We start from the raw sequence: 144,179 nt of genomic DNA on the forward strand, positions 1-144,179 counted from the left end.
GTCTTTTAGTGTTGTGCTTAAGAAAATGTAAATGGATATCTCTTCCCCATCTCCTTATCCTCATGAGCTCATCGAGAATCTAAGAGCAGCTAATACAGGATTAGCTATTTCTAATTCAAATCCTATTTGAAGGAATTTAAATTTGAAAGCATTTGACATACCAATTGGTATTTCAAGGACTTTTACCCTACTTCTACAGGACATGATAGAAGTTTAGTAGTATATATAGAATCATAGAATAGAATCATAGAACAGCTAGGGTTGGAAAGGACCTTAAGATCATCTAGTTCCAACCCCCCTGCCATGGGCAGGGAAACCTCACACTAAACTTTGTCACCCAAGGCTATGTCCAACCTGGCCTTGAACACCGCTGGGGTGGAGCATTCACAACCTCCCTGGGCAACCCGTTCCAGTGCCTCATCATCCTCACAATAAAGAATTTCTTCCTTATATCCAATCTAAACTTCCCCCATTTAAGTTTGAACCCATTACCCCTTGTCCTGTCACTACAGTCCCTAATGAAGAGTCCCTCCCCAGCATCCCGATAGCCTCCCTTCAGATACTGGAAGACTGCTATGAGGTCTCCACGCAGCCTTCTCTTCTCCAGGCTGAACAGCCCCAACTTACTCAGCCTATCTTCATATGGGAGGTGCTCCAGTTCCCTGATCATCCTCGTGGCCCTCCTCTGGACTTGTTCCAGCAGTTCCATGTCCTTTTTATGTTGAGGACACCAGAACTGCACACAATACTCCAGGTGAGGTCTCACAAGAGCAGAGTAGAGGGGCAGGATCACCTCCTTCGACCTGCTGGTCACGCTCCTCTTGATGCAGCCTGGGATACGGTTGGCTTTCTGGGCTGCGAGCGCACACTGAAGCTGGCTCATGTTCATTTTCTCATCGACCAGCACCCCCAAGTCCTTCTCCACAGGGCTCCTCTGTATTTCTTCCCTGCCCAACCTGTAGCTGTGCATAGTATGATATATTTATCATGCATTTATCACATTGACATATCTAGTAAGCCACTAGCAGCCATTTCGTTGCATATTTCGTATGTATTTTACTTCAGGTGAACATCTGTAAGCTGCCTCTTACAAACACATTCAGCAACTGAGAAGTGTTGAGGTATTCTTAGGATCTTTTAGGAAGAAAACTAAGTTTAAGCCTGTTGCTGAAACCTTGATTTTGCATATGGTCCCATGGCTGAAGGAGCACTTTCCAGATGTTCTGTGTAGCACACAATATGCCCACAAAATTCCTATGCAAATTCAAATAAATAAATGGATAATGTTGGTACTGTTGTAAGTATTCAGGAGCTCCATCTGCTGGCAGTTTTTCATAGCTGTTTGCATCTATACTGAGTCCTCATAAGACTTTAATAGCTTAAAGGCTATTATAAAGCTTACAAATGTTTTTGTAAAATTATCTCTTTAATTTCAATTTCAGGAATTGCCTAAACACTTGGTTAATTTTATACTTTTTTCCAAGAAACTATGTATCAAATTCAAACCCCAGATTTTTACTGATACTGGATGATCATCTTGGTATTGGAGATGTGAGCTGCAATGGCAATGACACAATAAGCTAGGAATGTGTTTCAAAAAATAAATTATCCCTTCCTGGTGCATTTCAGTGAAACAAATCTGATGACACTTAGTATTAGAAATTACATTAATAACGGTTGAAACTAGATGGTCTTAAGGTCCTTTCCAAACATAACTATTCTACGATTCTATGAATAATGGATTAGTTTAGATAGATCAATCTCTTTTCAAACCATGTACAAAATAAATGTTCTACAGTAGTTTCTGCTGGAGTAATAATTGTTATTGCTCAGCATGCTTGAGCAACATTCTTGAACTTCTAATCTTTAGCATATCCAGTCAGAACTTTGCAAATGTCTGTACACTGCATTTGCCAGGCATATAATTTATAGTTTCCACAACTCCAGGGTTGAATTATGAAGGACTGAGACTAGGATTTAATATCAGCTAACAATTCCAGTAGGTTTGTTTATGAAATGACAGCTCAGTTTATGTGATATATTTATCCCCAGTGCAGTCAACAATCTGTGTATAGATTAGTTGATACAATGATTGTGTATCTATATACATATCTATATATCTATATATATATATATATAGATATATATGTATCTCCTGTATTTAACCTATTATACTCTTGGAAATTGTGTTGTACTGCATCTATTAATGGATTATTTTTCACTATGCTGCATGAGCTTTAGGTATGGGATAGACCTGAAATGCTTTCCCCTGCTAACCAACCCCCTCATTTTATTAATAATAACACATGCATCCGTGGAAAAATAATTTCTAAGTACTTAAGGTATCTCAAAAAAATACACAATAGAGCTTTTCCAGATAAACAGAGAGCTTTGTAAATTTGGTGGTGAGATCCTTGACAAAACTAGGAGTCGGATACTACAAACGTCTGCGTGATAAGTTTTTATCAGAGATGGGATTTTTCTCTTTAGGACCCCTAATATTGATGGCTTGACAAAGGTCAGAGTGAGACTTTCTCAGCACATTGCTGTAGCTGCTGTCTGTACTCCAAGCAAAGCAACTTTCCTGACTGGCAGATTACCCTATCAGATCAGGTTGGGCCTCTCTCTAATGGTTCACTGCAGTTTGTCTAGCCATTGTTGTTATTACAAAAATCTTTGAATAAACCACTTTAACAACCAGTTAATCTAAGGATTTGGGGTCTCAATGATGGGCAAAACTAAAGATGACCTGATTTAGTGATTGATTTCTGTGAAAAAATCTCCACATAAAGCACACTCGGTGTGGCTGGATGACAACACAGAAATGGGTGAAAATCTAAACAGTGAAAAACACCCAGAGGTAGAAGCACAAAGAAAAAAAAATGTGTAAACACTGTATGTTCAGTGGTATTAAGATTATAGTAAGTGTAATAACTTTAGTATCCCAGCAAACTCTTCATAGCAAAGTGTGTCGGACCATGGAAGAGTTCTCCTCAATTACATTTTAAAACAGTTTTACTTCAGCCGTGTAAATTCCTGACAGAAAACTTTAGCCACCACATATGGCAGAAATAATTAGCTCCTCTGGTGTGATTCTTGACTTGCTGAATGAGAAATATAATCAGGAACTGTATGCTTCAGAAGTGGGTACTGCTGACTCTGTAAGCCTTTTACTCTATTTAAGCTTCTTTTATTTTTCACCCCTTATCTTTTCCTTTAATGCTGTGTTTTATAAATTCATAGAACAGTTACAGTTGGAAAGAACCTTAAGATCATCTAGTTCCAACCCCCCTGCCATAGGCAGGGAAACCTCACACTAAACCATGTCACCCAAGGCTCTGTCCAACCTGGCCTTGAGCACCGCCAGGGATGGAGCATTCACAGCTTCCTTGGGTAATCCATTCCAGTGCCTCACCACCCTTACAGTAAAGAATTTCTTCCTTATATCCAATTTAAACTTCCCCCGTTTAAGTTTGAACCCATTACCCCTTGTCCTGTCACTACAGTCCCTAATGAAGAGTCCCTCCTCAGCATCCCTATAGGCCCCCTTCAGATACTGGAAGGCTGCTATGAGGTCTCCACGCAGCCTTCTCTTCTCCAGGCTGAACAGCCCCAACTTTCTCAGCTTGTCTTCATACGGGAGGTGCTCCAGTCCCCTGATCATCCTTGTGGCCCTCCTCTGGACTTGTTCCAGCAGTTCCATGTCCTTTTTATGTTAAGGACACCAGAACTGTACATAATGTTCCAAGTGAGGTCTCACAAGAGCAGAGGAGAGGGGCAGGATCACCTCCTTCGACCTGCTGGTCACGCTCCTTTTGATGCAGCCCAGGGTACGGTTGGCTTTCTGGGCTGCGAGCGCATACTGAAGCCGGCTCATGTTCATTTTCTCATCAACCAGCACCCCCAAGTCCTTCTCCACAGGGCTGCTCTGAATCTCTTCCCTGCCCAACCTGTAGCAGTGCCTGGGATTGCTCTGACCCAGGTGTAGGACCTTGCACTTGGCATGGTTAAACTTCATAAGGTTGGCATCAGCCCACCTCACAAGCGTGTCAAGGTCCCTCTGGATGGCATCCCTTCCCCGCAGCAACCGGACCACACAGCTTGGTGTCATTGGCAAACTTGCTGAGGGCGCACTCAATCCCACTGTCCATGTCAGCGACGAAGATGTTAAACAAGACCGGTCCCAACACCGATCCCTGAGGGACACCACTCGTTACCGGTCTCCAGCTGGACATGGAGCCATTGACCACAACTCTTTGCATGCCAGTTCTTTATCCACCGATCAAATTGATGTCTCTCCAATTTAGAGACAAGGTGTGACAGTGTCAAACGCTTTGCACAAGTCCAGGTATCAACTGCTCTACCCCCGTCTGTCAATTCTGTAGCCCCATCATAGAAGGCCACCAAATTGGTCAGGCAGGATTTCCCCTTAGTGAAGCCATGCTGGCTGTCACCAAGCACCTTGTTGTTTTTCATGTGCCTTAGCGTGCTGTCCAGGAGAATGTGCTCCAAGATTTTGCCAGGCACAGAGGTGAGACTGACTGGTCTGTAATTCCCCGGGTCTTCCATTTTCCCCTTCTTGAAAATGGGGGTTATATTTCCCTTTTTCCAGTTGTTGGGAACTTCACCTGACTGCCATGATTTTTCAAATATGATGGCCAGTGGCTCCTTCAGGACCCGTGGATGGATTTTATCAGGTCCCATGGACTTGTGTACATTCAGGCTCTTTAAATGGTCTCAATCTTTGATAGAACTTCAGGTTTTCATAGAACTTCAGTTGTAATGCCTAATGTCCAAACACAGCCATCTTAGCGCCATTTATAGACACACTACCATAGCTGAGGCATCTGCTATGTAGGGCTTGGAGGTGACATTGTTCTCAGGGTCAATCAGAATCAATCTGGGGGCCATACTAAATGGCTTGTAAAAAGGTACTAGGCTTAGGTAACTGAGGCCTATTCATTAGCACAAACAATCTGAGAAGACTGAAAATCAGAAATCTTGCTTCTTTTATTTTAAAGACTGTTATTCCTCTCTAGGCATGGCATCCTGCACTGACAGTGGGTTCTCTTTTGGAAGGGGTGTTCTTGAGGGCTCCCAACAAATGAAACTGCATTTAGCAGAATACTGCACCAGTAAGGTTATTCTACAGCACTTGTAGGTAAGAGACATAGCAACTTGCTGCCTTTCCATTGTTTGCTATTCAAATGGAGCTGCTGCTGTAAGTATTTTTCTTTGCCAAAATGTCTAGGATCAGTTGAACTGGAATTTCTTGTATGCATAACTTTCAAAATCAGCAGGGTTTTCAGAACACCATCTGCAAGCCCCAGTGTCAGCACAGCATATCTGACAAATCCAACATGGAGACATATGAAATGTGTAGATGTACACTGCAAACACAGACAAATGCAAAGGAAAAAGTCTTGTTTGCCCAGTACACATTGCTTTAGGAAGAACAGATATTCACTGATCCATTAGAGTAGAAACATGTTGTCTGGTACCCAGATACCACGGTGGTCTTAAATATATCTGGTGGCTACATTTTCTGCTTATTGATACATCCTGTTTGTTGTCACGGTTTAGCTCTAAAAGTAGTTTCTGAAAAACTCTGACAAAGAACAGCTGAAAGAATTGCATTAACTTTAGTAGGAATCAGATCAGAATATATGTCCAAGAAAAATAATCCTATTCACTCTTTGCTAGATTTGTCTGAACAGCAATGAAAGTCTGTGTCTTTCAAGCACTTGTCATTTTTAAACTGTTTGATGTAAATGATGTCATGTGCTTAATTGTAATTACCAAGATTTTCACACTTCTACTTGGCTGTGGCACACTGAGGTGTCATTTAGCTCCTAAACTGAAGTCAGCCTCTGTGATATGCTGACTTCACAACAGCTTGTGCAAAGTGGTGAACTTTCCCTAGCTCACTGCAGTCTTCTATCACTTATGCTGTAAACTACATTCAAATACATAAGTGCAGAACTGGTTAGCAGTTCTCAGAAGTTATTTATCTAGGTAACAGTCCCTAAGCCTGTCCATCCTTCAATGTCAGGATAATGACACTGCTCTGTAATATGACTTCATTAAGGTTGATCATCAGTGTATGACATACTCTGATATGTCCAATTGTACTGGATAATTGGAATGGCCTATTTTTGTTGCTCATTTCAGGATGAATATAGACACACAGAGCCAATATGAACACCTTCTTGAAATCTGTTCCTTGACTGTGAAGGTCAGATAGAATTTGTGCATAAATTGTTTCATACTTTTGTGCTTAGCTGCTTCTTTTGGCACAAGGGTTTCTCCCATCAGGTGACCCATTAATGTGAAAAATAATAAGCACCAATTATTGCAACTTCTTATTCAGGGAAGCCTCTGAGCTGTACCACTGCCCTGTGAGGAATTTTAACAGATAAGTGAGGAAAAACAGCTGTTCTAGGCAGACTAATTGCCAATGCATGAATGTTCCCTGAGTTTGTCCCCATTCCAGACCAGTTCCTCCCTTGGCTGCACCTTAAGCAAGGAGTGCAGCCAACCCATTAGACATACAGGCAGACACACCCAAGAGTAACGATGTTGGATTGAAGATCTTTGTTTTATATTTTCAGGGAAGTGGCATATGGGTGAGAACTGCAAATCCCACTGGGATCACTGCCACCACCCTTTAAATTACGGCTTTGATTATTTTTATGGCATGCCTTTCACCCTTCTGAATAAGTGTCAAGGCACAGATGACCCCGAACTGGCCAAGTTTTCAAGATACATTTTGGCTTTATACTCAGATGATCATCCTTTCAGTGCTTACTCTTTTGATTGGAAAACTCACCAATTTATTCTCAGTAAAATGGAAAATAATCATATGTCTGGCCACCTGTGGTACTCTGTATTTCATCTCCTGGTTCTCCAGCTAAGGTTTCACTAAGTACTGGAACTGCACCCTGATGAGAAACCATGATATCACTGAACAACTGATAAATCCAGAGAAAAAAATATTTCTAATATGCTGAAAGAGGCAGTTTCATTCATTGAAAGGTAACAAAAAAAAATTGTATGGCCTTTTTAAGGATTTTTAGAAATAATGTGATCACTGTGTCATACACCACTAGGTTAGGCAGCTGGCATGTGCTGAACTACCTGTCCTGATGTTGGCAAGTCCTGTCCTCCTTGCCTCTGAGAGTCTGTCACTTTTGGCCATGAACTTTCCCAGTTATTTAGTGTTCTACACATGTCTAATTTGGAACCAGAAAGAGAAAAGGCCCGTTACTATTTCGGTCTTAATATAGAATCAACATCTTTGAGGAGTGTTTTAATCCACTCTGTCTCCCAAAACCTCAAAACTGCACAGATATGAAAATCAAAAATTTTTGGTTTAGACCACAATATTAATTTTTATTGTGATAGTCACTACAATATCACTGTTATATTTTGGGTTGAGTGAGTTAGCAGAGAAATTACTGTTTTCTTTCATGTCACAAACAAACATAGAAAACTTCTCCTTGTTTTCCTTTTACATGTCCACATCCCTCTCATTACCACAGAGAAGTTTCAGGGAAGAAGCCAGCACGGCCTAAATGGAGATAATGTAGAGCAGATGGACTAGATGGTGGGTAAGTGGCCATCTTGAAGAAAATCCTTCATTCATTTGAATGTGAAAAAGAATGTAAAGGGATTGTCACAGAATTGCCTTTTTGCCTCGTACACGCAGTTAGCTCCAGAGGATGCCAGACCATCACCACGCCTCTTTGCTTTGGGGTTTTTTTTTTGGGAGTTTTGTTTGGTTTTTTTTTTTTTTTCTTTAAGATGAAAGCTCAAATTTCCTTGAGAGGATCTGTTCTTTTTCTTTAATGGACACACACCTGTGCTGCAGTGTTAAACGCAGTCAAATAATCAAACATGCTTGATCATGTTGCTAACCAAGATGTGTGACGTTCATCCAGCTCTGTCTAGTCTCAGAAGATCAAAGTGGTGCTGATGATATTACATTATACAGTGGCTTATTTGTGTGCTTGTCCTTTTTTATCAAATAATAATCTTTGGAGCATAAGCCAGAATTCTTTCTTGATCAAAAGGTCAAGTTAAAAATCTATGGAGTTTCACTTGATAAACTGCGTGAAGTCAGTACATCATGAAGACTCACTGCAGTCTAAATCCAGACTCTGAGTGCCAATTAGGTTTTTAAACCTAAACCTTACTTTGTTGTTCCTTTCTGCTTCAACAAGAGGGAGGTATGGAAGCAGTTCTTGGTGAATATGATGCAGAAGCTGATGAGGACAAGCAATCAAAGATAAATCACATTCTGTATAATCATTTGATGTTATCAGTACTGAAGCATTCCTTATGAAGTTAGGTTTGAATTGCAGTCTGAAGTTTTTGTCACTGGCATCAAGAGAAGATTTTGGTTGATAGTGTGCAGCCTCATCTTGGAGTCCCTTTTCAGTTCCTAGTGTGACACAGCAGTTTTGGATGATTAGGAATCTAGGCAGCACTATTAAGCACTACTTAAGCTTTTCAGGATGCTTGAGGCTACACAATAGTTACAATCCTTGACTCAGAATTTACAGCATAAAGCTGACAGTATTCTGAGTACTTTGAATAAAAGGATCATTCATTTATATTATCTTACAGTTGGTTTGGGATTTTATTTTTCTGGGTTTATAGACATCACGAACAAATTTTGGACACTTTCAGCAGTTTTCCGTTGGGCTTTTATTATTTCTCTAATGTAGGATTATACTTTGTATTGCTTGTGGTAGCTCACAGGTTAATAGAAAGACTCAGTCTTCCTGAATTTTGAGTCAACACCTAAGAAAAGTCTAACTGCATCTCTGGATATAATTTTGCTGTTTTGCTTTGTTTATAGCCAGACTTTTGGATGTTATTGACAAAGAAGGTTTGAAGAATACCACATTTGTTTATTTTGAATCTGATCATGGATGATTCCTAGAGGCTCGCAGAGGAAATTCTCAGTTGACTGGGTGGAATGGGATCTATAAAGGTAAAATTTTGGTAGTGTGTGCATGCATAAGACTTCCTCTTAAGAAAATGAAAGAATAAAATACATCCAGATAGACCACACTTACTAAACTATGTGCTGGGATGATAATCTTGGATTGCAGAGTTGAGGTAAATTCAGAACGTCAGTTATTCATCTTTCAGCCCCCAGAGAGCATCACTTTGACCAAAGCTACTCCTGACAGCTGTATTGTCTAACCTATTCTTAAACACCTTTAATGATTTCCCAGATAATCCAGTTTTCATTGTCTCTGCTAGTGAAGTTTTTTTCCTGGTACCTACCTTGGATTTCCTTGCTGCAGTTTAAGCAACAGATCTTGCCCTATTCATCAATCTGCAGAGAAGAGATTCTGTTAAGTTCCCCCCTCATTCATATTTTCCTTGGACTCCAATACACTTGTATCCCCTTTTAGTTCCACATTGCCTTTAAGACTGCTAAGCCTTGAAAAGTCACTCTGACAGCTTGGGCAGCTTGGCACTTACTGGGTAAGAAAGCATGAAAACTGCTCCTATTAATTATTTCCCTACAGAAGATTTGTGTGCCATGACCTTGCTCAACATCAAAAGGCATGTTGTCTAGTAGTAAATTACTTGATGAGCCATACAAGCAATGTGTGATACATCTAGGATCTCATCTGGGAACAGTCCTAAATGTTATATTAGCCTTCAGTTCTGGATATGAAGCTTCCTTACCAGTAGCACATGCAAAAAGGCCAATGAGCTCACATGAATAGCTCAGAACCTAACCTAGGGGATTCACTTTGACTACCCTAACACAAGTGTATCAGTAACGGGAGAGTCCGGAGAGGAAAGATGAATGTGATTATACAGAGGTTTCAGTGTGAGAGGACAATGAAGAAATCATGCCTGCTTAGAGACAAGAGGAGATACAATATCAGTTTAGAGATTAATTACAGAAAGGCATTCCTATTTATGTCCACATACAGCAGAACAGCGGATGCCCCATTGAAACTAGCTAGATTAAAAACTATAGTATAATTCATAAATATCTGTATAACTCACTGCTGCAGTTGCTAACAGGATATTAAAAACAAGAGGATTAAATAAGCCATGTATACAAATAACGGTAACAGCTGCTAGTGAGTAACAAAGCATGAGATACCATTATCTTACATAGCATGAGGATTACTGCACAAGCAGCTGGACTTGCCCTGTTTATAATCTGTCATGCCACCTTGTCAGCCTTTCAAACCAAGCCCTGCCTCTTGGCTGTAACTATGAACACACCTCTTCCATAGCGAAGTCAGGTGCCACTTAGCAAAGCAATAAGCTAGTATAAGCTACCATTCAGCTGCTGATTTATTAGCTGAGCTAATAAGGTAGTTTCAAGTTTTGTTTGCCACTTTCCCTACAATGCTTTCCAGCAATGACTTGTCATTTCTGCTGCTGATAGGAGGAATAACAGAGCAAAGGTCTTATAGGTGCCTGGGCTTCAACATTTTACAATTTTTTTGTTTTCTAACTCGACCTTCACCTTGGAATCTTGCGGTTTAGCTGCATTGTTTCATACCTGTAATCAGTTAATGGTTCTCACTTTGAAATTCTATTTGAAACAATGAGTATTTTGAATTTTAAGAGAGCCAATGGAGAAGCGAATTTAGAAGGCCAGAGGAATGGAAAAGAAATCAAGTTAAAACAAATTAATCTTTGGATTACCTCAAGACGACTTCAACAGAAATTACAGTGGGAAGTCTTCATTGCTGCAGCATATTCAGAGCCCTTTCCAAGACTAGATGCCTGGTTCTTCATGAGTACAGAAGGTGGAGTAAATGGCATGTGGCCTGCATTTGGCTGCCAGTACCAGAGAAGTAGCTTCTTCAATAGTAAACAATTTGTAGCATCTGTGTTAGACTCGTCTACAGAAAATGAGAAAGCATGGGTGGCTAAGCCATTTGAGCAAAAAGCTTAAAAAGTACCGGTGGTGTGTAACTGTTAGCCAGTTCAGTAAGTGGATTTTACTTTTTTTCCTCCCTTCCCCAAAGCCTTGAGCTATCAGTGACTTCAGTGACTTTTATTTCAGGGAGCAAAATTGAAAGCTGTGAACCATGTCTTTGCTATGATTATCACTTACTTCCAGGAAAATTACAGTAATGGTGACTTCTCTCCCCGGGCAGGATGTGTGAACTAGCTGTAATTGCAAAAACTGTTAGTAACTGCTAATCATGGTCTCCACCCATCCACACAATTAAAAATCTCAGGGCTTATTAGCTAAACAGTAGCTTGGTTTAGAAATGAGATTGAAATCTTAATGCGGTACATGTGGAGAGTGGGTATTGCTCACGCTCCAGCTGCAGGCTGAGATTCTGAAGCAATGTGGAGAGTCCATCCTCTCTGCCAAGATAATTGACATGCACACCTTGCACCTTTGCTGCAGGGACAATTTAGTGCTCCAGGCATAAATTCATGTTTCACTACTGTGGTGTGTTTCTGCATGCGGTGCAGTGGCACCGAAAGGACTCAGAGTATAAACATCCCCCTCCTGCAGATCAGAGATGAGGCAATGACCTCTAATTTCCAATAGAATATCATGTAAAAGCATATATACATGTTTTTGGAGTAAGTTTATTGCTTCAGTCTCCCAGTTCTTCTGCAAGATGCAGAATGGCTCCATTGATAGCCACCCTGCCTTGCTGAGAGGAAGGGTTTTGCTTCCTGGGTAGCATAGCTTAAGGAATCTCCCTGTTATTGCAGTGCTTCTATTGCTTTTTCTGTGGAAGCATTTGGGGTCAGCTTTAGTGCAAGATTGAAGAAAAAGAAATTGCACACATAAGGTCTTTATCTGGATCAGGAGTTTGTTTTCTATAGTCCTATGTTACTTGTCTCAATTCCTTTTCAGCCATGGCATTAGACAAGCTGGCTGCAGCTGTAACACTTTTCTGAGCTTCTCAGCAAGCACCCAGTCTTTGCTCATGTCACCCTCCATTGCAGTGTAAAAGAGAACAGGCCAGCGCCTGGTAGCTGGGTCCTCCTTCCTGCTCACACCGGAGGATGACAGTTGTGTGACCAAATGCAGCTGCCTGAGTCTGAGCTTGTTGTTTTACAGTCACTGAAGAGATGCAGATGTTTACAGGGTGTGGTTCACATCCAGGCTCGACCAGTCACCCTGTTTCCACTGACTGAAAAGGCAGCCAAAACTGACCTCATCAGACATAAAATCCACCCATTTAACTTAGAAACATACTTTAACTTAAAGTTAGTTGCGATGAGTTTTATCTCCTGTGACTGAATGATGTGACAGTACGTGATGATGTGACAGTAAGTTGATGAATTCGTGGCGATACTGTATGCAGCTTTTTCATTCTCGCAGGTGGGGATATGCAGAAGCAGCCAGTGGAGCAGGCTATGCCTGCTCATCTTCCCATTCTGTAGAATGAGCCATGATATAACATTCTCAGCGATCAGTTTTGGTTAGCGGTTATCTGTCATGGTCTCTTTTCTCTTGAGGCACCTTTACATGACTAAAATACGCTGAAAGCCGCTGCAGGGGGGACAGGCGCCCTCCTCCGCCGGTGAGCGCTGCGGCAGCAGCCAGCAGGGGAGCCGAACGCCGCAGAGCCACCAACAGAACGGGCCGCAAGGGGGCAGCGCGGCACCGCCACCCGCCGCAGCAGCCGCCGCGGCGCCGGTCAGACCGCAGCGAGTGCTTGTGGAAGGTAACCCGGAACCAAAGCCCCCAGCTCTCTGGCGCAGTTCGCTGCCTCGCCTTTCGCTGCCACGTGCTCTGCACAAAAACCCACCCACAGCTGACGGGCAGCGACCAGTACCCGCAGGCTGAGAGCTGTGCTCTGGGCAGTCCCCGACGCGGCTGGGCTCACAGCACCAGCAGCCCTGGCCGGGCCCCCCCTCTGCGTGCAGTGGCTTCATTTCCAAAGCACTGTGACTGCTAGCGCCTGCCTGAACCACAGCCAGAGCACCAGGCCAGAGGTTTGAGCTAACACTCAGCAGCAGAGCAGGACATGGCCTGTGCCCCAGGATATGGTGCTGCTGCCCATGGAATCCACAACAGCTGAAACATGAGTCGCAGCTTTGAATATCCCTCCCTATGTATCCAATACTCGACAGAGCAGTGATTTTGGGAGGACAAGGAGCTGCCACCAGAGATGTGAGTGATCAGTGTTGGTTGGCACCACACTGAGCCGATGAGGGGAGGCTGCACCAACAGAGCTCGGAGTGTAGAGGGTGCCTGCACTGGCCTCGTGAGGGAACGGTGCCCAATGGGCAGGCCTGCACTCGGTGCTCCCTGGTGGAGGCCCTCCTGCAGCAGGGGCTGAGCCGCAGGACGCTGTCAGTAGCTGAAAGGTGTCAGGTTGCTGAGAGGGAGCTGGGCTGCTTGCTCTGGGCCCAGACTGTGCAGGGGCCACAAGCATCCACCATGGTGCATACAGAAAAGGAAGACCAGCCGGATTTGGCAGGATAATAAATGGTTAGAACAGTGGTGCCACCCACTGTCAGGAGTTTGGGTATTTAGAACATGGGACTAGATCTGGGAGCCCAGGTCTACTAGAAGCTGGTGGAGCTTTGGCTATTTTGGCTTCCTCAGGAATCTGCTTAGTGAGGTTCAATGGGATAAAGCCCTAGAGAGCAGAGAGGATCAAGCCTGCTGGTTGATATTCAAGGATCACCTGCTGCAAGCTCAGGAGTGTTGTGTCCCAACTAGAAGGAATTGTGCCAGGAGGGGCAGGAAATCTCAGGATGCTGTCAGAACTGGTTACCCTGGATTTGGAGAAGGCTGAGGTTCTCAATTCCTTCTTTGCCTCAGTCTTCACCAGCAAATGCTCTGACCACACCACCCAAGTCTTGGAAGGCAAACGCGGGGACTGTAAGAATGGAGACCCTAGGCCAACTATAGGAGAGGGTCAGGTTTGAGATCATGTTAGAACCTGAACATGCACAAGTCCACGGGACCTGATGAAATCCATCCACGGGTCCTGAAGGAGCTGGCAAATGAAGTTGCTAAGCCACTGGCCATCATATTTGAAAAATCATGGCAGTCAGGTGAAGTTCCCAATGACCGTAAAAAGGGAAATATAACCCCCATTTTCAAGAAGGGGAAAATGGAAGACCCGGGGAATTACAGACCAGTCAGTCTCACCTCTGTGCCTGGCAAAATCTTGGAGCACATTCTCCTGGAAGGCATGCTAAGGCACATGAAAAACAACAAGGTGCTTGGTGACAGCCAGCATGGCTTCACTAAGGGGAAATCCTGCCTGACCAATTCGATAGCCTTCCATGACACGGTTACAGAACTGATAGATAGGCGCAAAGCATTTGGTGTCATCTACCTGGACCTTTTCAACCCTAGCTGTTCTGTGATTTCCTAGTGAAAGGCTAAATGCATACTCCAGTCAGAGATGAAGAATTGATTTTCAGGTTAAAAGACAGCTGTTAATTTCTGGTTTTCTTAGGCTATATAAGGTATGTATAGGTGACAATTTTAGCTTAAATCAAAAGTGTACTTTTGAAGCATATCCCTGGAGTGTATCCACTCATTGTGCTTTGGGTTGCATTGTGGAATGGGCTTGGAGATCATAACTTTAGATGAGACTAACCTGTAATACAGGCTCAAGTATCATACCTAATATACTCTAATCACTAAAATTGTTGTATGGATGGGACCAGACAAGATAGCCCTCATCAAAACCCCAGTTACCCCTCAGGCAAACACAGCATGGATGGCAGAGAAGCCATCACTAAGTATTCTACTCTACAGATCAGTTTCCAATAGCCCACAGTACCAGTTACACAGACAATGCAATATGCAGGTGCAAGGTATATTTTGTGTTCCTATGAAGTCACGTGCATGGCTAAGATATCCTGTGTATGCCCTTCTGCAGTTTTTCCCCATTGAACCACAAGTGCTCATGACAAGGGTGTTGAAAACAAGGCCATGTTCTGCATATGAAAGACTGGATAATCAAATATTACCATGCAGCCCAGCTGTCAGCCAAGCCAGAAATGCTGATTCTTTGCTCCCATTGCCATTACTTCTGACTGGGCTGCCAGACTTTTTAGTCTGTTTTAGCTCATGTACAAGTACGCCATGTTTGTATTGCGTATTTATTGTCTATTTACTTCTAACTATTGCAGAGGCTAGATATGAAGCCATTGTCACTTGATATCACCCGGGCAGGACCCATCAATTAAGCCCTTTACTGAAGCCAGAAGAATCTTTTGTCTGTGTGTTAAAGTCCTTTCCTGTATGACAGAACAATAAGGCTTATTAGTGACAGTCCATTTCTTTCTGCTCGTTAAACTGATTGATTGTTACCAGATGGGTTTGAGGGATGTTTGGATTGAAGAAGCAGTTTCCTTTCTCTTAGATATTTATTAACGTGTTGCCCTGAAATTCACGTGCATCCTTCAAATTGTGTAGGAGCTACTTCAGCAGCAAATTGCATGTCCCTCCTTGCCTCTTGGAGATGAGTGAAACCCCTGCTGCTTTCATCAGTGCTAATTTCTGCCATCCTCGCTGGGTTTTTTTCCTCTATCCTTCTGTAACCCAGCTGCCTACTCAGCTCACCAACACAGGTTAATTACAATCAGCATCACTACATCCTTCAGAATGAACTAACAAGGACCTGGTTCTCTCTACCTCCAGTAATTATTTGCAGCTGTGATAAGAAAAAGTTGAAATTTTTCAGAATCAGAACCATTATCCTCACTTTACACTCACTGCTCCAAATTACAGTTGTAAGTTATAAGGAATTCAGCTCAGGTATTTATGGAAAAAGAATGACTACTTACTTTGTTTTTTCTGAACATCAATCACAAATTCCTATGTATTAGAGTACTTGAACATGGCCAATAAATAAGCTGGAAAGGGACCTTTTACAAGGGCCTGTAGGGATAGGACAAGGGGGAATGACTTTAAGCTGAAAGAGGGGATATTTAGATTAGATATAAGGAAGAAAACAACAACGCAGATGGAAGACTTTCATACCGAAAATCAAAGTACAGGTAGCTGAAAAAAGCTGATAGTTTTCACATCTACATGACTGCAATCATGCAGAAATATGAGTTAAATTACACTGGAATAACCATAAAGACATTATTGATGCTTATTGTCCAACCTTTTCTCTTACCCACAAAAATTCAATAAGCCTGTAGTTTAAAAAAAAAAAAATAAAACTGCTCTGAACGTATTTCACCCCGGGTGACCTGTATAATCTATCCCTCAAGTGCATAATTCTAGATTTTATACCCAAACAAATGAAGCAAAATGTCTTTCATTACTGATTTTCAATTCAAGTAAATTATGAATGATAAGAAAGCAAACTTTAATTGCCACTGTTTTTACAGGTAATATACTTGTTAAGGCAACAGGACCCAGCTCAGGAGTGGATCTCTATTCAGGCCTTACCGTAATGAAAAAACTGTCCTGTATTTAAAAGCACAACTGCACACTTCATTTAGAAACACACTAAACCACATTGGTATGCTTATTTACAGCAATTTTTTGACTCATCTGTACATTGATTTATCTATCATAAAAGAATTCCCAGGAAATACTGAACTAGCAAGTATGTGTTAAAACACAGGTAGCTAAAGTTATCATTTCAGGCTAAGTAGCAAAGTATCCAGCTATTCTGAAATGCTAAACCACAGCAATCCCTGCTGACATACCTTTTCCATGTTGTTAGGTTATCTCACTTGAAGAGCATTGAAAATCATCACCCAGCTGCCCTGACGAGTCCCAAATTTCGTGATCTGTGAGACCAATTCATGAGCCGCATGTCCCACTTGAGTGACAATGCTCCTGATTCCATGAGAGTGCTATTATGCTCCATTGTTTTGTGAGACAGCACTTTGTTTTCAGTAGGAGGTGTTAAAACAAAAAATCACTGCACACACTAATCACTTCAGTGTACAGGTCATCTTCTCCAAGCCAAACAAGTGCCAGTACTCTATACAGTCATTAGGGAAAGGAGGGAATTAATCTAATCCTCTCTTGCTGCCCTCAATTGCATAAATTAATCTTTCAGTATATAATCCTAACCATACTTTTGCAGAGGTTTTGTATCAAATCCAGTTTTTAAGTGGAGGTTCCTACATTTTCTGCTTTAAATAAATAAAAAAACCCAAACAAAACAAAAAAACCCCAAACAAATGGGTTGTGAGAGACTCTAAATCAAGCCTGAAACTCTTAAATCAAGCTTTTATGTCTTCCTGAACACCATGTATTCACTCCTTCTAGACAGCTAAAGGTCACCAGGATTTTAAAAGCAACAAGGAATGGTAAGAGCAGCACAGCAAGCGCTTCAGGTGACTTGTTTCCTTAAAGCTAGGTGCCCTGCAGAACCACACCAGTGCAGCTCTGTTCAGTACCAATGCTGCCTATGTTTCATTTGTCTCCTTTAGAAACAGGAGATAAGGACGCCACAGCAGCTCATAATCCCAGAGCAGCACACTGCTCTGTCATCTCTTGAGTTGCAACAGCAGATCCCAGCCCTTTTCCCCAGCCTCAGGAAAAGCGGATATGTATACCTGGACTATGCACCTTTTGCAGTGTTTTCAGGAAAGCTCCTGACTTACCACCCTGATTGGTATGTCACCAGTGTGGTAAATCCCTGTTATTCTGCTCTAAGCAGCACAGCTTGTGACCATGATGCAGCATCAAATGCAAGTCTCCAAAAAGCTGTCTAGGCATTTCTTCAAGTTATTTCCTGTTTCGCCATCCCTCTGAAAGGTCACCAAGCAAGTTATGTAGAAATTATGAACCAATAGGACAGATAAGTGTCAGACTTGACAGAAGCATTGAAAAATACACTTGTTCTTACTGCTTGACAGCATTTAAAACCACATCAGCATTGATGAGAACTTGCCAGATTTGACATGTTTCTGTGGCTGACATGGACTGAAAGCAGAGCGGCCACATTTCACTGGATTCACGCAGAAAGAAAAGAGCATAAAAGACCACGCATTTTAAAGACAGTTTGGCCTGTTCAGAGATGGAGAACAAATCATATTACTCAGTGGGGAACAAAGTCAAAAGCTGTTCTCTAGAGTCAAGCCAGTCAGTTCAGTAACATCTACACTATCAGTTAAGCATGAGGATAAGCTTTTCCTCAGTTCATCCCACTTACCCACCTCACCCACCCCATTTATACTCAAGGACATGTCCAGTCCTAGAATAGGCCAACATTAGAGCATTTACCAGGGAAAGGGAAGGTGTTCAAGCACCTAGGCAGCACGCAAGCGCAGTTCCAAGCTCTCATTGACAGACTAGGAAGCCCCTCCCATCAGCAAAACCCCTCCAATACATCTCCAAGCACAGCGCAAATACTTTCAACCCAAGTTTAAATTCAGGGTAAGATTTAGCAACATAAGCTAAGTGCATTTGGATTGGCTTATACTATGTCCATCTTGCAAGCTCGTCCTTCACCTCACAGGAAAAAATTACCCTATATAAAAATATAGGGTAATTTTAATATATAAAAATAAACATTAAATATTTGAGCAATACCTCTTCTGAAAGGTAAATTTTTTAAACTGCTGTATAGAGCCAGACACTAAGTGCTCAGGTGAATATATGTGCTGCCTTCCTGATATCCAGGCACAGAGTGTTTAATCTTGCATGGCATCTGTGGAAAGCCAGAGGGGCTTTCAGGCAGGAGGGGGAGGAAATAGGCTTGGCAGCATAGGAGTGACTGGCTTTTGTCAAGTAACCATTAGAGATCTCCACAAGGTGTAGGAAAATGGGCTCTCCCCACAGACAGGAAGAGGAGGAGGGCAGATAGTGCACATGGAGGGAATCTGCAGGGAGAAGGAGAGCAAAGTAATGGGAAATCAACACATAGGATGTACAACATCACTTCAAAAAACATGGGGGACAGGAAGGAAGACTATTTCCAGTTCTAAATGCCTTTCAAAGTCTGAAGCTAAGTGTATATTAAAAGATGCAAATTTTGAGGAGACAGCAGTAAGCACAGAAAGGAGGGAAATTAATTTACCCATTTCCTGCAGATCCTAGCCCTGGATCATTGCAGATCTCTTTCCGTATACAGTCTACCCAGAACATGCAAGCTCAGCGCAAGCTATTATACTCATCTGCCAGAAATGTATATTCCTGGTAAAGCAGGTGAACCCAGCATCACACTGAACAGCTGTCCTGGTGCACACTTCTGCGTAAAATGCATCAATAGGTAAAAAACTGTTGGCATTTGAATAATACTGAAAGAAATAAACTCTTAAGTCATGTACCTAGGGTTGCTTGAAAAGTCATCTGTAACAGGTTTTTGCAAAATACATGAATGTAAGAATAAAAACTAAATTATATTCTATCCTTTCTCCCTTTGTAGAAGTGAGCAAGTACGACATAAAAATGGCCTGTTGGGAAAACCTGAGACAACTGTCAAGCAGTGTTAACCATAGGAGAATGTGCCTACACATGGTTAAAACATGGTTCCCTCTACAGAGAGGGAAGCATTACTCTGTAACAAATAAAGTTTGTTTTTACTGAGAGACCTACGGCTGAACTGTATATATGTTTGACACCCGTGTTGTATGAAGCTGACTTGCACCTAAATAGTGTGTTCATTACTAAATGACATTTGGAATTGCTGTATTTCTCTGACTCAAAAAAGTCAAGTCTCACAGTAGCATGACAATGCAGTTCTAACAGACCTCACTTCACCATGTTTACATATCAGACACCTCATTTTGCTGCCTGCTGGGATCAAAGAGAATGGCAGCACATGGATCATAAGATCATTTGAGGATACAAAATAATTGTGTAACAGAAACTGAGAAAAGCAATTGAACTTGAAGTTTAACCAGCTTGAAATTCCTAAGGTCTCCTGAATATATTTGAGAAGTATGTACATGAAATGACCAAAAAGGAGGAGTAAATACAAAAAAACTTTTGCTCACTACCGGTCTGTAGGTTAAAATACACACATACACCCACACACACACCCACACACACACAATGTTAAACCAAATAAAATACGGCAGAATTTTTGTAGAATGTTTGGTTGTAATGTTGCATCTAAACAGCTGTAGAAACCAAATTTATTAAAAACCTGGTTTGTCTTCGAATTACTGCATTACTAAGATTTTTTGAAAACAAGAAAAAATATTAGTCCCCTCCCACCCCACATTTCTGAGGTGAAGGGGCTTCTACAGGTTCCAAATAGCCCTGGCTTTTGTTCTGCCATTTCTCCAAAAGCTGAAAGTAAAAGATTTGGAAACAAAAAGAATTTACGGAGGTTAAAAAAAAAAAAGTCTTTAAACAAAACAAACCATAAAAGAGGTACCCCCCACACACACTACAAGCAGTTAGTTTTGTTCCAAGTACTTAATGCTATAAGAAGGCTTTGAAAGTTTTATATCTCTAAAATAAATCACCTGTTTATATTACACATCTAAAGGCAAAGAACTTGTATTTGTTATAGTTCAGAACCACGTACAGTACCATAAAAGGGAACAAACACTTTTCCAAGGTATTTAATGTCACTCCATCCTGAAATGGGAAGAGTATCAAAATAATCCAGGAGATGCAGTCTCCAACTTGTGAATTTTAGGGTTTTTGTTCCCCTCCAGTTTGTTGAAGTTGAAAGGGTTCTGACAACCATCAGAGTGAAATTCAGGAAGAATGCTTGCAAAGCTTTTTCGTCTTCCTTTACCCCTTTATTCATAGTATATCACTGTTGGTCTTCTAACAATTAGTTTTTATAATGTTTCAAGTCAATTATATGTCATTGATTTTGTTTTGTTGTGGTTTTTTGTTATGTATTTTTGTTTGGTTTTTTGTAGGGAGTGTTTTTTTGTTTTAACTACCTTTGCTATAACGATGGTATGCTGTTATTACAAGTTGTAAGTTTATACCAGGATGCAATGTATTGTTTGAGTGTCACCCCTTTTAACTGCCTGCATCAAAGAAACTATTATTTATGAGCCAGCCAACAGTATGAGCAGAATTTCAGCTGAACCATCTTGCAACGAATATACTGAAAATATAGACTGCTTCAGTGACCAGCATTAACCAACATAGAATCAGAATAGTTTGGGTTGCAATGAGCAGGGACATACATATCCAACTAGGTCAGGTTGTCCAAAGCCACATCCAACCTGGCCTTGAATGTCTTCAGCCTCACAAAACAGCTGCTATGAACTGACTGAACAAGACACATAGATAACTTCTTTCTTCAGAACAACCCAGTTGGAAAGGTCCCCCCAAGACACCAGGCAGCAAGTAAAGTGATATTTCAAGAACAATCATCTCCTTTTCCTGTAGGCCAGGTAATTGCATTAACCCACGTGTCTAAAATTTCCAAGAATTTTCCCACACTATCTCCTCTTTATACATGAAGAGCTCCTAGTAAAACTGTTGTATGGCAAATAAAATTACCCTCTAAGTCTAGCTGTGAATAACTCTAAGCACATAACAGGAGAAGAGTCAGCATGTTTTAAGCACAAGCTGTCCTGTTTAAATACAGTCTGCCTCACAGCAGTAGGTCAGAGTCTGGCCTCTCAAAATCCTTACAGCTGCTTTTCAGGTTGCTAAGGCTTAAACAACACTGACAAAACTCTGTCACACACATGCACAGACCAGCTGGTAAGAGATCTGCAGTGATGCTAATTTTAACATGCCATTTTTTTCCCCTTCACATTTCATTCAGGTTATTATCATACAGTGCCTTCCAAATTGCCAAAGTGAAATACATTTTGTTTAGGGAGGAATGGTGCCACCAAAAGCCTACATTTCTTAACTTCCTTTACCCTAAAAACACCTGGGGCTATACCACACTTCAACATGGAAGAAGTTCTAGGTGAAGCTTGCCAACCTGTGGTTCATGGCAACAGACAGCCCTTAATACCCCCCAGATCTGCTTGTGGACCCAAGATTTCAGAATGTCCATAAGAGTGAGCAATGCTGCCCAAAGCACAGTACTTGAAAATTCTATATTCATTGGAAGAGCTAGGGTTGTTCAACCTGGCAAAGAGAAGGCTATGGGGAAATCTTATAGCAGCCTCCCAGTACATAAGGGGGGCCTACAGGAAGTCTGGAGATGCACTTTTTACAAGTGCAGGTAGTGACAGAACAAGGGGAATAGTTTTAAACCGAAAGAGGGTAGATTTGGATTAGATATTAGGAAGAAATTCTTCATTATGAGTCTGGTGAGGCACTGGCACAGGTTGCTCAGAGAAGCTGTGGATGCCCCATCCCTGGCAGTGTTCAAGGCCAGGTTGGACAGGGCTTTGAGCAACTTGGTCTAGCAAAAGGTGTCCCTGACCATAGCAGGGGGTTGGAACTGGATGATCTTTAAGGCCCCTTTCAACCCTAACCACTCTGTGACTCTATGATGATTCTCCCTTCTCACACCCTGGTAACAACCGTACTATGCTAAAATACACTCCAACACGACATTATTTATAACTAGTTCGACGATTTTTTTGTGTGAAGACAGTACACAAAAGCTCAGGCAGTGTTCTTAACCACAGCTATACTTTTCCATGAAATGCAGTAAACCAACTACTATTGTGCTAATTCAAGAGATCCTAAAGCATATAATTATATGTCTCTATAAATAATTATAACTCACACCTTTTAATTCTGCTCAGCAGGTACTGATGTCTCAGAAGCAATTTAATAAAATTAAAAAAAACATATTAAAGTAACTAGTCACAAATAATACTTCCCAGCATCAATAACCAACCTGTAACACAGCACCATTTGATAAACACAACTTCATATATCCTTTCCGTTTCTATTTATTTCCATGACATTCGTGTACTACAGTTCTTTGCAGAACATTGTATAATCCACTCACAGTACCATTTTACATATTAACATTTTCAAATATATTCCATGACAGCTTCTTTTACTACATTCATAGGCCTATTTTCAAACATTTCAGTTACAGTTATTTTTCTCCCATAATCTAATTAATGTGTCCTGTAAGATCTCATAGTTACTGTAAAAAGTACAGCTGCATGATGCACAAGTTCATATTGTTGACTACAGTTTTACACAGTTTTTCAACTGTTTGGATTATAATAGCAATAACGCTTATACAACAGAACTTTCTCAGAAGTGCACAAGTTCACTAAGGAAAAGAGATACTCAGCAGATGAAATGCTACATGAGCAGGAGTAAATGCAGCTGCTATAATCTCCACATGGTGCTGCACTGGGCCACACACAAGAGGTATAGCACCTACCTGTGTTATCACGCAAAGGTTACCTACCTAGGAGAGGTGGGATGCTGAGAGTCCCTGTATGATGAATGGAGAAATTGAGAAGAATCATCTTCTGGACATCTCTCTTTTTGACTTCAGAGACCCTAAACATCTCACTTCAACTAGAAGCTTGAATTCAGCAGACCCACCAAAGAGATGCCCCACTTTAAGAGTGCTTAGAATAAATGAGAAAGAAAGAACTAGATAAAAATCAGAAATATCCCACAAAAGTAAAAGCAAATCTACTATTTTGAAGTAATTCTAAAGTACTCAAAGATCATTTTTCTTCCTTTAAGGGACATTTTGACTCTCTTCTTCCTTTCCTGATCTGTGCAAGTTCTTTCCCCCACCCCTTTTTTGATGGAGAAAAAAGAAACAAAAATTCCTTCCCTCCAACCGTTCCCATTTCTCCATTAGCATCTATGGCAATCCCCCTGATGGATAACATTACATCATTGGTTTTTGAACAGATTTCCAAAGTTATTTCATTAAGTTTATCTGTACACCAAAATTGGTGATATATTAAGACTGAAATGTGTTTTGAGCCCTGCATCAGCACTGCAGACATTATCTTATTCTAATATTGAGTGGCGTTATGAATAACTGTGTCAAATCTGTTCTTACATTGAAAGAAAGAAGCTTGACAGACCTGCCAATGTGGGTTTTTTTCCTTGTTTGTTAAGACAAGCTTGCAAATCTTGGTCAAATTCAATACCCAAATTCACCAAGCAATCTCCCGTGAGTGTTCTTAATACAATGGAGTCTCATGAGTAAATTTTTCTGGAACTATACTCAGATTTATTTGTTCCCACCCACAGCTATTGTTTAAAAGATCTGATTAAAGGGCCTGTTTACTAAAACAAGTGTCAATTGTGCTTTCAGTGGCACTCAAATTGCCTGTAATATGGGGCAACCATGCTAAAGGAGAAGAATGCCCTTGTCAGCTGCAGTTTGAAGTACCGCAAACTAATTGGCATAAAATGCCAGGAGGTTTACACCATAGTGTCAGCAGTTCTTCCTCTGACTACACAACACTGAATTTGCTAGTAAAGCTAACAATATTTATAAAAAAAAAAAAAAAAAAAAAAATCAATGGTATCCTATAGCAACAATATAAAAGGTTATCACACATTACCAGTCTATCTTAAGATAGATCACACTGATGATGAAGCTGAACAGTTTCCTGTAAATAGGGAGAACATCTACTAGAGATCTCAGATGAAGTCCGAATTTCCTCTAATCCTAAATATACTTAAATTAAAAAGTTTTGTTGCAGACCCCATGAGGTCAGGATTTCATCTCCTCACTTTTTCATGTTGAAGGCTATGCTATGGCTGCCCTTGAAAGTGTCAACTTGGTTTCAAGAACAAAGCTTTCATTAGAATATAGTATCTTCTAAAAGTACTTCTGAAATAATCTTAATTTGGGAAATAATCTCAACTTCCAACATTTCACACTCATGACTGTTTTTGCAGAATGTTATGGGGAGGACCAGGAAAGAGTGATAAATGTGAGAGCTCAAGCTCAGATGGTACCATTCATCATACCTCAGAAGGCACTGCAGGAGAACAATGACACACACGTAACAATAAAGATGAGGCACACTTAAGAGTTAAAAAAGAGTCTGTATCTGTTAATCTTCTCCCAAAATATATGAGGATCCATATCTACCTCTAAATCTGGTGTCAAATGAACTATGAAGATAGCCATGTATTCAAGGATTGCATTTATGAAAGAAACATGGATTGTGATGGCCATTACAGTACACTCCATCTTAATGTAAAAATGCATCCAATTTCTTTTTGATATGTTCAAAAGCATCTTTCCCCATATAGTCTATTCGGCCTTCCTCCCATTTCTTCCGTTCATCTTCTGGAATTGGTTCTTGTGGTTTGAAGTGAATAGACAGCTCTGAAATGGAATGTGCGACCTTGTTCTGTGGGAAGAATAAGAACAGTAGAAAAACAGTCAATTGGTTGATGTCCTTTCAGTGCTATGAAGTTAAACCTTAAAATGTCAAACTTCTGCTTTGTACACTCCCAGTTAAAACAATAAAACAAACAGTATTCAAAGATTAATTCCTAGTTTGATAATGTGATCTCATTTTCCCATGCTTTTACTACTTGCCATAGCATCTTTGAACATACCAAGCGTTTACTTTACTTGTCTTAACTCAGACCTTGGCATACTCAGCAACAGCATAATAAGAATATTACAAATATAGCTTATTTAAAGTGTCTCCTACAATAAAATTAACCATCTATCTGTGAAATTTTGTCTTTCACATGAACATAAGTTCCTAGAATTTTTGGTCATGTTTTATCTGATCTCCAGTGAGGTAAGTATTGTTTAGCAGATGGCGGCTGAGCTACGTACTGTACTAGATACAAGGCCCTGACCCTGTCACCCCTATCAAGTCTGGCACTGGTGTCACACTGACCAAAGATACATGTCATGCAAGATCACAAAGGACAGCCTAGTAGCTTAGGCTCCATGCCTGACTCGCTGAATGCTTATTTTCCATTTGCTTGGAAAGATCACTTCCGCAGGTAAAAAACCAAACCAAAACAGAACAAAAAGATCCCCAACAGCTTTGCTTGTATTAGTATTGGAAAGTTACATGCATAACACCATGCATTTATTACTTGGGGGCTACCATAGGAAAATATACATTTAAAAACCTAGAAGTTTTTTAAAGAAAACTAGAAGTTTTTTAAAGAAAACTAGAAGTTTTTTAAAGAAAACTAGAAGTTTTTTAAAGAAAACTAGAAAGGGATCATGTTTGAGTATTGGAAGCAATTAAAGAATTGCATATCTAAAAGATTAAAGAATTTATTTGTAGATTGCATCATAATTAGTTGATATTTCCCAAAACGATGTTAGCAGCATCAATTGCATGTTATAGTTAATTGCATGCAATTATCTACAGATGTATAGTGCAGAAAGCTACTTATACCAGTCCTGAGGTTTCCTGAAACGCAGGATGAAAGACAAGTTGTTCTGAAGGTCTGTCAGGCTCAGAGGGATGGGCGTTAAAACCGCTTTGTTCACCTTCACATACGGGTTGCTAAAATACAGCCACTGAGGTTTTATTAGGATAATATTTTTTTCATAGTTTCCTTATAATGGGAACTCATACAATACAAATCAATTTTAGTCTTGGGGTAGTGGAAAGCGGTAAATGAGAGGAAAGGGAATGAAACATTTTATCACCAAAGACAAAATTCATCTTGCTCAGATTTAGCTATCAAAATGGCATTGAAACTAAGCTCCTACTAGAATCAGTCTAGGGTAAGTACCTCCAGAGGGCATTTCATCTCATTCTAAAATAGGTTCAAAGCACCTGTCATTCTCCAGTGACAGCCTGGAAAGCTAGCTTATAATAGATGCCTCCACTCACAAGGCCAAAAGAAAAATCTCATTTTAGGATAATCGCTCTATAACTCATGAGGTTTTTATATGCATAGAATAAGAAGAGAACAATGCATTCCAAAACAGAGGCAAAAGAGATTGTCCAAAAAATACTGCCCGAAATATTTGCCTTTGCCAGATATTAATACATAAAAGAGTACACAGACCCCAGTCTCTTCCACCAAAACAAGCCCAGAAGACTAAAGTTGAAGCGAAGCAACAAAAAGTGGAATGATGGTGTTCCTCACTAAGAGAATCAGGATATTAATTTCTAATTAATACTATCTTCTGATAAACCATTCCTAGTAATTAAAAGATGCTTACACTTAAATTAAACTACTTGAAGTGAATATTTTGGGGGTTTTTACCCCCCCCCAAAAAAAAAACAAAAAAAACCCCTTGAAAATGTGTCCCTATTTGGTTTGAGCATGTGAGACACAATAGGTAACATACCATTTGAAAAAAATTATTCTTAAGTTATAGAGCTGGAAAGTCTGCAATTTTCCTTCTCTCTGCACTCAGGGTAGAAAAGAAGGGAAAGAAGATTACAGTTTTACTTTATGGAGTAACTATAGTCTAAAAGGATGAAGCACCAAACTGTCTTCATCTCACTAGAGGATAGTCCACAAGTTACAACAGCAGATGACATTGGAACATTAATTTTATATTCTCCTAATTGTACTTTGCTGCAGCATGGTTTGTCATACAACATGTAATGACTTACACCTGCGAAAACATTGTGCTATTATGTTCAGCTTAATTCCTGCATAAAATAAGGACAGTCAGTGCAACAGAAACACCAGAATATAAGAATTGTGACAAAAGAACTAGGACCCCTGCAGTGTTCATCAGTGCATTATTTTAAGAGACTCCTTGTTGCCTAAATCACAAAAATCACATTTTGTTAATTACCTAATAACTTTCAATACCTAGCTTCTTCATAGAAGTTCAATGAAAACTCATTCAACCTCCTGACATATCATGTGTGTGTCACTAAAGATTAAGAAGATTCCTGATGCCAGCAAAAAAATTCAGTACCTCCAGCTAACATAAAGAAAATAAAATCTCCCACATCAGACACAATTTAAAAATATTATTTTAGTGTATCTTTTACGTTGTTACTGCGCATAGTAAAATACAACATACTTACAGCTTCGAAAGCTAGTTCCTCAGGTGAACACACCACAGGGTTTACTTCATGTATCTGCTCTGGAAGCACAGGCATTTGCAGTGAATTTGCCACACAAGGGCTGACCTTTCTCAGAGTAATTTCAACTCCATTGAAAGTGTGCTAACAAAAATAAGAACATCTCAGCACTGAAATACGATTTTGCAGGAAAGCAATACCTTATTTAAAACAATTTCACTTCTTTAGAGGAATTGCAGTATTAGTGGAATAAGTTAATAAATGCAAAAATATTTGTGGTCCAAGATTCAAAGCATGTTGCAATTTACATTTTTGAACTCATGAGTATGCCAACATCACCAAGAGATAAATCTAAGAGGTATTTCCACCTTTGTGTTACCATAGCTGAAATAATTTTTAAGAAATTGTGCAGTAAAGAAATAAAGCATATTAATATATGAGATCAAAAAGAGGGAGACAAAATTGGGAGTGAAGCACAGTAAAAAGGAAGAGGTAGAGAAGAGGCATTTTAAGACTTGGGTTTTCTTTCTCATTACCTTACTCCAATTTGAGTTGTAATTAATTAATTTCTCCAAGCCAAGTCTGGTTTGCCCATAATGGTGACTGATGACTGATCTGTCCCTGTCCTTATCTTGACCCATGAGCTTTTTGCTATATTTTCTCTCCCCTGAGCAGTTCAGGAGGTGAGTGATAGAGCAGCTTTGGTGTCATTTCAATATATTCCCACTACCCCCTTATCAGTTACCTTGCATTCCTCAGATTCTGATTCTTCCATCTTTGGAAGTTTTTCTAACAAAGGTAGTATACTGGCACTGTATATATTCCACCAGAGGGAGAGAAATGACAGTTGATGTAAAGATCCATCAGTGGTGCCATCCTGCATAACTTTCTTTGTTTGAAGGTCATATTTGTGGTTCCAGGGCTTTCTTGATCCCAGGAAATGAACAACTTTGGCATCTCTACCAAAACTGTAGAGATTAAACACACAGATCTATACATTAAGATTTTGGGGAGTTTTTTAGCCTATATAAACTGCTAAAGAAACATGCTTACTTTCACTGGTGAGGTAATTTTGACATTTTGCAACAGCAACATATTCAATATGAGTATATGTATTCATAGTTTTTTTATTAGTCTCAGGGATCTTGTTTAGCATACAGAAAACAAAAAACTGCATTGCCTTTTGCTTCCAGGTGCCGATTCTAGCAGAAAAGATCACGAAGGAAACTGACAGTCTTCCTGCACACGCTGTTCACAAATAAATACAGATCACTTCAAACACTGAATCAACAAAACTGGTTATTAGTGAACCCATACTAATACATCACTGAATGCATCACCCTAAGTTCACCTTCCAGCAAGAATGCTTTGTACAACTGGAATAGTAATTCATGACACCCTAAAGCCAACTTGCCTTCTGCCTGAAGAACTTCTAACTTCATTGTTAGAAGTCGTATAACTACTAGCACAATTTTTGTTGCATAGAAGAAGTTAAGAAATGGGCTTATAAAAAAAAAAAAATTAAAAAACAACCAACCAAAAAAAAAAAAAAAACCAAAACACCCCCCCCCCCCCCCCCAAAAAAAAAAGAGCAACAATGACTCTTTCCCACAGAACTGATTGGGAAATGAAGGGAACAACTTTCAAAGTAAAGGTGTCAGAACCTAATGCCAAAGTAATCTACATATGCTCAGACATCACAAAATCTTCTCTGAAAAAAGACATATGAGACAGTGTAGGCGACTCTGGGACTCTGTGTCCAGATGCCAGACACTCTTACTGCATTTAAGCTTCTACTACACAGCTTTTACATAACATCATTTGCGACTACTGTAACTTATAATCAACAGAATAGGCCTTTATTATTGTCTCTTATAATAGCATGTTTGTTAGCAGGCTTCAAAAGTTTACCGTCAGAAGTGTTACTACTTACTGATTGAAAGCAGGAGCATAGGTGTATACAGCACTGCTGCTTAAGTTGTAGAGGAAAGGTAAGTGTTTGCCAATATCTGCTGTTGCCCAGTTGCTGAAGAAGCTATTCAACAAGCCTTGATCACCCCCTAAAGAATATACAAAGCAGTATTACCACAATTACCCATACACTCAAATTTACATCAAAATTTCAATAAAAGGATGGGAGTGAGACTGGTGTGTTCATGGCACTGTAACTTGGACTTGAAAATATGGCCATGTGAGCAGGTACAAGTGAATAATACCTGATCCACTCCGATGCAAGTTCAGGGTAAACGAAGTCCTATTGTAAGATACGAAGAAAGAAGTAGGAAAGGGGTTTGGTCTCCCTCAGAGCAGAAGACTGAAGATCAGCTGTATTTCTCTCTCCTAAACCAGACAGCAAAAACTTACTGAGCAAGACTAAGGCACAATGTTCCTTCATTGCCCTTTTCTGGGAAGCACAGTCCACAAGAAGTCACTCGGCCTTAAGTATACTGTAAGGGGCAAAGTTCTGCACCTTAAACTTTTGTGGGGGCACAACTCATAAAGCCTGAAGAACTCCTGCGTTCCTCTATTCTGCCTGAGAGCACGCAAGCTACAGAAAAACAGCTTTCTGAGGAGTCTGTCTTGCACGTCAACCTTATGCCCTGCCCCTTACCATCAAAGCTGCCGTGTTCAGCTGCAAACTGGAGAAGTAGGTTGTAAGTTTTCAGAGAAGGTCGGAACACAAATACACCACTATTGAAGCAGTCAGGCCAGCCAGAGTCAGGAGCTGCTGAAAACTCTTCTCGATCAAACAATTCATCAACATTGCAAAGCACCTTAGAGTCAGTAGGATGAGAGAAAAAACTGTTAGAGCAAAGGTTTGTCTGGAACATGAGCTCTAAATCAGTACCTATGGAGTGAATTGCTAGTTTGACCAAGTATATTGCTTGCAGAGCATAGAAACCAATGACAACGCAAAATACGCTAGGGATCAGAACCTCTATTTTTAATATAATAAGGCAACATTAATTGTGGTTCTCCATGATTTTTCTGTGTCCTGGGTTCAGCAGTAGCAGTCAAGATAGCTTAAACCACAACACTCTAATAAAAGCACAAAGCCTGTGAAATTATTTCAGGAACCTCAGAGACCCTCCAGAAGGTCCCTTTAAATGTTAAAACATACCACAAAAATACCCAATTTTCTTCTTTCTTAGCTCATCTTCCCGTAGTCCATTATTCTTAGTAACTACAGCAGAGCCAAATGAAAGCTGGGAATCCAAGTAATCTGAGTTAGCAACAGACTGACTAAAGAGGTAGAAGAAAAACTGTCTCTTGTTACCAGTTTTATAATGTAAGCTAAGCTCAGAGGTTTGCTTTGATTTGTTTTTTAAGCTTCACAAGGTAGTGGGAAAAATCAAAGCACGTGAAGGCCCAGATCACTTTTAAAGTTGGTGGGAAGACAGCTGTTCAGCTGCTGAAAGTCTGAGCCACTGTGAAAAGGAGGGGAAGAAATGCTTTCTAGGAGAAAGATTACTTCATTGAATATGAAAACAACTATTTGCTTTCCTCCTTTAACTTTAACATAAAGCAGGAAATCATAGGCCTCCCTCCCTCAGCCCATGAGAAAAATAACTTAATTTGGTTGCTAATTTAAATACAAGCTTATTAAATTTAAATGCATCACAGTCTTCTGAAGTGAAGGCCGATGTGACTGTACTTGCCCAAACTATGGCCATTTTTAACTCTCTACTTCTAAAAAGTAATTTAAAAATATATTTTAGAAGTTATTAACATTTCTGGGATTTTTTTTTTTTTTCTCTTTTTAAAACTGGCCTGCCTTCCTAACCAAAATCCAAACAAATATGTATGAGAGAGATCTATTATGAACATCTGTAAGAAGCCCACTTGGACAGAATTATTTTGTGATGCCTTTTGAGGACAGCCCTGAGGCTACTCTCAAACCAGGATTAATTGCTATGAAGCCAGAAAAACTGAACATAGCCAAAACATGCCAGCTGGAGCTCCTGCAACCTTGGGACCACCAGCAAATCTGGTCACTTCATGGGACAGCAGGCTGCTTGACAACGAAGTATCCCACACTCAAGAGCAGTTCTTTGAGGTGACACAAACATTTCCACAGCTCCCGCTCTACTCACCAAAGTGTCTGCATCCATGAAGACACATTTGCTATAATGAGTAAGAGTCCAACAGTGAAGCTTAGTGAAGGTTACACCCAGTTCTGGCCTCTGCATCAGAGCCAAATGGACTGAGTCAGCACTATCAAGCACATTCACCTCAATTACTTCGTCAAATACGTTGCGGAGGACAGACCTACCAGGGCAAGCAGTGGAGAGAAAGAAGGGAATTTAAGAGAGGTTCAGAGCTGACTTCTGGCATGAGAACAGTGACACACAGCACCACATTTATTATGACAATAGATTGATTGGTTAGGATGATAAGTCAGAAGTGAAAAGCTCTTGTTAACAGCCTGCTGAAGTGATAGCAATTTATTAGGCTATAAACCATTCTACTACCATTCTACTTTTCAGTTGTAAGCACAACTCTGACAACTCAAAAGTGACAAGTGCTATATGGAGAAGAAACTAGTCCTTATTTTAGTTACTGAATCTTCTAGAGAAACACCAATGAAAATTGAAGCAGCTTCAATCCTGCACAATTGACTCTAAGTAACAGCACTCTGCTGCGTTCCCTGCACATTGCACAGGATGCAGCACACACTGCCAGCACAGACATTTACACCTATTATGCCCAAGTATACTCAGCTTCAAAACTGTATATTTTAAAACAGGCAGTATATACTTGTTTAGTACTACACATCATTTAAAATGAGACTTTTAGGAACACATCTTTTTTCTATGCATATCTTTTCATGGGAATTGTACAGGGGATACCAAAGTAGGTAATTTTCCTTCAAGACACAAAAGACACTTTTTTAAACTCAGCTTATTTGTTTACATTACACTTTTAACTATAAAGTTCCTGGATATCATATAAACACAGAAAAATAAAAGCCTGTGCTGATTGTCTAGGTTGCAGTCATTAGCTTGTCTGACTGATCTGCAAGGGACAGTAGTTAACTGGGAAAGAGGAGCAGGTACAGATATTTAGAAGCCTAGTTCAGTGATGTGCTTTTTTTAAAAAAAATGCTATTCTTGATTAAAAATATATTAGAAAGGTTTTTCTCTCCACTGAATGGTGAGAAAAGAACCTGATGGTCTTGATATCCATCCAGGTGTCAAATGTACACTGTATTCCCCCAGGAATGTTCCAGTGTTCTGACAAAATCCATACTTCAAGAAGCCTGTAGAAACATATTCCTTTACACTTAATCACAGCAAAAATTAGAAAATCCCTTTCTTGAGCCAGATCAATTGCAAATACTTTCACAGGGCATACAAAAAAAATCAGGAACTTGCACGCTTCTTAAGCCACAGCAGAATTAAGAGTTTAAGAAGCTATGGCATGTCATGTTCCTTTTAACAAGCAATACAGTCCTCCAAATAACAGGGCTTGCGTTCAACAGATCCATTGAGATTTATGTATAAGCAATTCCATAGTGTCCATAAAACCACATCCCAAATTGGAAAGTGATTAAAAAGAAGTAAAAATATATTAATTTCTCATCATGATAGCCATGTACCAAAATTTTAAGAAGATTAGTCATCTAAACCTGAGATCCTATTGTTTTTTTGGAGTTCTGATGTTGTGGGTGGTTATATATTGCTCTTTCTAAAAGAGAAACACTGGGGGGGGTGGGGTGGGGGGGGGGGGTGGCACAGGGGGAATAGTAGTGCCTTTATTTTGTGTCAAAGCAAGACATGAAAACTGTAGCTCCTAAACTTTCAGCTTATGTTACCAGTTATGGGCTTAAGATAACTTCCAGCCACAAGCTCTCATTCTGCAAGTGAATTTTTATTAGGATTACAATCTTACCATGGACATTATTTGGATCTCCTCTCAGAAATCACTAGCCAAGGGGGAACTTCAAGGTGTAATGCTGTGAAATCCACAGGAAGCCTATTAAAATATTCTATGCTGTTGTTTATTCTTTCATAACATCAACCTCCAAAAATACATGAGTACTTACCTCAACCCACTGGAAACCTCTGGTGTAACTAGTACTGCCAATTTTCTAGATGTTCTATGGTTCCTCAGTGACTGTCCAAGAACCAGAGCTCCTTGACAATACACATCATTGGTAGCAAGGGTCACAAAGGCTTGATCCGTTACTGTAAGCAAATATTCAAGAGTCACTTTACAGTTTTAGATCATCTCTTTTGGCAGGTTCCTTACTCCTCCAGCTAACCCGCAGGCTGCAGCTTATAACAAGCTGCAGTTCCTGTGATAAGCTCTTTTCCCTCCCAAACTCCCCCAGAAGACACAACTGAGTAGAAAGCCCAGTGAATATGAGTACAGAATGTATGTCTCCGATTTTATTATGTTTTGTTTGCCTCATTTACATAATAACAGTTATGAAGTTTTTGGACTAACCTTAAATAATTACCCGAGTCCTATTGCCTAAACACAGTGACAGTCAAAAAAGCCGAACTGTAAATATTTAGATTTTACATTTAACTAACACAGTGTAATACAACTGATAAGGAAAATGTTCCTGTTTATATAGTACCAAAAGCTAAGGAAACAACAGCTTGTTAAGTATAGCCAGAAACGTCCTGCTTTCCATAACGTCATTGAATCAACCCAGCAGGCATTATTCTTTGGTCTGTCCTCTTTGTACTGTAGTAACTGGTGCTGGCTCAAATGTACCTAGAAGCTAAGGATCCCTACCTCATGTACTCTAAGAAAATTAGAAGTGTTCCTTGTTGTCAAGAAACACATGGGAAAAAATGTTGCAATATAAAAGAAAGCAAGCTACACGCTGGCACAACAGGAGACACAATGTATATTGCAGAGATACTAGGCATGTGGAAGTATCACCAGGGGCTGCCTCTTCAGCTCTGACCTCTGACAGAACCACTGCTATTGGGGCTCTCCTGGGAAGAGCTAGAACCTATGATTCAGCAAGGTGAACAGCCTCCTCAGAGCAGAAGGAAGACCTCAGCATTCTAGGCTGCAAAATTAACTAGAACAAGATGAGCTGGTCACACAGATGAGGGGAATTCCACTAAGCTCTATAGACCTTCAATAAATACTTGTTTAAATCCACCATCATCTTAAGGGACAAATAAATTAAAGGAACCAAACAATAACAACAACATAAACACCCTGTCATACAGTTTCCAGGCTCTGTGAGAGACACTAGGAAAGAATCTCACAGAACTAGTTACAGAGAACCCAGCAAATGACCTCATAGCTGCTTCAGCCAGATGCTGTCAAAATGAACATGTTCAAACCTCTAACTTAACATCAAGGTATGCAGTGAAGGATGGTGGGTGCTGGTGACAAGCTCTGGGGTACTAACATGTCCTCTAAATCCAGAGCACAGCACAGACCCACTGGTATGCTGTCTTCACCCTTTTTGCCTTATTTCCCATTCAACTCCAGCCAGACCTTAATTCAAATCAAGCATATACAACTTACATTTGCTGACACTGTAGCAGATTCCTGCACCTCATGAGAATTCCACTAGTGTTGGCCAAAAAGAATGAATCATCTATCCAAATTTAAACCAGTTCGCAGGTCCCTTTTACCCCGTAAAATAGTTTGCAGGCTGAGAGAGTTGGGGTTGCTCAGCCTGGGGAAGAGAAGGCTCAAGAGAGACCTTGTAACAGTCTTCCAGTACCTAAAAAGGGCCCACAAGGAAGCTGGAGTGGAACTTTTTAGAAGGTCATGTAGCAACGGGACAAGAGGGAATGGCTTTAAACTGAGAGAGGGGAGCTTTGGATTACACAGTAGGAAAAAAAAAATCTTTACTGTGAGGGTGGTGAGGCCCTGGCACAGGCTGCCCAGAGAAGCTGCAGGTGCCCCATCCCTGGCAGTGTTCAAGGCCAGGCTGGATGGGGCTTTGAGCAACTTGGTCTACTGGAAGCTGTCCCTGCCCATGGCAGGGGACTGGAGTTGGACGATCTTTGAGGTCCCTTCGAACCCAAACCAGTCTGTGATTATATGATCCCTCAGCTAAGCAAACTCCTGCAACATTTTTAATCACAGTTTCCAGAAGAAGCAAATGAAAAAGGGAGCTTTCAAATCTCCTGTTATCATAATGGCTCAAGCAAGTTATGGGTGTTCCAGAAATAATGAATAAGGAGTTGCTTACATGGAGTATTTTAAAAGGACAGTTTTGCAAATAAACTGCTTCTACTGCAGTTTTCCAAAAGGTTAAGCAAATAAATCTAAGCATACATAAAAACCAATACAAAACAAAACCACTGAAAGCTACTTTAGCAATAAAATTATTCTCAAAAGACACAAAGAGTCAGCAAAGAAAAGCACTTTCAGCAACAAGCATCTTCAGCCAAATAAAGGTAATAAAACAGCCACTGAGAGGAATGTGGGAGGTAGTTTAATACAAAAAGCAAACTGTGAAATGAGTGGGAGTTTAAATCTTAAAATACTGTTTTAAATAACAGCCGCAAAACTGAACACATAATCTTCTTATTGCTTCTGCAAATTCTTTCAGCTACAGAAGCTAAATCTTTACTTAAGTAATACATATAAAAATACACAAGCTACTCATCAAAAAGTTCAGTGAACTGGTATGGTGAATTACCACATCCTACATACACTTTCATGCCCTGTACTGCTGGGGCAAAGGCTGTGGTCAGAACCACAAGGAAGCAACTGCTGAAAAATACTGCTTCTGAGAAACTCTGGCTAACACCTCACACAGAAAAGAAGCCAATTGTCTGGTCTGAGAATCAGATGTGGGATACATATTATGGCCTTCCTAATAGAATGAATCATTACAGAGATAATTAAACTATGGACTGCAACCATGCAACATTAAAATATTCCTGGTGTAAAGACAGAAGCACGTCCTAGTCATTTTAAAATCATACAGGGACATCACTGATCTGCTAAGAATCCTTAGGGAGATTTAAAAAAAAAAAAAAAAAAAAAAAAATCCTATCATTAATTGTTTTTTCATCTAATCCCTGTTTTCAAGGAAGAAAACTTGACTTGCCTCATTTATGAAGTTTAACCATTCCAAGTGCAAGGTCCTACACCTGGGTCGGAGCTATCTCCGGCACAGCTACGGGTTGGGTGGAGAAGAGATTCAGAGCAGCCCTGTGGAGAAGGACTTGGGGGTGCTGGTCAATGAGAAAATGAACATGAGCCAGCTTCAGTGTGCGCTCGCAGCCCAGAAAGCCAACCATATCCTGGGCTGCATCAAGAGGAGCGTGACCAGCAGGTCAAAGGAGGTGATCCTGCCCCCCTACTCTGCTCTTGTGAGACCTCACCTGGAGTATTGTGTGCAGTTCTGGTGTCCTCAACATAAAAAGGACATGGAACTGCTGGAACAAGTCCAGAGGAGAGCCACAAGGATGATGAGGGGACTGGAGCACCTCCCGTATGAAGACGGGCTGAGAAAATTGGGGCTGTTCAGCCTGGAGAAGACTTCATGGAGACCTCATAGCAGCCTTCCACTATCTGAAGGGCGGCTATACGGATGCTGGGGAGGGACCCTTCATTAGGGACTGTAGTGACAGGACAAGGGGTAATGGGTTCAAACTTAAACAGGGGAAGTTTAGGTTAGATTTGAGGAAGAAGTTCTTTACTGTGAGGGTGGTAAGGCACTGGAATGGGTTGCCCAGGGAAGTTGTGAATACTCCATCCCTGGCAGTGTTCAAGGGCTGGAAAGAGCCTTGGGTGACATGGTTTAGTATGAAGTGCTCCTGCCCATGGCAGGGGGGGTTGCAACTTGACAATCTTAAGGTCCTTTCCAACCCTAACTATTCTATGATTCTATGATTCGATAGTGTTCTTCGGAACGCTGTTCCTGCAGGTAAATATTTTATTTTTATAACTTACAACTAAGGATCAGGTTTTCAGATACAGTTATGAAAGTACCCTGTTTAATCTGAAAATTCCCATTTAACTGAAATCAAGGACAATACTGTGTTGAATCTAATCTATATAGGGTTTCACTCACTGACTAAGCTGTAAAAGAATATTTGATCTTTCAAGTTTGAAAGCCAAAGGTGTAGGAAATTAAAATTCATTGCAGCTGGATTTTGGGGGTTGTTTGCTTGGTTTTGGGGTTTGTTTTGTTTTGTTTTTTTCTGGAAGTGTCAAGCACACCAAGTTATGCATAACTTTCAATTCCATGTGTTGAATGACAATTGGATTTTTCACAGAGAATACCTAGTGTGAACAGTATTAAGTTTTCAAGCAAACTGTTTTCAAGCTGTGGAGCCCTATGGCTAGTACCATTAATGCTTAGTGAATTACAAGAAAACTAAGTGTATGACTAGAATCACATTAAACCCATGTTGTATGAATTTATAAATCTGCTCATTTCTCTTGTCTGGATTGCCACACAGCACATAAAGATGTAAAAGCAGAAATCATTATTCTCAGCAGTGGCTCCTCAATTTTAATACCTAGCAATAGTTGCTTAGAACAAACCAAGGATTTTCAAGCAAGTAAGGTGAATTACCTTAGCACCCGCTCTGCAGCTACAGATAGCAACAAAGACGAGACAGTAAAAGTAATACAAATAAATTCAGTCAGGGTGATCTTACATGAAACTTGTTAACAGGTTGCTTTAGTCAAGGATCACCAACTTCTTATGATACTTAGTCATAGAAGGAGTACCTCTGACACTGCCAGAGACAAAATTCTTTAACAGGCCTGAAGAACAATTTCAGGGCAGCCAAAAGCCTTATGTAGAATCTGCACCAGCAAGCAGACAGGGTGGTGCTCTCTTTGATGTTCAAAGAAATGCAAGAGGGAATGAATAAACACTAGGTACCCACTGAGAATCAGTACTGACTCATAGTAACAAGCACCGAATGAACCACATGCACCTGCCAACTTCAAGACATGTTTCAGTGGGGTAGGCTTTATTTCCATAATTCACTAGACATAGATTTTAAAACATATTTTGGTCTTTCTTCAGATAGACAGAGAAAGTATAAATGTGCTCTAGCTATGGCTCCTGGAGTAATGACTCAAAAATGCCAAGTTGTCCACTCTGAAATTGCAGTAGGAGACCAGAGAGTAATATGCTATGACTTTCCTGCAAATATATTCTAAATAACACATTGCCCTCTTATGCATAAGAGTAAGAGTAGATAAATCAACAGCTATAATCCTCCAAGAGGCTGGTTAGGTCCCCAGTATGTACTGCCATTCACACAAGTGTTGCACAACTGCTTGCTTAAATTCCTCCTTGGTACTATCTGCTGCTCTTTTGTCACCTCCCTGCTTCTACTTCAGACACAACCTGCAGTACAGGCAGGCTGCAGTCTGGACCTGTGCCTACCAAGCCCAAAGTGCCTTTCTGAAATCCCAAGTGACAATGACATAACACAGCCCCAACTCACTGCATGTTCTAGCAAGTTTCTTACTCCCCTTCCCACACATAGGTCTCTGCATCCTCACCCAGAAACACACCTCAGTGAAGATGTGCTAGACTACAGCAAAGATAAAGAAAGCTACAGGCCTTCTCCCCTCTCTGGCCCAGCACAACCGTAACTGAAGCACTTGGCACAGAAAGCTTTGCTCCAGCTGGCACCCACAACCTTAAGAGCCGTACAAACAGGTAAAATGAATAACGATGCCAGACAATAACCTGTGTCAGACCACCATCAGAAAACATTGTACAAGTCTGCAGTAAAGAGGCAGTTCTTGCCCTAGTAAACAAATGACAATTTTAATCTCCATGCTTCCCCTAGAAGTGGAAATGTTTCTACCTATTGGCCTGGGTCCAAGAGTAGAAACATTTACGTTATCGATGAAGGTGGTAAAGCAACACTTTACACAGACCTTTTTCTAACAGAATAGAAATTCACATTTGATGGCATGCAATATTTCTCTTGGTCTAACAAAGTTCTGCCCGATCCAAAACCAGATTCTTTCTTGTCTTTTATTAAAGCAATGCTGAATTTTACTAGACAGGATTACAACTGTTATCTTGAAAGGTTACAGAAAGAGGACTTATTTCTCAATTTTTGTAGCTTTTGCTATGTATATTTCAGGTAAGAACTGTTACATTCTCTTTCAAGACCCTGCAGTTTCAACAGAGACTAAATGATCCTTAGGGAAAAACCAAATGCAACAGTATTATAACATGCAAATAAGTGTAACAAATCAGCACCCAAAGATTGTCCCAAAACAGTGAAGTGCCAATTTGGAAACAAATAGGTAAAATTGCCTAAGCAATCCAGGGACAGCTCAGAGGAGTTGATACATATCAAGTTAGATGCTTCCAGTCTTTCTTCCCACAGTGTTGAGGTGCTACGTACACAGATTCAAACTCGGGATCCACAAGGCCAAATGCCCCAGGTAGGTTTCTGTGATAACCTCCAAATTGTTCAGAGCCCTAAACCAGTCCCTCATGGCTTTATGGACATCTGAATAAAACCAGTACCACCGGAACATAGAATGGGCTGTGAGAAGGACTTTCCTGAGCCTGCCTGAGGCCGAGGGGGCCCACCCTGACCTGTCACCGAGCAGACGCCTCAGGAGAGCACACAGAGGCCTAGGCAGGCCAGCCTGTACCTACAAGCGGGATATGTAAATGAGTTCAGCTCTTCCATCCCACCAGCCAGACGGTTTAAATCCTAATCTGGGAGTGCTAATTACAGCAAAGCGGTCTGCGACAACCAAACAGCGGAGACTCCCTCCCGCCCTCACCGCAGGCCGCGGGGGGAACCGTCCCGTGCAGCCCCACGCCGCAAGCACGGCTGACCACAGTGGAGCGGTGCGGGGACATGCGAGGGCAGCCTGTGGGGCAGAGCCCGGCAGCGGGGCCCGCGGTACTCACCGGACATCCTGCGGCCGGCGCGGGCGGCCGGGCAGGGGCGCAGCCCACGGCGGCACCACCTCCGCTGCCGCCGCCTCACCTGCTAGAGGCAGGCCCGCTAAGTGGCGCGATGGGATTAGCCTCTTTCCTGCTGAAGACAGTGGGACGTGAACTACATCCGCAGCGGTTCCTGCGCAGAGGCCCACAAACGACATTAGCGGCAGAGACCGCTTGGAAGGGTTGGCACGACCCACCGACCCATCCCGACCCCCAGGCACTGACTTTAGCGCAAGGGGACGTGCCCTCCTCACCCGCTGCCCCGTGGTGCGCTCCCGCAGAGCCCCGCTTCTGAGGCCCCGGCAACCACCATAAACCCAGCACCTGCTGCCGCTCCGCGACTGACCCCCACCCGGCACCCTCACAGCCCCACAGAGGGATGAGGCATCGCGGCGCCCCCCAGCGGTGAGGCGCGGATGTATCGCCCCATTGGCTGCTGCACGGCAGCGCCCACCCCTCCCGCCCTGCGCGGGCGGCGGCTCCCCGGGGTGCTCCGGTCACGGCGGGGGCTGAGGGGCGCTTCCTTTCTCTTTGCTTTTCCCCTTCTCCTTTTCCCCTTCCCCTTCCTTTCCCCAGAGAGAAGCTGGAGGAGACGCTACCGTGCAGCTCTGTAAGGAAAAAACACCAATGCCGTCAGTGGTGAGAATGGCAGAGCGTGGAAAAAAGATCTCGGAGCATGACTAGGATGAGTCCAGCGTGACCTGCGGTAACCCAGACACATGGGGTTCACCCTGATTTAAGGGAATCTGCCCCTTAGCTTTTTTGGAGCCATCATAAGCCTAAGGCTACACACACAGTCTGGTAACTTGTCACCCGAATAAGTAAACAGATGTTTTCAGAGACATTGTTCAGTTCAGAGGGCAATATATGTATTTTCACAAATACGCACGTAAATGCACAGATATTTGCACAACGTGGTTTTGAGGTAACCATTACATGTAACTTAGACACACAGCCTCTCTGCAAGGTAAGTTTAGGCTAATGTGGTTCAGCCAGAGCATTTCTGCATCTAACTGTTCTGTTGACATCAGTAACTACTTAGCAGAGGGCAGCAATGTAAGGCAGTGTGCCACCAAAGAAAATGCACATACCGCTCAACTGTTTAAACCATTACTTCCAACAATTTGCCATCAGTGTTGCCACTCCAAGGTGTAATATTTATTCTCTCACACACTGGAGGTATCCTAAAGGTCTACTGAAGAAGAGGATGTCATTGCTTTGGTAGCGGCAAGGTGTTTGAGGAAGGAAGGACCTAAATGCATAGGAAATCAAGCTTTACTTATCCTGCAAAAACAGAATTTTTGGGAAGTGTGTTCATCATCTGTTTATATAGACAGGTCAACTAAACTGCCCTTATGAGTGTCAAGATCTCTGCTGTGGATAATTTTACTGTCAGATCTGTTTCGGTTGGGGGACTTCATGAACAACAAAAAGCATTTCCTTGGTAATAAAAGCAATGTCTACATTTAGATGATTTTCTGTTTCACTTGTATGCCAGACAACTTTTTATGGTATAGAACAGATTTAAAATGTCAGAACCAATAATACAAGCTACAGTTCTTCTGATGGTCTGACAACCAGTTTCTTCTGGTCGTCTGACAGTCTGACAACCATTCCTTCCTTCCCCTCATGATTTAAATGCATTAGAACTTCCCTACATATCCCCCCAATTAGCTGAAATAATAATAATAGTAATTATTACAATTAATATAATAATTATTATTATTATAATAATCATCCTAGTTAAAAGGGGAATTAACACTGAAAAGTGTGCCTGCACACTTGTATACTGATTGATTGTGTGTTGATGTAATTAGACCAAAGAACTTCAGAGGTTTAAACCCTTGGGTGGGCAGGATTTACCAACTCATGTTCATGGGGTTTGCTCAAATTCTCCATAATAAAATCTGCTTTTTTGTTAATATTATCAACACAAGTAAGAAATTCCTCTTAAAATACTGTAAACAAATTTAAATAAATTATTATATTTCAAAAGCAAAAATATTGGTAATGCACCCAGATCCTTCTCTGGACACTGCTCCTGCAGGGAAAAAAAATCTAAAAAAAACCAATCATTTCAGCTGTTTTCTCGCCCCCCCCCCCCCCCCCCCCCCCCCCAATTCTTTAATTTGAAGCATTTCTTTCTTTCCTGTATGTAGGACATAGGTGAATTTGTATGTGAAAGGTATCAGCTGGCATATGTCCAGAAAGTAATGAAACAAACAAAACTCAGATGATCTTAGATAAAACACAGTATGTGTTTATTGAGAATTCTCAAGAGAAAGAAGGAAAATACTTTAATTTTTAAACAACTGATGTGGCAACACTAACTTTTCATTAATCAAAACTTTATGTCCACCCGGCAAAATAGACATCAATCTGTTTTAACTTTCAACATTCAAAATTAGTACTTTTCACGAAATAGCAAGTGTCCATGAAAATCCCATTAAAAAGATTGTTGTGAAAGGAAGACTTGGACAACTCAATACAAGATAACAGCAAGCTTCGTTTATTGGGCTTCTACCTTCAGTTAATATAACAGTGAATATGCAAATACTAGGCACTTGATTGGTTCTGGCACAAATAAGGCATTGTGTAAGCTCTACATTCTTGCAGCTACACCATACACCCCCCCACCATCCTCCTTCTCATGCACTTATCACTTAGTGTCCTTGACTGTGATTGGTCATAGTATGTTGCTGTTTGCCGGTGTCCTTCATTTCCTCATTATCTGGCGTGAGAGGTCTGCACCATGTTCTACACAGATGTCTTGTTTCAGCTCGTTGATGGGAACGTGCCCTTTTGACCTTTTTCGACAAGCCAATCCTCCACAAAGATGTTCTCATTCACAAGTTGAAAGTGATAGCCACAATGTTCCTCGTTTGGTTTTTGTGTTGTCAAAATGCTTCTGTATTTAAACTGATGTATATAGGAATTTCTTACTTTCAGGATCAAATTAAGATTATGATAATATCCTCAGTAACTGTTATATATCCATTTCATATATACTTTAAATAAGATGGTGTTTGACTTTATGAGAACAGTACTTTTTCAGATGGTGTCTTTCAATAATTTAATAAACACAAAATCATGCTTACCTCCATCTAAATGGAATTTCTGGCAGAAAAAACATTTACACATATAAAATGGAGATATAAACACACTGACTCCCTCCGTGCTTTGAAGTTTTCTAAAGTGCCTGCATTGCAGAATAACATTGGTGAACTACTAGTTTGACCAGCTTTCATCTGTATGTCATTCATTTGTTAGTATTTTGAATCAGTTAGTGAAATTAAGGCACAGAGACTGGAAAAGTGTTAGTTTTTGTTGATAGATTTGTCTACATAAGGACATTTGTTAAGACGGCAAGGCTGATCAAGAACAAGGGAAAAAGATGAACCAGCCTTGCTGGCAAAACTATCTCAACCATACTTGCATATATGTATGAAGTTTAAAAGTTGGTGTGACACAGATTTTATAGAACAAAGTGTCACAGACTCATCCTAAAAGATTCAGAAAACTTTGTACCTGTTTCTCCTTTACAGATATTATGAATAATATGGTTCTTTCTTAAACAAAAAAACAAAAAAAACAAACCATGGCAGATTAACGCTTTTGAAGGCTCTTAGAGCAAGGCCTAAGTTTTCAAGAAAAGAAACAAAATTTACATCAGATTCCAGTTCCTGAGAGAATCTAAACATCATTTCAATAATAAATAAATGAATAAATAAATAAAATCAGCAAGTGTTCCTCTCATTTTTTATTTTTTAACAGTGGTTTATCAATTTACATGTTCTTTTCATGCAATATTTTAAAATTAAGAATTAATTTTCAACCTGTAACCCCTTTCACTTTGCTAGAATTCAGACATAAACATAAAGGAAATGCACTCAAATTTTTAATCCTTTATACAACTTCCAGTTTTACTTAAACATTATAGAAAATACAGAAATATCATAGAATTAGATTAATGATAAAATGGTTTGGGTTGGAAGGGACCTTAAAGTTCATCTACTTACAACCCCCTGCCATGGGCAGGGTCACCTTCCACTAGACCGGGTTGCTCAAAGCCCCATCCAGCCTATCCCTGAACACTTCCAGATAGGGAGCAGAGTGAGCATCTATATACTAAATATACTAATGAAACCCAACATGTATTAATGGAAATGTCAATTTCCTTAATCCTATTTTATCTGAAGTATTAAGTATTTTGGGTGATTTTAAAAATCAGGAAAAAAAAACCCTGTTCAGTGACTCAAATGCTCCCAAACCAAAATATTTCCATTTTTAGCTTATATTAAACTTGATTTCTTTGTTGCTTGAAATAACTTCTGAGTCAAAATGCAGGTTGGAGAGCTCAATAGAATCCCTGGATGTTTTAATCATGACTTTGGTGACATGAAGCTCAGGGTGCAAGAGGGACATCAGATGAATGGGAGCAGGACTGCAGGGTCTCAACAAAACATTCATTAGAAGAAGATATCCTTTTGTCAGTATGAGAAAGCAGAAAAACACTGTCAGATCCATGGGCCAAATGTCACCCATCAAAGGAGACTGTGATCAGGGGGCAACTCTTCTTCCAGTGATTTAGACTGTAGCCCCACCTGAAAGATGAAGATCGAACATTCAGTGTGTCCATGATGGATGTTCTTTGCCAGGTTTTTTTGGTGTTTATTTGCATCAGTTCTTGTCAGGCAGTAGGCAGGAACCTCAGATCTCCAGATATGTATAGACAGCCCTCCCCATTTTTTTCTCACTTCACATTTCCAGAGATACATGGGATCACTGACCTGATGCTTTACTTACACCACAGCCATTCAGACAAAGGAAAATAAGAAACTGTTGGGACCCTGATGGCACAAACATCTGTTTGTGATGATGGCCTTCACAGTACTGACCAATCTATCCCAGGGAATCTCAGGCCATGCTCTGGCTGGATCTCCCATTCCCAAGCTTTACCCCAGTGCCTAGGAAGCAGTGGCTGCACAGAGCCCACCACAGCATCTCCAGGCTGAGTCTGAATCACCAGAGGATCCCATATCTCTCAGAAATGCCTGTGAAGCTGCACACACCTCCTGTGCCTCACTCATGTCATAGTTGTTAGTCCTATCATAGAACAAATAAGGTGAATTAAAGGTTTGAATTGACCTCTGTGGCAAGGGCAGGATGCCCACCCAAGCCAAAGCTGAAATGGGGGACCCAGCCAGAAGGTACATGGGGTTCCCCAGGTGAGGCACACACAGAGCCACAATAGTCAGTCACCTCTGCGGTGGCAGATACTTCACGTCATGTAATTTTCTTCATAAAGAGACTTACATCCAATTTCTGACCACGTTGTGGCTTCCTATACTTGTCCTTGATGAAGAATGTTAAAATTACCACTATCTCTTACCACAGAGGGTTTTTAGGATGAGATTTTCAAATGCCCCCAGCCCTGAGCTGTTTCTGCCGCCACTGAAATTGTCTATACAATTCACATCTACCCCATCACTAAATCATCTTGGAAAGTGGGAAACTGATTTGGTCTTACCCTGTGGTTTGAAACAAAGTTTCTTGTTCTTGTAAGCAGAGTAGGCTGCTATGGATCCAACAACCAGTATTACAAAAGCAGAAATTATAGGAGATGTAACTCCAGCTATTAATCCTGAATCTGTAGAAAAAGTAGAGTTCTTTTTCAGAGACATCAAAATGGTTTCACTTAAGCGTATTCTCTACTAAGGTGTGCTTTTGCCAAACTATGAGAATTGTTCTGTGAAACATTAGAAATTCATTAAATAGAATTAAGCAGAATATTAGAAATCATGTTACATTACAGATGGTGTGAAAAAAGTGTCTTAAAGCCTAATTTAGTGTATGTATTACTTTTATAAGACTAATATTTTATGATGATATAAAAAAATAAAAGAATACATTATTTACTATACCCGTGTTTCCTCCATGATTGAAATTGTGCTCCTCTTCTCCTGGAATAGAGGGTGAAGTTTCATCAAGAAATGTGTTTTATCTTGTTTTGACAACAAAGTCTTTACTCAGTGAAGTGTGATTTCATACAGGAAGTGAAAGGGGGCAGCTCGGCCGGACTTCGAGAGAGGAGGTCCCTTTCCAGTCCTGACTGCAGCTGCGCTGGCCTGAGGAATAACCATCCATCTCCCTGACACTTAGTTTTTGGAGAATATTATCCTCTAAAAACAGGATAATACTTAGCAGCCTACATCAAGCTGATTTCACAGGCTGATTTAGCTTAATATCATAGGCACTGTTCATCTGCTTGCAGTTCTCAACAGAAGACCCTTGCTTGTGGACTGTCCTAGCTGAATTCAAAGGGATAAATCCTGCAGGATTCTGGCATATGCCAGAAGGCTACAAAATGCTTAGGAATATAAGCTAGAGTTCAGACTCAAAGTCATGGCTTGTGGAGAAGAACAAGCAGTCTAAATAAAACCAGCAGTGTCTTGTACTACACCTTCAGTGACAAACAGATTACTGCTAAAACGAAAGCAGCCAGTTCTGAGTTACAAGTTTTAGGGAGAAGCTGCAAGAAGAATTAGCAAATACTACCTGTTATGTGTGGAGGTAAAGGCTTCCCATCGAGGAGATCTGAGTCATCAAAACCTCCTGCAAGATAAAGATTAGTATTTCTATTGCAAAATGTCTGAACTCTGTTAACCCCTTCTGCTCCCTTGTCTGGTCCTTTTGCAGTGTTCTGGGGAGGGCTGAGGGATTTTTGAAATTCCACTTTGACATGATGGTTGGATCAGCGGTCTTCCACTGAATGGTCACCTATTCAAATTCACCTGAATGCTGCAGTACTAAGACTATTGGTGCTCTGCCTTTCTGCATCTGTATTGGCACCTGTGGGGTGTGTGGGCTTGGGCTCCCAGAGGCACAAATCCTTGTACAATATGGACATCTCAGATCTCAGCAGTTCCTGGAGCAGGAAGCCAGTGGGTCCTTTCCAGGAAGACCTGCATAAGGACTCCAAAAGGGCCTGCCCATGGTTCACAGCTACAATCATACCAGAAGTAATGATGGGATACATGGTAGTAGCTGGGATAATCTGCCACTTCCACTTCAATTATGTGTCCGGGATCACACTCAATAGCAATATAGGCTTACATCCACCTCCCCAGTCCCAGGGCCATCTCAGATGCATATCTCAGTATAGATTTGAACATAAGCATACCCATGCCCTGTGGCTAGATGCCAAATATGAACCTTAGCGTGGTTCAGTGTAGACATATCCAAACCAAAAAGGCAAGCAAGATGAGTGTTAGCCTCATGCCACTTAGGAGTCAGTGTCCCACATTTTGGGCAGACCACTAAAGCTTTATGGTACCAACACTAAAACTCGGGAAAACTTTCCAAACACTGTGTCAGGAACAGTGACAACAAAAGACAGATGGAGGGAAGGGGTGATAAAAATTATTAACAAAGAAATAAGAAAGTAAGCTATTAAAAATATTTACTCAGAATAGCTCATTGTGCTAGGTTTTCTTAAGAGAAAATATTCATACCAGAAATACCATGGCTTCCTGGTCGTGGTGGAAGAGGTGGGTATAAAGGTTTTCTTGAGATGTCACCTATTGATAATTAATATTGTTAGATGGTTGGAGAGGCAAAACAGAAAGCTGTAAATAAAGAGCATGATAGCCTGAGATTTTATGTCTATTTTTAATTTGTCCTCCTTAACAAAAGGATCTTGAAACCAGTTAAGAAGTCTCAAGCAATATATCAACAAATAGCTGGCTACTAAAACTGGTTAGAAAGTGAAAACAGAACATTTGCAAAATTAAAATGACACAAGAATTCACAAAACTATTGAAGGAGAGTATTTCCTGTATTTCTGGTAAGTGCTAGCATTGTTTAATGCTGACATCTGGGAAGCACAGTGTGTTATTGTGGGTGTCAGGGGTGCAGTTAGCAGAGCTGACAGAGAAGCTGGTGTTCCAAGCTGGGCAGGAGACAACAGGTTATCTCTGTATCAGCAGGTATTAATAAGATCTGCAGATTAGTTTCATCTAACAGATGCTGAATTTATCTAGCGCACAATGAATTTTCTACTCTTGAACAATGCAAAATGAACTCAGACTTGAGCTTTGCTGTTTAGGCCTTTGTGCCAGTATTTGGCCTTAATTTTACAAAAGGTATTATAAAGGGATGCATCAGATAGAGAGGGAGATCTGATAACTAACAGCAGTTTCCAGACTGGACTAACAGTGATGATGTAGCAAGAGTTGGCTCAGGTCTAAACCTGACAAAGTTAGCATCCAGGGCTGTTACTCCATCTATATTGGGTCCCTTTTTGCTGTCCTTTCCCCAACCAGTTCAGTCGCATATTAAACTGTTCTCAGAGCCAGACAGTGAATTTAGCTCTGAATAAATTAAAATTAGGTCACAGAAATAAATACCAGTTTCCTTTCCTCTCCTTGAATCTTTCTTTCTCCTTCAACACATGCCACATGCCTTTTTATCATGTTTTCTTCTTGCTCAGCTGCTAAATTAAATGCTTCTGTTTGGGAGTAATATTTAGATTCTGATTCAGTAAATTATTTAATATATGCTGAACTTCGTGTGAGTTCATCCTGCTACAGTCAATAGATTTTAAGTAGAGTCTTAAAGCTTTGCTGAATCAGACTATGCCCAATTAACTATATTCAAAAGAAGAGACTTGTTCTCTTCCAGGTCTCTGTGTAACAAACCAAGACTCACCAGTGCACAAAAGCAGAAAACTACTGATCCCATTATTCATTTTTTTTTTATGGTGCTGCAGCACTTATTCAGTCTTCTCTAATCATAAGAAGATATATTTTATATCTGATATTTTATATCAGAACTATTGATAGTGAGGTAGATGTCATTAATCCTATTATACTCTATGAATATCAATTACGAAGCTGAACTGAAAATGGAGCAAAGAAATAGAAATAAAGGAAAATATCAATTGCCATTCTCTGAATTAAAAGGTGGCTTTTAGTGAAGGTACTTAAGATATTCATTAATAATTCCACTGCAAATTGTCGTGCAAAAGTTCCCCAAGTCAAGGATTTCCCATATCTACACAGCTCAGCACAGCACCATGAATTCTTCCTACTCCAGGTCTGGGTGTTATAGAAACACTTGGAAGTTGTAGCATGTTACAACAGCTTGAGTGCTTCAAGCTTTAGCTTGAAGCATCAGCGCTCATCTCTAACGCATTCCTTCCTGTATTTCTGATTTTTGATCAGCAGAGCTACAACAAGCTCGTGCCTCTATCTATCCACTGTTACCTCCGATTGCTGACCTTACACTCATTTTTAGCAGCCGAAGAAATGACTGTCATCACCTGTTTTCTTCAACCTGCTGTCAGAGGCCACAACCCTGAATGGTGCATCACAGCTGAATGGGCAGCACATCCTCTCCCCAGCCATGACTGTGGCAGCCTGGCATGGTAAAGTAAACTGAAGCAGACTTCAGTGCACACAGGTAGCCAGCCTGCAAGGTCCCATTGCTAGCAACAAAACACAGCCTGTCCTGCTGGCCCCACTCTGCGTGATGGCCTCTGCCAAAAGGGCCTGCATGTACAGGAGCTGTAATGACTCCCACTACCACAGTTCTGCCTCCAATCACTAAATTTCTTTTCACAAATTAGGCAGACTTCTGAAAAAGACTATGGAAAAAAGCCTTCATTATATTGAGAAAAGAAGGCAATACTCACCCCCACCAAGAGCATCTCCTAAGTGCAGATCGTTGTCTAAAAATGGAAAGGAGGAAGATATAGAGAAGTGCGTTACACACCATTCTTGAGGGAAGTGAAATGTTAATTTTAATAGAAAATGTACAACTGAATGAAAAGCAACTTTTTCAGGTCAGACCCACAAATGCAAATAAGGCATTACACTTTTCTTGGAAACTCTTATAGAATTTAATATTTATCCACACAGTAACTGAAAAATGAAACAATATTTTCTACTCAAAATACAAAAGATTTTTGCCTGCTTTAAATAAGCTCAGAATAAATATCATAATGGAAACAAGATCAATACCTCTTTAATATAGCTGCAAATACATAAATGAAATTAGCCATGTTAAAATATTAAAATATATATTTTTTAAATATACTTAAGTATTAAGAATGATGTCTGTTGTTAAAATTTGTGTATGCATGTTTGGCTTAAGTCTAATTTGTTGAACTGCAAAAACTGACTACTCATTTCAGAACACTGGGAAATAATAAACCTACTTGGGGAGCAAGATTGAATCAACTAATTTTTGTAAGGGTCATGGTGACATAAAAAGTTTTGCTTCAAGCAATCTGATGTGCCAGTTTGAGGCTGGGAGACTGCTTTTCTTTGGCTGAGCTATAAAGGTTTTCACATATACTTCGATGTTTGCATGTGCACGTACGTGTGTTCCACTGTATGTGGGGTGGAACTTCCATTCAGTAAACAGTTTGTTTATGAGCTGCAGATGCATAAACAAGAGGAACTCCATTTCAACATGCTGGTGTGGGTATGACTATGTGGGTGACACGTTAGGGTGTGTATGGAATGACGGTGAGCTCTGAAAGCTGACTGAATAATAGGCAGAAATATGTTAGGTGAATGTCATAACTCCAAGAATCCGTTTCCTTCTCATTATAAATATGGTGTGGTAGAATGAATCAGAAGAAAAGAGATGGCAAAATCTACCTAAATTTTGATACCGATGCTTGTTGCCACAGAAAATTAGATAGACACTCAACTGTTTTTTTTTTTTCCATTATAATTGTGCCAGAACTCCCAAACCCCTGTAAAATCCATCCAAATACAACACCAAGCAGAACTCTGCCTTCTTGTGTTCTTTATATCCAGAGGGAGTGGGAAGTTGATTTTAAACGGTATCTAGTCTCAGTTGTGCAACAACTGCTAAATGTATTGATGTCACCAGGAAATCAGGCAGGAAAATAATCGAATTCATACTAAATGACTGGGTTTGTTCTTGTCAGGTGTTGCTCCTGTCTGTCTGTGGCCAGCAGAAAGTTGCATTTCAAAAATACCTTTGCCTGTCAAATGCTAACAATAAGAAGCAATAAACTGCAAACTGGGTTCAAATTATTATCAAGATGAAGAAGTTAGATAAAATGTAGTGTTCTGCTCTGGAAGGTTCATGCACAGATTTGTTTCGGAAATTGTCAGGCTGCTATGAAATACAAATGGAAATGCACATGTCTGTAGGGACCAGAAAAACAGTTGAGCAAAGGGTTAAAAGAACAGACAATAAAGGTCACCATTCCCAGCTGTAAAATTGAGGAAGGTGTCATGTCTGTCAAAACCACTGGGCCTGTGCTCTGACAAGATGACAGCACGGATGCCTTGTCACCGGAGGAAAAGCAGAAGGGCACTCTAAAGCCAAAGGCAGCATCGTATCACCTATTCCACTGCCTCTCCTTTTCACCCACCCACAACATAGGTATAGTCTGTGTACCCTAAATAAGCAAAAACAGATAGCAGGCAGCAACCTGGCCTAGGGTTCAAAGTGCTGAAGTAAACAAGATTATGAAGCAAATGACCTCTAGTTGGCGACTCTTAAGAGATGTAAAAGATGTGTACATAAACTAGCCTGTGATTTCTGATCTAGAATAAACACAGGGACAGCCTAAGTACTCAGTAGCTAGCATGTTACACAAGACAGTCAACAGACCATCTAAGCACACACATCTTGGTGCTCATGCGTATGTGGGTTTGAGCATATGGCTGAATTAAATCAATGGCAGCAAGAATGTGAGTGGGTAAACCCAGCTTGTTTAGAGATTTTGTAAATAAACATCACCTTCTGTTAAATTTTGTGTTGAATGTTGTTTCACTAGATGGGAGGTGCCTACAGGAGAGCTTCATCTCAAGCAGAGGTGTGTGGGAAGTGATGCCTGGAGGACACAGCCTCTACAGTAAATTGCTTCAGCTGAGCCAAAATCATCTCAGACAGCCTCATTTCTCAATGATACTGGCTGAATGAGACATACAGGAAACCCTGAGGTTAAGAAGCAGCACTAGGCAGATACTATGACATACTTTTGTATTATATTTCTGCACTTTCCAAATCCAGTAATTGATTTTTAACACTTTTTTTTTTTTTTTAATAGTTTTGTTTTTACACTCCCTGTAATCCTCTTCAGTGCTGAAAGAGATCCTGACATGGTCTGGAAAACATGGAATTCTTCATTCCCAAGAATCAGTGAAGTGGACTCAGGTAGGTAATCATCTCATAGTCATACCTCTAACAGATTTTAAAGTCCCTAAAAATGAAATTCCTTTCACCTGACTGAGGCAGCTTCACTGTAGATACTGGCATCTCCAGCTTACCTTCAAACACAACTGAGGACAGCCTTTTAGGGCAGAATTCAAGTAACCTACTTGAAATGTCTATAGTAGGATAAGAACAAATCCACATTCAGAGTGATATGACCATCCCCAGACATGCTGATTTCTCTCCGCTGACTTTGAAGGAAGTCAGGACAGTAAGCTCAGCGGAGAGCAGTGGCTTAGCAGCATTTTAAAACAGACACTTCTAACCTAGGCCAAACACAGATTTCCTTTGAAAATCTAAGTGGGAAGGAAAAATGCAACCTTCACCTGCTTCAGGATTTAGCAGCTGCCACATTCACAAAAAGCTGCCTCTGTTTATTCAACGAGTGAGCCAGAGAATCATGTGGGGATGTAACTGCTTTCACGTACCTAAAAACTCACTGCAACTTTTATCCAGAAACAGACTGATATTGTTGTGTATGCTAAAGTTATCCTGCATCTCCCAATTCAGGCATTTTGTTTGATAGCCAGAAATCCTTTCAATATAATTTATCTGAAAAATCTCTGTGTTATCATTAAATTCCATCATAACTGGATGCATGGTTTTCTTCTTGTCTGGAGTTCATTGTTTGGGTTTTTTTTAACAACAATGAAGTTAATTGAAAATTGTCATTCTCAGGACTGCAGCTAAAACCTTTTGGTTCTCTCCACTGTTCTGAACCTTTTTTTTCCTTTCTGACACAAGTCTTTGTAGTGATCAATACTAGGTAATATTAAGCAAATACACGAGGAGAAGAAAGAATACCCAGATACCTTCTGATTCTTTTCCAAGTCCATTATCAAGTGCATGAATATTTATGCTAAAAGAAAAGACAGTGGAGAAAAGAGTGGAAGAACAGTTACCCATGTTTGGCAACAGTTGCTCAGGGAGTTCAGTACAGGCTGGAAAGCATGAAGATCTTCAGGAAATAAAATGCCATCACTGGCCAGTTACACTCTAAAGCCTTACTGGAAGTAGCATGTCATTCCTTACTGAAACAGATGTAATTGGTAATTGTCAAAATAACCCTCTTACTTTATATATAGAAGACAGTTTGTATTCACAAATGATCTCAGCTATGGCACCTTAGCAGATATGATCAAGAATCTCATGGGAGACAGTTTCTACTTATCTAAAATAAGTTATGACCAGTTATGTCTTCATTACTTACTCAGCACAGGCCTTGTTGGTCTTCTGATCACTGTAGGCTTCCTGGTAATTATGTCGTCTGTGGGACACAATGATATACCAATAAACAATAACAGCTTAATCTTTTTCAACTTCAGAAAATAAGGTATCTGCAAATCTAGACAGCTTCATTCATTAAACCTTTATGTATCACAGCAGAAGCCAAAAATTAAAGGATATGTTTTCAAAGCCTTTCTTGTTTGCTTTAAAGAAATTTTCAATTTTATGGAACAAACATTGAACTCTAGCATTTCTCAATTCTTTGTATCTTTAACTTCAGTAGTAGCTACTTCATACTCCAGTCTTCAAGGAAAAGGACTTAAGTTATATTATTGAGTCTAAACGCCATGGTAAAATAAGAATAGGAGTTTTACCTACCTGGGTGATCAAGAGCATCAGCTAAATCAAAATCACGTTGACCTAGGAGGAAAGTGACAGAAGGAAAGAGAGTAAGTCAGAGGGCAGGTTCCATGACCTTCAGGTCTGAGGGCTCTGGACAAAGCCAGAACACCAGTAAGAGACAAAAGAAAAACCCATCCAAACAGTAGCAGGCACAGAGCAAGATGTCAGTTGTTGTCCCAGCACCGTGTAGTCCTGAATGACCATGAGAAATGGGCTGATCTAATGCAAAGAAGCTACTTGTTTAGATAGTGCAAAGAGATGTTGTTCTCTCCTGTTATCCATATTCAGTGGCTGTGCAAACATGCCTTTGAAGAACACAGGTTGCCTGTTACAGGGCATAGGGTCACAAGGTCTATTGCTGGGAGACTGCTGAAAGTAGCATTCAGCACGGTACTTGCAAACTGGAATTACTAGGTGAGAATTTTTAATGTCTTCATTATTGTTTTACTAGCTCAGCTTTACTGGCAAGTTTGCCTTGTGATCACTTGTAACACGAATCAACTCTTTCTTATTACTCTTCCTGTAACATGTGACTGCAAGTAAAAGCTATAAAGATGTATTTGCCTAATTTTCTACTGTATCTTAAAAAACCTGAAAGTGGAGAAAAGAGCCCTTCGTGTTCTGTGCTAGGTGACAGTGATGTTACTAAATGTCACAGTGGGGCAATTAGCATCCTGACATTTGAAGTTAGCAGGCAAATGAAACTGGAAAATATTTAAGATGTATAAACTAAAGTATATGATTTTGAAATAAACAAACACAGCTATTCATGTGAGTTTTACTTTCCACTCTCTACAATCTGCCACTTTCCCTTTAATAACCAGCCTTCCTGAAATGTCTCTTTGCAGAGTACATACCCATTAATTTTCATCCAGGCTGAAATTTCACCATCCTCGTGTTTGCACACCAAATACAAGATTAGCCTGTACAAACCCAGAAAAAGTCAGTGTGCCATGGCTTCCCTAAGCAGAAATGTTTTACTGTGCTCTATCGAGTAAGCCTCTTGATCAGGATCTGTTTATTATCCCATCTAAATGGCTTAATACCTAATTCTTCATGTTTTTCTTGGTAAGGCTTGAACACTTCACAGCAAGGGTTAGAGAATGGTTTGGGTTGGAAGGGACCTTAAAGATCATCTGGTTCCAGCCCCCAAGAAAGGCATCATTGTTGAAGAAGGGAAACTGAAGAACAGAGAGAGGCTGTCAGAGATTCTCCAGCAACACTCTGAGTTCAGCTCAGCCCTCTCTTCCTGACAGGTGCTGTCTGTTTTCATGGCATTCTTTGCACTAATCACCGTTCCTGATTAATAGCTCTCACCTGTGTCAGAGAGCTCCTGGAAAGATTAATTGTCAGTGAGGAAACACTGTGTCAGCCTCGAATAACAATCAGTGCAGGAGCATAAAGTAGGAATGTCTTGATTCCTGTGAAGATTTTCATGTTAAGTCTGTGGACTTAATTATAGCTGGTGTCTTACAGAAAGGCTAAAACAAGGCTGGAATGCAGAATAGTGAATGACTTTTAAAGCAAAACTGTCCCTATAAAATATTATGACAAACCTGTACTTGGAAAGGAAAAGCAGATAACAGAATAAGGCTTTCCCTGTAATGTTATCAGCGCAGCATTTAATCTCTTATACATTTGAACTGATCTTAAGAGTGCCAGCTCATCCAACAACCTCTCCTTCCCCTGCCCTGGCTGCTCAGCTAACCTTGCCAAGTCCAGTAACCTTTCGACTGGGTCCTTAGCTGGGTTGCTAGTTTGATCTATATTCCACTACCTGCAGGATGACATGGCATTGCCTCTACTAATCTGGTCAAACGATATTTCTCCAAAGCATTTTTTTCAGTGCCAGCAACACGAGTTTGACTCCTTTGGGTTTGTCCTCTGGATAAATCTTCATTCTTGATAGGCATCCTCAGCGCCAACAGAGGCTATCTGACCTGAGCCCTGCTCCTGCAGGGCACTGCCAGCAGGGCTCAAACCATTGCTTATCAGAGTGAGTCGTGAGAAATCATTCTGTAATAATAAAGAGCTGTTGGCTAAACCAGCTCCTTTGTGGCAGGTCCTGACATGCAGGAAGTAATGGTATGGAAAGCAGCTACAATGGTTCTAGTGCTGTAAAAAGAATGTGACAAGTTTGTCTTGCAAAGGAAGACTCTGGAAAAATTCCAGGTAAAATATTTCTTTGAAGTTAGGGAAAAGAAAAAAAATAAATAAATAGGAGAAATCTCATCAAAATATATTATGGAATTCAAGCAAGATGATGCAGATGCTCCCAATTATATGAGAATCAAAGCAAAACAGCAGACTGAAACAGTTACTAATATCTGCCCTTCTGTATGATACCAACATTCCCCTCTCCTGTTGTGTGTTGTGTCTGCTGTGTTATCAAGTAGGTGAGAAAAGACAAGAGGTGGTGTTTTAAGCCTGCAAAGGAGAAACAGAAGACAACTACAGGATTTTTAAGAATAGAAAAAAAGAAGCCTGAAAATCTGCAGGAATTATTCAGATTGGTTTGGGTTTTTTTTTTTTTTTAATTATAATTGATGATAAACCAATTAAAAAAAACCCCAGACACCAGAACAGAATGCTGATTGGGAGTAAGACAGGAATCTACATTGAAATCTCTTTGGCTGTGTAAATATAAACCTTGACAGATGGGCAAATTGTATGTTGGCATCTGTGCACCATGCTAAATGGTATTCCAATAAACCAAAAAATTGCTTGGACTTCCATCCCAGCTTCTTCTGGTAATAATATCAAACAACCGCAAGGACTAAGATCTTGTGGAGCTGAATTTTAAATGCTCATTAACATATCTGAGACTGCACCTAGACATTGAAAGAATGTAATTTGGGAGGATAACAGATGGTTAAATAGCTGAACAGCTCAGATTTCATCCACAAAATGGTGGGTCTACAAACAAGAACACATTTAGAGGCTCAGAGAATATTTAGCTCAATAGGAACGGGATACTTCAGGGAACTCTGAAGATGAATGACAATGGAAATAAATTAGTCAAGCTGTTTCACAGAACAAACAGACTGAAAGAAATTAATTTTCCACAAACAAAAATGGCTCTTTTTCCTTGGATGAGCTTCCATAATAGAAACAGTTGGAAACTTATGAAAATGAGAATGAAAGGAATTTCAGTGGGGGGAAAACAGCTTTGTTCCTTCGGGGGTTCTATTTGGTGGGTGGGGTTTTTTTTTTGTGTGCAGTTTTTATTCATGTGTGTGTGTGTGTAGTCTTGGTTGGAGTTTTGGGTTTTTTTGTGGCTGTTTTGGGTTTGGTTTGTTGGTTGTTTTTTTTTATTTGGTTTGGTTTCTTTAACCTGGATAAAGTTATTAAGAGGTTTAGCTATGCAGGAGGCATTATCTCAGAGTTATCTGTTATTACTGCTTTGGGCTGGAATGCTATTTCTTGGCATCACTTCTAGCCTTTCTTCTGGGAGTATCCCTGTTTTTACAAATAAATGGAACTATTGCAGTAGTGTTTTTTCTTGGGTGGTCCACCATGATTCACAGCAGAGAATCTGAGAAATGTTTATACACTCCTGCCTGACACCACAGAGCAGTCATTATCTACAAATAAGAAAGCACTAAGCTAAGAAAGCAAGCCTTTCAGATGAATACACAGTTTGTATTGCAAAAGGACCTGTTTTAATCATGTTTATACTAGCTGCCCAAATACAAGGAATTAAACTACCAGCAGGATTTCTGCTGGCACTGCCGGCCTTATTTGGAATGTAATTCCCTCATCCCCACACAATACATGCAGCTCTGCCAGTAAAAAACCTGTGTAGTAGACCTGGCCTACATAGCTAACAGTAGACTCTCTAGCAGCCAGGCAGGGCAGAATAGACTCCATTAAGCCAAACATCAAAACGTAGTAGTTTAAATGTCAAAATTGATAGATTTCTTTTTACAGGCGTGATTTTTCCAGGTAGGACATTTGCTTTCACTAATGCGCATACTTTCTATAAGCCTTTATAATACCATGTGTGGAAGGCCAGTGACATAAAATCCTTGTTAGTCTAATTGTTCTACTAAGGAGACTATTATGGTTGTTCTTTGTTGCAGAGATCCTAAGCCAGCTTTTAATAAGTCTCCTTGAATATGAGACGCATCCTGCTGAAGCATTATGGAAGTGAGGTTATCACACCCCACCAAGACAGCACCCTACAAAGTCATGTCCTCAGGCACACGTGCATTTAATGTCCACAAACTTTTTACAACATTACTTTTCTGAAAACGTGTCCCACATACACAGTCACTAACATGCAGACAGCAGCATCTTTGTCTATGGTTTAATTTGTGACCTAAATGTTAAATGGATCCATCACCCTTTACCCGTGTAGCTGACTGATCACAAGGGTCTGAGGTCCCACAGTTTTTGAGGAGTATTTATGAGGAAGAAGGCTGTACCCTGCAGGTGGATGTCACCTATTCATCATTACAAATGGAGTCAAATGTTTTCTGACAAAAGGCTACTGTGGCAACAGTCTGCAATTTTTATAATCTCCATAAGTAGGCTCAGTCCTGCACTGGATAGATACGAACACAGTTTGTGGCCATTAAAATGACACATATTTAAATAAGTCATAAGTCAGAATATCGCTAAATAAGAGACAGGTTATGAGACAAATGAAATTAACTTCTGATGCATTAATATCCATAGTCTGGTATTAAAAATGAAACTAAGATCCATGAGAAAATGTATTTCTATGTGCATATACGTGTGTGGACATACATCTTAAATGTATATATGCACACGTGTGTTAGATAAATTCCTTTCTCATTAATATGATTAAATTCTGGGCTTTGAGGGCATTGAGACTACCTGTGTTACAAATAAATTAGAAGCAACTAACTTAGAAATGTGAGCTAGATAGAAAGGGAAAATAAGTTGATTTTACATTATTTAAAAACAAGACCAAAAACATTCCTTCAGTGTGATTAAATAAGAATTGCTTTGTGAATACAGTGAGCTCAAAACATTATGAAGCTGGCAGAGACTGAGGAAGAAGTGGGTGACTCACAAATGAGAACAAAAATTTTCTGAAAAGGAACAATATGTTAGCAAAGTCACTCATGGGACCCATTTTATGTTCTTTTTTAGCTGAAATGGTAAGTTGTTCTTTGCAGAGATCATTTCTGATTATTATACAATCATGAGACATATTTCCCCTGTAATGCGAAAATGGAATGTTTCCTCCCAGGTATGTGATTCAGAACATACCCATTTATTGGTTCAACTTTATTCAGGAACTGTGTTTGTTTAAAGGAAATTACTCATGTAAGAAACGTTGTGGAAGAACATAAAGGTTTATACCCTAGAGTGGGCACTTTGGACAAAATCTCAATGAGCAGGTACTATTTCTGTGATGTAATACACTCATGATCCATATTTCCTGATGAGGCTACTGTAGCTTTTCTTTCCGTCATGGCCCTTTCATTCCATAAACAATGACTGCCATTACAGCCCGTTAATGTTAGGGTGGAAAATTAGTTTGCTTTAAAATCTGTAATTAGTATCCAAGTTCCAGTCTGTAGACCACAGCATATGGACCTGATAATTGGCTTCATGTTTTTTGTTAGGCTACTTCTGTTTACAGTCTGAATTCAAGGGAAATGAAAAGGTCTCCCCCACTTATTCATACAAGAACACATTTAAATAATCACCAGCAAATAAGATGCTCTAATAAAGCAGGAGTGACAGTACTGCTTTAGGTCTGTGCAGCATAGTTTCATCAGACATGAAAGAAAATCTTCTGGTTCTGTGGTGTTTGCTTTGCTGTGGACAAACAACGGCTGTTCAAAGGTAGCTGTCATTCTTTATGATGTGATATGTCCTGCATACATAAAATAGAGCATACACAATTTTCTATGTTTTGCTTCAGAGTGAGTGCAGAAGAAGCTGTTGTATGCTGTAAATTACAGGCACAGCAAAAAGTAGGGCTCTCCCATGAAGCAGCACTATTCATCTGAGCATATCAGGTTTTCAGCTCTGTGTCACAAGGAAGCAGAGATCAGGCCATGGCATGCGCTGTTCACCCAGAGCTTCTCTCTGTCCCTGCATGGTTCATGAAGCTGTCAGCCCTTTTCAGCCACTCGGTCTGAGAGTGTCAGGCTTAACGATGGTCACGTTACATGAGAACTGTACATGAGATAGGCTCAAACGAGAGACCAAGATGAGTGCTCCTCCTAAAACCCTATAGTGTGGCACAAGCAGCAGCTGCTCTTACAATGACCACTCACTGCCTAAGTACCAGCTGGCTAATCCATGCTGTCCCAGCTGGTGGGGTAGCTACAACAGAGGGAGCTGAAGATAATGCAGAAGGTCAGAGAGATGCCAGGCTTTGCTATTTCTGTTGCTCACAAAGTGTCTTTTATTGTTCCTCTTCCCTGCATCATCCCAACTACACCGGTAAAATACATGCAAAATACCTTTGGCTCTTCAGTATGGGTAGCATAGATGTCAGTAGGGCTATTTTGGAACTTAACATTGGGTTGAATTTGTTTCGGAGATTCTGTTGTATAACTAATCTGTGCCCCCTGAAGTCAGCATAGCCCATCAGCATAATTATTTATATTTCTTCCAAAGGGATTAGTAATCTGCCAAGTCAAAGTTGAAGTTCAGGGCATTTCATACACATTCTTTGCCTGTGTGTTGAAGATGCAAGACAGACAAGAATCAAGGCCCGCATCTTCTCTCTTTCATACCATCAAGAATATGTTTTCTAGGAAACAATAATGCTGGAAGGAGTTGCTGGACATCAGCAAGCAGGTCTGCTCAGCCACAAAGTCTCTGTGGAGTCTTAGGAGCTACCTCCCATCTCATTTGGACTACATGAGAGAAGCAACCAGGCTCCCTTCACAGAGCTGAAGAAGCCTTTGATCATGCCACCAGAGTGCACAAAGAAGCCTCTTTGAATGACCCTGAGCAGAGGGTGATTGAGCATCAGTTGGTATCTGGACTTCAAAAGCAGGAGACTTAGAAGACAATCTGGTGGCTTAGCCTTCAGAGGAAACAGAGATCAAGAGTCTTGGAATGCAGAATGCTCCGCAGATCTGGGTTGGATTTCTGAACAAAGAGCCAGCTTTCTTTTTGTTACTATTATGCTCAGGAAGCAGAATGTTCTGTATGATCTTTGTGAATAAAAATACCTATCTTGTATTTCAATTTCTGCTCCTTGCTGGTGGTAACCTGATAGAGTTAGAGTTGATAGAGTTACAGTTTTGATGTGGTATAGATTGTGATCTAGGAGGCTGTGTTGCCATTAACTCTGGACTGTTCCCAGTGTGGAGTGTGTACCCCTGATTCCTCCGCCACTAGATGTAAGACCCGCGATGTAAGGAAGAACTTTGATTTGTCTGCTAATCTCAGTGCCTACTCTGGGCTTTGTTTTCATTTGATCTGGAGCATTGTTGCCCTTTGAAAATATATCGGTGTGATTTAGCTTTTAAAAGAAATTCCTCAGGAATTAAAAAATGCTTTGATTTCAGACAAAGCTCAGACAGTGGAAATGGGAGTGTTATATTTTCATAACCCATGCATGCCCTTTCTTTCAACTGGGATGGCCTACTTGCTGTCATGAGATATTGCACTACAGATGAGAATTAAGATAGTATTTTCCCGTAACATTCACACATGTCAATCCCTTGTGGAAACAAAGGAAGACTCTAATCAAAACAATCTGAATCTCCTCCTAACCATGAGGCAAAATGCCACAGAAAGGCATATTTTTATTAATTTTTAATATTGAAAGAATGATGGCATTTATTTGTTTACTTACTACCCTCAATGTGATGGAAAGGGATTGACAATTGCTGACGCAAATGACGGAGATATACACACTGAAAACAGGCAGTCTGAGCACTGCTACCAGGCCTGCAATGTGGCAGCAGTGTTTGAAAAGTGAACTCGAGAAGCTGAGTAACCACACCGGTTATAAGCTCTTCCCAAGCCCTGATGTTGCAATAGTTCTGCTGCTGCTACACATGATAGCAGCTCTGGTATTGGGAGTGAAATAGTTTTTGCGCCCAGCAACAGAAGAATTCATTGTCTGACATATACCTTCTGACACTATGAGTGCTTCAGCATGTACACAAAGGACCTCACATGTGGTGACAGCAAGGACTGGAGCTTGATGGAGCAGTATCAGAAAAACAGGAATGTGTTTTTCATCTATCCTATTCCATCTTTTAACTCTAGTGAAAGCTACTTTATTCATAAAACTAAGTCACATAGTGTCTCAAATCCAAACAGGCCTGTAATTTTCTCCCATAAAGTGCCCATCTAATTAACCAAGAATACAATTAGTTTTGAGTTATTACAACATCTTTGTAAACCTCACCTGGACAGCAGTACGTGGTTTATTAGTTAGCAATAAATGCTGTTCCCTTTAACCATGTAGCATGCAATACCTGATGGAGTAAACTTAATGTATCTTAAAGATCATCAGCCTCTGCACTGTCTTCGTTACTGACTAAACTTGTGATCTATCGTTTGATCTTGAAGACCATGGGTGTATAGGTTTTATCTCTATTGAGAACCTGAAGGGCGTTTCTGAGCAGTCACGTCTGAGGGAGAGTCAGTTGCTTTCCAGCTCTGTGTAGGAAGGAGAGAGCCCTTTGCACAGGTGCCCCACTGCAGGTATGCACACAGATGTACAGACCAAATGGGACCTACAGTATGTGTCGAACAGGTGCGTTATCTCAGTTACTGCAGGACTAGGACCTAAACTGTGTCTTACCACACTGCATGTGGGCCAAGCTGCAGTAACCAACATGGGGTGTTAGCATGAACTTCAGTGGAAGAAGTTTCTATGAGGTTTCTTTCATTTGGATTGGTCTAAAAGACACTCAGAAAACTAATTGTAGCAGCTCAACTTACATGGGGGATCTCATGTAACCTGCCTAAGCTTGGAAATAAAAGCCAGTGAACGTAGGTAAAAGTATGGAAGACTGCAGCGAGCATGTAAGTTTCTGAACTGTACCAGGCCTCACTTTCCTTGTGCAATGTGGTCTTTGGGTATGTCACGTTTCTGTTGAGATGTGTCTGTCAAGGCGGTCTAGCCAACTAACTGAAGATAGCAGGACATAAAAGAAATGCTAGATGCTAAGAGAAATGATGCAGTGTGCCCTAGCTGTGGTGGCACAGTATATTCTAGAAGTTAGAACAGACAGTTAAAGCTTAGATAAGAATTAAGGCTGCATATATAAAGGTGAATCATGTCACAGATATTCCTATCATAAGGACTTAGACCAGCTTTTTACCAGCATAGCCAATCCTTTCTCATATCATGTCTTGATTAGGACTGAGAAATGATTCCTGTAAATGTCACCTGAAACATGGGGGGATGTATTCTTTGACAGTAAAATTCAGTGGCTGTTGCCATAGACTTATAATAATTAATTTTGCTTTTTAAAGTGGATTAAATAGTTTCAACAGCTACAAGACTACCCAAAGCCCACAGCATCTTTCAGTAATGATTTCTTCCCCAAAGCAGTGTCTGAACTCTTTAAATTAGCACATGTAGAAGGCAAGAATGGTTAGCCTGACTATCCTTGTAATTAAAATGCTAGAGTGTATGGCAATTGGCTTGCTCATGCTCAGATTGTTTGAACAGAAATATTCAACACAAGGCAGTCCTCCAGAACACGAAAGTCTGCATACCAGTGGTGAGAGATCATGTGAGTCATCGCTGTTCACAACACACTGCAGGGCAGCCCAGCACAGTCCTACTGCCCTGCTGTTTCTCCACCACGTTACTTGCTGAAGACCTCTAAATAATTCCTTATTTGTGAAAATGGAACTAGGGCACTAATTTAAGGCAAGTTTTTTTGCTGCCCATCACTGCAAGGTCTCCCAGGGACTGCCTTTACATCTACATCGGGGGTGGTGGGAGGAGGAGCAGCAGCAGCTGTTGGAACTAGTGGTTAGCGAATGAATTCTTGCTGCAAACACTGTGCTGCAAGTTTCTGAAGTAATGCTAATGTACAAAAAGATTACAAGTACAGTACGTGGCACATGCACAAAAGGATGATCCTGTTTGGTTTGATAGCCAAAAAAGCTTTACAGAATGTTTTGCTAAAAGAAAATTGTGTTTGAATATAGAAAAATTACTCAGTGTAAAAGGACTACATTCTCCCAACTGCTATTCATTCATCAACAATATGTACAAAGTATATTCAATTCTTCATTAACCCTGCATGAAAAGAAGAAAGTATGCTGGTGTGTGGAGTTTCTATATTCAGGAATGTGTTGGCTAAAGTTAATAAATTATTAATTTATAATAACTAAAGCATGAGCACCAGTATGCAGGTACGAGCATCCTTTAAACTGAATCAGAATTTGTTTGTACAATATAACTAACACATTTCAATAACTAAGAAAAGCTGTATAAACATGAAGTAAATAGTTGACTAAGGATATCTTCGGAAACTTCAAGTTCCCTTGTAAGCTCTCATTTTACAGCTTTCATTTTAAAAGCTGATACTCAGGTCCAAGCTTGTCAGTAATTTCAGGGGAGCAACACTACAGAGGAAATAAGAAATTATAACAAATAAACAGACTCCAACTAGCACAGCTGTTACGAGCGATCATTCAAAAGATATATTATCTCCTTAGAAACTGCAAAAGTACTTATCTAAACACTCTTGAATGCTTCTTGTGAAACAAGTATCAAAAATAATGTCAGCAAGCATTTCTAAATAAACAAATATTTTTTTTAAGGTTTAGGGTTTAAGTTTTTGTTGTGTTTATTTCATTTTAATAATCATGCCCTAGAAATAAGCCAAGGTGAAGATCGCTTACCTCTTACATGGACTAGTAGAAAGCCAAGGCACAGAAGAAGGATACTTTCGAGTTTCCCCATTGTCTTCTATGCAGTGCCTTGATTGTCTTGTTTTTTTTCCAAGCGATGACGGTAGATGTTGCAACTGCAGTGCCAAGGTTTGAGGGAGACACTTGGAATCAACGGCTCTGTCCAAAGAGCTCTCTCACCATCACACCCAAACACCACAGAAGAGAGAGAAGTCCCTAAAACCTCTACTAGTACAAGACAAGCAACAAAAGCAAACAATCCCACTACGGCCAAGCCGTGAGCAACACCGTAGGTGCCCCCCGCCCTCTAAGAAATCTATTTATCACTGAGGCAGGGAGCGTGGAGAGCCGGAGAACCAGCAGCAGCACCCAATGAGGAGGGAGCCATCATGCTCTGAATCCACCTCCTTCCCGGAGGGAAAGCCAACCTGTTTGACATCCTCGCCTTCAAAGCAGGGTGTGGTGCTGTGGAAGCTCAAGCAGCATGTGAGAGGAGGCTGGCCTTCTCTGAGGCGTACTTGGAAGAAAAATCTCTCAGATAGACTCTGTCCTCAAAGTGCTGCTTCCCTGCTCAGGTGTTGGCTGAAGCAATAGCTGCTCATGAAGGCAATCTTGTCAGAGTCCTAACTGCTCACTTGAGTCTCCATGATGGGGAAACGGAGGCCAAGAATCCGCTTTGCAGAGACCTGGGAATTGTCTGCAGGGGGATGACAAAAAAAAGTCGCATTTTATAAACTTAAAAAGTGATGTTGCGCTACCAAAGCATGCGCAGCTCCTCAGCAGATGCTCGTATTCAGAAGATAACATTGTCTGTCATGATTTTTCCACTGATCTAGATATATTTTTAAACATAAATATCCTACATGGAGAGAGATCTCAGTGTCGAGCGTCAGAACACAAATCCTTGCAAAATGAACAAGTATCATCCATCCATCCATCCATGAACATAGTTTAAAATCACTGATGAGATTTAAATTCAGTTTTGTCATAGCCTCTCTCTAGGAAATACCTATGTCAAGAGACATTTGTCTGTCTCTTGAACCGGATTGCCGCTGTCACACCAGCTCCCAGCACCAATGAGGAGACTGGTGTGTGTCCTCCCTTTTGCTGGGGCTTAAGCTGCGGGGAGGCCAGTCAGCACTATTTTGACTAGGGCTGCAAATACACTGAGGACTCTGCTACCATGAACGGCCAATCTGTACACTTGCAATGTTGCTGGGTGATGCAGTCTGATGTGGGGCACAGCCTGGCCCAAATCGCACTTCAGTTCTGTTACCTAGAACATACAGTGCATATGCTGAATTCATGCTTTGAGGCCAACTACAAAAAACTGACGCAACAACATAAACTGGACTGATAGAACCTGGTGATACTGGATCTTCAAGAAGCTTCATGTCCAAGTAGGTCAGATTTGAACATCACACCCCCCCCAAATCTTAACCAGTAGAATGGTTTATAAAGGCCTGACTTACTGCATCACATGGCTTAACTTTTTACGCTAGCAGTAGAAGCTCTAAAGCTCAAATTACATATCATCATTCTCCTTGTCATGGCCAATTCCTCAATCTCAAAAGATTTAAGGACATTTAGGTTTAAGAGGTGACTTTGTCTGCCAGTTAAAACAAGAACTGTAACGTGACACAAGCAATCCCATAAACCCACTGTTTGTTTTTTCCCAGAATAACAAAAGCAGGCACATGTGCTAATCTCCGTATCAGTGATAAATTTGCCTGAAGGGAACAGGAAAGTTATCAAGGCTATGTATTAGAAGCAAGCAAGTACAAGCAGCTCAGAAATGTTCAGTAGCTTTACTTCAAAACATTTGTTCTTGTAAATGAAACGATGTGTTATCTCACCTGCCTGCTGATACTAGCTCACTGAGATATGGCACATTCTTAAGTTTGAAGATGATGTACCCCTTGTCTAGCTCTTCTGAAGCCAGGTACTGCTCTATCTAGCTAAAGAAAAACAATGAGAAGGTGGCAGAGGAAGAAGTGGACCTAGCATTGGAATCCGGATGTCTTGAATACCTGTCCCACTTCTGTTCCTAGGGACATTACAGGACCTTCTTAATCTCAGCTCCCTCTGTCAAAGATGTGTAACAGCCTGCCCAAGATAGCAAGTAAACAATATTATATATCGAAAACAAATATAAGGCCTTACCCCTGAGCATAAATTGCAGTTTTATCACTTTAAGGAATTACTGACCCATCTTTTTCAATTTAAAGGGAAAACAACATTCTGCCTAATATTTATCAGACAAGGTGAATGACTTGCTGAATTGTTTCCACTTTTCTTTCAAAAAATCCCCCTGTATTTTAAAAGGAGTAAATGGGTGGAGTGTCTGTCTGTCTGCCCTCTACACCCATCACCTCTTTTAGGTGAGACAAGCTGAAAGAGAAGAAAAGGACAGTCACAACTCACCACAGTTGCAGCCCCATCCTTCCTGTGGGTACAGGTTAGACATTGCTCTCTTTGTCATGAGAGACCTGCTGTATGAGTCTATCGGAGATGAAAGAATCAAATTACACACTAGAGGTGCTAGGGAAAGCCACTAATATCCTATAGTATTAATCTTCTGTCATAAAAATGGAAGTATTTTAATTAAAATATTGAAACATCCAGTAATATTAGACATTAATTTAAATATAAACCAAATACATGAGTGACTCAGTGATAGAAGCTGTTGGCAGCAGAAGAGCACAACTACTATATGCTAGCTAGAACTTCAGTGGTTCTTCACAAGCAGATGGAGGAACATGATATTTAGTATTTTATTCTCGTGGTTCTTAAAGCATTCCAAATGTAAGGGTTTGAAAACCCTGTATTTTTGCTTCATTCAAGTCCTTTCCTATTTGTAATCGTCTCTTCCCTTTCTTTCAAATGTGTCTATCTGTGTAAAAGAAAAGAGCAAGAAGAAATTAATCTTTTCAGTTTATGAACAAGTTAGGGTTTGTTTCATAATCTTGTCAGGTGGAAAACACTCAGAGAATAGTACAGCTTAGATGTTGGCCTAAAATAATTAGCAAGAAAAACATCAAAATGCACAACTTGGAGTGCAATTCAGTCCAAGGTACCCTGAATGCCGAGTGCACTATATAGCTTTTTTGGCATTCAGAATTTGGCACAGACATCAGAATGAGCATGAACAGGAGCTACAGTAAAAGGATGCAAAATCTTATACCTAATAATCACCTGCTTTCTTTTCCACAGCCCAGTGAATTAATTTGGGTAAGTTTGAATAAGTATTTGACAGGGACATCACATTTGAAGATCGTCAAAACATTTTTCAAGCAGTCCTTTCCACTGGTACTTAGGATGGACTAAACTGCCACCACAGCAGAAACTAAAGTGACATGATATTCTACTAAAAGATCCTGCTTTGATCCTGCATGGCCTGATCTAAACCCGTACTGGAAACTGGAATGTTAGTTCCCAAACTGAGACCTGAGTATCACTGACAGCCTGTTAAAGACCATGATGGACAGCAGCTGATCTGTGGGGCACTCTCCTTCAGTAGGATGATAAATAATTGTTAACTGATAATTTTTCTGGACCAAATGAATGTGAGAAATAATGAATTAGAAAGTTTAGTTAAGCTATGCAAGAGCAGTTGAGTTAGGAAGGAACAGATCAAAGTCTCAATGGGTAGTAAGGCAAATAGCAGTGTACCAAAAGACTACCCTGATAACTGAAAAACAAGTGAACATTTTATCCACAGATAAGAAACAGAAACCCAAAAAATTTTCAGCTGGACAGCCTGAAATTTCAAACCTTCTCTTTAACCTTTTCTTTTGCATTGGGTTTGCATGGCCATGTTTGGGTAATGGAGGGGATACGAGGGTGGTTTCTGTGAGAAGCTGCCAGAAGCTTCCTCTGTGTCCAATAAGAGGGACCCGCTGCTGGCCAAGTCTGAGCGCATCAGCGATGCTGGTAGCACCTCTTGGATAAGGTATTTCAGAAGGGGGAAAAGTTGCTGCACAACAGCAACTGCACCCAGAGAAAGAAGTGAGAATGTGTGAGAGAAACAGCTCTGCAGACTGTGCAGAAGTAAGCGCAGAAGGAGGGGAGTAGTTTGTATTTCTAGAGTTACTACAAAGGAAAATACATAAACGTTTTCTGTTTTATATATTTATTTTTATTTATTTTTATTTTTATATATTTATTTTTAGAAAAATCACAATGTTGATAGGAGGTTTTAATAAGTAATTTCAAGGTTTGCAAAAGCTGAAGAAGGATTCAGGAGTCTGGTTAGCTAAAAGCTAGTCTGAGCCCACCATTTTATCCCTAATGAACACTGGCTTATTTCTGTTTTCTCTATAATTGGCATTGATATGAGATACCTGTTTATTCATGTAGGTAAGCAGTACATTTCATTTCTTTGTATTTACATAGATCAAATGTTTATGTAAAAAACATTTTTCCACCCTCAAACACACTTCAAGGTTTTAGTTCTTTTATCTTAAAAGCAAAAGTAGGGAAAAAGAGGTTTACAAATTAATTCCATAACAAAATACTAAGATCTGTGTAAAGCTTTGTTGCAAGCTAAGAAACATGTACAAGAAATTCTTAAATGAATTATTCTTGGCATACATTCATATTTGAATGCACAGATATATTTACATGTTTAATATCCAAATTCATGAGTTCTAAGATGTTCTGTGAAATGTCATCTTTCTGTAGAACCCTTTGGCCAGGAGGCTGAAGCATATTAGTAAGACACATATTGTAAAACTGCATGAAAATTGGAAACAATTAGAATGCAAGCCAACAGAACTGGTCAGACTACACCTTCCAGACAGAGCTACTTAACTAGTCCAGACTCAGTCTGCAACTGTTACGAGTTGCAGTTTTCCATGTTTCCACAGATCTTTGAAACCTTCCTGTGGCTTTTGAGAGCAAAGGCCACTAGTGCTTTCGGGTGAGGATGCAGTCATAGGTCCTGACGGCAACCCTTCACAAGTCCAAAAGCATTCTTCACATATATGCTATTTATATTGTTCAATGGATACTTGTGGAGTGAGGCTGGGATGTTCTGGTCAGTCTTGCGTTTCAGCACTTTCGAACTGTAGCACTGCTTCTGTCTTTTAAGGGTGTATGACAAGCCTTCTGAATTCAACACCATTTTCTGTTAAATTTTTGGTTATGGAAGCCTGAAGATGTCAATCCCCACCCCCTAATACTTCATCTACAACTGTTTAGACAACTGCCAAACACCAATCTCACCAGATGTACAAAATCCAATTATGGTTCTGATTTGCAGATCAGGCTTTTCCACATCTGATCAGCTCAGTACTTGCTAAGCAGGAAGAGCCAGAAAGGATGAAGGGTCTCTGTGCACTAGTTTGAGCGTTCTGAATCTGTACCAGACAGATGCAACAACAACAACAACAGAAAAGCAAAAACAAAACTGAAATTTTGTCTCTTGGATGCTCAAGAACAAGTATCTCTTCCTTCCCTAGTGGATGACCCAGGCAGTTACACGGATTGAATCAGCAGCACCCACACCCAGATTCATTATCCTACACAGTGAGCCATTTGCTTTCAAGGTGCCCACAGCATATGCCAGGTTGTTTGGCTGGTACACTCACTGTGTACAGGATATTAAAAAAACTATTTGCACACTGCCTGAAAGCAATGGCATAACAAAACACTACTTGGCTCTTTTTTTTTTTGGAGACATATGGAAAAGTTAAAAACACTGAATGCACTTTAGACGCACCCATTTGTCATGGGAGTAAAGAATGTAAAGGCACAACATACTTCTACACTCCTGTCATTAAGGCCATATATTGGTGTGCAACAATGCTTCACAGGGCTAACCATACAGAAGTGCTCAGGTCTAAGGCAAACTCCCAGAGGTGTTTCAAACAAGAACTATTTTCTCATGCAACTTCAGGCTCTGCTGTTAACATTATGCTTTTTTTTTTTTGTTTCCTTTTTTTTTCCCCCCAGGCAGAATGCAGGCTCCCTATCCAGTTTCAGTGATCTGTTTCTTCATCATGTTTTCTTTAATTCAGTTCTCCAGAAGTGTGCGCTGAACTAAAAAGTGAGAAACAACTCAAGATTAGCACACTATGTCATTGTAAGTTATGCATTACTATGTAGCAGTATATGTGGACAACAGATTTTTTGAGCAGGCATTTGAAACTGTGGGATAAATTCAGGTAAACAGAGGCTTGATGCTGTGAAGCCAGTACCCTGTATACCAAGGGATATTACATCCCAGATTTCTTACTCAAATAACCACATCCTGCTAGATCTGTGCAGCTATCTACACCTGCAGCATAACCTAACATGCAGAGTTTTGCAGAGGCAAAAAACTAGATGGAGTACAGTTTACATAACAGAAAAAGTGGGCTACTGAACAGAGGTGCTTGGCTGAATCACCTCACTTTCAGGAAGTCAAAGACAAGCTTACATAAAATGTTAAAAATGCAAACCTCTTCTGCCATGCCATCTGACATGGCTTAATGCAAGACTGCTAGAAGCCATGTAGGCACATCAACACTCTACCAAAAGCAGAGCTAATGACTGCTAACTCTGAGAACTCAGATCAGGAGTAGCACCCATCTGACGATGGCTGCCCAGTTTCTTGGTTCAAAACATGCTCATGCTTGCTTGCAAAATATAACAGAGGTATGAAATTTGGGATGTAACATGACATCAATATATAGGAGGCAGGAGCAATCATTCATGATAGCATCCCAACTTTGACTTTATCAGTTAAAGTATGCATCATTTGATGCATTTCACAACTGAGTTCTGGTGAATCTTAGCCAAATTTTTGCATCTCTGAGCTGCAAATCATATGTTAACTGCCTGTGGCAGAGGTCTTTCAACAGCACTGCTTGCTTCACTAATGCTTAGCTGAATTGAGGATATCCGTTTAACTGTAGTCCTGACTTCTATAACTAGTCACAAGAAAACATCTTCTTCATGAGTTTTATATATTTAATAGCTAAAAGAAAAAACGTTTATAAAGAGGATTATGAACCAGATGGATTTTTTTAGCTAACTGATGAATTACCTGAGAGAAATAAGGTGTCATTTATTTTTTTTTGTTATAAAAAAACAGAACTAGTTCCATGGGATTTAGATTAAGACCACAGAAGAATGTCCCAGTTACAACAACATGCTACTAAGTTCAGTCCCCCTTGCCTCCAGGGTAGTTTCACCTCTGCGCAAACACTATTAACATTTTTAATATACATTCTTGAAGAATTCTATATGGACCTGCAATCAAAAATGGTGGTGTCTGATTCCAACAGACACAACACACATGAGTAATGCACCTGCCAGTTATCTGCAGTTATGGATAACACTAAAGGTGCAGGCTTCTATATTAATAATTGTATTTAATAATACTTTCACAGAGAAAATTCAATTCTTTACTTTCTCTAAGTTCCTGTATTTCAAGGACTCCTCAAGACAATAAGCCAATCTGTTCAAAGAATAACAAACTAGAGAAGAGTGGCCATATTACCAGAAGTGAAATCTTGATTTAGTTATAAGTTAGTTGCTATGGTAGCCACAAACAAAAACCAGAACAGCTTAAGTAATTTTCTTCACTATGTTAGATATCCATAAAGTGCGTTTAATAGGATCTTCACCAAAAAGTTGCTCTTCCATTTAAATTCTTCTCTTACCAGGTGGCTCAGATTGTGCTCCCCGATGGCTTTCCATATTCACATTCTCTTCATCTGCTGGGAAACAAGCAGATGTTTAGCATTCAAATTGTCTTATCTTTCAAGTTGTTGATTAAGAGAAATAATTAATAGAAATAATTTGAGAGAAGAAATAGCACCCAAGAAACTGAGCTACTGATGGCAGTTGGGTTGCCTTTGTGTTGCCTGCATTTTAGTTAATTTTAACATGCATGATAGATGTTTCCAGACTTCCCAAATTACAAAACTGCAGTGACTGGCTGGATGACTGCTCTATCATTACCCTTCACCAGCCAGTCAGATTAAAATGGACAAAACCAAAGCTTCTGCCCCACAGTACTCCCAAAGTTCCCTGATCCAAGTTATATCTTATTTTGGTGGAAAGGGAACAGACAGAAAGCAACAGATGACTGCAGAAGGAAGAATCATTTGGGAATGAACATCCAGGTAGTTGTCAGAAAACTGATATGTAAGCAGGTACCTTGTGAAAACACAAAGGCAAGATTTACAGAATTACAAATGACAAAGCATTTTTCAGCATTAAAATAGTCTCTAATCCCCAGCCTCCACTCATTTTTTCTTAAAGAAATGTTTTCTTGTAGTCTCTCCTGCTTACTATTTAGCATGAAGTAGTATCATTTTAAGAAATGCAGAGCCTAAAGCCTGTCTGCTTCTGGAAGTCTCATTTCTGGGCAAGGCATTCTTCAGACTCCCTGCTTTAGGTGTCTAGTAAGAAAGGTTACTCCCTGTGAACACAAATTGCCCATGCTATTAAAACTACCTTATGTATAAGATCAGTTTCTAGCTCCCACCTAAATACAAAACTGTATCTCTTCAGACAGTAGAAAACAAATCTAATTTAGAATTCTTACCGCTTTGTTTGAAACAGAGTTTCTTCTTTTGGTAAGCAATGAAACTAGATACTGCTCCAATTACAGTAGCAACCACAGCACTTACAATTCCAGCTATTGCTCCCTGAGAACCTATAAGAAATCAAACCAAAACATATGTATTGTATGTATTTTTCAGAATCAAAAGTACTGCCTCTAAGTAAACCCTGTGAACACTTCCAAAAGAACAATAAACTGAAATTACTACATTAAACCATAGTAATCACACTTTGTGAATAATGAAAAGTGAATCCTAATTTTATAATAATTGATTACTTAGCAATGCCTATTGTTAAGCAACTTAAGCATGCCTGTTTTAAGTTCCATTAATTGAAAAAGCTACCTATTCATAGCCTACTATGCATGCAATCACTGTACCAGCATCTCTGAGACCTTAACACTTCTGAATCATTTGCAACATAGAGACTTTAAAGAATTATGAAAGAGATGCCACAGAAGATTTTAAGATAAAACACAATACCAGAACTGATCATGCTAGCAGAATATTAGCAATACAGAAAACCCCAGAAAAAAAGGTTCAGACATGCATACACATAAATTTCTGCATTTACCCTCAGCTTCTTCACCATTATTTGGACTTGGGCCCTTTCGTTCTGTGAAAATGAAAAAAAGGTTTAGATTTTACATGTATAAAGAACAGTCACAGCATTGTTGACAATCTTTTTGTCAATTAATTATGCAAAATTACAAACCGTCTATTATATCCATACAGTGCTAAACTCTGGCTTTCTATTTTCAAAGCACAGCTTGAGCCAACTTCAGCCTTGGTTACTCAGTGCTTCTACTAAATGAGTGGAGCACACCTGTGAAATGTGGTTTAATCAACTTGCCCACCCTACAGAATACTCAGTGGAAACGAACAGCATATAATTTCAGGGTAGCATTTGACTGTATTCCCATGGAATCAACTATCTTCCCCTAAAATCCCAGCCTCATTTACTAAATACCTTTACAAGCCTCTTAGCAAAGAAGACAGAAGTTCTGTAAATACTCCTTATTTGTCATTGTGCAACTCATACACTGAAGCAGCAAACTGTGCAGATGAAAACACCGCACAAGTCTCAACAGACGCTTCCTGCCCCTGCCAGTTTTCAAGTTTCTGCCACAAAGGAAGCTTGGGAGGTGAAAGCTTCCAAAAAACTTAGCATCAGTAATCTCTAGGACAACTCTCTCAAGAAGCCAGTAACCAGTGGCACATCTCAACACCACATCAAGATACTTAATCTAACTCCAGTCTGGAGACACTAAAGTTGCAGTAATGCACACAGGGATGACTAACCTCATCCTAATGATGCCCACTACTGCAGCTTGGTCCCAGTGACCATCTGTATACTCAGCTGTATGGTAACAACCAGACATGGCAGATTACTCAAGAAAGAGTTTAGTAAACTATGAAATGGTTTTATACTGCTCAGAGTAGATATACATCACATCACTTGGAAGTCTAAGGATCATTACATCCTGTGGGTCAGGTGAGATCCTTGAGAACACAAGACAGACACTCTTCTGGCCCACACCTGGGCTTCCTAACCACAAGAACTAAAAGAAACTGAGAGCATGTCACAGAAGATGTGCAAGTAACACCTGGATTCCTTTAAGAACTATATTCACAGTGAATTTTGAAATAAGTACCACATTGACATCCACTTTTAACCCCCTTAATCCTTAACATAACAGTAAAAATCATTGAAGGTTCTGCCTCTAGACCAATTCTACCATTTTATTATATGTGGGTTTTTGGCAAAGGCAGAACACGCTGCTTTTGAACTGTAAGGTATACTTAACTTTCAGAAATCAGAACGAAAGGTACTACAAATTGGACCACGTCAACCAGCTTGCGAGCAAGCTTTTATCAAAAGCTCAAGTAGTCATAGGATCAATATGAAGCATAACCGACAATCTTACCATTGTGGCCGCTATCACCACCTCCTCCTTTTGGTAAACTGCCATCATATAGATCTGAATCTTTAAAGTCTATAAAAAAAAAAAAAAATAGTATTATCTTACATGTTTGAAGTTCAGTTAAAAGACATCTCGAGGCACATGGAAGTTTTCTCTAGCTCATTTAGCTGAATTTATGGTGGTTTGAGACTTAGTGTCATAGTCATCAGTATGTTCATACGTCAAAAGCCCTCCCAATCTCAAGTCCCTTCAGCTCAGCACTATACAGTTTGACAGCAGCACTGCTGCCTCCGGATTTCCTGAACAACTGAGAGAAATCAGTGTCCAAGAGCAGGTAATACTGCACAGTTCAGGCTAAGCAAGCAAGCAGCCTTGTAAGCTACTTAACTGGAAAAGCCCAAGTCTCGCTATCCTATTAGAGAAGAAGAAGAACATGGACAGGAAAGAACCATTTCTTTTCAAGGCTGCAGCTGTCAGTGCTTCTTCAGAACTGGGTTTCTAAGTCACAACCAGTCTTTTGAATGTGTACAACACAGTAGTTGGGGGGGGTGGAATAAATAAATTTAACATGCCACCATCCAGTGGCTGCAGTATTTGCACAACGGGAAGATCCAAATGCAATTCCCTCCTCTGATTTTTTGCAGGACACTGAACCAGTCCCTCTCCACTTTCACTAGACCCTACCTCATAAGGCCTGAGTTCTCCTTCCCTCTACTGCCAAATAAATGTTTAGTGTATGCAGAGCAAATGTGCTTCAAGCAGCAAAGCTAAAAGAACTGCATCAGCAGGTGTTTTAGTTGGGTGGTAGAAGCACTGTACTGAGGGACGCAAAACCTGAATTCAACTTTCTGTTGCAAATCAAGCAGAGGGGACAAGAATCAGGGCCTGTGTTCCAGCAAAGGACTCTTTACCACCATATTCATGGATAATGGCATCATTGCAGATGCATCTATGTTTTGCTCGGAGTTAGGAAAAGACAGAAGACCTCTAAAGCACAACAGGAAGGGAAGGACTTGTATTTTAAGCCTCCCTTTCAAACACAAAAGAATTGTATTTTTTAAATGAGCCTTAAAAAAAAAAAAAAAAATAAAATAACCCTTTAACTCTGAGCTTCACCTTTAATTTGGATGCTTTAAGAATAGAGACCACAGGTAGTTCCTACTTACTTTTTAGCATGACTAGTAGGGATTCAATTACTAAAGATGAAAGAACTCAATCCGATACACAGGTGCTCCACCACAAGCAGCCAAGAACAGCATTGCCACAAGCACACACACTGTCCCATTCTTCCACCTCCCCATACCATACCACTTTTAAGTGAAAGGAAAGTGACTCAACAGGCTTGTTATGGCATTTCAAGACTGCTGCAAAGCTTATTTGCAAGACCAGTTTTCCTCAAGCCTCAGTGTTTATTCAGTGCAACATCTGACATACACAGCAGCCAGTTAACAAGGAGTCTTTACTAGAGGTTAAACTGAGATAGTAAAACCATGTCACAATTCAGGAGTTTGTGCTAGAAGCCTTACCAGAGTCTTTAGGAAGTACAGGTGGACCTCGCTCGGGGTTACCTATGCACAACAGAGAAAAATAACCCAAACTATTAAGATATCGAAAGCAGACTACAATGCAGTAACTTTGAAAAGGATTAGGACAGATTAACAAATATTTTTCTACTGTTCAGAAATTCCTGTTAGGTTAGTCTTACCAGTGTCCTTAGGATTTGCAGGTTGAGTTGGCTTGGAGTCATCTGTAGACAAGTGGGGTTAGAATAAAGTGAACAAAGTTACTAGTGTGAAGAGACAAAATGCAGAGCATATAGTAAACTTGAAAGACTATCTGACCTAAAAAATAGCATCAAATCTTCCCCATGTCATTTTCCTTTCTTTTTGTTAGCTAATGCTGTATTTGTTTGGTTATTTTATGTCAAACACTTTAACGAAATTAACATTTTTCTGCCACATTATCCTATATGTCAGACCCTTGCTATAACTGAACATATACAGAAGAACTCACTAAGTGTCACGCAGCATTTCAGTTTGCACATCTGATTTCAAATGGTAAACTTCTCTAAATTTTTCTACCAGGTACAGATTACCTGGCTGTTTCCTCTTTTGAAACTACCAGATTTTAACCAATAATAGAGCTTGGTACCTCATTTAATAAAAAGTAAAAATAAAAATTCAATAATTTTAAGAAAGATATACATAAAGCAGTAGAGATATAGTCTCTACAATGACATTTCATTTAGCTTGCCACAAAATAGGAGGATAAGTAATTATCTCTCTATGGTTTGGCTACAGACTGTTGCCTACATCAAATAACACACCAAGAGTCGGTTTCTAGAACTGGGTTTTCATCAACAGCTGACCCAATCTAGCAGCCCATTTCTTCTGCATGCTACTTCTCCTTGACATTGCATGGTCTTGCCTCCTCCCAGCTCCAGGCACAAGTCAGATCAGGTCTCCTTCGGCTCTCTGCATACTCTAAGAGGCAGACATCCCTACAGCACAGTTCTAAGACCCCAGCTTAGGCCTGACATCCTATAAAAGATTCTCCCCACTTCACTTACCTGAACCATCTGATTCATTCAGCCAATTGTTTCTCAGTTAGTCAACTGTTTTCAAAAATTACAATGGTTGTAAACAGACAGCTTTAAGAGACAAAACTTCAAAAGGCTAAATCAACCAGGGCACCAAACAGTGCTACTGTCCTACAAATATATTCCCTGTGTTAGGAAAGCTGTCTATATTGCAACAGGTCTACTGATGGTACTTGAAAAGCTACTATATTATCTGCCTTACTGGATGCACCTTTTACTGGCTGAGTGACAACACTACTGTCTCTACTGCTTCCCACATTGCAGAGTTGAAGCACATTAGAAAGAGTACTTTCCCTCATACTATAATGTTTCCTTGTGCTACTAAAATTACTTCCTGAAGAGACTACTTCCTTTGAAAAGGAAGAGACTTAAAAACTACTTCCATCAGTAACAGTTTATGGAATTAGTGCCATCTAGTGAAGACACAGCAATGAAACAAGCAGGACTTGGCTGAGAAGTACATACATTTCTGCATGGTGATCCAGACCCTTAAAACTTAAGGTAAATAAACATACCTAGACTGCAATTATTTTTATCTACAGTCTGTTACCTCAATCAACTTAGCGCCATTATTATGTTTAGGTAATAAAGTACAGACAGACACTGTACCAAGTACTGAGCAGTATCCAGAAAAGCATGATACTTACCAGGCTCAAGAGCATGTTCCAAATTGAAATCCTCTACAAAGAAAGAAGGAAAGTTTTAAATGCAATTTAAAAACTGGACTACTTTAGACTATTTTAACACAAAATGGACCTCACAATGTTTTCACCAAGAATATAATGGCATGCTTATTCAACAGTGGCCCACAGAGAAACACTACACAGTTACAAGGCATTATCTCTCAAACTAAGTGCTGCTTTTGGTGATCATGGTACATGCCAAGGGCCATGTCAGAGCAAGCTCAAAATATACAGATTGAAAGCCAACAGAAGGTATTCTCATAGGGCCTTTAAGCTTGTCAAATCACAAAGTAAATTTGTGAAAGCACTAGCAGAAGACTGAAAAATCCAGAAATACCTTTGCTATTAGGCAGCTGCTTTTTGTAATAGAAATACCACAATTCTGTGTGCCCCTAAATCTAAATATTCAGACTTTCAAATTAGTATGTACAACCATACTAGACTTTACAGGATTACCAAATACATCTTCAAAGTTGAAGTCATCAAATTGCCTATAGAAGATGAAAGCAACAAGTAAGAACAGTTTTTTCTCACTCAAACCCAACACTTATTATAGTCATAAACATATTTCTGATCTATCTTGAGGAATGTTTTCTGCTTCCTGAATCAGACTAGAAGAATATTTTGAGTCAGGGCTGAAGACAGACATTCTTCTCCATTTCTCTAGAAAAAGACCACTATCCACACATCCCTTCAGGAAAAAAAGAAACAGTACTAAAACTTGTCTCTTTAGAAAGTATGTGGAGGGCCGCATCCTACAGTCGATATAATGCACTTAATCCTACTACTGCATGCTTTTAATGCCATCCACAGCATATTCTTTCCACTGAACCACAAAATGAGCAAGAGCACAGCTCCAGTTCACAAGAACTTACAAGACTCAAGTCTGAAGGGCATCCTTGGAGCACAAAGCCCAGTGTGAAAATTATAGGTCAGGTAATGAATTTAACACCTTGGCATTAAAAATAATTTTCATGGGTTTGTAAGACTTATCTTTTCCCTTAACAAAGGCTAGTAGTATGAAGGTGGTGAAGTTTTTAGCACAGATGGTCTTGAGCAGCATCTTCAATTTCCTAAAAGGCCACTAAATGCAGCTGTCACCACTACGAGTTCTCCACTCCAGGTAGATTAAGCTTCATTTTCAGCCCTCAGGAAAAGAACATTCTCTCTTGCTGTATTAGGTCAGTTGCTAGAAGTACTGCTGCTTACTCGGCCAACTGTAAACACATTAACTCAATATATTAATGATACAAACTGGTTTTGCAGCATAAATATTGTAGCATGATCTCAGCAGCAGAGGCCTGTCATGTAAATCGACAGCTAAAACAACTGCTTGGGATATTTCTGATAGTTCATCATTCCTGCTTTCACTGAAGTATGGAAAAAGGCATGAAAATAGATGCCAGCTATTGAAGAAAAAAAGACATACAAAAACACTGCTACAGCCCTGAAGAAGCTCCAAGACTTTTTCACCTACTGAGTATCAAGCCAGCCAGAGGAAAACTTAACTCCAGGCAGAGCTACCTTAATTCAGAAGGTAAATGCATAAAGCATTGACATGTCTGGCTTTTCCTGTAAGAATGTAGCTATAGAAGAAGAATCAGAACTCACTACTGCGACATGAAGAGACGAATAACAACCTCAAAAATCAAACCACAAGCAGAATGTTCCTTTTCTGCTTACATGACAAGCCAAGCCAAAGACAAGTTGTAAATCTAGCACCAGGAGTGATGGATGTTCACATACTTGGTGACATCTGTCATCTCTACTGAGGTCAAAACTGAAATCTCTCTTTCTTCGCAGATAACTGCACTAATAATGCTTTTTTTTTTTCTTTGTTTTCTCCAGAGAGGAAATGCAAGAAACATTTTTGTTTGTTTTTTGTTGGGTTTTTTTGTTTTTTAATATGGAAGCAAGGAATAACAACTGGAATGAAAAAAAAAAAAAAAACCCGTAATAATAATCAAAGGCAAGCTTGCAGTTTCCTGAAAGCATCCTTCAAGCTTGTCTTCAGTCTGGCCAAATGAACTGCCACAGCAGAAACTGAGCATCTAAGCTTAGTTTTCAGAAACTGAAATCTAAGCAGCAATTCCCATACTGTAACATTTGACCTGAGTACCACCTTGCCCCAGAGCCAAGTAGTGAGGCAGTACAACCTGGACTGTGACAGGCCCATTCATGGAAAGAGAGGCAATTCATGGCTTTATTGCAGTGCACAAGCAAAGTGTATTTAGAACCTCCTGGATAAAGTCATTAAGTTAGATCTTGGACAGAAAGCAAGAAGATATTTTACTTGGTGTTCTTAGCTCCAGGGGGAAACACAAGCTCTTTTGGATACTTAGCTCAGTAAAAAATGTTTCACAGAATGCAAAAATATTTGCAGGTTGTTTATCTGAAGCCTACATCACCTTGCAATACAATCTTAAAACACTCAGTAAAATCAGCTATTGTGAAGACTCAAATCTCAGTTAACTCCAAAATTATCACTTTGTTTATACTACACTATAAAACCTTCATATTAACAGGCAAAAAAGGTCAAAACACTCAAGAGAAATTTAAACAGGTATCTGCATAGTGGTTCCTCAAACCTGAATTCCGGTTTGCTTGTTTTCCCAAGTACATACATCTCTCAGGCTACAGCCTTCCAGGGAGGAATGCTTAAGACAGGATCTGATCAGGTATTTTGCTAGTCTAACTCTAAGGCGGCAGGCAGACTGCTGAAGATGCATGCTCCTCAAAACACTCTATGTGAGTAGCAACCAGAGGATGGAACACCACCATCTGTCTCAAAATTAGAGATTTATTACTAAGTCAACGAAAGTTACACTGGTTGGTATATCTCTAGAGTACTATTTCTTTTTAGGAGTGGCAGACCAAAACACAGGCATATATACGCAACATTATGCTTTGGTGCAGCAGAAGTTTTACCTGGACCAGAAAAGAGGCTATGTGAAGAGTCTCCCACTGCCACCATGAAACTTAGCCTGAGAACTCTGAATGGTTCCAGTTGCAGAAGTTTCCCTAAAAAGGGGGAAACCAGTGTAAAAGAGTATGCATTCAGTGATGTTGTTATTTTAAGGGATTGTTTTCCCTTACTTCTCCATGATCTTCATGAAGAAGTAATTTACAAAGAGACTGCTGACTGCCCTTCTCATAGAGGACATGCTTTGAGAGAGCAATAAACAAATTTGAGTTAATTAAAAAAAATAATAATTCTATAGTGACTGGAATTACTCAGTACTCTGCAATTACCACTCTGTTTTCCAAGCACGCAGCATCAGGCTCTTCAAACACATAAGCTTTTGAAAGCTGATGAGCTAGAGAGTATCCAAGAGAGTCAAGTAACTATGCAAACAGAAGTCCTTTGCAAAGACCCCTTACCACTCTCAGATACTTTCTGCTAATGTATCAGGTAAGCCATAGTTACATTCCACTGCAAAAGAAGAGATGAGCTTTGTAAAGTTCCTCCATTAGTCATGTGTATGGCAACACACCAAGAGGGAAGACTTGTGATGCATCACCACAAACATAACTTTCCGACTTGAGCAACAGATTGCTTGAATTTTGTTTTTCTAAAAATACTGGTGCTCTTCTCTCTTCCCAATGCCCTGGTCACCACAGAGCGCCATAGAGCCTGCATGCTGCAGTTGGTCTTCCAGTGACAGGTATATGGAGTAGATGACAGTGATCAGCTTGTCCATGTCCGCTGCTGGATTGGTACCTGCCATTCTGTCAGTGGCCAACTAACTTAGAATCACAGAATCATACAATATCTTGAGTTAGAAAGGACCCATAAAGACCATTGAGTCCAACTGCCTGTGGGACTTCTTAAAACTACACCAAATGACTAAAAACATTGTCCATATACTCCTTCCAGCAGGAAAACTGGATTTTAAATTCCTGTGTCTTGTACTCCTTCCCCTTGGGAGACTAGAAACATTAACAGAAATAATCATCACCTACCCCTAACAGAAAATACAGGAAGGCAAACACACTTATTCATTAAACTTGTTCATGAAACACTTTAAAGAACAGCGTAAAGCCATTGCATCCCTTACAATTGCTTTTTAAGTTTATCAGCACTTGATTTCAATCCAGGTTTTGCTCCATCAGCATTAGTTATCTACAATAAAAGACTTCTACTGATTAGCTTACATTCTGACAGTCATTTTCCAAGATATCCTAAGCAGGCAAGACTAACAGGAGACAATTAGTAACAAAAAACTGGGAGAAAGGTGACTTGGCTCGCCATACTGCTCTGCCTTTCTAAGGTCTTAATTGGAGAACCTGGAACTCAAAAACTGCTCACTGCAAGTGGAAGAACGCACTTAAAACTGTATTCCTCCTCTCAGCCAGGGCAGAGGTTTGCAAGTTCCCTCTGCATCAGGGAATGCAGATGGGATGTTTACTCCCACCGCCAAGCAGCAGTGTATAATTAGCCCTGCCTGGAGTCTCATGAAATTAAGAGACAACCCACACTTGGTTTCAAACACTGTTCCTTCTGTAAGGACCTACCTGTCAATGCTGCTTTTCAAGTTTAGTTTCTCTACTGAGCAAGAGAAAATAAAAAGCTTTGCACAAAGTTCTGTTTAGAAAACAAAGCTCCTTCCTACCTAAAATAAATACGGCCCCAAGCAAAAATACAACTTTAAATCAGTCAAAAAACAATGATAATTTTTTTTACATCTGGAGATTGCTTTCTGCACATCTGGAGCCTTCACTAATGTAATCTGATGGGAATAAAGTCAGCTGAGCCCCCGCTGCAATGAATAAAGATTTATTTCCTCTTCAAAAAGATGCATTAGACTATCCTAATAACTATCATATTTATTTTTTGTACAGTCAAACAAAAGCTCCTTCTCTGAAAAGTTACTTTATTTCCATCAACCTTGAAAATACAGTACGGAAAAAGCAGACAATTATGTAGATACATAGAATCATAGAACAGTTAGGGTTGGAAAGGACCTTAAGATCATCTAGTTCCAAACCCTCTGCCATGGGCAGGGGACACCTCGCACTAAACCACGTCCCACGTCACCCAAGGCTTTGTCCAACCTGGGCTTGAACACCGCCAGGGATGGAGCATTCACGACCTCCCTGGGCAACCAATTCCAGTGCCTCACCACCCTCAAGTAAAGAACTTCCACCTTATATCCAATCTAACCTTCCCCTGTGTAAGTTTTAACGCATTACCCCTTGTCCTATCACTATAGTCCCTAATGAAGAGTCCCTCCCCAGCACCCTTATAGGCCCAAATCCTTATGTAGCCTAATCTTTTTCTGATGTGACTGCTAGAAAATGGTTTTTAGACTAATTGTGCTTTAGTTTTAATATTTAAATTACTAACTGTTCCTTCCTCCAAATAAATAACTGCAGTCACATAAGGGTTTTTTAAGAGAACACAGTAAAACAAGCTATTTACTATGGCAGAAAGAAAAAAACCCTGCATTTTTAAGCACAGTTTGGGGAATTTCACTTCTCTAAAAGTTTCCCATGCACTGGAAAACTTTGGTTCCCCCTTTGAGCTATAGAAAGCAGGAAAATACAATGGGGCTTGAACATTTGCAGTAAGTAGAATTTTCTGGGGACGATTTAATATAGGAATGAAACAACAGAACGAATAGCTCTAAATCATCAGAAAGCATAAAGAACAGTCAACCATGAAGCTAGAGAATTAATATGATGGCAACAATCCTGCCAAATACTGAGCTGTTTTTCCAGAAATGAGAAGGGGTAAAAGAAAACTAAAAAACAATTACAGAAGGTCTAAGAACTCCTGTGAGTCCTTTAAATCAAATAGTGAAGATAAAAGCAAGTATTTGGCATCTTAATCTCAACCTGCCCAGTGATGAGCTGCCTACCACAGTCTGTTTTCATACAGCTTGTAATTCTGCACATCCATAACCAATGTGACCACTTTTCCTCAAAGCAGTGGTTCAGATGCTTGATGGTTCTCTTCTGGTGACAACCCTCAGTGGTAAACCAATGTCAAATGGCAAGCCACAGGTTCCAGAGCTCCTTCTTAAACTTAAAAGAGCTTCCAAAGCACTAACAGCAGCTTGGGAAAAGCTGAAGTATTTTCTGTGCTTCAGGCAAAGTTGTTTCTTGCAGGTCGTACCTCCCACATATTCAATATACTCAAAACCCCACAGCCTGTCCAGGGCAACCTTCAGTGGCTGACCCCACTGGCGCAGGGGTTGGGACCGGAAGGTCTCCAGAGGTATCCTCCAGCCTCAGCACCCTGTGGTTACATGACCAAATCTAGTCACTGGGCTAAATTCCTTGTGATACAAAATTCATCTAACTACAAATACAATAAATCACTCTGTCTCTCTGCAATTCTTTTAAAGATAAGAACTGAAATGTATTTGTCTCACAGTATCTGTAAGGGGAAACATAAGCGACACTAACAAAAGCTGTAAGAACAACATTTGGGTAACAGGACAGCACTTGCATCAAGAAATTACAAGATTAAGTTTTGGGGGCATTCGGATAGAAAATGGGAAGAGAGAAAATGTGTTTTGCAAAATATAATAAAGGTGCTGAATCCAGATGGCAACAAATGAAAAGATCCTGGACATATTCATTTTATTTTCACTCATTTCTTCTTCCCGTAACTGCAGAAGGGCCCAACCACACTTTGAGACTGCAAATGTCATATACTATACTTACTGTTATTTCATCTAAGTACTTGGCCTTACCAAGCATAAATGCATTCCTAAAATTAGTGAATGTTTCAATGAAGTATTTTCTGGAAAGAAAATACTAAGTTTCCTTTTGCATAAAGTCAATGACTAAGGCAAAATACAACCAGCAGACAGAAACAGAGTCTTGTCTGCATTTATATGCACCATACCCTTGATGAAGGCTGCAGGTGTCTGACTAAATATTGCCTAGCTTTATGTTATTTAAAGACTGCATACTGGCCCTTGTATCTGCAAGTGCTGAAATTTACACTCTAGATAACTGGTCTTGTGTTGTTGGTACTTTTCCTCATAGCAGCCTTAAACCACAAAGACATCACTGTGCATTAAACATGAAGTTATTTCAGGTCAACATCACCCCTGGAGCCGCTGTTGCCCCTGCCTTCTCTTGCATCAACAGAGCACCTGCGGAAGGCAGCCTTGTCCTTCTGCCTCTGTGACAGGCAAGGAGGACCCCCTGCCCTTCTTCCCAGGTCTCAGGGGCTGGTGCGATCACCAGTCTCCCAGGGAGGCTCCTGGAGCAGGCACAATGGACCAAGACACTTCGGCTCTCCACCACTGTCTCTTGAGAAACCCATGCCAGGGTTGGACCGGGAGCTCTGAGGCATCCTTAAGAAACCCTGTTCTCAGATCCCACCCAGATCAAGCAGGCGCTGTGCAACTGCTTTGTACTCAGTCACTTTTGAAACTGTCTTGGGGTAAGAAATGTCAGTAGTCTGGGTTTTTTCTATAAGCCTAAGAAACCCAAATCCTTTAAGTACATGTTTCTCACAATCTACAGCTTCAAAGTTTAAGCTGCTCAACACACAAGATTTTAAGCTTCCGCAAGGCTGACAAGTCTTGCAGCTGCTATTCACAGCCTAAATTTCCATAACAAGGTGCACTGTTACCTCAAGGCTTACATTTACCCTTGTTATGAAAGGTCTCTTCCCTATTTTATCAATCAGTCTTTATAGTATGAAAGTGTATTAACTTTGTCAATAGATTACTTCACGTTATACACTGCAATGCAATGAGGTAGTAGAGTTTTACTGGAGAATTTGGTGCTATTTATGCTTAAGTAAAAGAAACTAAAGGACAGTTTGGTTCTGTAAATAAGGACTTTATTTCTTGGAGGCTTCGAGCTGCCTGTAAAGGACAGAAGATTCTTTTTTAAGGATAAAAGATACACCTATACAACCAAGTAAATGCCAGCATCCCAGCCCCTCTAACACCTCTTTGAAACCCTCTCGGCATCAGCTGGCACCATAGATAAGTAACTGTAGCAAGACTAACTCCAAAAACATTTGGATCAATAGACAAGAAGCAAGAATGCTACAGAAACGTAAGCGTTTTGCAAAGTTTTACTACGATTGTGAACAGCAGTGCGGGTGACTAGTGTAGTGTAGTGACTAGTCAAATCACATTGTACTTGAAAGGCTGAAGGCTACAAGAACCCTCTGTGAAAACACATCCAGGGTTCCCTAGTTTAACTAGGACACCTCATGCACATGCATAGATATTTACCCTTACAATTCTTTATTTTGCATCCCAGTCTCAGTTGGCACAGGCTAGTTGCAGATTTTCATAACACTCCAAAGGTCAAAGTCAGCATGTCAGCACTTCTCTCTTCCAAAGTCAAGGAATCTTAATACTACTTGAGGATTTCTGCACTTAGATCTCCTAACAGCTTCAGCAGTTCTTGGCACCAGGCTTTCCACAGTTGACTGACATCCATGAAACCTCTTGCTCTGCAGCATGTACTTCAAAACAGTGGGCACAACAACAAACAGTCAAAACTACAGTTTGAGTACTGTGGAGCAATACACACACTTATGGCACTAAGAGGGACATCAGAGGTGGGGCTGGGAAGGGGCAATGTATTCAAGCCCCGTTGAACACTCAGTGTTCTCACCTTCATGAACAGTTTCATGACCATTAAACCACAGTGGGATAACCCAAACTGCAGGCAGCACCATACACTCTCTTTGCCCTGAAAACCTGTACGTGCATTTGTACAGTTCAGCACTTTGCCCAGCCTTGTGTGAAAAAAAGACGTGTTTTCAGGGCAATTGTGTGATCTCGAGCCACAACTTCAAGAGCTGAGTGTTTCTTCTACTCATCCCAATTCAATAAAACACTTTACACAGCAATGAAGTGTGTAAGATTACAGACTGGAGGCTTTCCTACCTATCAAATGGTCAGGAAACATCAGCATTTTGGATTGTCTGTATCCTTATTTGCTCACACGCTGCACCTCTGGCAGCCTCTTGGTTTGGGCAAGGAGGGATGGAAGAAAGAGCAGTCCCAAAGGGGGCTCGAAATAAAAGGGAAGTGCAGCAGCAAGGCTCAGCAGCAGAAAGGTTAGGAAGGTCTGCACTAGATGAAAGATGGTAAAATTTCAGCACAAGGAAGAAGGAAGCATTAAGAAACCAAGATTTGTGATCTGGCAGAGTGAAGTAAAAGCTCCAAAACCTCAGCCATTAGGAGTGGAAAAAGAATTTCGATTATAATTTATTATGAACAAGTAAACGAAACATGTCCTTCCATTTAGAAATTCCTTCTTCAAAATAAAATTTAGTTGAAATACATAATTGCATTATGCACTACGTCGAGAGTACTCTTATTTTTTACAGTAGTACACCAAAATGATGGTTCTTAGTAAGCAGAATTTTTTTACATCTGCTGACAGCTGTAAGCTGACAACTCACTTCATGGCCTGTTTCTTTTACCTTCCTCAACAGAAATCTTACCAGTCTAATACAGTTTGTATACTAATAGCAAAATCCAAACAAAATCTGTAATCTAGTCAGAAACATTAACTGAACAGTAAAATTGACTTTGCTTTTCTAGACTCTTCATCATGGCTTGTTCAGCTACGGCTAAAATGATTTTTTCAGCCTTTTCAATCCGCCTACCTAAAAATAGCTACTACAGCTTTTGCTGAAAGAAAGAGGAAGAATTTGGGGTTTACAATGACGGTTTCCTGGTGGGGAGGGGGGCGTAAAGGAAACCAGACCCAGTACAGTGGTTTGCAATGATTCAACTTGTATTTTAATCCATTGCTCTCAGATTGAATCAGTTCTGGCAGTAGTCAACTCACTTTATAACAAAACCTATTGTTCTGTTCAAATTTCAAACACCGACATGTCTCAGTGGCACCAGTGACACTTTTCTTCCTATATGCATTTACTATTAAGGGATTAACTGAAACAGAGTTGCATTAAATGACAATTCAGTGAGCCAGCATTTTGCAGCTCATGCTCCACTGCAGCACACCAGTACTGCTTTGGAAACATGCAGGCTAGCTTCAGTTACAGGATGTGTGTGATGTGACAGCAGCCTGCTTCTCCAGGTGATGCGGAACACTGCAATAAAAGGCTTATTTTTGATACTTCAATTAACTTTGTGTCATGTACACAAAATCAGTACTTAAAAAAAAAAAAAAAAATATTTCTGAAGGACAGCCATACACCCAGAGATGCTGCATGTAACCAAGTCAATGTGACTAGTTTTAGTTGCCCAAACCAGACAAAAAAACCTGAATAGATTAGCTGGAATTCAACTAAGTGACAGCCATATAGAGCAAGCCAGAAATGTGGCACAGGTTATGTCAGATGAGGCTTTATTTTTTGTTTCTCATTTTAAAAAGGGTTGGGGTTTTTGCTGTTGTTTGGTTGGTTTGATGTTATTTACTGCCCATCCTTCATTATTGTTATTTGAGGAAGTAGATAAATCTTCCCTTCAGTACCAAAGCAATGTTCTTTGTAGTTCCAATGTGTTTATGCACTCAGCAAAACATCTGGAATGTGTTCACAGTGAAATCATAAGCATTTCTAGTTCAAGTGCATCTTGTGAAAATACTTCTGCTATATTTAGACAAAAACTTTTGTCGAGAAATTCTCCATGTCCACCCTAAGAAATAGTTTCACCACCTTCTACTCTGATTCTTTATCACCTTCTAGCACAAACTGGATTTTATATTCCAGGGTAATCACTTGCAGGCAGCTATTACACATACCAGACTTTAATCTGCAGTATAAATTTATTTGTTTTGTACACCACTACAGGAAAGCGTGGAGTGGATGGAAAAACTGTCCTCAGGTCAGGTAAGAACTGCAAGCTGAAGGAAACTGTGCTTGGGTACAGGACTGGCAGTAGAGGCCAGGGACAAAGATGCAATGGCAACACACAAGGGGAAGGAGTAGAAAAAGCTGTGGGTGGGAAAGAGGAAGAAGGAGACAGAGTTGAATAGGTCTGGATGGAGAGAAGTTACCAGCTTGATACAGGCACAATGACAGGTCTTCCCTGAGGCTTTGGGGAAAAAAAAATCAACACCTCTCCATAGTTAGCAAAGTAAAGAGCTGGCCTTTACAGAGCCCAAAACAGCAAAAGGGAAAGCTTGGAAATTTTTGAGAGAAGGGGGAGGATGTTGAAAATCAGATTGCAAACCTGGCCAAGACAAGAGGGGGCAGATCTGATCTGAAGAGATGATGTCTGTATAACCATTTGCAACATTTGGGGAGGGAGAGGGCAGGGAATAGTTGGTGAAGGAACTACTATGTTAGGGATTCAGTAGCAAGGTGCCTGGCATTCAGGATATACTAAGAATCATAGAGGCAGGCAGAGATTCCTGGCATCAGAGAGGGAATACAGACAGGCATGAATAGCTGCACGTGAGGGAAGAAACAATAGACTGAGATAAAGATAGAAATACAGCAGAAGATAGCCTTATGCAAAAGTTTCCACACAGGCTTCCCCAAACCCTTTCACAAAACCTTACCCTGAAACTTCTTGTTTCTAAATCTAATAGCAACTTGTGTGACTCCAGAGCGGTTTGTTTTGTCCAACAACAGCATCAGCTCTAATAAAAACTGTATACTACCCAGCACATTTGCCCCACTTATTTTTAATCACCACATCATGCTACTATTACTATCACTTCACAAAGGTTCCATGTTTTCCTCCAAATCACAGAGAACAAGCAAGTGGTGGTAAAATGTAAATCTACACACTGTAACTCCATTTTTTCCAGATAGGAGAATCATAGAATAGTCAGGGTTGGAAAGGACCTCAAGATCATCTAGTTCCAACCCCCCTGCCATGGGTAGGGACACCTCACACTAAACCACGTCACCCAAGGCTTTGTCCAACCTGGGCTTGAACACCGCCAGGGATGGAGCATTCACAAGTTCCTTGGGCAACCATTCCAGTGCCTCATCACCCTAACAGTAAAGAACTTCCTCCTTATATCCAATCTAAACTTCCCCTGTTTAAGTTTGAACAAGTTACTCCTTGTCCTATCACTACAGTCCCTAATGAAGAGTCCCTCCCCGGCATCCTTATAAGCCCCCTTCAGATACTGGAACATAGAAAACGTTTAGAGGGTAATCTCTTTCTGGCAGTAACAAAAGAAGTAATACTACCAATATTGCAAAGTATAACCAGACTTGCAGAATTTGCTGTCTGGAAATATCAGAATTTAACAAATTTTTCACTTACTTTTTCCTTCAGAATATTTGACTTCTTCACAAACAGAAAAGATGGAAGCAATATTTTATGTGGTTAAGCAAAAAAGCATATAAAGACAGTTTTATAAATAGGATTTTTACCAATGAGATCAATGGATGTTTAAATCAAAAAGAACTTCTATTTCGTGGAAAGATTAACTTGTATCCTGAGTCATAACATTTTTATGATGAAAGTACAACCGCTTACCTAAAAAAATAAATTTGATTTTACCAAGATTAAAACTCTTTGGCTCAAAGTGAAATGTGCTTTGTGGATACTTTACACACATCAAGAAATCAGTTAACATTTCTCATGAAAAATTCTGAAGAAATGAGAGATTCAACTGGAGTTTTGCAGTACTCAATCTATCAAGAAAGTAGAGCAGAAAGAACACCTGCAGTTAGTTACCAGTTGTCTCAGTCAAAAGCTTTTCCTTTTAGAAGTACAGTTAAAGATGCCATTTCTTACATGTTTATAGTATATGTACTCATCACAGGTCACTGAAATCTCTGTGAAAGAAACCAACTGCAATTATTAAACATCCAACGATGTTGTGTTATGAGACCTGACTTAAAATGTAAATGTTTTCTTCCAAGACGATCTTTTCCCAAAAGTATGTTAGAATGATTCCTGCATTTGACATTTTAATCATGTATTTTACCGGAACTGTTCTACCTTTTAAAAAAACCAACCTGTTACATATATAGAAAAACTATTGTAAACAGGCCTGATGCCACAAAGAACTAAGCTCTTGGACTGTCACAGGAATATGCCTTATGACTTTTTGGAATTCTTGGTAGAAAATCTTCTGGATCCTATTCTTCTGGGCTCCCCAGTCACATCAAATTCAGAGACTAAACCAGTTTAAAAGGAGTTCGTGATGAGTACCACTGCAGTAATTTTTATTCCCATGAAGTGAAAAATTTCCTGCAGCAAGCAGCAAAATCTTTCCCAGAGTAGAATTTACAAGCATACAAACAAGGCAAGACTTCTGGTGGGTTGTTTTTTCTTAATACGAAAACACAAACTAAAACTAGTTTTTATGATAGCAAGCAACCTTCCAAACACTAGCTTTTGAAGCGTTGGTCCCAAGTCTGCAGAAACACTGATTCACTGCTGTTTCTGCTACAATGTACTTTTGCAAGGTGCACAGACACCTCCATCAGCTGATAAAACACACACAGACAGGCAAAGAGCAAGACACACAAGCTGTAACGCTGGTTTTCTGTATTGGGAATAACTCACAGCATCTAGGTAGCAGGGGGCTGATAACATGGCAGGATCCCTGTTGACCAAGGAAGGGCCTACTATGTACCATCCTGGAGGGAGCATGCAGTGAGATTAACAGCAAGGCCAGGAATAATACCAGTAATGTCAGTATGGTAAATCTTGGGAAAAAATGCCTGGAAAGAATAGCAATTCTGCATGTCCCTGTCATAGACGCTGGGACTTATGTATGCTCCTGAATGGAAAAAGAGTGTATGAGTCAAACAGACGGCCCTCCAGAGATGCAGCATTGCCACTGTTTCGAGCACAGGGCAGAGTTGGAGTTTGGTTCAACCGCTGCCTTTTCCTGCCCCAGCCTCTGGACCACTGTTCTGACCATTCATCTGAATTCACTGCACTGGGCGGGGGGTGCCTGCTGCTAGTCTGGCAGCAGGCACAGATAACCAAATTTGTTGGGTTGTCTGGGTAAGGTGGCCAGGCACTGGCTGGCCCCATCTACATCATGCCCTAACAGATACTGGTGCTCAGCGCACCGTACTGCCCTTGTGTAGCACTGATGAATAAGTAGCTATTCCCAGAGTAACTGGGGAAAACATGTCTTCCTCTAGTTGAAGGGAGGCCCAGCTTGAGGCTCCGAGAATGGTAGCCCCTACCTGTTGCCACCACTCGTACTGCCCCTGCCCTCCTAGGGCTTTACTTTCTTGAGTAATGTAGACAGACATATGAGACAGAAACAGACTGGGCTTTTGGTACAGGCAGTGTACTTTGTACAGGAGGGAACCAGCTACAGGACTCTTACTGACCCCAGTAACATTGTATGTACATAGATAAACCCAGCAGTTCTTCCATTAGCAATGCGAACAATTTGCTGAAAAGGTATTGAACTGATGGTGAGATTTAAAAAGAAATTAGCAACTGATTGCTGGAAAAACAAGGGGAGTGGGGCTCTCAAACACATTTACCTTACAATAGTCCTGTTTGGCCCACCCAGAAGGATGTTCGCCATACTGGAGAATGGCAGTTAAAAACAGACATCAGAGATTTGAATGATGCAGCTGCTGCATTAGCAACTGCAGTTCCAGGCATGCTGCTGCTCTTGCATAAGCCAGAAGCCAAAAAATATACCTGTTACAGCTGATTAACATTATAAATACTACAGCTGATGTTGCAAACACTTTCTTTTCAATCCCTCTGCATGGAGAAGCAAGACCCCAATTGCCTTCACCTAGAATAGTGTGCCATGTCTGGAACTGGCTACTGAAAGGGGTGGAAACGGCCCTACCATCTGCCATGGCATCATCCACAAAACTTTAAAGCAGCATTTCTGTAGAGAATTTTCCCACTGCAATGTTTATTTATTAATCAGCAGAAAAACTCTCAAAGCTGTACTAAGAAATGGGAAACAGGTAATCTTTATTTTTCCCAATTTGAATTATTAGCCCATGGGTAGCAAATCAACAATATGATGACTCCTCTGGCTATAAAATGCCCCATCATATGATGAATTATATGCTGAAAATAACCAGAGTTTGTTTACTGGTGGACCCTGTAAAAATCACAGCAGCAAATGTGGCTCCAAGCAGCTTGGAGCTCCTCCACAGGGAAAGGTGCCACCTGCAAAGGGACAAGAAGCTGCCATCAGTTCACAGAAGTAATGGCCTTCAGAGTCACCTTGGAACACGATCAGGAGCATCAGTGGCCCCACGTTTACATACACTCAGACTCCTGAGTGATCACTAAAGCGGTGCAGAAATGGTTCAAAGACTGGAATCATGATAACCAGCAGCAGTGAGGAAAACCACTTTCAACAGCAGCAGAACAGAAAATAATACAACGGCTACTTGGAAAAACATCTACTTGAACTCAGAGTGCTAATGAGTATCTGAAATTCAAAGGCAATCTGAGAAACATAACCAGGATGAGCAGTTAGCTCAACTTGCCAGAATAGATTTAGGGCGTGAGCACAAAGGAGAGCTATTTTTAGTCAGGCAGGTCCACAAAACAGCTGCTTATGTACTGGGGCAGAGAACACAGCTTAGACTTGTCTCAGGAAGCCATAGCGCAAGCAACCAAGCAGTGCGAGATGCCACAGTGTGATCTGTGGAATAATATAACATACATGGAAAGTATGAATGATGAACCAGTATGTGTCTGAAGAAGCGTGGCAAGTAGATTGTCCCCTTCTCTTCAGCAACACCATCATGTGCTGTGTCTTCACAGTGGCAAAGCTAGAAATGCATTGCTAGGAACTTTTCTACTTGGACAGAAAATGTAGGCAGCACCCTAGATGGAACAAACAAACGTATTTGTTGGTATGATGGAATGCAGCTTTGGCTAGACTCTGACAGCAGCAGTCATTTCAAAATCACAGCTGTCCAAGAATGAGGGGCAAATTGTGCAGCAGAGCAGGTGTATCATATCCCCTCTAATCCCCAAGCACCTGGAAAGATGCAACAGTACAATGGTTTACTTCAAACTGCACTCCAGGGAAAGGGAATCTCACCCCTACAAAGCTGGGGGGGGTGGGGGTGGGGGGTGGGGGGCTTGATGACATAGAAGTACAAACCCGTCATAGCAGCCCTGCAGAAAACTGTTTACCACAAGTTCAGTTGGGTAGCAAAGTATGACCCAGCCCTGGGAACACCAGAATTGAGAAAAAAGTTACTGTCTATCTTCATGCAGCAATCCCTAAAAATTTAAATTCCTAAACAAGTCCTTACCACTTGAAGACCAGAAAATGCCTAGTAGGTGGCATCTGGAAAAGTGATAATGAAATTAAATATGTGCTGCTACATATGATAAATAATCTTATCTTAGAAATTATGCCATGTGTTTTGGAGACACAAAATGTATATGTCCAAACAGTTTGTAGGCACACGCTGCTCAGGAGCATACAGGACATGAGTTAGGCAGGGTTTCAGCAGCAGAGGGTGCAGGATGCCCTGCCTAGGAAGAGGCCATGAACTTCCCAGTGTTACCTACTGTCATGTCACGTTGGCACTGACAGGGACAGTGTGCACCAAACCTCCAACTGGTCAGAGGAGCACAGAATACTCTTGCTTGAACAGAAGCAAGAATCAGAAACAGCTTCAGCCAGCAGGTACAGGAAACGCAAGTCTGAAAGACCTGCAGAGGATATATGGCAGGAAATGTGTTCTGGGCAGGAAAGGTTCCATGCCAACACGGTATGTCCCTGAGGAACTGCAGCTATGAGCCATCTACATCAGCAGAAGGACACTCTTGAGGGACTGCAGCTGTGGGCTACTGACACTAGAGCCACACCCACACCAGAGCAGTGACAGCCCTGAGGGACCATAAGCAATCCTCACTGGGGCAGGGACACTTGGAAGAAAAGAGTAGCAAAGGAAAATCAGTAGGAAGGAAGGAGGAGCAGCAGAAAGAAACCATGAGGTATATGGCCTTCCTGCTCTGCCTGTCGTGTTACTGAAGGAGCAGAGGATGGGCTGAGCACAGCCTGCAGCTAAAACCAGGATGGGCTGGGTAGGGGTGATTGGATTAAACTAAAAGCAGGGAAGGGGGAGGACCTTAGGGGTTTGATGGATCATTTTCTTTCTCTCAGTGCCCAAACACAGCTGCAGAAGTTTAGGCTAACTGACAGTAAAGTAACTTAAGGAAAAGTTTCCTGAGTTGAGACTGTTTTACTCATAATATTCTCTCAAATTTTATTAGGCTTCTAAGAGTAGGTCTCCCTGCTAGAGCATGAAAAACAGTTTGGCTAAGAGAAAGAGGCTTGCCCCTGGCAAGATGATCTTTACTGATCAAGATTACTATTATTACTGCATTTCACTAACACAGCTGTCACCTGATGAAATACAAGTCGATTGCAGTGAGAGGCTCAAGAAAGCAAGAGGTAAAGCAGAGTCCCTTCTCAAGCGCAGGCAACCCTACCACATGCACCAGAGTAACATCAGGAAAATACTGAAATTGGTCTTGGCTGGACAGCAGTAGGCTGAGTCATGCTTACCTCCTGCCAAGTTAAATCACTGTAACTAGGGAAAGCTTAGGGATTGCTGCAGTGATGTCATTTCGATGTGGCAGTACAGTGGCCATTTTATATAAATACCACCTCATTAAAAAAGAACAACAACCAACCTCTTAGCCATTTCAAATTAGAGTACACAGAAAGACGCAGAAACATGCATTGCACCTTCCAAGTTCATGCTGACATGTATGCACACTAGCACTGCTACTAAAACTATTCAACTGAAAGTAAGTTGTGTTGTGTTTGTTTGGAGGGGTTTTTGTTTCGTGTGGGCTTGTATTTTGTTTGTTGTTGTTGTTTGTTTCTAAATCAGATTTAAACGGCAAACAACTCCACAGCCCACAAAGCAGAGATCAGCCTCCAGCTGAAAAGATCAATCTACTTGATTACACACATGCTCTTTCCACCATCTTTCATCCAACTAGTCATTTTTCTCAACACTGACTTGCCTCAGCAATATTTAAGGGGCACAAGTGTTTTCTTCCTTTTGCTCATAGCCCTATAATTATAGTAGTCATACAAAGAAGAGATATCTACCTGTAACTTAACCTAGGCTACTGATCATACAACATAGATACCTCAGCTTCTAGCAGGTATTTTGCCTGCCTCCTGGTGCTCACTACCACAACTGTGTTTCAATCAACAAACTCTACTCAATCCTTGCAAAGAATACTTAAATAATATATTCTCCAGTCCAAACTAGAGATCCTCAGTCAGAAGACAGCTTTTTATGCCTTTATCTTTCTCTAGTAGAAAGTGAGACTTTTGAGCCTTGTGTCTGCATGCAGTTCTCTGCTGCTCATCATGTATGAATTCTTTTGTTTAGCTTTACTTCTGCTGTGCTCTTCCTACTAACTGTACAGAAGATCTGCTGCCTAATACTTTGTTGTTGTTGTATTTTGAAAACCAGATGCCTAAAATTAGATACTGGGCTACCCCAGTGATTTCACAGATGCAAGATCGCTGAGCCAGTGTCGTACCTCACAGCCAGCCAAAGCAGGCAGCCTCCTGCCCCCCCCACTTCCCCCATCCCACTCCCACCTCATTTCCACTCTCCCATGCTCGACCCTGCCACTCCTTTGTGCTGGGTTCAACACTCAAAGACTGCAGAGCAAACTCAATGCATCAGATTAGTCACTTGATGACTTATCAAGCTGAATCATCTCAGTACAGGCCCCAGTGGGCACTGGACCAAAGGAGGAGAAAAATGGAAAGATCCCACTCCTCAGCAGAGGCAAGCTGTCAGACTGCCTGTAGAAACGATGATACAAAAACTCACATTCAACCTTCTTCTGGATGCAGGCCCAACAATATCTAAATTCCAGCTTTGCCTTACTTGGAGAGGTCATACTTGGCAAATGAGACAACACTGTAATACCAGTTCTGAGGTTAAAACTGCAAGCTCTTTTTCTAAGCAAGCTCAAATAACAAAGTTGACCCTTGCTTAATAATACATTCAAATCCTGCTAGCAGCTTTCACATGCCTAAAATGGATGATCCGATAAATTCTCAGTCCAGAGGTACACACTCATCTGCTCAAATTATGAAAGCGAGCAGTCCCAGTGAAACCAGTCACCTCCAAACTGTCACACAACAGCTGAGCTGCTTGTCAGGCAAGACCCTTAACTTTCCATAGCAGTTCTGCAAATTCAGACTACAGACAGCCTGCCAGCAGTGACACCAACGTTCTCAAAAGTATGTCATGCAGGTTTTGCCTTTATTTTAATGTAAGCTTGCCCCACTAGAAATGTGAAATTCCCCTGGAGGGCCCCACCCTCCCCAGGCTGACATTCTCAACAGTTCTTGAATTCTTATGCATTTTGTGTAAGGCAAAAGTGTCCAAACTAATTATAACCTATCTACTTAGCTTGCATTATCAGGAGTCAATAGTATGCACATAAACTAAGCAGCTTTTTCAGAGTAGTCTGTTAAAAATGTAGGATCATTTCCTCAGAATTCAAAACAAAAGCCCTGAAGGCAGTTTCTGGGCACTTCCCCTCCAGTGAAGCAGGAACCATACAGACTCTCTTCACCTCCAAACTTCTTGGCAGAAAGTTTAGGAAGACTACTTTTGAGTCACACCAGATACTTCCACATCTTAAGAGCATCACACCAAATATCTTGCTGTCCACGACTGTGAGGACTGCTTGCAGAGGAAAATAATCAAGTTTCCCACTTAAGCAGTAAGATGATATCTAAATGTCAGCAGCCTGAATCATCTGTCAGATTTGAAGGTGGTTTCTGTAAAACTGTACTAGTTGTCCAAGAGCTTGGCTTTGCTAACCTACCAGTTAAGAATACAGTAAGGCCACAGCATAAGAACTGAAGTCAAATGGGCTTGATACCAAGCTGCTTATCCTGCATATCTACAGCTTCCAGTCAAAGTTAAGAGACAGATATTTAAGTGCTGCTTTTACAAAGCACCGGAAAGAAAATGCCTACGCATAACACTGAGTATTCATATTGACGCGGTAAAAAAAAGGTTTCTTAGAAATAAATCATACAAACAGGAAATAACAATTTGCATGGCATATTCCAGTTTAGGAATCTTCCTCCTGAAAAAAAAAAAAAAAACCAACAAGGACCCCCAGGTACTGGGAACTTTGCTTCTTTTCTCCCCCATCGAAACTGTTTCCTTATACCAAATACTAACGTGCTATTTATTCCATACACACCATTTTTACCAGCGTTCAGAAAAATCATCCCTGACACACCCTGAAGCCATGAGCAGCTTATCAGAAAATATACTGGTGTGTTTTACGCTGCTGTTTTGCCATAGCATATTCACTTTGTTTTTAAGCGCTATAGTGTGACGGCACTTTGTGATGAGTAACTAACTGCCTGATGCACTCGAATTGCTGTAACTCCGCTTTCTTTCCTAAAATGGAAGCCTAGGACCAGCACAGCTCCCCGCCGCCCCGAGACCCCCTTCAAGGCTCCTTCACGGACCCCCCGCACTCAACGACCCCAGTGGGGCGAGTGCCACGTATTTACCGAAGAGACTCAAGACAATTTCCAGTCCCGGAGTCGGACAGAACACTCAGGAATACTTTTCCAGTTAAGTTAAAAAAAAAAAAAAAAAAAAGGCAAACCAAACACATAGAACAACGGGGAGAAAAAAAAAAAAAAAAAAGGCTGGAAGGAGAGCGCGCTGTTTCCCTGTCCCGGACAGACACGGCAGCCAGCGCCCGGAGACCTGCCAGTCTCCATCCCGTGCTCCTCTCGTCCCCGGCGCCGCTCCGCCAATGCCCCTCTCCTCTGTGCCGAGGGACAGCGCTCGACCCATACCCCGGGAACAGAAGACAGGCCAGCAGTCCCCCCAAGACCGGCGGGGCAGCGGGGTTCCGCGGCAAAACTGCTACCCTGCGCCCGCCCGTCCTCACCTTGGGCAGTGACCAAAACGGCGAGCAACACCACCGCGGGAAGAAGCCTCCAACGCTGCATGACTGCCTGCCTCACACACGATGCCCACTCCCTGACCGCTACAGCTGCTCCCGCTTGGCCGGAGGGGGCCACTGTATCCGGTCGGGGCGCGCCGCGCGGTTCACGCCCAGGCAGCCGCGCCGCCAGGGAAAGAGGAGAAGGGCGGTGGCCGCCTTTCCCTTCGGGGCTTCTCCTAGCGGGGGGGCGCCAGCCGCTCCTGCCCGCCGCGGGGGCGGGACGCCGCTGCAGGGTGCGAGTCTGTCCCCGGTGTGGCGGGGCGGCCGCAGCTCTCCTCGGGGGCGGGTGGTGGCTGGAGCCCTGCTCCCCAGCGGGCTGAGGCTGGGAGCAGGGTTTCACGTGCGGGACGGGTTGAGCCGTCCCGGCTCCGGCGGGCTGGAGCAGGAGCAGGGGTGTGGGACGTGCGGGTGTGTGCTGCTCAGCACCGGCCGCTCCTGCAGAAGGAGGGAAGCAGAAGACCAAGCAGCCCGGAAAAGACACGTTCGCTAGACGAAATAAACCTCCGCGCTTGAGCACTAGCCACAGCTTTTAACAGTAGATGCGTACTACTACACCCCTCCTCTCTCTTCACCCAGCACTCTCTTTTCCCGCTTTTCCTCAGGAAAAGTTACCCAACACTAAACATGCCAGGATGGCTAATAACATTGCCCGTAGCTGATACGCGGGTTGACTCCACAACTCGTTAAAGTTGTAGAGTAGGTAGGCTTTTTATTCAGCGCTGAGGTGCACGGGGATAGCTCCGCCAAAGTACGCACACCCAGAGTCGTTTTTCCTTTACATTTATTCTCTTAAGGTATACATATGCATTAGATTACTGATACGCCTATACATATTTAGTATCTATCCCCGCTTCGTATTATTATGAGCTAGACAGTCCTTTGCGCCTGCGCAGTGCCCCCCTCTGGTCACGGGCAGGGGTCTCAAGATGAAGTAAATGAGTCTTCTTCCTGTGAGTAGGGGTCTTCAAGATGAAGTAAATGAGTCTTCCTCTTCTTAAACTTTTCACCTTTTAATCTTGACGCATAGCCTTAGGGTTTGGTCCGTATCCCAGCCATAAACCATATGTTTCTCCCCCTTACCAACAGACTCAGGCATCCACTTTTCCTTATCAATAGTTGCTTATCAGTAGAATTAGGCCTCTGCTTCCCCCCTTATCAGTAGTTTGTGCCTTGTTCTGCTTAGTAGGCATGATAGGTGTTTACAACAGACAATACTTTTGTTTAAGCAAGCGAATTCTTCTAACCCCTTTATACACTCCCCTGTATATTAGTCGGATTTCCCTGTATTATCCCCTTTGTACATTTGTTAACCCTCTATCATAGCAAACCTTTTTTTTCGTTTGGTTGTTTGGGTTTTTTTTGTTGTTTTTTTTTTTGTTTGTTTGTTTGTTTGTTTGATTGGACAGAAAGTCGTTAAACTAGCTTTAATATGTGCAAGCAATGCTGCACTGCGTGCACAACTGACAGGTACAGATGAAACCTCTGAGCAGTTTCTTAACTAATTTTGCTGGTGGGGGAAGGTGAATACTAACGACCCTGTTTTCATAGAAGTCCTTTTCCAATGGCTATTTTGTGTTATGTATCGGACAGTTTGGGTTGAGGGCCAGCTGGTCCCCTGGGTGCTGTTGTGTCAGCCTGGAAGTGCTGCTGCTGTGGGTCAGGGTGTTGACACAGTTGTGTTGTGCTCTGCCTTGGGACACACATGACAAAACACCTCTCCCAGATCCCGATTTTCATTTTGTGAGTATGCACTGATGATTGACTGGATGATACGTAGTTCACTGGCACACAGAGTGTGACTTTGAATGTAACTCGTGGTGTGCGGCTGACTTGGATTCACTGGTCATAAGCCTATACCTTCCTCTGAGGTGTCTATGCCTCTTCTCTAGCATTTGTAGGATCTTGCCTGCTGGAAAAGTGGAAAGTCAAGGAGCCAGTGAATCACTGTCACCAGTTCATAAATTGATGGTAATACTTTCTTCTCTTTGACAGCATCTAGTCACTTTTAAATTTAACCGGAGGCAATAAAGACTAACTGTAGTAACAGACTTAAACACAATCTTAAAATTGTGTTGCATTTTAAAGTAAGGATAAACTTTTCCATTAAAATATCTGAGTTTTGCGGAATAAGTACTGGTGTTAACATTACATTGTTGTTAGCTGCTTCCTTTTTTCTGGACTCCAACCCTGTAAGGTAACACTGAATCTATACATATGCATTGGGTATGCCAGCAGTATAGATCCAGTCATTACATTTAGGTGCACAAACACAGGACATTACTGATGTTGCTCAAAGGATATCCTTTAACAGAGTGTTTGTTTATAGCGGTTGTTAGTTCATCATCTAAGAAGTTGCTGTCTTGACAAACAGAACAATTGGTACTCCTCAGAGTACTGCATGCTTCATACATCATACCAAAACACTTTTTTGGTCTTTATTTTCCCCAGGGTTGCAGAAGTAACAGAGAAAGCCTAGGTATCTAACTGAAATTACCATGCCAGATTAGGGCCCTGTAGCTTCTTGTTTCCAGAATTAGACTTATGAATATCAGGGTATTTTTTTTTTCCAGTCTTACTAATCTTCTGATCTGAATGTTTCCCTGACATTTTGTGAAAATGAGTTTCATAATTTGTGGTTACCAGCTCTTCTACGTGTGAAACTTCGATCAGAAAAACACCCAGGCTTTGTCCTTCCACATGTAAAGCCAACTCATCTGTAAAAATAAAAATAATTTAGTAACAATGCTGGTCATCCGATTGTGTGAGTAATCCCAGAACCACTTCTTCTGGTAGCACCTGTCTTTGACCCACTCAACCTGAAATGATTCCCCTGCCAGGTCTTTCACTCTGTCTGTGTCCTGCCCATAGCCTCTACTAGGAAGCTTCTGCGAACAGCTTGAGCATTCTGATCTGAATCATGGCTGATCTGAAAATGCCTTAGAAGGAGAGAAGGTTACCTTAAGACTTATTCCTAAAGAACAAGATCTTTAAAAGACATGCACAGTCTATGGTTTGGTCCTAAAAAATAGGACTTGTACAGCAGCACAATGAAGGTTGGAAGTTGGAAGAGACAGATTAAAGTGTCCAAAGTTGAACAAACTCAGTGATGTGAGCAGCTAAAGAACTGTCTTTGGAGCTGTCTGTGACCTATGAAGATAAATGCTCCTTCTTCTCAGTTTCCTCCAATTGATCTTCTGAAGTAAAATTGTTGCAGCTCTTTTCCTGCCTCAAAATAATTTTTCCCCCCTTTTACCTATGATTTCCCAATCTTGTCAGAAACAGCACAGATCTCCAGATGTTCAAAGAAGCAAAGGAAAGACAAATAGATTTTTATTTGCTAAAAGCAAAGTCTTCATGGGGCAGTTAAAACCCTACTGCTTGTCTCCTGAGAACACCTTTTGAAAGAAGGCAGCCACAGCCACTGTGGTGGATGGTGAAGCAGATGGGTGAAAAAAGGAGGTGTGCAATATTGGCAGTGGTGAAAAGCTATTATTCGATGTGCACACACATTTGATTACTGTTAAAAGTTGGTATGAGTACCAAAATAACCCGAGATTACATTGCCTTTTTTGCTTTTCATATCCACCAGAATTTGGCAATACTCTATGATGACTCTTTTATTTCAGGTGGAATGTTTCTGACACCAAGAATACTTATGTGTAAGGGGCATATTTGGGTGTGTTGATGTTTTAGTTCTGGCCTCATCTATCAGCATGTATTGGAAGGCTCTTTGCCAGAAGCATTTTTTTTAATCAACTGTAAATCAAACTGAAGGGCAGGGTTTCAGTGCTGGTTTCTGCTCTGGCATCTACTGAAGCATGTATTCCGAGCTTTGTTTCTTCTTTCTGTGGGGATATAAAGGTTCACATATGTCTTTTATTTTTAAGTAAAAGTCAAACACATGAAACCTTATGTTCTCCCTGTATTTTCATACTTGAGCTGTGGGAAGGTGAAGGAGCTAGTTCCTCCAAGAAAGTTTCCTGTATATAAGTATATAAGTATTTTAGCAGAAAAATAAAGTTTTAGGGGCACTAAGAAACTGATATGGTATAGTCAGTCAGTCAATGCATTTGTGAATTTCTTTTTTTTTTTTTTTTTTTAAGGTGAAATATAAAACTTGTATTACAAACATAGTTAACCCCCATTTGATCCTTGGGTAAGGATTATACAAATGGCATCAGATTTGTTTGGGATTTTTTGTTTGTTTAAAAGCAGCAGTATTATTTCCTGTTTTAAGTGTATGTTCAAAATGAGCCAAAGCTGCTGCAGAATCTGCTGCGTAACCTCTGCTGATGCCCCTGTTGTGTACTGTTTTGTGATGCTCTCTGTTTTGCAGGACAGAAGACACATTAAGACATTGTAACCTAAGGGTTTCTTCCTAGGGAAACAAATAACATTCCTCTACAACCAGCCTGTTCAGTAGCAAAGATCATTTCAGAAAGGAGTTTCTGCAGAAGATGTGTAGATCCCAAACAGCCTCTGCAAAGGCCAGTTACGTGGTCATAGTCATCCTCGTCTTTTCCTGCAGTAAATGCCTTCTCTGTTGGTACTTGTTCCCTTCCAGTAGCAGCAATACTGCAGTATGTGTATGTGACTTAAAGCACTAGCTTAGATAGTAAGGCACCAAGGGTCTGGAGCAACTGAGAGCCCATCTCCTTTAAAGCTCATCCCATTTCTACTACTGTAGAGATTCCTCCTATTACAACTATCAGCTAGGTATCGTTTCCTTTTCAGATTCCCTCCACATAGCTTTATATTTTGTTTTATTCTTTTCTATCTTCCAGTAACATCTGTACATTCTTTAACTACATTTCCTATAGACTATCCAAAGACCTTTCTATGTCCAAAGTCTATTATGGTTTTCATAACAGTTAATAAAGAGAAATACGGTTTTACAGATTATTTTTTTTGGCATGATAATCGACATTTGAAGAGACATTAGGTGAACAGTTCCTTAAAAAGTAGCTGTATTTTGTATATCTTGGATGCCACTCAAAGTTTAGTTTCATAATAGAACACGCAGCTTATTGATTAATGAAATAACTTATTTCTCTTACAAGCTGTTGGTGGTTCCTTGTCATTATTGCAGTTTATCAGAAAAAGAGGGATATTTTATTTCCTGCGTAACTTTTTTTAAGCAAATATAGCCCACAGCAGCAATGCTTAACATGTTCTTCCTAAGTAATGGAGACTCAGCTATGCTTTTATGCGTACATCAGTAGAATACAAGGCTGTCAAACAGATTTGTGGTAGTGACACACAGGCTATATAAATGGATTAATATTAATATCCGTAATTGTAGATACTCATTGCTAGTTCTCTTCTGAGTATGTTTTCTTAACTAATACATAGATCTTGAGGAACTAACTTTCCTGGAGTTTTCTAAGCAACCTCTTCTCTACTCTTCTCTCCTCCTCTTAGAAGTCAAATTCATTTTCTTCTGGAATAACACACACCAGTAGAATTGCAACAAGTATCCTTTTATTAGGATCAGGTGTTAAATAGCTAGCTGCCCATTGTCTAAGATATTGAATTAATTATACGTAAGCAGCGGTTTTCTTAAGATGTTTTAGTAGTTCCTCTGAAAGATACAGCTATGTCAATCTAAGCAAGACTTCAAGAGGTCTTCTTTGTTAGAATTAATTCTGAAGTATTTTTAGGCAAAGCATACCAAATGTGTTGCTTTGTAAAACATTATTTTGTATTTTTATGGTTCCTTTTCTGTTGAAAAAGTTTGTTTTGGTTTGGTTTTTTACAGTTACTGCAGTGTGTTCACATTTCTGTTATTTATTATTAAATATTTATATTCACCTTCTTTAATTAAAGATCTATTTTAATTCCTGTTTCAGAAGACTACAGTATCTTCACTGAATTCTAATAAGTTGAGGTTTTTTGCTGTCTAGAGAACCATTTGTAACAGTATGTCTTCATAATAGTATTTCCTAGAAATGTCTAGTCTAGCACAAATGCTGAAAGATGTCTGGCTGTAGCGGTACATGTTATAGACCTCTACATAGGTTTATCAATTACAGTGAAAAGCGCTTTTTTACACAATAAAGGCTTGTAAGGTATGCTATAGTATAGACATATCCAAAGAAAGTAAAATAAGTCTTCTGCTGATAGCAGCTCTTGATTCCTCTAGTGATGTTTCAGTTTTACTAACTGTATAAATCTCTCTTTAACTGCTGAGATTCAGGTTTCATGGTTATGTATCTTTTAAAACCTGTTTTTCCTATATCCACATTTTTCTATGAAACTTTGGCTGTTCTAAGTCTGTTTTACTGTAAATATTTGACTTACTGAAAAGAAAACCTGCAATACCTTTCCTGTTTCTGGCAAACTGATATTTTCAGTAATTAAATGTTTGTTCTTTTTGAAAAACCTGTGATGTCCAATTCTGTTTATTTTTTTCTTCTAATAAAAAAATAGTTTAATGTTAAGGTGATAACTTAGTGCTGGTTTTGTGTGTTATATTCCCTGATATTAAATTCTGTTTGTCTCTGGTCTTCAGAAGAAGGAAGGAGAAAACGGGGGGGTTGGAACTAGATGATCTTTAAGGCCCCTTTCAACCCAAACCATTCTGTGATTCTATGATTCTATGATTCTGTGTCACTTCATGTGTTTCCCTTCCTTTCCTTTCCTTGGGAATGTAGCCCCGGGTAACTAGGGCTTGCTAGGGCTTTCTTTCCTGGATGCCCTCTGATCCATATAGCTGAAGCCTTCTGCAGTTTGCACCACAAAGCCACCTGCACCAGAGATGGGAGTTGGACCAGTTGCCTTCAGGGGCAGTTAGGTTGACACCATAGAATCATAGAACAGTTAGGGCTGGAAAGGACCTTAAGATCATCTAGTTCCAACCCCCCTGCCATGGGCAGGGACATCACACATTAAACCATCTCACCCAAGCCTGGCCTTGAACACTGCCAGGGATTAAGCATTCACCTCCTTGGGCAATCAGTTCCAGTGCCTCACCATTCTCACAGTAAAGAACTTCTTCCTTAAATCTAACCTAAACGTCCCCTGTTTAAGTTTTAACACATTACCCCTTGTTCTATCACTACAGTCCCTAATGAAGAGTCCTTCCCCAGCATCCTTGTAGACCTGCTTCAGATACTGGAAGGCTGCTGTGAGGCCTCCACACAGCCTTCTCTTCTCCAGGCTGAACAGCCCCAACTTTCTCAGCCTGTCTTCATATGGGAGGTGGGCCAGCCCCCTGATGATACTCGTGGCCCTCCTCTGGACTTGCTTCAACAGTTCCATGTCCTTCTGATGTTGAGGACACCAGAACTGCACACAATACTCCAGGTGAGGTCTCATAAGAGCATAAGGGCAGGATCACTTCCTTTGACCTGTTGGTCACGCTTCTTTTGATGCAGCCCAGGATACAGTTGGCTTTCTGTGAGTGCACAGTGAAGCTAACTCAATTTAGGCTTCTCATCAACCAGCATGCCCAAGTCCTTCTCCACAGGGCTGCTCTGAATTTCTTCTCTGCCCAACCTGGAGCTGTGCCTGGGATTGCCCTGACCCAGGTGTAGGACCATGCACTTGACTTGGTTGATCTTCATTAGGTTGGCATCAGCCCACCTCACAAGTGTGTCAAGGTCTCTCTGAATGGCATCCCTTCCCTCCAGTGTATCTACCAAACCACATAACTTAGTGTCATTGGCAAACTTGTGAAGGGTGCACTCAGTCCAGCTGCCCATGTGTCACTGACAAAGATGTTGAACAGGATTGGCCCCAAAACTGACCCCTGAGGGACACCACTTGTTACTGATCTCCAGCTGGACATTGAGCCATTGACCACAACTCTCTGCGTGCAGCCATCGAGCCAATTATCTACTGAGTGGTCTATCCATCAAATTAATGTCCGTACGATTTAGAGACAAGGATGTTATGTGGGACAGTCTTGAACACTTTGCACAAGTCCAGGTAGATGATGTCAACTGCTTTCCCCCTGTCCATCAGTTCTGTAGCCCCATCATAGAAGGCCACCAAATTGGTCAGGCAGGATTTCCCCTTAGTGAAGCCATGCTGGCTGTCACCAAGCACCTTGTTGTTTTTCATGTGCCTTAGCATACCTTCCAGCAGAATGTGCTCCAAGATTTTACCAGGCACAGAGGTGAGACTGACTGGTCTGTAATTCCCTGGGTCTTCCATTTTCCCCTTCCTGGAAAAGGGGGTCATATTTCCCTTTTTCCAGTCATCAGGAACTTTACCTGACTGTTGATTTTTCAAATATGATGGGCAGTGGCTTAGCAACTTCATTCACCAGCTGCTTCAGGATCTGTGGATGGATTTTATCAGGTCCCATGGACTTGTGCATATTCAGGTTCTTAAGATGATCTCGAACCTGATCCTCTCCTACATTGGGCATAAGATCTTCATTCTCACAGTCGCTACATCTGCCTTCCAAGACTTGGGTGGTGTTGTCAGAGCATTTGCCAGTGAAGACTGAGGCAAAGAAGTAATTGAGAACCTCAGCCTTCTCTAAATCCAGGGTAGCCAGTTCTGATAGCATCCTGAGATTTCCTGCCCCTCCTGGAACAATTCCTTCTAGTTGGGATGCAACACTCCTGAGCTTGTAGCAGGTGATGCTTGAATATCAACCAACAGTCTTGGGCCCCCCTGCCCTCTAGGGTATATCCCATGGAACCTTACTAAGCAGGTTCCTGAAGAGGCCAGTCTGCTCTTTTGAAATCCAGGGCAGCGAGCTTGCTGCACGCTCTTATCACTGTCCTGAGGATCTCGAACTCGACCATCTCACAATTGCTACAACCAAGGCTGCCCTGGAGTGTCACATTTCCAACCAGCCCTCTTCAGTTAGTGAGCATGAGTTCAAGCATGGCACCACTCCTTGTCGGCTCCTCTGTTACTTGCAGAAGGAAGTTGTCTTCTACACAATCAAGGAACCCCCTGGATTGCTTGTGCCAGGCCGTCCCGTCCCTCCAACAGATACAAGGGTGGTTGAAGTCCCCCATGAGGACAAGGGCCTGCAAGCATGAGGGTGCTCCTGTATGTGTATAGAGTGCTTCATCCACACAGTCCTCCTGATCAGGAGTAGTAGTAAATGTCTTTACTGGTGCAGCAGCTGGTTGATCATTTGCCGAGGTGTGTGTTTCCTTGTCGGCTCCCTGCAGAACTGCGAAGTGGCTCTGGGTGGTGATGGCAGCTTTTGGAGGAAGCACCTTGCTATTAATTGTCCTCTTTCTCCCTTTTTCTTGTTTTCTTTGTTGTTGTTGTTGTTGAGTGGGTTTTTTGATTTTTTTGTAACCAGTTCCCAGCTTTCTGGATTACTGCCCTCTTCATTTCTGGATGCGCTATGGTGGACGCTTAAGGCCCCTGCACAGTCTGGGCCTGGAGCAGGCAGCCCCGCTCCCTCTCAGCTCCCTGACACCTTTCAGCTACTGACAGCGTCCCGCAGCTCAGCCCCAGCTGCCCGAGAACACCCGCCAGGGCGCACCGAGCGCAGCCCTGCCCCTTGCGCACCCTCCCCTCACGACCCCAGCGCAGGCACTCTCTGCACCCCGAGCTCCGCGCTGCAGCCTCCCCTCCATCGGCTCTGCCTGGTGCCGCCGCTGCCACCGCCGGGGCAGCCCCAGCAGAGCGCCCAGGCCGGGTCTTGGCCCTGAGGCGGGCGCACCCCATCCGGCCCGCCGCCCGCTGCCGACGCCGACCTCCGCGCTGCTCCCGCGCTCCCTGGGCCGGGCTTTCCCCGCTCGGGGCGGGGCCGTCCCTGCTGGCCCCGCCCCCTGTGGGCCCCTGCCCGCCTCAGCGGAGCTGCCGGCCCCAGGGCAAGGCCCGGCGGGGGCTGCGGGCTCCTCGGTGGCTGTCACCGCTCAGAACGGAGGCTCCTGGATGCGGGGTATCCCCGCCCTCCGGTGCTGGAGGCTCCTCTGTGGAGCTGCTCATCTCGGCAAACCTGCATGAATTTTAAGACTACCAGGATTTAAGAGTTTCTGCGTTTTCGTATTAGCTAACCTCAAGTTATGGGCTGTGTGGGTGACTCAGGGTAGAAACCACAGGGAAGAAAGCTAAAGTTTAAGGAGAGATAACTGTTATAAGTTTTCTTGTCTTTTGTATCTCCAGCTCTGTTACGTAGCACAGATTATGTGTCTGGTCAGGTTCATAAACAGAGGGTGTAGCTGGGTTTTTGGAAGAGTCAGGCAGATCTGACAAACATTGCAAGAATTTATCAGTCATTTGTGAAGGCATTTTGTCTGTAACAGTTTTTGTGTACGCATGCTAGATGCATCACATTATGGCAAAATCTTTTGAACTGCGCTAGTAAAAACATCTGTTTCTTGCTTAGATCTTCATGTAAGAATCCTTCATTAAGATGTTAGGGCAAATGCTGTTGGTAACTTCAGCTGTCTACAGTCCAAGATGGGCATAAGCTAGTCATGTGTTGCAGAATCAAAGAAGCAACTGCTCCAGGGTGTTATGAAGTGTACTGTTGTTGCACTTTGTTACAGGGAGCCTACAGGAAAGATGGGGAGGGACTCTTTTATCATGGTAGTGATAGGACGAAGGGTAGTCTAGTATAATCAGGGCTAGTGGAAGGTGCCCCTGCCCATAGCAGGAGTTGGAACTAGAAGATTTTTAAGGTCCCTTCCAACCCAAACCATTCTGGAATTCTAAGACTCTATGATTAAAGCTTTTAAATTTATGCTTCAGGCCCAGGTGTAGTTAGAAAGGCCGTGGCCTTCATTACTGCATAGCCTGGCTATGGAGTCAGTGACCCAAAGAAGCTCAAGTCACTAAGTTACACATGTGTATGGAGTGATACTCACTTTGGTGCCTGTGCACCAGGACAGGTAGATACTGTTTGTTCTCAAAAAGACCAAGCTATATAAACGAATGCACAATCATGGCAGTGGAAAACTTGCAATGCTTTAAATAGGGGAATTCCCAGAGTCAGTCTCCTCTCACACAAACTAAATGCATTGCTAGTCATGCATTGTCTTAGTAAGAAACGAATCTAAAGGGGCAAATGCCCAATGCCGCCTTAACGGGTGGGTTCTTAAAAAGGCAGGTAGGAAACCATTATTCTTATTTCCTTTCAAAAACTTTAAAATTCTTCTTTAAAGAATCATTTCCAGCATAAGGGTGGATTTCCTGCTTAAGGATCTTTCTTGTATTTTTTCCTATCATCTTCTTTAGGAGCAGTTGACGTTCTGTGTCTTTGTGTTCAGTGATGCTGATTAGCCAGGCTCCCTCCTCAGTCCATAGAGCTTTTTTTGGATCATGACACAGAAAAGCATGGCAGTCCTTGTGCACTTCGTTGGTGAACAAAGTTGATTTCCTGAATTTGGTTCCCAAAAGATGACTGTTAGTATCCTTTCTCTTGCAGCTGTCTGTACAGCAGTGGCAGAGAGAACGGTGTAACAGTGGGGAAGCCTACATATTTGCCTGGGTGGAAAAAAGCAAAAAGTCGAGGAGCTGATGTCTTGGTCTAGCTGAGAAGAAACCCAAAGCAGTTTAAATTATTCCATGGTTTAATTTACACTGAGGGATAATATATTAATTAATTGATTCATACTTGGACTTTTTTTTTTTGAAACTGATAATTTAAAGTCAGTTGACGTGCAGGAGTAGTATTGCTGCCCTTCCATACTACAGAGGAAAATATTTTTTCCTCCAATTCTCTATTAATTATTTGCTTCCTTTCTGCTTTTGCCTTTCTGCCTTTGCAGAAAAAAAGAAAAATACAAAACAGAAAGACAGTTAGTAATCCTAAATAATTCAAGCTTTCTTTTACTATTTCCTTAAAGGACACCTTATGAATACAAATTTACATATTTATATGTATTTCATTGCGAATGCTGGGACCTGGAGGGAGCAGATCTACACTGTAATTCTGAAAAATGACACAACATTCCATTCTTCTTATATTTTTCTGTTATTATCTAAAGGAAGAAATAGAGAAGTGCAGCTTACTAAAGTAAACCTATAATATTCTTGATTGTCTATCTTTTCTTACTACATTGCAAAATTAAGGGGGAAAAAAAGATAATTACAAGGCAAAATGGTATGTATGTGAAATACAAACCACACAGCTGGAACACACGCTTTTCCTGTCTGTGTAGTTTAGGAAAAGTCATTAAGTCAAACAATACCGCATTTTCCATTTGAGCACATAAAATCTGATTTTATAAAATAAGCTAGCATAACTGTACTTGCCTTGGGAGCACTAGCTGTGAATAACTTCTCCATAGAATTTAAGAAATGTGGAAAGCAAGCATCACTTGAGAAAAATAGCTCATGTATTTGTCATTCCACATACATTTTTCTGACTCATTTATTTTTACACTGCTCTTTTCCTAAGTGCCCGGAGTGCTATCAGGAAGCTTAAACAAATCCTCCTGCCTTTTTTATTTGGTAGGGGTGGAGTGAGGAATTGGAGTGAGGTCTCACTGGTCCTGATAGGTATGCATTTTCACACGTTTGTTATTACCAGGTTCAGAATCTCAAAGCTATTACTGCTCACCTTTCCTATCATTGCTTCACCTTTTTCCCATCATTGCTTCACCTTTTTCCCATATACTGTTCCATTTTGTTGCCTTGTCTCCCTCTCTATCTGGGTAATTGCAAAGTCATTTAAGCTTGCCCTTGCTATCTGCTGAGAGCAGTAGATGGGAACCAGCAAAGGAATTCATTATGTCCTTAGTTTCAGCCACCCCAGCTATATCTAGAACTGTGGAGTCAGAGAGACCATGTATGCATTTTAATTTAAAAAAAGCTAAAGCACCATAGTGGTACCAGATGTGGAGGAGAGATCAAAAACATGTGTATTGATGAGGTGTTGCATTGCTACTGACTACAGTGTATCTCATTTCTTGTACAAAACCAGGGCTAATCCTAATGATTAAGATGGTTTGTTGATGCTTCAGTCTGCACTGTGTTGTGTGCACTGGCAGACTTCGGTATTTTAAAACCAGCTAAGAAAGCGGAACATACCATCTTGATCTCATTGTATTTCAGAAGAGAGGTAGTTTTTGGATCTACCATATTTCTACCATAATTACATATTCTGCTATATACAGTCCCCAGTTCTAGTTGACATCTGCTGATGCATATGCCAGGAGGAATCTTTTTAAACGTACAAAATCCTGCAGAAATTGGTAATTTCTTTCTTCCTGCTCTTTAATAAGAACTAGTTGTGTGTACACTTCTCTACTTTAAGTGACAAACATCTGTGCACCACCTCAGTCCCCTCTGTCCAGATGCATCCTGCTAACATGAGTTCCTATAGGAGACTACTGTATAATGGGACACTAGGGTCAGCCGTGGCTGTTGGTTTAGATGAACTTTAGCAGAAAAGAAGGGAAAGGTGTGCTTAGACTCTCTCTGTGAATGTGCTGTGAGAGACTGTAACTATGGGGAATGAGCTGTCCTTTTATAGTTAGTCAAGTCCTGCATAGCACTACTGCCTTTATAGTAGTGTACAGAATGCAAAAAATAATTTTTGGTTTGTGTAATGGTTCAAAAGAGGAATTTCCACATTTTGTGCAAAGAAAGTGATTGTTCAGTGATGCAAACAGGAAGCTTAGTAGTTGACATTTCTGGTTTTATTCCTGGTTTGTGATCTTGAAAACATCAGCCTCTCTTCCTCTTGTTTCTTTCTACAGCTCTACAAGTGGGTTGACGCTCTTGAATCTTTCAAAATTTAGCTTGGGCTTTTTAACAAGCTAAAATGTTCCAGATGCAATCCTCTGATGCAGCCAATGTGGATGCAGCGGATGACCTAGGCAGACCACAGGTCACATAAAAGTCATTTCTGTCTTCCTGGATACAGCACCAGGAAGGCTAAATTTCAGCCTTTGCAGCTGAAGTTAGCACATCAGAAAAACTGACCAAAACTCTATTGTAAAATCTTTGCAGATTGTGCAGTTAGCAGGAGCATGCAGCACAGAGCCTCATCTGTGTCTTGTCACATTCCAGTGCTGGGGAACTGGACAGCATGAAACTGACACCACCAGAAAAAGAAGATGTTTACAACATGATGTTTCTCTGACAACCCATTGATTTAACTTCATACAAAAGAAACATCAAGTCTTCTCCACCCTCTACCAGCCACTCTCTACAGCAGCTTCAAAGCCCACTTCCTCTTCTGTTCTACTGAAGACAGCACTGAGAAGAAATAGGCAGAAGAAACTTTCATACTGTCTTAAGCACAGCTGAAAATCATAAAATCGTAGGATGTTTTGAAACACCTTCAGATCCACGGTATTTTTCTCTGCTGCATTAATTATACACACCAGCCTTAGTGTTCGCATCCTAAAGCTGGCTAATGAGAAGGAAAATCGAGCTTTGCTTATCTATTTTTCTTATGGTAATTTTCTGCTTCAAAAGTAATACTCAGCAGGAAAGGATGCATGAGGAGGGTGAAGCACCAGACAAACATGCATCAGACCTGACAAGTTCTGTTCTGGCCTGGTGCTTTTTCAGTGAACTTTTTAAACCCAACAAAATGGGATTTAAAGAAAACATCAGCTCAGCACACCAGTTCCACTGTTTTATTGTCCTCACTTGGCAACAGCTGAATGTCATGTTTGTGCTGTTCTTGCACATGCTTCTTCATTTTTATTTATAACTAATAATTTATACAACTCTTGAAGATATTTGCATGACTTGCAGCATTAATTTGTCTGGAAATTTAATGGTTCTGTAACTTCATGCCTCTTCATTTAGTGTATTTAGTTCCTGTGAGTTTCCAGGTATGTTTAGTTACCGGCATAATTCACAGTTTATCATAAACTGTCTTCTTGCCTGCATTTGGCATTTCTTCAGTGAGGCATTTGTATAATGATATGAAGGATTTTATAAGTATAAGAGGTGAAAATGATACATACAACTAATTTGATATATACATATGAAGTCAGTAATTCAGCTAATACCCCCAAATACCAGAAGACTAAAAGTTTCAGTTTACATCCTTTTTTAAGTTTTATAGTTTATTGCATGGGAAAGTAAAAATCAACTGATCACGTGGTCAAATTCCCAGGCAGTTGGCTTGTGAACCCCTGGATTTACTCAGCAGCATTAATTTTCGGTGGAGCTATATAAGAGCTCAGAAACATCCCTTAGTAGAGAATGGAATAGTGGAAGAGAATCATTAACTATACATCCTCACAAGTATGTTTTTTCAGAAGCTGATGTAGGACCTGTGAGGAGAGGCAGATGCAGTTTTGTGTGGCTATGTGTGCATTACTACTGTTTGTGTTTATGAGTTTTGCTTTCGAGAAAAAAAAAGGCTTTAATTTGTGTTGCCATCTTCATACACTATTTGGAGAATGCCTCAGAAATGCCTGCTCTTGCTGGCAAAGTCAAGAGGAATAGCAGGGAACTGCAATCTGGTCTCCTCAAAACTATGTGGGAGATTGCCATTGCTTTTCCGTAGAAAGATGCTTTGTGCTAACAAAACCCATCATAACTTAATCACAACCGCAATCATTGTATTAGTGATCCAACAAGCAAATACTAGATGCTAGTTTTAGTTACTTTCCTTTTTAAAATACAACTGTCTAGTCTACATGTTAAAAACCAAGCACCTGCTCGGTTATTTCCATTTCTTTCCAAAGGCTGAGAAAAGAGGGACATGATCTGCAGTGGCCACAGTACGTGAGCAGTAGGATCTCTGGGAAGCTGTAACCTAGGCTCTCTGTAGAGACTACCCAGGCACAACTCTGTAGTTCACATTAAGGGATTTCCTGCTTGAGATTTTCAGCAGATTTCAGCTGTAGCAATATGTGGTGGAGGAAAACAGTCTCTCGGGTAGGGCACATGCGCTGTGCCAGAGAGAAGTTAAAGCACAAATTGAAACTTTAGACAAAGCACATTCTCCACCCTCAGAGAGAGGAAACTGTCAGCAAAGCGCACAGAACAAAGATGCCTATGACTCATGAAACAGATTAATGGGGTTTTACTAGCACGCCTAGTTTGAGTTGAGTATAAAGGATAAAAGATGTCTCAGGCCATCCCATGTGAATTAGGCAAATGTTGAATTCAGCTGTGGTTATGCTTGCTATTCATTTTTGGAAGCTGATTTCTGTTGGAATTTGCTATATCTGTTGTTTTTCTTCATAAAATCTTTTTCAGTGTGGCCAGTAACTGTGGGCCAGAAAGAAGGCATGCACACATACAAAAGCCGTGGGTTATATTTTAATAGGGATCCCTACTGCTTATCATTGCTGGTTTATGTAATTGTCTGGAAAAGGTCAGCATAGTTTGTGCTGTTGAACTACTGAGACTGAAAATTTTGCAGTTGGTTCCTCCCCCCCCGCCCCCCGCCACTGGACTTGTAATCTTTTGTCTAAAACCAGTAAGAAAAAAGAAACTGGTGGAGAAAAAATAGGCAATTCCAGCCCCAGGCCATTGCACCTTTGGTTTTGAATTGTGGTGAATCTTACTAGCAAAGCTATTCCCAAATAACGGTTACAAAATATTTGGTTTAAAGACAAAAAATGCTCAGATCTTTAGATCTAAGGCCAGTTCCATAGTGCTTGGTTGGTGTTTTTCTGTATCTCTCTTATAAATTCTGTGCTAGAATATCTACAATTTTGATTTGGCTTTCTGTAGCACATGTGCAGTCATCTTTGGCATGACTTTTTATGTTGATTATATTTGTCTAATTACTTCTATAGGCGTAGCATAGAATTTAAAGTACTCGCTTTGCTTTCAACACTCTGCAGTTGTTCAAAACAGCTAACTGGTTAATTAAATACATTTCAGAGGAGGACAGGGTTGAGGGAAGGTCCCTGCTGTTGGCTGAGTGGTCAGTCTCTGCTGTCATAGGAAGATCAGGAAGAAAAGTTCAATGCCAGCTTTTATTCAAATTAAAAAGCACACTGGAAGAAGGCTCTGAAAGAGATCTGAGCATGGCACTTGGTCCTCGAGGGACCGGGGAAGAAAGCTAGTTCTGCAAAGCCAAGGCAAGCTTTTCTTTTCTTTAGAAATGGGGACCCAGAAGTGACCACTGGCAGTGGAGCTATGTTAAAGAGCTGCAATCTGAGGAAACTTAGAGCAATGGCAACCGGACAGAAACTGAAACCAGTTAGGGAAGGCACTGGAAGATGGGACCACCTTAAAGCCCTTTTCTGTCTTACACTTTAATATGTAATAGATGGAGTGCAAGGACTTTTATTCCAGTGTCCCTGGGAAAAGCAGAGTGATCAAGCACTGCAAAAGGCTTCCCAGAGAAGCGGTGGAATCACCATCCCTGGAAATGTTCAAAAAGCTGGAGATGAGGCCCTCAACGACATGGTTTAGTGGTGACCTTGGCAATCCTGGGGTAATGGTTAGACTTGATGATTTTAAAGGTCTTTGGCATCCTAGCTGATTCTAAGAAATAGGTGCTCAAAACCTGAAGTGGTTATTACGTAAGGAGTGCATCTATACAAGTAAGAAGAAAATAGTATCTAGATTTGCTTTGTAGATGCAGCCATAGAGTGCCTTTTGACACACCTGATGTCTCTCTCATAACTTATTCGAAGCAGCACGTGAATGGTGAGCTGTAACCAAAGCAAGAAGTTTTATTTCTGAAAGCAGGTCTCTGTCAGTAAAGGCGACATGCGTGCCAGATTTCCTCATAGTAGCACAAGCTGTAAGACAGATGTCCCATCAGAACTGAGGAAGAAGTGAAGTCTTTGTTTCAGTAGGATCTATGTATTTGTTTGGCATTTATTTCCACTGTGTAGCTTTGTTTTGCCCCAAATTGGATGCAATAGGTTAATCATTCATATTTGAATTGTGTTACATAATGAATATAGCTTCCTGGGAACAGGACACCTGTGTATACATTAGCTTCACTTAGAGCATGAGGAACCTATAAATAGGACAGGCAATCATGCTTTCCTTTTACCTCCTCTAAGGTTTGTTTTATGATTATCAGGCATTTGCATATATGTGGCTACAGCAGTGCAAAGGCCAGATAAAAGTTTGTAGCATCACCTGCTGCTTTTGTGAAGAGGGATATTCTTCAGCAGACGTTAGTTAGGACTGTTGTAGTTAACACATATTTGTGGAGATACTCACACACCTGACTGAAATGCTGCTTCTCCTTCCTAAGCCAGAACACGCAGAAACATATATATATTTACGCATATATCTATTTATCAAAACACGGAAAGTTAAAAATCAAGTTTTGGCAGGAGAGCACAGTTGAAAGTTTGTCCAAGCAGGAAACTTTCATTGGGAAAGGTAGAAAAAAAGAGACTCAAGCTGCAGTTGTAGGAAGAAGATTGGCTTCTGTGGTCCTTCAGTGCCAGATGCCATCATGCACTGAAACGCAAAGGAGCCCTGCAGGGTAGGTAGCAAGTGCTGCTGGTGATGTCTTGTGCTGTCTCCTGAGCTTGTCTGCTTGTTCTGCATAAGTTTGTGTCCCGGTGGAAAAGACAGAAGAAGAATCAGACGCAGAATTTAATTCTCTATAAGTAAAGGAACAAGGCTGGACTCTTCACAAGAAATAGGGAGGATCTTAAATTAGTCATGACACAAAGTGGCTTTTGTGTGATATAACCAGATCATCTGTAATTGCTAAGAGAGCATTTCAGCTGTCCTAAAACTGCCTGCTGGGGACCAAATGCTGACTTTTGTCAAAAGATCAAATGCTAAGTAAGAAAAATCAACATGTCAGAAAAATTACCCTCTGGAAGTGAGGGAGGGCATGTAAAGCTAAAACGTGAGAAAGAGGCAGTCTTGTCTGAATCAAAGTGGAAGTAATGCAAGGGCGTGATTGGCAAGTGTTAGTCATCAGTACTTTATGTGCTCCGTCCTGCTACACGCCCTGGCAGACCCTGGCTGCTTGCCGAGGCTTGATGCAGCTTTGCAGGGCAGAGCACAGCCCCCAGCTGTGTCTGTAGGCCTGAACTTTATGCCCAAGCAGCGACTGAACTTTCTTCCATTCCTCCGGAGAGCTTCACTCATCAATAGAGCAACAGTGGAGTACATGTTCTCTTGATGGCATGGAGGGTCTAACTTCCCAGGATTTCTGCATGCTCTGGATCTGGGAGAAGACTTCAGAGGAAAACCTCAAACCCTCAGTCATGAGTGAATAGTTCCGGAGTCCTAGCTGGTACTGACTAAATATCTGTGGAATGGCACAATGCCAAGCACTACAGTTTACGTTATTATCCCCCTGGAAGGAGATTTGCTCCTTTACTGAACTGTGAGATTTTAGTTTTGTATCAGTATAAGTCTTTGAGAGGCTTTTAACTAGTAGAAACTTGGAGTACTATATTTGTTGGCTGGAAACTGACTTACCGGCAGTCAGTGAGAACAGCTGCTAATCTTTTAATGGGTTGTGATTTACTTATTCAGAGGCTAAAAAAGACCAGATAACTGGAATTCACAGACCATACACTCGGCAAAAGTCCAAATAAATAAGCCTATCCCAGAAAGTTTTGCCAGGGTAAAGGTACTCTTTCTTTCCTTGCTGTAGTATTCATGTATAGCAAATCTTTAGCTCCTACAGCACCTATGGTTTGTAAAGTATCTTGAGCATTTAAGTCCCTAGCCCTGCTGCAAGTAGCCCCTCTCTGAGGAGCGCTGAAGACCAGCATAGCTGCAGTGTAGAGGCTTTCTATTTGATTTCTTCCTAGACATCACCAAGATAACAAAATCAATTTATTACCACCTGACAGTGTGGACAAATCATAGTCTTGTCCTGCCCTCTCTTCTCCTTTCCTCTGCTCTTCTCCTCTTAGATAACACATTTAGAAGAAAATCAAACATCTGTGTCCAGATATGGACTTATGATGGAAGGAAGGGGATCTCTTGTCCAACAGACTTCTGGTTGTATGGCAGCCTTTCTTCAATCAAACTGCAGCTGAGCTAATTTTGTGTTTCTGGCAGAGCAGAAACCACACTAGGCAGAATACAAAATGTTGCTCTTAGATAATAGGGTACTAAATAACCGTCTAGCTTCTTGGTAGCATTAGCAAACTGAAAACTTGGTGCTTGAGGCAGGATTAGGCAATAGGAGCTCATTTCCACTGCAGTGGAATTGGTCAGATCCTCTTACAGCTCATGGAAAATCATTATATTTAAACCTTACTGCTGGGCCACCAACTTTTTGAAGCATTCATAGCTTTCTGGTGGGTCGATATTGGTGAGGCTAGTGAAGCACAGTACCAAAAATAAATTTTGAAGCTACAATGAAAGGCGAGCTTTTGGCAGATTTGCAGTCCTAACAGCACCGACTCCAAGTTTTTCTAGTTCCCTCCTCAAGATAATATTCTTAAAATATGATTCAGGAAAATGAAGTCCTAAACATCCAAAACATCAGTTTATATAAGTCTCTGTCTTTATCTGATCCTAACCTGTGATATTCTGAAATATTTAGCTGTTGCAGTTGTACAAATCAGGGCAAATCTAAGCTAAACATCCTGGGACCTGTTGCTTTTTTCACCTCCTGTCAATGCAATTAAGGAAAAAGCTAAGAGGATAGTTACACCAAATGAGAAGTTAAAAAAGTTGTACTAAATAAGCATGCCCATCTGTCTTTCGTTAGTGTGCTATGACTCACACAGATATCTGGAGATCATTCCATTTCCTTCCTGCCCTGAAAAAGAGGTTTTCACAATTAGAATGTAGCCACCTTGGTTTAGACTTTTTTTAGACATTTTATTTCTGTGCAGGAAGTTCATTCTAGAGAAAGTAACATGGATGCCAGTTGCTAACTAGTTAAAGAAGAAAGCAGAGTGATAGAGTATACTTACTCCCTGAACATTTTTCTGTATGATGCTTCAGTGCCATTTCCAAAGTCATTCTGGTCTGCTAAGCTACTATGTCTGTTGTTCCTCATAGGCTGTGTCTTCTCTACGTGGATGTGGGATGCTGAAGGAGCTTGTGGAAATGCTCACCAAGCCACTTTCAATCATTTACCAGCAGTTCACTAGGGACATCCCAGTTGACTGGAAGTTAGCAAATGTGAAACCCATCTACAAGGCTGGAATGAGGACTGAGGGAACTAGATGCCTGTTAAGTCTAACCTCAGTGCCAGGGAAGGTTATGGAGCAGATCATCTTGAGTGCTGTCACATGGCACATAGAGGACAACGAAGTGATCAGGCCCAGTCAGCATGGGTTTACGAAAGCAGGCCCTGCTTGACTAACCTGATCTCCTTCTATGACAAGGTGACCCACTTAGTGGATGAGGGAAAGGCTGTGGATGTTGTCTACCTAGGCTTTAGTAAAGCCTTTGACACTATTTCCTATAGCATTCCACAGGAGAAACTGCTCATGGCTTGGACGGGTGTACTCTTCTCTGGGTAAAAAATGGGCTGAATGTCTGGGCCCCAAGAGTGGCAGTTAATGGAGTTAAATCCAGTTGGCAGCCAGTTACAACTGGTGTTCCCCAGGGCTCAGTATTCAGGCCAGATCTGTTTATTATCTTTATCAGTGATAGGGATGAGGGGATTGAGTGCATCCTCAGTAAGTCTGCAGATGACACCAAAATGGGTGGGAGTGTTGACGTGATGGAGAGTAGGAAGCCTCTGCAGAGGGATCTGGACAGGCTGGACCAATGGGATGTGGCCATCAATGAGGTTCAACAACGCTCAGTGCCAGGTCCAGCATTTGGGCCAGAACAACCCCATGCAACACTACAGGCTTGGGGAAGAGTGGCTGTAAAGCTGCTCAGTGGAAAAGGACCTGGGGGTGTTGGTTGTCAGGTGGCTGAACATGAGCCAGACTGTGCCCAGGCAGTCAAGAAGGCCAACAGCCAGCATCCTGTCTTGTATTAGAAATAGTGTGGCCAGCAAGAATAGGAAAGTGATCATCCCCCTGTACTGGGCACTGGTGACGCTGCACTTCGAACGCTGTGTTCAGTTCTGAGTCCCTCACTACAAGAGGGACACTGAGGTGCTGGAGTGGGTCCAGAAGAGAGCAACAAAGCTGGTGAAGGGCCTGGAGAATAAATCTTATGAGGAACTGCTGAGGGAACTGGGATTGTTTAGCCTGGAAAAAGGAGCCTCAGGGAAGACCTTATCGCTCTATACAACTACCTGAAAGGTTGTAGCAAGGTGGGGGTCTGTGTCTTCTCCTAAGTAACAAGCAATGGGACAAGGGGAAATGGCCTCAAGTTGTGCTAGAGGTGGCTTAGATTGGATATTAGGAAAAGTCTCTTCACCTAAAGGGTTGTCAAGCACTGGAAAGGGCTGCCCACTGAAGTGGCTGAGTCACCATCCCAGGAGGTGTTTAAAAGGTGTGTAGATGTGGCACTTAGGGGCATGGTTTAGTGGTGGGCTTGGCACTATTGGAGTAACAATTGGACTCAATGATATTAAAGGTCTTTCCAACCTAAATAATGCTATGATTCTATCTATGATTCTATTGATGAGGACATTTCAAGGCTTTGTAATGAAACTTCCCACAAAACAGACACAGAAGTAAGTAGAAGGGATAGAAAAGGGATATGTCATTAGGTTCAGAACTTTTAGCCTGTAGGGGAGATCAGGAGAGGTGTTCTTTGTCCTTTTTCTGTTTTGCCTGAAGCAGTTGCTACATAAAATTCAGAATCCCTCTTGGGAATAGTACTTATGCCTCTTCATGAAGCTGGTCTCTACTACAATAGAAATGTGTGTGTTCAGATGGTTAATAGACCAGAAATACAAACAAACCTATTGTAAAAGTGGAGGGAACAGCTAACACTGCAGTGATTTTTTACAGCTTCACTTACATGGTAAAAGAAATGCTTCTGAAAAGAACTGGCAGAGATTATTAATCAATAATTATTCATTATTCTGTGTTAAAGAAAATTTCTCTTCATACATAGATATAAACATTGAAGAACTGTTTAATAGTATGATAGTGTGTCAGAGAAACATTTGGCTTTTAGCCATGTGTTAACTATTACAATCTGTTCCAAGGATGCAAGAGAAAGTATTCCATAAATATTTACTACAAATCCATTGTTAAGACTTGATTAATATGAATGGACAAGAAACAAATGTTAGCTGTTCCGTTTAATGTTGCAGTCCTTGTTCATTTGTGCTACTTTGTTTTCCAAAGGGGAAAAGGACACACCAAGAGAGTTTAAGCACTTTAGAGCAATGAAGCTATTCTTGCAGCTAGAAGAACTGTTCTTTTTTTCAGTAAAATGATAACATGTGAGCACTTTCACTAGATAAGTGGCAAATTGGGAAGATGTCATTGTACAAGTCTTTCCATATGGATACAGTGAAAGTGTCAAGTAAAGCAGCCTACAATTTGACAGATGATGGTTTTCAAAAAGATTACTGCATTCACATTGCTGGATTGCAATTGGAAGAGTCAGATGAAGCTGATGCAGTTCCAGATGCTAAATATGAAAAGTTTATTGAAAGGCTCAATAAATGTAGCATTTACAGCCACAGACTTGCTGCTGAGGTACCAGCTAAGTGGGTTTTGTATACTTTCAATGCTGAAGTACTGCAATGCAAAGCCTAATACATCAGGAAAATGCTAGACTTGATGTCTGAGATACACAATTATTTGCAAATATTCAGTCTAAGGATTGTTTCCTTTAGCCATAAACATTTTCTTTATGGCCAACTTCGATCAGCACTTAAGTTTACATAGCAAGAAAATAAGTAATATTAATGCAAACAACTGTGTTAAACAGTTTGAGTAGCTTTTCAGATAAAGACAACTGCTAGTGACGATGCTGAAAGATGTTGACACCTGGTCTTGGGTTGTGAGCTTCCATCCTGTGTGTTACTTAGTGGAACTTGAGAATTCCAAATAGTGTCCCTGGTAAAATACATTCACTAAAGATGATCAGCCAGTGCAAACATTCCTCACAGCTTCTCAACTACTGTTCACCCCTCCCTGCAAGCCATTCATTCCTGAGGCTTGTGGTTCTGGCAGAGCAATTCTTCATTAGTGTGTCTTCAATACTCAGCTATTTTACAAATAGAAAGCACCTACCTACCAGACAAGTTTTGTGATAGCCTAGCATTTCTAAAAAAGAGGGTGGAAATAACCTCAACTAATGTATTATATTGTCTCAAAATACTGTCTCGGCACTTGGGATTTAGTATAATACCTGTGGATTTTGAACTCCAGTTTTGTTTTTTCTTTGTGGTTGGACTGAGTGTTCTCTCTCCTGCAGGATTTGTCAGGCAGTAGTAATCTGAGTTCTTTCTGGTAAAATACATGAAATCTGACCAATAAAATGCAAGTGGGCTACTCTTCTTTGTCCTACAGTGCTCAGAGCAGAAAGAGAATGCTGGAACCATTTGTAATAGAACTGGTGGTACATGGCAGAGCACTGTTTAAATTTTCATTAGAGCTTTGAAGCCAGTGGCTTCAGCAACTTGATAGACCCCATGAAGGAGATATTTTGAAAAACAGCACGGTATGGTTGCATACTTCAAATGGAAGTTTTACTGTATGATTTATCTTTTCCATAGGACACATCATAGTGCTATTGGAATTGATCTCTTACTGTGTTTCACAACACTCAGGCTTCATAGGTGATCTGTTTAAGACATGTTGACAGATGGCTGCTTCAGAAAGTGGTGAGTTATGTGTATGCCGGTGTCCTAATAGTCTGAAATACTGTGCCTCTCACAAATCCACGGAGAGGCATGATCATTGTGGAAGTGGGAGATGGTGGGTGTGCATATGGAGGCTTATTTCTCAGATCTCACTGCCTCCCTGGTGGAAATGTGACATACCAGAGGTGCCTAATGAACTGCTTCTGAAAGAATTCTGAGACTGGCACATTCATACTTTTCATTTGGTCACTGACTTAACTCAATAGTAAAATGACATCTTCGTTTTGGCTAGCATTATCAGTCTGACATAGGCATTTAAAAGAAATTCTAGTTGTTCTTTTTATTATACCCAAGTCAATATTCATATAGGCTAGGTAAGAACACAGACCTATGTGCATGTTTTTGTGTGAGGGAGAGTGTGCATGCATGCATGCATGCATGCATGCGTGCGTGCACTCCAACACTGAGGGAAGTGTTTGGGAAATGACTGGCACATAGCAACAGAAAACAATAGGTCTCTTTACTGTTTATATAAGATGAACCCCTTTGAAATGATAATGAAGTGTCTGACATGGCAAACAAAGAATCACAGAATCATTGAGGTTCGAAGACATCTAGTGAAATCATCTAGTCTAATCCTCTTGCTGAAATAAGGTCACCCAGAGCTGGCTGCTCAGGACAGACCTCATTCTGATCATCAAATAATTTTTGGATTACCAAAAAACCCTATAGTAGTGTCTTAGAATAATGTGTTTTGTCTTACTGTCTTCTGTACTTAGCATTCATGGTTCCTGTTTTAAACCGCTTCTCTGAAACCACGACAATGAAAAATTGTAATTAAGAAAAAAAATTCCAAGAGCTGAAGTTAAAGACAAAAAATATACACAGAGTGTTTTTAATTGTATAAACAGTGTGTCACATGTACTGAAGAATCCACATAAAATTGTGTGGAGTAGAACAGCCAGCTGTTGAGCATAGCAGTGGCTATAAATTAACTACACGGACTATGCAAATAATGAATCTCATAACCAAGAATTTCCTAAGGCTTTGCTTAGCTCAGGGATGAAAACTAGCAACTGTTAGAAGAAGAAGCCGCAGATGATTATCAGCTGCTATCATGACTTTTTAAGGAGAAGGCCACTCCACTTGTTCTTGACATGGTTTGATTGCTTAGAAAACAGTAGATAGAAATGTTAATTAATTACTTTGAAGTCTCAAAATTTTGATAAGTATTATTTTCTTCCTCTTCTGGAACCTTCAAATTCTTGCTTATGTCATCCGCATTTCCATCACATAATTTTCAGTGATTCACAGACATCTCCTGTTTTTCATAATTGTTATTTTCCCCCTTGTTTACGTGTACGACACCCTGATGTTGCTTGCTTGTTTTTGTTGTTTTTTTAAATAACATCTGTTCTTACTCATTTAAGTACTCCATAAAGATCCTTGAAACAGGAGACCTTTTACTCCTCATATGAGTAACGTCACAGGCATGATGCATCTAGGTTTTCTAAAGCATCCAAAGGGGTTGGTCTCTTAGAATTAAATTCAGAAGTAAAACCCCAAGATTGACTGGTTTGCTCTGGTTTTTGTGTTGTTTTTTTTTTTTTTTTTTCAAAGATTCTCTAGTGGGTCTGTGTCCTGGGTTCAGCTGTAGCAGTTATTTTTGATTGCAAGGGTCAGTTAGGGAGAATTCATTTAGAGGTTTGCTCCTCTAACTTTTCTACAAGCATACCTTTTAATTTCTGAGGCAGCCAACATGATTTTAAAAGTTCCCCTAGTTACTATGAATTCCTTCCTCTCACATAGTACTGCCAACTGCAAGTAGGCATCAATGAAGGCAATTTTAATCAATAGCAAAGATGGTATTGATTAAAAGACACATCTGTGTCAGTTGCATGAACAAGGAAAAATCAGAAATTATGATCAAAAAACAGCAGCTAACAAAAAGAAAACTTCATTTTTAATTGTCAATTTTTAAAATAAAACTTTTTAATCTGCCAAGAGGAATTAAAAGATAACCTCACAGTCTTTCTGAACATGACAAGATACTTAAAATCACAAGAGCAGGGTAGCAGAAAAAAATAGACTTTCGTCTTCCTGGTTTAAAGGAAGGAAACAGACCTATGTGTTGATTAATACCTTCACTCAGTTCCTTTTCCATTATTTATTGCCAGGAACCTAGACTGCATGACCTAATTCCTGGAGTGGGTCTTTCACTTTTTCTGTTAAGGATAACTAGCCCAATAGAGGTAAATCTTGAAGATGGTTCTTGAAGCCCCAAGGAAAGGAAAAAGGAAGATGAGCAAAGCTCCTTTTCTTATCTCCCCATTCCAGGGCACCTCCCATTGTGTCTCCTCTGGGCAGTGCTCCTGCCCTGCTTCTCTGTTCAACACCACTTGAGTCTTCCAAAGTTTCACCTATTTCTTTTTGACTGGAAGAAATGAGCAAACAGGAAACAGGAGCCTCAGAGCAACATTAGTGAGCTGCTTGTGCTCCTGTCTTTCATCAGATATCTTGCACATGGATGTAATAGGTGCATTGAACCTGTCTTGCCCTTTACAGACATAAAACCTGTGACAGATCATGGTTATAAAACATAAAAATCCATGCTGCAAGTTGCAGCTGTTTGAGAGCTGACTCATGAGCAGTTCAGATCTCTGCTGCAGCAGAGGGAAGATAGTGGGCTATGGCACAACACCCTGCCCCAGGCTAAGTCACCCTCACATGGGAGCCATCTGCAAACAAGCCAGTCACCGATCTTTTAGGTGAATGCAAGACTGTGTTGGGTCTCTGGTGCAGAAGGAAGGGGCCTCCAGTCACACGATGGAGGCTGCCATTTGTGGAACCATTTGATGTGGCTGAGCTAGAGCTGGAGCTGGAGGTGGTGACTTGTGACGTAGTGGTGGGATGCAGCAAGTCCATAACATAAGCGGTCCTTCAGTTTTCTCTCCACTGCACCTCTTTTCAGAGAGCAATCACTGCAGAGACAGACTAGGACACTGACTCTCTCCCTCTCTCTCCCACACCACTTTAAGAGAGATCTTGAAGGGTCCCTATGTTTGTGTTCACATTATATACTTATGGCTGCCTCTGGAATGGTGAACTTGAAGAGATCACCATTAGCGTTGCTTTAATTAAATGTATATTAAGAAAAGGTGCTGCAAAAACATTATAGACATGGATTTTGCTAGGAAGCTGTGGCTATGTAAAATATATACAAGAGCTGTTCAGTGACCCCGGACCACACTGAGGTTATCAGGAAGCCACAGCTCGTGATGTTAGATTTCTAATCAGGAAACATCCTTAAGAATGTTGAAGATAACAGTAGCATTGTGCTGGGGGAGGAGGGGAAAGGCAACCAGTCATTGTACAGAGGTCACATAACTTGAACATGTAAAGAGAAGGTTGCAACAATCCGAACAGGCAGAGCCTCAGTATTTAAGACTGTAATGAAAACCAGTAGTTTTGCATGTACTCTTGCTTCAGCATTGGGGCTGCAGAAATGCTCACTTGCTACACTGTGTTACACAAACAACTCATGCTTCTGTCTAACCTAGTGTCCTTACTGAGGCGTTATTGTAAGTCAGCTGCAACTGCCTGTCCTGTGTATAATATGAATAAAACTCTATTTATAGAGTTTTATAGAAGTATTTATAGAAGAACTCTATTTATAGCTGAAGAAGCAAACAGGCCTCAGAATTAGGTGACAACTTCATTGTCTTTGCATTTGTCTCTATTGGCAGTTGTAGGACCTACCTAATGATGGCTTGTATGAGGAGTGAGGATGCATTGAAAAATTATCACGGGTTTTTTTTTTTTCCTTTTATTTTACAGAAAGTTATTGCACTCCACACCCCTGAAAGGAAAATCATAGCAAGGAAACAGCTGTTAGTAAGTCTTTATACAAATCACTTTAGTGGCCTGTTAGGTAAGGCTTTAAAAGAGTGATGGAGGGAGGAAATAACAAAATTTTGTTCAGCAAAATCTTGTTATGAGAGAACTCCAGGACAAGATAATGATATTGTTCTTTGTTTCATAAATACAAAAGTTATGACTTTCCTGGCATGCATCATAAGGATAGTGGTTAATAAGACATGCAGTCTTGTCTCAGGTGCAGCATAGGATCTGTAATAAGGGACTGGCAACCGAGCTAGCTGAGATGTCATGTCAACACTAATCCTGACTCCTTGGAGAACACATGAAGAGTGAAAGGCACACAATCAGAGTTCTGTGCAAGCACTGTAATGAATGTGTATTGCCAAGGAAAGCAATGTTGGGTTTTTTTTGTAAGAGTTTTTTTTTATACTATCTAGCAACAGCAACAGCAGAGATGTAGCTAGACTGAGCTTAACAGAGGTGAATTCTTCAGTTGGGGAAAAAAGAGATCTGCTCCACTAACATTTCTTCTGGATAGGTCCAGATTACAGACATACAAATTCACCTCTATTCAGCCTTTGAATCTGGCATTATCATTGAATTCACTTTATAAGCAAAACTTGGTTCCAGGTAACAATTGGTATCCTACAACCGCACAAAGCTTTTAATATCTAGACAATAAGCAAATCACTGAAGCAACTGGTCTTGTTGACAGTGATAGAGTGATTAACTTATTTCCTTTGGGAACTGCAATTCCAAGGAATAGGTCTAAGAAGAAATGAAATCCATTAAAAGTCTTTTGCTAATAGCATTTCTTTTCCTCTTCTTTCCCCCTCCCTGGTTAACCACCAGTGGCATTAGCTTCCCATTATCATGTTGGCGAATCTTCCTTTCCATTAATATCTGGTTTATATTCCTCTGAAGTATGCCAAAATTTAACCCAGTGTGAAAGTTTATGATGAAGCTGCAAAGTAGAAACTTAGCAGAGGAAGCTGATACCAACATGCAAAAGAGTCGTGTTCATCTTTTCAGGACTCACTCATTTTTGAGTGGTAGCTGCCCTGATACAACTCTACACACTGGAGATTAAATGAAAAAAATAACAGCGGAAAAACCCACTTCCTCCATAATTCAGCCTCTGCTTTCCAAATTGTAACTGGCTTCATGCTGAAGACTCACAGTTCTTCCTTCCAAAATTAGCTTTCCCAGTCCTATAAACCACAACTGCTTCTGGCTGGAGTAAGGGTGAATTTTAAAAAATGTTCTACTTCCAGTGGAAGAAAATGTATCTAGGTCATTGCAAACACTATAACTTATTACTCTAAGTGTTTTTATAGCTAATTGTTTGCTAAGTGTATCAGCAATGTTTTCTTTCTCCCTTCTTTGTCTTTAGTTAAGAATACACAATGATGCCTCCTTACAGCTGGCCTCACAGTTTATATTGCATATGAAGATACCTCAGTTTTTCAGGGTATTCCTTTGGGCTACCAATGAGTTGGACAGACTGGCAAGTTTTTAAAAATATAAATAAAGCTTTGAAATATAAATAAGGCTTTCAAATAAAACTTCCTGCCCTGCCAACTCTCCTGACTTCCTGTATTCTTTTCTTCTCATTTTGCAGCTACTGATAGCTCAGGACAGTGTTTTACATGGAGAAACTGAGGCACAGAAATGCTGCAGATGTTAGACAAAATCAGCGAGGGATCCAGGAAGTGAAGTAGAAGGACAATCCTGGCCTTTCAGCATATGCCAGGAAAGCAAAGGAACTGTGGGCCAACAAAAGGAAAAAATGCTGTCTACCAGAAATGGAACACTTTTCATACTGGCTTTTTAATATGCTGGAAACCAGAAAACAAAAAGCACTGGTGATTGATCCCTTCTCCGACTTTTCTTATGACACAGTCTGGAGACTAATCAAAGAAAGTTGAACCAACATTTCTAACCTGCATTGTAAATCTCTCATCAGCCTGCAGGAGGCTATCCTTTCATGGTAATACTCATTGCCATCTTTTGAAGTTTGGTGGGTTTTTTACTACATATGATATGACTGAGGTTCCTTGTCTTCAGAAAAGAGAGCCCACGTGCCTCCAGCAGATGCAGGTTGAAGGCCTCTGCATCACTCTAGCTCTGACTCTCCATCTTATCCAGTGAAATTTTAAATAAGCTTTAGCAAAAAAGTTTGAGAGAACCTCACATAAGCATCTCTCACTGGCCAGGGTGCACTCCTGAGATATTAAGTGTTGTGACAAGTAGAATCATAGAATCATAGAATAGTTAGGGTTGGAAAGGACCTTAAGATCACCTAGTTCCACCCCCACTGCCATGGGCAGGGACACCTCACACTAAACCATCTCACCCAAGGCTCTGTCCAACCTGGCCTTGAACACCGCCAGGGATGGAGCATTCACAACTTCCCTGGGCAACCCATTCCCGTGCCTCACCACCCTCACAGTAAAGAATTTCTTCCTGTTACCCCTTGTCCTATCACTACAGTCCCTGATGAATAGTCCATCTCCAGCAACCCTATAGCTCCCCTTCAGATAGTGGAAGGCTGCTATGAGGTCTCCACGCAGCCTTCTCTTCTCCAGGCTGAACAGCCCCAACTTTCTCAGCCTGTCTTCACACGTGAGGTGCTCCAGTCCCTTGATCATCCTCGTGGCCCTCCTCTGGACTTGTTCCAACAGTTCCATGTCCTTTTTATGCTGAGGACACCAGAACTGTACAGTCTGAACTTACGGTTTCTGTAGACCAAGTAACTCCAGGAAGAAGGGGTGCTACCTTATTCACTCTTCTCCTTTGAAAGGCACTAAAAGCCTTTCTAGTAAAAGAAAAAAAAAAAATAAAAAAGATCTGCATATTCCACATAGAGTTAGGAACTTGCCTATATCTCCCTATAGAGAAAGCTTATTTTATGTTTTGACATTGAACCTTGGCCTCTGTGGCACCACAAAATGCTTTATTCTGTCTGAAGCTCATAGGGAGAGCACAGGAAGGCCTGAGCATTATTCCAAGTTCTCTGTGTGAATGTTTCCCTCCCTACAGTTCAATAGGTCATTTGTAAGAATATCTAACTAATAAGAATATTCCTTTGCATGCAATTAATCAGTAAAAGCAAGAAATGAAATGGTGTGTTTTATGAGCTTTTATTCCTGAGTCCTTTGTCAATGAATATGACACTGAGGTGGTTGGGTCAGGCTTGGGTAGTGTCACAAATAATGGGACGGAGCTATACTAATAGATGTCTCCTGTTGTAGTGCCACTCACAGTTGCTGTTCTCCTCTGTTTTGTAAAACGCAATTTCCACTGGTCCTTGATGAGAGACAGAAAAGGAATTCTTAGTCACTTACCATGGGGAAGCATATAGATAACTGGTAACTGGCTAAATAAATTTTCAATGTGTTTTATCGCATTTTCCTTTAGAGCTATCCAAAGTCTTCATGCACTTACGTTAATAATCACAGAGCAGCAAAAGACAGTGCACGACTTTTCTGGTGCAAGGCTGTGAGCATCTTTCTAACAGATGAAAATGCTCATTTTTGGACTTACAGGATAAACACAGCTGGAAATTTAAAGTTTATTTTAATCAGGCTGATATTTGCAGTTAAAGAAGACTGCAGTTTTTGTCTGTGCGAATAAGACAATAGTTTTCAGTAATGTTAATCAAATTGTTAATGATACTTTGTTAAGGTTACAAAATTACTGTCTCAGAAGTAAAGATATACTAGGAATACATGTTTCTGCAGCTGTTTAACACAGACTTGTGCCTTTTGTGAATCTGTAGCATGATGTAAGTCTTAGAGAGGTTGTTTTTTTTCCCCACTGGTCCTGGTGTATTGTCTGTGCCCAGAAGGGACAGTTACTTCCCAAGCACCTACTTCCTTTGTCATCCTGCTGTTCTGTAGGAGCCTCTTGTCTTGTTTACTTGTCATTATCCTAGCCCAGCTTGCGCAATATACTCTGTGTTCTCTGTGACTCCTTCTATGTTCCTTGATATGTGTGTTTCAGGAGACTGAGTGAATTTACTGACACATTGTTCCAGTGGGACGGGGAGATGGTGTCCTTCCCGTTGGACCAAGGAGCAACTAAGATGCAGAAGAACTCAGGGAAAACCCTTCCACTGAAACCTCTGCAGCCTGATTTTTTTGAGAGCACCTTATATTAGCAATTGAAAGAATGGCTCTTGGTTTTCAGCTGCAATTTGCAAGAAGTAGGGCATTAATATTAACTTACAGATTTTGACGTTAAAATAATTACAGGCATGCACAATTTCAGATTCTGTGGAAATACGTTTTAAAACCAGCATTGTAACAATGCATTGATACTTCAGTGACTCCAGTTGGCTCCACTGGAGCATAAAACAGGTATTATGAAGAAAAAATTATACCCTTTTTACCACATATTTATAGAAATTTATTTTTTATGGTAGCACAGACAGAATGAATCTCCAAACTAATAATCAGATGGCTATCTTGAAGCTCCACAGATCTAATGTGCCACATTGTCTCAGGCTCTATCATGCTGATGATAGCTATTTCTCTTAGATCTCACCCCTCCTAGACACAATCTAAATTATTTGCCTCTCAAGAGACAGAAGTCAGGCTTTCTGCAAGTGAAAAAGAGGGAAAATATGCTGATCAAATGCAATACACAGGCTGGAGCATCCATTATTTAAGCATATTTCAATTATTTTAAACATATCACTGCACTAGTCTTTGTTTTCAGCAGCTTGATCCTGAGAACCTGTTTACTGACTTTAATAGTTGAGAGCCAATCTTTACGCACAGGAGGGATTATAGAATCACAGTATTGTTCATGTGGGGTTTTTCTCCATTTGTTTGATTTCAAGGTTCTTGCTAGTAGAACTGTGTATACCTTTAACCCTATTGTCTTTATGTCATGCTTCTTCGCCATTTTGACCAAAGCCTCTGATGGTTCCTAGTGGTTCCCGGTGTCAGGAGCTTCTAGTGGAAGTGTAAAAGATATTATTAATTCCTTAAGAAATTAGAAAGACTTGTCCTCATTGGAAGGAAACAACTATGAAACATCCATACTAGGATAGCCCACAATAGCCTGCAGTCCTCTGGGCAATGTGGACTTCTAGTCAGAGGGCTATTACGCAGCTGGTCGCAGACATGTGTCAGCTCTCTGGAGCCCTAGAGATCCTGCTCAGGCCTTGAAACAGCATTATTCTTCCTTTTTTTTCTGTTTTTGGTGAAACTCCCATGCTGCGTTGACAGTGAACTGAACTCCAAAGAAATCAATCTTTCATCCACCTTTCACTCTTTCATGATGGGATTCCCTTTCTAATGCCATTTTTGCAAGATTATGGCAAACAGTTGTCACAGTTGTTGTTTTTTGTTTTGCATTCCTTTCTAGCCTCCAAAATACCACTGGATGAAGTTATCTGCAAATAAAGATTTGTTTCTATTTTTCATAGAAATGCCAGACTTTGTTTCCCTTCTTTTCTTCTCAATTGCTGTGTTATGTATTGCATAAAATATAGAGCAGCCATTGGACATGACCATTCAGTTCTGTTTTTTCAGAGCCTGCTAATCTCACTGTATGTAGCCACATCTGGCCTTATAACTTCACTCATGAACACACTGCATTTTATGAGGCATGAAGGGATCTTGCAGACTCCACTTTTCTGAGCAAGGTTTTCAGGTGCAGTAGTGAGTGCATGGTGCCTGCCTGTCCCCCAACAGCCACTTTACTTGGGGCATGTCCTGGGACATCAAGAAATGCAGCCACTTGTGCATGAGGATGCACTTACAGTCCCATACATAGTCCGCGAGGTTATGCTCAAAATTCAGGCTGAACATAAAAATACACATGCTTTTTTAATCCTTTTGGCTGGAAGTATGCAGCTCTGGCATTCCACTTGAGAGCAGAGGGTGATAGAAAAGTGAAGGATTCCTAGAAATATAACACCTTCACCACTGGGGGAAAAAAAAAAAAACAAACCTCCCGGGGCTGGTGAAGTGCCAGAAATGAGAAATCAAGTAATCTTCTCGATTAATATTATCTTTCCAAAGAAAAGAAGACATACAATAGCGGCAGGAAACTTTTGTTAGTGAGTTGCTTTCCTTCCAGCTGTGGGATTGCAACAACAAAACTGTAGCTCAGCAATACATGTTGCAGTTATGCCAGGGGCAAGATACTATTCAGAAGGGAACATCTGTAAATAAACGAAGATTAAAAAAAGAAAGGAGTCATCAGTGATCATGTGATGATGAGCAAAGATAAAGATATTCCAGACTGAACTTGGAAGCAGAACTTTCCAACCTCATTTGCTGTGCAAAGCACTGGGAATACTAGTATGGGTTGGTTACCCCCCCCCGCCTCTATTGCTGATGAAGAAGGAAATTGTAATTTTATCCTCATTTTACACCGAGTTTGGAGTAATTGGCTAGAAAAAAAGCGTAAAGCCGATGTGGAGGAGGATTCAGTGCAGTACTTTCAGTTATAGCCTTAAAGAGTGCCATCTAGGGGTAACTCATTAAAACCTCGTCTCTCCTTAAAAATCAAACCAGAAAATATTTCACCTGCATGATGCTCCAAGATCTTGCTACAGCACACTGCTTGGAGTACATATGGTGGCATTAAAGCTATAGGAAAGAAGATTAGCAAGAGATCACTACAGGATACAAAATAACTAAGTTCAGAAAATCATCGTTCTCTCACCTCCACAAGTTACCTGGCATTTACAGCCAAATCCTCCCATGCTGTCCAATAATTCAATTTATTGTCCAGCTTGTGAGAAAAACTATGAGTTTTAAAATCCTAATTCTTTAATGTGGTGAGTAAATTAAGACAATTAGTTTTCTTTGCTTGTTTTTCTGATAGGACAAAAAGGAAATGTGTAATTCAGTCATATTTACCTAGAGTTTTGATTTATTATGTTGCCTGTTTTGATCTCCTATTCTAACTTTGCACATTTTTAATCATATATTTGGAGTAATATGATCAAGTTCATAATTACACTTCTGCCTAATGTTTCCTTTACTTAGCATTGCTTGAGTTGGTTTAAAGAAGCCTGTTTTTTCTCCTACCTTTCTGGAAATAATGATAGGCAAGTAGATAAATTCTGAAGGTCTCAAGGCAGCTAATTATGTTGAGATACTTTGATGATGCTTGAATTTCTACCATTATTTAGTCTCCTAAAAGAAACTTGCTAAAGAAAATTTCCATTATTTTTATTCTTTTGGAAAGAATCCTAAAGTTCTTTCAAGAAACACTCAGAAGGACCTGTGCGTTTAGGACCAGCTCTCCAGGCTTCAGGCATGAAGCCACACGCAGGAAAGGTCCCCTTCTCCTGCCGGAAGCAGCATTTGTTTTTTCTACCACACCTGTGTTGCCTGTTCTTTTGTCACCTCTTTTTGTCCTAGCATAGTCAAAAATGTATCTTACGTATGTCTGTCTTGCAAGGCATTCCATAAAGAGGTCTATTTGAGTCAGCCTTGCTGTAACCTCTCTAGCATATACATTTCCTAATTTCTTTGGGTTTGGAACAATCTTCAAACTCTATATAGCTGTTAATCAGGTTACAGTTTGGTCTATGGCTTGTGCTCCAAGGTGCTGTTAAAGATACATATCTAGAGAACTTCATTCTGCTCATGTCTCTAGTATCATTGTTACATCGTTATATTCAGTTAGTTTCCAGGGAAGAGCTGCAGTCAACCAGTCCTATGTTAAATGAGGCTATGATAGAAGAAGCTGGTCTCATTTTCCCTTGAGCTGCACAGCATTTTTTCTTTACAATATTGATTTAATAATTTAGAAATATTTGATGTTTACAAGTTCTGATGGAAATAAAAACTGTTGGCAAATGTATCAATGTCTTTCTGTCATTCAGTGATCACTCCCATGAATTCATAGCACCCCTTTTACAAGCAATCTCCACCCTCTAAACCATATAATTTCAACAAAATGATAAACAGTCAGTTCCTTATTTTTGTAAGCATGATTTATAAAATGGGGTGGTGGAAAGAAATCATCATTATGGGATAGCGCGCTAAAAAAACTCCAATGTCGACCTATGATACCAGGAAGAAAATGAACTGGTAGAAATTGTATAAATGGTTAACAATTATTTATTGTGTTCTTGTTCTGTCTAGCATTTTTCACATTACTGAACTGGAAAACTCAAGGTGTTAATGGTGCTAGAGGGTGAAATTCCTCCCACTTTTGCCTCCTTCCAGATCAGTGTCAATACCCATTGATTTTCATAGGTCTCATACTCAGGTGGTGGCACATAACACATGCTTCAGTTTTGTGCATACCTAAGTACACATAATACTTAAGTAAGTGTATATGTTACTGGAGCCCAGAAATGGTAAAGGTTTTTATTTCAAACTAAATAATGGTGTGTGAAACTGTGCTGTGATTAATTTTTTCCCCTCAGTAGCTAGCCTCTAATGGCAAGTCTTTCTTCCTCCCATTTTCTGCTTTTAGTAGAGAGGTGCTGTTATTTAGCAAGTGGCTTTGTCTACTCTACTGTGCTAGAATAGTAAAAATAGCCAAAAATTGCAATAATAACTGAGCCATTTCCTACCTTTTTAAAGAACTGTACAAATATGAATGAATCGTTCATAATAGCATATGATTATCTTTTACAGCATCTACATTATAAGAGAAATAAAAGCATAAAGAGCTTTAGAAAGGTAACAATTAGTTTTGCAGGGGTTTTTATTTTGTTGTTCAAGTATATTATACTATATAGAACAGAACTAATATCTACTAAAAGTATATAAAAAAGAGGAGAAGCTTAATACTCCATACTGGATACAGCTGAAATAATTATTTAATGTTGTTGTTAATATTCTTTAATTGTTGCCTGGCCAACAACCTTTTTGCTTTGTGTTTCTTTTGTCTTGGAAGCATTCAAGCTCTGATGCACCTATGTACAATTGCAGGACACTTCCCACCTATGATCACTAAAATGCAATAAAGCAGTGTTTTAACCTGAATAATACGTAATGGAAAAATACTACATGCTGGTAAGCCCTCCTCTCCCTAAAGTATTTTAAGTTAAAATGCCAAGATGGGAAATTGTATTAGCCATACACCTCTCCACCTGCCAGTAGCTGCTTTGAGTGGAAATAAAGTGGAAAAACCTGAACTGGAGCAAATCCCATTCTGAGAGGGAGACTGGTACATAGGCATCCATGTACCTCTCTAATTAGCAACAGCACTCACTGTGCCTGTGCTCAATTAACACTTTGTAATTGTAATTTCATCTTAACCCCATTTTTGATCTTATATAATGTCTCAAGACAGCTAAACTTCTTTTCCTCCTGTCAGAAGGGAGTCACTAGCAGGGAGCTGGAGTGCTCCTCCCCAGACCTCCTCTAGCAGCTGCTGTGCCTGCTATGTGAAAATGTATGTTTCACCCTTCAGCTAGATCTAATTTAGAAATCTTTGAGCTCTTAATGATTTCCTATAGTTTGGCCTAATTGAATCTAAGTGCTTTTGCATCAAAACTAGAGTCCCCATCTGGGCTGAAGCTAAAAACCTGTCACCCTGAAATACAGTCCCAGAAACACAAGCCCTCCTCCGTGTCAACAGTTGCCGTCTACTGCATCAAAACCAGACACAGTCATCTTCTGTGTTGCAAAAATAGTTTGATGAAGACCGAAGTCTTCTGCAGAATTGAATTACCACCAATCTATGCAGCAGCTGCTCCATGCAGCGAAGCTGCTGCAGCCTGAGGGATCCCGCTCTCCAAGAAAGGAGGCATGACTGCAGGAGCTGCATGGTGTCCCCCGTGAGAGAAGGGAGTTCTACCCCTGCTGAGGAATGTGCCTCTCAGGGCAAGGCACAAAGCGCTCCCTGTACTCTGTGACTTGAGATGCTGAGTATGACAGACCAGCAGGTCAAAAGATCCATCTCCAGCACATGCATTGAGGCATGGAGCAGGAAAGAAAGCTCTGCTGAGAGTTGTATCTCGTCTCAGGTGTCTGGGGAATGAGACGCAGGGGTCAACTGGGTGAGTGCTCTGCTGAGGGAGAGACACAGAATCATAGAATCACAGAATGGTTTGGGCTGGAAGGGACCTTTACAATCATGCAGTTCCAATGCCCTGCCATGGGCAGGGACACCTTGTACTAGACTAAGTTGCTCCAAGCCCCATCCAGCCTGGCCTTAAACACTGCCAGCGATGGGGCAGCCACAGCTTCTCTGGGCAACCTGTTCCATGACGGCAGACTCAGACAAAGTGGGCTGGGCTCCCCTGTCTCTCTCTTCCAGTGGTGTTTGCTGTTAGCTTTCCTCTAAATCCATGAAAGCCATTAGTGAAACCCCATTAGTTTCCCTAAGAAATTCTCACCTTACATGCTACTACAGTAATGTACTTAACCCAGTGTCTAACCATTCTCAGTCACCTCCCCCCTCCAAATTCTGCTGTTCTCTTTAATGTTCAGGCAGGAACAAGAAATATTTGCATCATGTCTCTATTCAGAAGCCTCTTATAAGCACACCATACAACTACTGCACAGGGCAACATCTTTTACTGGTCTATTAATAATTATAATAGTAACAGTAGCAAGTAACTGTGAAACACAACTACAGAATATGAATCCATGATCTTATCCCAAGGTAAGAATAACAGTATGAGTGATATCTTACAATCATCTAGCTACCAAAATTATATCCCTACAACACTAGACAGACTTGTTGCTTTTATTTTAAAGACTGTCTAATTAAGAGCACTCCTGATGTGTCTTGGAAGGCGGAAGGGTTAAGGCAATTGCTGTCATACATTCAAAGTAAATCAGACTGTTAGGCTCTAATATTTATTCAGTTTCTGTCTTGCTACATTATACTCCCAAAGTAAATATCATTGCAGTGTAGGAAGTTATTTACAAAAGAAAAGCTAAGGAAAGCTATTCCATCATTTCTATTTTCATCAAGGTGAAAAACATGCTCTTGCAATCATCTTACTGGGCTCAATCCTATGCTCCATTAGCAGGTAAATTTTCCATTTAAGTAAGTGCAGATGTTGCTTTTGTAAGAGAATTTGGTATTCTGTAGCAACACCTCATCTTGTTATCAGTAAAGTCAGTGGGAGACATGCTTCTGAAGGTAATGACGGTAAAATGGGATCTTTAGTGGTGTTCCCAGTTCTACACCAACGGGAAAAGAGCCACCAGTTTCACAGTTCATGGAAGTTCCCATCAAATAATTGCTTTGCTTCTGGTAAAAAAACAAATGGGAGCGAGCCTGAAATTTAAGAAATTTCAAAGTAACCTGCACTGCAGCATGGGAAGAACATCAGACCTTAAGCATTTTAGTAATCCTCAAGAGGAGAAATCACATGATTGATTGAATGACTTCAGCATTCCAGTTAATGTCAATATGCATGCAAACAGCACCTGAAGTTGCTGATTTTATTTCAAAAAAGAAAAAAAGTTAGATTCAAAATTCCCTGTCTTCCCTAGAAATGCCACAGAAACTAATGAAACCCTTTGTTTTAAATGAAGGATGTTTCAATTTTCCTGTCAGTAATATTCTTTTCAACTTTTAGTTTGGCAGGAAGCAGAAGAATCCTCAGATTTATCCAAAATGTTTTAAATTTTGACTGTGATTTGTTTGCATTTTCCTACTTTGAACTCTTTCATACATACTAAGCAATGCTCTCAGGTGACCTTCTGAAATATCCTGGAATCCAATTTGGCAGTTGGAGACAGCATATAGCTCCAAAACCATCTCTTCAGTTAGTTTGTAGGACTGTATACCCCCTTATATCACGTACAAAAGCCCTTGGAGCTCTCCCTAGAGATGTTCACAGTGGGCAGTTAAGGAGGGGTGATGCACAGATCTCACCAACTCTTCTGCATATTTCAAACTTACAATATTGTCTCTGGACTTAAGCCAGGGAATTAATTTAACTTCTCATGGCAGACTTTTTTTGTCGTCGGCATAGGTGATACTCCTCAGATAATTAAAAAGGTCAGCCTACAAAGCTGTTGGCTTAGGAGAAATAAGAGATTAGTTAACAGACATGTATTTCAGTAATGTTACTTTTAATCAGCTGAATCACAAAATTCTTCCAATTCTAAGTTTATGAAAAAAATATATAATGCTCATCTAAGCAGACACACAATTCCAAAGATGCACCTTTTCCATAAATAGCTGGCAGAGTTGTTCATAGTTTATTGCAGACATTCCCAAATACTTATAAATTTTATTGTAAGATTGGATGCTTTTATAAAATTGATCAATACAAAAGAAATGTTCACAATTTGTTCTTCTCTTTAAAGTGTCACTTGTTTATCAAGGTTCAACCTTCATAAATTCCGAATTCAAGAGCTGAATACCAAGGTTAAGAAGTAATAATAACAGTTGCTTTCAGGGTTCTTGAGTGCTTACTGCCAAGCAGCCCTTTACTGCCTCACCCTGCAGCAGGGCACTCGGGTGACAGTCATACTGGGCTGGCCATCGAGGCCACGTCTGTGCTGGTCACGTTAAGCACCCTTTGGGAATGTTTCAAGGCATTGCTTTAGCCTAACCGGGTGCCCAAAGAATTTGCAGTCATGGTTCAGGGGTCAGCACAGCCACGGATCTGTCCAAAGACACCAGGTGCATGGAACTGCCCTGCTGTCGGTGTCTGAATGCTCAGTAGGCGCAGGCAAGTGTTCATTGCCTCTGCCAGGGAATAACCCTCTGCGTATTTAACTTACTAGCATAAGCAAAGCTTTAGGGGCAGCAGTACAGCTAAAGTAACCTTCACATCAGTCAACAGTGGATGAACAATTAATAGAAGATGAAAGAAGTAGTGTAGTCTGTACAATTCAGTTGACTTCACACTTGTATTCATCTCTTCTTTCTTAAGTAGCAATTACAGCATTTACTAATTTTAGATCCTTGGTAGAATAAAAATAGGTAAAAAGATCAGAGCAACTTAAACCATCTTTTCTTTGAGACCCGTGAAAAACTGCACCTTTGAGTTGCTGCTGATTCTCATTTTTCAGTTGTTGCCTCTCTCTTGCAGCACAACTCCAAAAGAGACTGCTACCACTTCAGTGATGCATAGGCTGGGCAGCGATCCACTACTGTGGGGAAAAACGAACACTAAGGGAAGGAGTAGCTGGGGAGAGGAAGGAAACATTAAAATGCATGTAAAGCAAGGCGTGCAACACAGCACAAATCAGCTACATTGAAGTATGAGCTATGACAGGAATCACATGAAACGAGTTCTGCAGCATCTGCCACTTTTAATGTATGCCCTATGGGACTCCAGCTGGAGTTCCAAATCAGGATCTTACTGCAGCCAACCACACTTGCCTTTCCCACAAAAACCTCTCTCCGCCTTTTTCTCAAGGGAAACGCCACAGGTAATTCAGGATGAGTTCCACTGGGTCTTGGGGAGCCTATGGGCTGTGGCAAAGGGATCAGCCTGACCATGGTCCCTCATGGAGCAGCTGCCACTGACAGTAGAATTCATGGGTTTGGGAGGTGGAACAACTGAGAAGTAAATCTCAGCGTATTTTCCACAGTATCCTTTTCTACAGACTTCTTGAGGCTTTTTCCCTCCCAAGCACAGACCTTGTTATCCCCTGGCTTCTCTGTTATACCTAATTGGAAGTCAGCCACCTGAAATGGTCATCCTGTTCTTCCAAGTGTATGTGGCAGTCTGGTGTAGGTATTTGGAGTGTGATTCATCAGACCGAGGGTGGACATAGACATCTGAACTAGCTGTCTAGGCTCCATTTGTCATTTACTGAAACAGATACTTCTACCAAGTGACTCATCTTATGCTAAAGTTGCTTTCTGAAATGAATGGTATGCCAGAAAGTGCCCATTTCCCTCCATTAATTTCAAAGGGAGTTCAGATGTGCTTCAGACATCTGAACTCTGCATAGGACGGCAGGAGACAATATGCTGCACAGGAGGTGCAGGGTTGCTCAGACTTGATCTACTGCTAGAAGCAGATGTCAGTTTACTCATTTCTAGGGAGCAGGTACGCCTCTTGCCAAGCAGAAAGCCCGTGGTCCTTGTAGCCTTCTGCTTCCTCACAGCTTTTAGGTTTGGAAAGGCTGAGCCAAGTAGCCACCCCGAGCCCAAGGAAAGAAGCAATGGTGGGCAGTGGTCTTCCGGGAGACTCCCAGCCTCAAGTTTTTACTTCACCACAGTAAAAGTGCAGGTATAGCCGGATGTGTCATTTTTGAGTTTCCCAGACCAGTACAAATTCACAGACACGTAAGGAACCCCTTCATAGCAAAGCCTTATTTGTCCTCTTAGCCATGGGTACAAACCACCAGATTTATCACTGATGTGAAAAACACCCTGCTGGGCTCCCCCCAGTGGTCCCTCCAACCAGTATTCCAACTCCAGCAGCGGCAGCAGAATATATTATTTAGGTAGAGTATGCGAGCCTACCATTTTCTGCCATCTGTTCTCTCACTTACCTCTCCAGAATGGAGTAATTTCATTCAGAAGTCGGAACTTTCCCTAGGCTTCCTTACCTTTTCTACCCAGACCTGCAGAGATTTTATTGGAGTGCTTGTTTTCAGTTTGAATTGAGGCAGTTTACCAGGGCTTCTAATACCATATTTGTAACAATACCAATACAATAATACTACTACTGTATGAGTCCTAGAATACCTATATGGTATTTAAAACAACAGAAGTGTCTAGATATAACACTTTTACCTGACTGCTAGCCATTCGCTGCAACCTTGAATACAGAGCATCTGACTCAGCTGCTCACTCTCTGCATCGGGAGAAACTGCCTGCCTGCTGATAGCTTTTTCCTTAGATACCTGTTAGTGCCCACAGCCCTCTTTCTTGTCTGTCATCCTCTGTTGGCTTATGTTCATACTTTCAAGAGCAAATTGTTCTTAGTCTGCCAGGTATCAGAAAGGGTATATTCCCCCAAAACCAGCATCCTCGTTGCGTTTTCAAGGATTCATGTTGCTTTGCTTTTCTTGCTGGCCCTGCTACATCTTCCATTTGATTTAATTCTCTGTGCTGAAGCAAAATAATACCTCCTCAGTAATGCGTGTATGATACTAAAAATATTACACATCATTGCCTTGTTTGCTATAGTTTGCAAGTCTAATGGTGTTCTACATCATGTTCCTCAGGTCTTGGATACTAAAGTCATAGTTAGTGTGAGGATCTCAGCCTTCACTGCACAAAGGAAGTATTTCTGCCCCTCTTTGTTGCAGTGTAAAGCTTGAAAACATTATTTAGTTAAAAATAAAAATGCGAAAATCTGGAATCAATTTAATATAAAAACTAGGCTTATGATTTTTGTGATTATGCATCACTTTGGTGGGGGCAGGGAGGAAGGGACATTCATTCATTATTTCTGAATGTTTGCAGGTGGCAATATTAACTATGGAAATTTCATTTTTGGTAATGCTTTGTCACTAATGCCCTCAGAACAGCAATAATATCCTTCTCCCCTTAGTTTGTGTGAATATATGTAGTCCTATGCTCTAATAATATTCTCTCTGCAGGTTTGGACCCTGATCTTGCAAGCTGTATTTTGTACCCATGTAAAGTGCTGCAGTGATATGCAGCAGTAGTATGCAGAAGTAAGAAACCCTGGCTGTGTAAGATAACAGATCTTGCAGCTAAGCAAATTGAGTGCAAAAATTGGGAGACATTTATTTTCTCGATATTAAATTTTCCTTTACAAGAAACCACACTATGTTCAAACTCTGCAATATTAAAATAGAAGACAACGTAATACACAATTCCTGTTCACTAATTGTCCTTTACTCCAAAAGTCAAAGGATGCACCTCTTCTAGAACCCTCTCTCCGGAAGACACACGAACACCAGCATAGAAATAAGAGGGGTTTTAACG

The 144,179-nt window shown here is 40.8% G+C and overlaps 3 protein-coding genes, 1 long non-coding RNA gene and 1 pseudogene across 14 annotated transcripts; 2 read left to right on the top strand and 3 right to left on the bottom strand.

Moving 5' to 3' along the window:
* Positions 1–3,062: 3,062 nt before the first annotated feature.
* Positions 3,063–16,748, top strand: LOC136013382 (arylsulfatase D-like; annotated as a pseudogene).
* Positions 16,749–22,733: 5,985 nt separating this feature from the next.
* Positions 22,734–41,023, bottom strand: GYG2 (glycogenin 2). 10 transcript variants are annotated; one of them, XM_065677520.1, is made up of 10 exons: positions 40,915–41,023; positions 40,625–40,751; positions 33,821–33,962; positions 31,869–32,043; positions 30,386–30,548; positions 29,708–29,834; positions 28,520–28,742; positions 27,778–27,918; positions 26,173–26,283; positions 22,734–25,152 (listed from the first exon to the last, which is right to left on the bottom strand). In XM_065677520.1, exons 2-10 carry the CDS (start codon positions 40,629–40,631, stop codon positions 24,991–24,993), a joined length of 1,251 nt encoding a protein of 416 aa, XP_065533592.1. In that variant the 5' UTR covers positions 40,632–40,751; positions 40,915–41,023; the 3' UTR covers positions 22,734–24,990. The 10 variants fall into 10 exon arrangements, with proteins under 10 accessions (XP_065533592.1, XP_065533591.1, XP_065533588.1 ...); XM_065677519.1 differs by having other exon boundaries at positions 40,625–40,754; XM_065677516.1 differs by having other exon boundaries at positions 40,625–40,793.
* Positions 41,024–44,203: 3,180 nt separating this feature from the next.
* On the bottom strand, positions 44,204–65,455 carry XG (Xg glycoprotein (Xg blood group)). Of its 2 annotated transcripts, XM_065675742.1 has the most exons (9): positions 65,372–65,455; positions 54,527–54,568; positions 54,132–54,188; positions 50,355–50,390; positions 48,175–48,240; positions 47,219–47,275; positions 46,585–46,623; positions 46,191–46,310; positions 44,204–45,264 (listed from the first exon to the last, which is right to left on the bottom strand). In XM_065675742.1, the coding sequence occupies exons 1-9, from the start codon at positions 65,430–65,432 to the stop codon at positions 45,248–45,250; spliced, it is 495 nt and encodes a 164-aa protein (XP_065531814.1). In that variant the 5' UTR covers positions 65,433–65,455; the 3' UTR covers positions 44,204–45,247. The 2 variants fall into 2 exon arrangements, with proteins under 2 accessions (XP_065531814.1, XP_065531813.1); XM_065675741.1 differs by lacking the exon at positions 44,204–45,264 and having other exon boundaries at positions 46,120–46,310.
* Positions 65,456–69,495: 4,040 nt separating this feature from the next.
* On the bottom strand, positions 69,496–108,163 carry CD99 (CD99 molecule (Xg blood group)). The gene is made up of 10 exons (XM_065677141.1): positions 108,085–108,163; positions 99,950–100,492; positions 79,107–79,139; positions 77,566–77,607; positions 77,387–77,428; positions 75,864–75,932; positions 74,510–74,551; positions 73,920–74,030; positions 73,030–73,086; positions 69,496–71,422 (listed from the first exon to the last, which is right to left on the bottom strand). Exons 1-10 carry the CDS (start codon positions 108,161–108,163, stop codon positions 71,397–71,399), a joined length of 1,044 nt encoding a protein of 347 aa, XP_065533213.1. The 3' UTR covers positions 69,496–71,396.
* A 2,820-nt stretch (positions 108,164–110,983) lies between these two features.
* Positions 110,984–114,535, top strand: LOC136012673 (uncharacterized). Its single transcript, XR_010611891.1, has 3 exons — positions 110,984–111,038; positions 113,635–113,765; positions 113,888–114,535. It is a non-coding gene; the product is annotated as an uncharacterized LOC136012673 (long non-coding RNA).
* The last annotated feature ends 29,644 nt before the right edge of the window (positions 114,536–144,179 follow it).

The sequence above is a fragment of the Lathamus discolor genome, chromosome 4 (genome assembly GCF_037157495.1).
Source record: "Lathamus discolor isolate bLatDis1 chromosome 4, bLatDis1.hap1, whole genome shotgun sequence".
Classification (NCBI taxonomy): Eukaryota; Metazoa; Chordata; class Aves; order Psittaciformes; family Psittacidae; genus Lathamus; species Lathamus discolor.

Coding starts and splice junctions, on each gene's coding strand:
- CD99 (XM_065677141.1), bottom strand. CDS start 108,163: ATGGAAGACCCAGGGAATTACAGACCAGTCAGTCTCACCTCTGTGCCT. Junction 77,608..79,106: donor GGAACATGCTCTTGAGCCTG/GTAAGTATCATG, acceptor ACTTGTCTACAG/ATGACTCCAAGCCAACTCAA. Junction 77,429..77,565: donor TGCAAATCCTAAGGACACTG/GTAAGACTAACC, acceptor TGTTGTGCATAG/GTAACCCCGAGCGAGGTCCA.
- XG (XM_065675741.1), bottom strand. CDS start 65,432: ATGGGGAAACTCGAAAGTATCCTTCTTCTGTGCCTTGGCTTTCTACTA. Junction 54,189..54,526: donor TGATGCTCTTGATCACCCAG/GTAGGTAAAACT, acceptor TGTGTCCCACAG/ACGACATAATTACCAGGAAG. Junction 48,241..50,354: donor AGGAGATGCTCTTGGTGGGG/GTGAGTATTGCC, acceptor AATTATCAATAG/GTGACATCTCAAGAAAACCT.
- GYG2 (XM_065677520.1), bottom strand. Junction 30,549..31,868: donor TCATGGATGCAGACACTTTG/GTGAGTAGAGCG, acceptor ACTGACTCTAAG/GTGCTTTGCAATGTTGATGA. Junction 28,743..29,707: donor TATGCTCCTGCTTTCAATCA/GTAAGTAGTAAC, acceptor TAATCTCTACAG/TTTTGGTAGAGATGCCAAAG.